Raw genomic sequence first — 144,179 nt, 5'->3', positions numbered from 1 at the left:
ATCTCACCAAGCTTAATTTTTTCTGTCTAAGGTTCCTCCCACTTACATTCCATTAGATAGATTCTCCTCATTTCAAAATATTCTCAGGCTCAATCCTATTTATGTGTTCTAATATAAGGATGTTGGATTGGTTCAGCTTCTTTTTCTTGATTAATAACTTCACATTTGTGATGAAGGAGTCAGAGTGCATAGAATTCATTGTTTTGCTTTGAAAGTTTTTTAAACAGTTTTGAAGTAGTACTTGTGGGAATAGTGATGCTATAATGTTCAGTGTGCCTTTATATAATTTATCTCTAGATGGATGAGACAGAAATTCAGAACTTTTTTGCACGATATGGCACAGTTAAAGAAGTGAAAATAATCACTGATAGAACTGGTGTATCTAAAGGGTAAGTTGATTGGTGTGGGTGGCATTGATAAAAAATAATTGTGAAGGTGTTAAGTAGCTACAGTACTTAGATCAAATACTACTAGTATTGAAGGATTAACTGGTTATGAAGGGTATTGTGGAATAGAACTAAGTTTGTAAACTGAACAGCAAGTTTCAGGTTAATAAACTTCCATTCTTCAATATTGCACTCAGTTTTAATTATCCATTCCTTTGTTGCTTTTATTTTTTATTGTGATATTGTAATCTTATCGTGCGTTATTTTAATCTTTATTGTAACTGCCTAGAGCTCTAGAATCAAAAGGTGGGATATAAATCTTTTAAATAAATAAAAATAGATAGTATCACAAGAAACAGAGCCACAGGCCAACCTAAGTTCTTGCCTTCAATCTCCTTTTTAATATTAAAAATTGCCATTGGTCTTCTAGTTTGAGAAGTGTGTAAGATCTTCCCCCAATCTTCAGGGATATAAACATTCACGTTGATTTGATCACTTTTATCTCTTATTTTTTTACTTTTCTGGATGCATCCATTTTAATGCATAGAGGTGAATTACATGGTGGGATATTAATTCAGATGTAATGTTGATCACTTTTGATTTATCTTTGTAGATATGGATTTGTATCATTTTTGGACAACGTAGATGTACAGAAAATAGTAGAAGTAAGTTGTTAATTTGGGGGCTTATGTGGTAAACCTAATTTAGAAACCTCATTGATTTCTTTTTTGGAATGGGAAGTATAAGAAAAAAACTGTTTAGATAAGGGATTTGATTAAACTGTTGGTATTTAGAATCTGTTTGCAGTTAGGAATGTAGATGGCCTTGTAGAGCTTTTACTGCCAAAAAGTGCTTAATTCTTTCATGTCTAAATAGTCATCAGATCAAATACTTATATTTTTATATTACTTGGTTTACTAAACTTATGTAGGCAAATCAGCTGCTTTAAGTTTGTCCCTTTAAAAATGACTAGATTATAAAAGAATGATAAGAGAAGCTTATTCAAACATTCAATCATTGCTTTATGCATGTTTCAACTGGTGAATGTTATTTATTACAGCCTTATGTGAATCCATCTGGTATGGTCTATATCTTAATCCAGATACATTTCTGATCAAGAGAGATGTCATCTTGTCTGAATTAAACCACAGCTTGAGTACAACCAATACAATTGCATCCAAATAAGATTTCTGTTGCCTTATTAATATGGAGGTGCAGCTGTTTGCATTTGGAGGCTGTATGGATGAGCTTGCTGTATCTGTTGGTACAATCTTAAAGAAGCCACACCTATCTTGGGAGTGAGCCCAAGAAAAGACTTCTTTAAAAAGGTGCTGACAGATGTGGGGGTGGGGGGTCTTTTTCAGTCTCTTAGTACCCTCCAGCAATCAAAATGCACCTTTTTTCTTTGGAAACGTCACAAGAAACTTCAGTTTTATTCCTAGCACTGTCCACTGATGAAGATAATATTGCAACTTGTACAATGGAGATTGTACTATTACAGCTTTGCCGAAAAATAAAATAACATTTACAAATGCAAGTTAAATTAAGAATAATAAAAATGCTATCCTCCCCCACCCACCTCCAGAGCATGACCTTCCCGTTAATAGTACTTAGGCCTAAGAAATGATTGGGCTCATTCTTTTAATCAACTTTTCAAGCTGAACAAAATGAAACAGATTCAGCAAAACTGGACAAGTGCTTTCCATACCTCTTTAGATTCTCACTTGTACAATCCAAGTTGGAAAATTTGAATTATTTTTATCCGAAAATAAGTGAAAAATTGCAAGTGAAGAGGGCATTGAAGAGGGATCTCATCGGTTACCAAATTCTTCTCTCTGTTCTATAGTTAACTCTGACATCAGTGGGATTTGCTTCTGTAGTGTCTTGAAAATTCCGCAGGGCATTTAGGATTTCATCTGAAGACTGGGCTACTTAATAGATTTTACACTTCTGCAGAAGCTGAGTTCTAGAAATTCTCATTTCTGTCCATGATGCTCTTAGCATATGTAGTATGTTCATCCAGCCTAACAACCAGATGGGCAGTGTACATTGCTGTATATAAATCACAGGTAGTCATAAAATGCAAGGTAGCTCCTAATGAGAGATTTAGAATAATTATTCAAATTCCTAAGTATAGATTGAGAAAGTTTGAGCAGAAGACAGCTGGGCAATACAATAACACTACCAGTTGATGCTTTGACTTGTCACTATCTATGCATGTAGTCAGACGTTATCTCGATACAAGAATGGAGTTGTGATAGATCACAGTGACTACATTTCCTTGCTGATAAGATATGTCTGCTGTACTAGAAAGTGGCGTGGAATTGTCACTAACTTAATTTTTTATTAGTTGTTTATCTTGGATTGCTAGCTCTTAACAGTCATTGATACATTATTAAGTAACTACTTTTTAATTAAGGGATTTCCCATATGATTATGTGCCATCAAGTCATTGTTGACTCATTTGTCAGGTGGAATAGTAAGCTAGATAGAAGACATCCAAAAGATTTCTTTCCTCTCTACACTAACTTGTTCATTCCACTGCCTTTTCTTGCCCTGCCTGTAACAGGTGCAGCACTGCAGCTCTTCTCACCTTCTCATTGAAATACCACGTAGCTCTACCTTAGCTGTCCCTGAAGACTAATAAAGCTAGCAAGATCTCATATTACTTAACCCAAAAGAGAGGAAGCTATCCCAGTAAATATGAGAACATGGGCTACTAAGCTGTCACCTAGCCTATTATTAAAAATTACATCTACAGAATGGACTGGTGTGCTGGCTGCAGAAGTAGAATAGGATGATTTCTCCTCTGACAGTCTTCACATTTGCCAGTATGGAATTCCAGTCACCTATGATGGTTACAGACTGTGACTAGGTGTATTAACTTTTGTGCAAGTTCAGAAGCAATAGGACATACTTGTATGTATGGGTGCTTTTGTTTGCAGTGTTCCATATTTGATTGAAACTATTGATAATATTTAGTCTGTTGAGAAAAGTACATGAATCAGAACCTTACAAATCACTCTTTTCTAGTCACAAGTAAATTTTCATGGGAAGAAGCTCAAATTAGGACCTGCAATAAGGAAACATCCAAACTTATGTGAGTATTAGCACATAAACACCCAAACTGACGTGAGTATTATTACATTTGACTGCTTGTATAAAGAAAAACTTTTTCATATAGCAAACAATTTTGTTTCTAGATAAATATAAGCATAGCAAAAATGCTTCCATGCACAAACACAAAACTTTGATACTTACCACTACTATTCTACCATCAGTTACCTGCTTTCTTTTGCAGGATGCATATGTGAAAACTGCTGTCATTGTGTAGTCTTGTCAGGTGCAGATTGATTACTAACTAATTTATGTGGAAGTAGGAAATATATTTGAGTATTGGGATATTTTTAAGGTAAAAGAAATTGAGGATATAACCTAATTTTTCTTATCTCGTAAGGTGCCTATCATGTGCCACCCAGGCCAATGCTTATTAATTCCCCTACACCTCAGTTCCATAGTGTTTGGAGTAACCAAGAAACATATATGCAGTCTCCAGCTGTGATGAGTCCTGTCACTCAATATGTTCAGGTAAGGATTTGTAGAATGAAATAGTAAATTGCATTTAATTGCATTTCAGAGAAAGTAAAATCACACAACTGGCTTAAGAGATTCTAGTGAATTATACTGCTAAATTGGCATTCTGATATTTCAGATGCATGGAGTACAAGCTGCCTATTAATATCTAAAAGCATTTCATAAGAACATAGTATACACTGTTCCCATTCTCTATTCCTGCTCTGGAATATTCTGGAGATGCTGTCAGAGCCCTTTCCTTGTTCCTAGAGGCTGTCAGGGTCTGGACAGGATAAATAGGTTAAAGTTCAATTTGGGCAAGATGGAGTTAATGTTTATCATGTTGCTCTGTCAGCTCCACTGTTATCTTCAGAGGGGGTGGTACTGTTTCTTCAGGAAGCATGTCTGGGATGTGGGGGTGGTGTCCTGGATTCATGGCTATTGATGGATGGGCAGATGTGTTGCAGAATGCTGGGAAAGCCTTTAGCCCAGGAGAGGTCAAAAAAGTCACACACCAAGCATTTCTATAAAAATAATTTATTTACAGAAAACAAAAACAAAAGCAAAACATTTAAAGGACCTAGCTCCCTTTTTGGAGCAAGCCTTGCTGAGCTACATTTCCAGTGAGAGAAAAAGAAGAAGTGAAGAACAAGTCCGGGCAGGTCCTCCCCCCAGGCTATTTTGCATGAAGCACGTGAGAGGAGACAATCAAATGCAACCCCTTCACCTGGCCAAATGATTAGGTATAAAAGTAGCTTAATCTGTTAGTAGGGAAACCTTAACACTCCCCTTTTTACACTACAGATTAAGATGCAAACCAATCTTCTCTGACTTTATATGTCTTTCCATTCACATTACCATTATCTCCCCTTTGGTTTAACAGAAAGTTACCATTTTTCTTCCTGTGTTTTTCCAAACCTAGGTAATTGGTCACAACTCCAAGGCTTTTTAATATGAAATGGCTTTTTATGCAGGCTTCAAAATCAAGCCTTTGTTTTTCTGTTGATGTGAATAGCAGCAAATCATCAACATAAATGCACAGATACATACAGCCTTGTTTGTCCTTCTTCATATATACACAGGGATCTGCTTTTCCTTTTTCAAAACCAAAATTCTGCAGTTTTTCATCTACTTTTTGGTTCCAGGATCTAGCAGCTTGTTTTAACCCATAGACTGACTTCTGCAGTTCACAGACTAGATTCTCCCCTTTTTCATAGCCAGGGGGTTGCTGCATGTATAATCTGTGGTCTAAATCACCATAAAGAAATGCAGTTTGAATGTCATAGTGGTTAACTGACATTCCCTTGAGTGCAGCAACTTTTAACAGTAATCTAATTGATTCACCTTTAGTAACTGGTGCAAAAGTCTTGTCAAAGTCTAAATCTTTCCTTTGAGTGAACCCTTTTGCAACCAACCTTGCTTTATATTTTTGGATTTTGCCATCAGCATCCCTTTTCAGTTTGAAAACCCACCTACAACCCAGACAGCGTTCATTGGGAGGTAGATTTGTTGCAGATGCTGGGAAAGCCTTTAGCCCAGGAGAGGTCAAAAAAAGTCACACACCAAGCATTTCTATAAAAATAATTTATTTACAGAAAACAAAAACAAAAGCAAAACATTTAAAGGACCTAGCTCCCTTTTTGGAGCAAGCCTTGCTGAGCTACATTTCCAGCAGAGAGAGAAAGAAAAAAGTGAGAAGACAAGTCCGGGCAGGTCCTCCCCCCAGGCTATTTTGCATGAAGCACGTGAGAGGAGACAATCACTTGCAACCTTTTCACCCAGCCAAATGATTAGGTTTAAAAGTAGCTTAATCTGTTAGTAGGGAAACCTTAACACTCCCCTTTTTACACTACAGATTAAGATGCAAACCAATCTTCTCTGACTTTATATGTCTTTCCATTCACATTACCATTATCTCCCCTTTGGTTTAACAGAAAGTTACCATTTTTCTTCCTGTGTTTTTCCAAACCTAGGTTATTATAATTCCAAGGCTTCTTAATGTGAAATGGCTTTTCATGCAGGCTTCAAAATCAAGCCTTTGTTTTTCTGTTGATGTGAACAGCAGCAAATCAACATAAATGCACAGATACATACAGCCTTGTTTGTCCTTCTTCATATATACACAGGGATCTGCTTTTCCTTTTTCAAAACCAAAATTCTGCAGTTTTTCATCTACTTTTTGGTTCCAGGATCTAGCAGCTTGTTTTAACCCATAGATTGACTTCTGCAGTTCACAGACTAGATTCTCCCCTTTTTCATAGCCAGGGGGTTGCTGCATGTATAATCTGTGGTCTAAATCACCATAGAGAAATGCAGTTTGAATGTCATAGTGGTTAACTGACATTCCTTTGAGTGCAGCAACTTTTAACAGTAATCTAATTGATTCACCTTTAGTAACTGGTGCAAAAGTCTTGTCAAAGTCTAAATCTTTCCTTTGAGTGAACCCTTTTGCAACCAACCTTGCTTTATATTTTTGGATTTTGCCATCAGCATCCCTTTTCAGTTTGAAAACCCACCTACAACCCAGACAGCGTTCATTGGGAGGTAGATTTACCAGTTTCCATGTTTTATTTTCTTTCAAGGATGCTAATTCCTGTTGCATGGCAGAATGCCAATTTTGTGCAATCTCAGGTGGTAAAGCATTCACTTGTTCTAAAGACTCAGGTTCTGTGAATATGTGAAAAGCCTTTACTGTTTCAGCCTGAAAACGTGATGGAGGAACGCCTTTATTACTCCTCTGAGATCTGCGAGGTAATATAGGGCTTAAATTTTGACTCCTATCACTTTCCTGAGAAGCATCTGTCTCATCAGACAGATCTTCAGTTTGCTTTTCTGGTTTAATGTCCTCATCAGGCAAAAGATCACCATCAGCAAGTCCTTGCTGTTCTCTTGTGGTGGTCAGTTCAACTGGAGAGCTAGAATTTAATCTCCCCCAGTTTTGTTCAGCAAAAGAAGCGCTTTTGCTAATTATTAATTTCTCTCCCATTATGAACCTGTAGCTCCTCTGGCTTTGTTCATAGCCAACAAAGATGGCTTTCTTTGTTGTGGGGCCTCCTTTCCTTCTCTGCTGTTTTGGAATGTGAACCCATGCAGTGCTACCAAACACTCTAAGATGGCTTACCTTTGGTTTCACACCATAAAACAAATGGAATGGAGTGTCCTGAATCATAGAGTTATACAACCTGTTCTGAACATAACAAGCAGTCGATAAAGCTTCTCCCCAGAACTTAAAACATAATTGTGAATCTTTTAACATGCATTCCATCGCATTTTGCAAGGTTCTGCCCTTTCTTTCAGCAACACCATTTTGCTGAGGGGTGTACGGGTTAGAAAGAATTTGTTCTATCCCTTTTTCCACTAGGAACCTTCTGAATTTGTGAGAAAGGTATTCTCCTCCTCTATCACATTGGAGTGCAGATACAGGCCTAGGGAATTTTCCATTTGCCCATGTCACAAAACTTTTAAATTTCTCAAATGCCTCATCTTTATGTTTTAAGATGTAGATAAATGTGTATCTTGAGAAATCATCAATGATGGTCATTGCATACCTTGCTTGTCCAAGACTTGGAGCAAAAGGACCAATAATATCAGAGTGTACAATTTCCAAAGGTCTAGTTGTAACTGTCACTGTGCTTACTCACAGGAGCTTTTAGTGTTTTGCATTCTTTGCAAACTACACAATCTATGTATTTATCACAGGGTTTTATCTTTAGGTCAGCACACAGCTGTGGCATTTGTGCTATATACTTGATATTAGCATGACCAAGTCTCCTGTGCATCAGGTGTACACATTGGTCATGATATGGAGTGTTGCCAACTGCAGCCTTGCAGCTTGGCTTCCTTGCATTTTGCACAATGTACAAGGAGTCTTTTAACATACCAGTAGCACACAATTTCCCATTTTTACGTATCTCACAACCATTTTTCTTAAATGTTATGATATACCCTGTTGCAGCCAATTGTGCCACAGATAAAAGGTTTGATTGTAAATTTGGCACATACAACACACCTTTTACAGTTTCTCCTAAGCAGGATAAATACAAGTCACCTTGTCCCATAACTTTGGTCACAGACCCATCAGCCAAAGATACACTTTGTCTTTCAGTTTTAGACAGTGACACAAAAGAGCTTTTACAATTACATAAATGACAACTGGCCCCAGAATCTAACACCCATACATCAGAATTACCCTTCTCAGCAACCTGTGCAATTTGGGTTGTCTGAAGAGCCTTCTTCTGTGTTGCCCTTGTGTTCTTCTGCTCTGTCTTTCTACTCTTGGGTCTCATGGCACAGTCTCTTTGCAAATGTCCAGCTGAACCACAAGTGAAGCATCTCTGGCTTGCTAGCGCTGTGGCCTCAGGTTCCTTTCCCTTCTTTTCCCTTATTTTCTGGTCTTGCAGCTTTCCAGAAGAGATGGGGGGGGATCTTTCCTCTCTCTTCTCCCATTCAGCGAGTAAGCGCTGTGTAACATACGATGGGGTGAGGTCTGCTTCAGGCATAGCCTCCAGGGTACAAATCAGCGTGTCCCACGTTGCATTCAGTGAGGACAGGAGGATATAGGATTTTGTGAGAGGTGTAAATTCCATTCCTCTCTCCTGCAACTCAACAAACAGCTGCTGAATATAATGCAGGTGCTCAGGAAGGCTTTCTCCTTCTGCAAGGTAGGCTCTGTACAGCTTTTTCGTCAGGGTAACTTTACTCCCTGCTGTTGCCTTTACATATAAGTCTCTCAAAGCGTCCCAAAGTTGCTTTGCAGACTGCATGCCTCGCATGTGGACTAGCTGATTGTCCTCAACTCCCAAGATAATGGTGGCTCTAGCCCGCTCATCCTTTCTCAGCCATTCAGCATTGGGATTTTGGGGGGTTTGCTCACCAATTTGCAGCCAAAGATCCTCTCTGCGAAGATACATTTCCATCTTCAGGGCCCAATTCAAATAGTTGGTCTCTGATAGGCGCTCCAGAGGCATCGCTGAGGGCTGGGAGGTAGCCATGGCTTCTTCCTTCTTTTGCAAGTCACCTCAGCTAGCTTCTAAGTCCTGCAGACCGGCAGTTGCTGGAAAATCTCCAGGTGGCTCCAAAGAAAATCTTCACAGGTCTTTGCTACCTGCCTTTAAATTGTGCACGAGGTGTGGAGCTGACCTCTCTTTTCTCTCTGGGTTTTACTGCGTTGTTTACTGGGCCCATAACCTGTTGCAGAATGCTGGGAAAGCCTTTAGCCCAGGAGAGGTCAAAAAAGTCACACACCAAGCATTTCTATAAAAATAATTTATTTACAAAAAACAAAAGCAAAACATTTAAAGGACCTAGCTCCCTTTTTGGAGCAAGCCTTGCTGAGCTACATTTCCAGTGAGAGAAAAAGAAGAAGTGAAGAACAAGTCCGGGCAGGTCCTCCCCCCAGGCTATTTTGCATGAAGCACGTGAGAGGAGACAATCAAATGCAACCCCTTCACCTGGCCAAATGATTAGGTATAAAAGTAGCTTAATCTGTTAGTAGGGAAACCTTAACAAGATGGAAGTGTGGCCAGGAGGACTTTTGCCCAGTTTTGGCTGGTGTGCCAATTGTGGCCCTTCCTGGAATGGAAGGATCTGGCTACAGTGACTCATATCTTTATCACCATGTGGGTAGACTTCTGCAATCTACTCTGCGTGGGGCTGCCTTTGAAGACCACTTGGAAACTACAGGTGGTGCAAAATGCAGTGGTCTGCTTGCTGACTGTTGCTAATTTCTTAAAATACCAAACCTATCTTGTTGACTTTGGGTTGATTAAGAATAGATTTCCAGGTACAATTCAAAATGCTAATTTTGATTTTTTGCTTTATTTTTATTACACTTTATTGTATTTTATAACAAAATTACAAAAAAATACACAAGATAAACAGTGAAATGCTAAAGATAGTTAATGGACTGAAAAAAGCTAAATAAAAAAATAAAGAACTGGAAGGAAATTTTTAAAGACCAAGCATGTAAAAATATAGAAATCACTGGTTTACAAGAACTACTTTATAATGCTGTATTATTATCAAATATTTTTGACTTAAAGAGTTGTAAATGGCTTGATATCAAAGCATCAAATGCCTACTTCAATCAGAATTGACCTGTCCAAAGAGATCCTCCCAGGAGTGGGGGACTGAGGCGAATAAGTGTTGCTTTTTTATCATGACATCTGCGCTCTGGAACAACCTCTTTCTGGAAGCTTATTGGCTTCATCAGTGAAGGCATTCTGGAAGCTAATGAAGCTGAACTCCAGGGGGTTTTTGGAATACGATTGTTCGCCATCATTGTTTCTATTTTGTATTGTACTGCTGATTTTGACTATGAGTTTTGTATTTTCAGTACTATATAAGGATTTAAGAAGTAGTCATATTAATACCAGGATTGGAAGGGGCCATAGAGATAATCTAATCACCTGTCTAGTGCAGGAATCCTCTACTGAAGAATCCCTGACAGATGACCATCTAGATTCTGTTTAGATGACCACCAGCAAGGGAGGGTTTACCACCTCTTCAGACAGTCTATTCCATTGTTTCATAAAATCTATTTGTAATTTAAGGCCACTATTTCCTGCCCTATCTTCTGAACAGTTCTGAACAATTCTGTGTATGACAATGCTTTATGAAAAAAAGCTGTCTTGTCTCCCCACTGTTGTCTTGTTTCCAAGCTAAACATATCCAGCACCTGCAACAGTTCCTCATAACTTTTTCCTTCTAGCCCCTTATCTTGGTTGTTTTCCTATGAAGCATTCCAGTTTGGCAATGTCCTTCCTGAAAGGCAATGCTCAGAACTGGATGCAGTTTTCTAGATGCAGTCTGACTAAAGCAGAACAGTTGGTTCAATGATTTCTTTTGCTCTTCCCTTAATGATTTCTGTTGATGCACTTTAGAATATTTGCTTTGGGGGGGGAGCTGCATTACACCGTTGGATTATGTTAAGCTTATAATTCACAAACACACCTTTTTTTACATATGCATATGTATACATATTTATATTTTACATATATATGATTATTCCTCACCCTCCATCCTAAACTTACTCCTTTAATTTTCCTGTAGGACTTTGCATTTTATCCTGTTGAAATACATTTTGCTGGTTTCTTCCCATTGTTCCAGTTTGTAAAGATCCATCTGAATACTGATACTGTCTTCTAAGATGTTCACTATTTTCTCTATCTTTACATTATATGAAAACTTGATACATTTTTAATCCCATATCCAAGACATTTATAAATACGTTGAACAACACAGAAGACCTGTTGTATGTCACTCAACAGTTTCTTCCAGCTTGACACAGAGTTACTCATACTTTTTGGGTATAGTTATTCAGCCAGTTCTGTATCAATCTAATGGCTGCATAGTTCAGCCTACATTTTTCCACCTTTTCTAGTAGAATCTCATGGGAGAGTTTTGAATGCTTTGCTGAAGTCAAGGTACATTATATCCCCAACATTTCCATGGTCAGCTAAACATACTCTATTAAAAGAGATCAAATTTGTTTGGCATGATTTATTCTTGATAAACCCATGCTGAGTTCTGCAAAACAATGAATTGTTTTCTAAATGATCATAAACCAACTGTATAATATCTTCCTTAGTTTTGTTTGGTATCTGAAACTGACCAATCTGTTACATGGATCTTTTTTCCCCTTTTGAAGGTTACCATTTGCTTTTCTCTAGTGTTTTTGTGCTATACCCATCCTCTATAATTTCTCTTAAGATCCTACAAAAGGGACTCCAAAATGGCATTGGCAGCTCCTTCAAGACTCTCAGACATAATTGACCCTATTCATTCATGATAGCCAGGTGCTTCCTAATCATCTATTTACTTAACTTGAGTTCAGTTCCCTCCTTTTGTCAGTAGTTCTGCTTAAGCCCAATTGAAGACGTTTCCTCTTTGGGGAGAAGGCAGAAACAAAGTAGGTGTTGCTTTCTCCCCTCTTGTCACCTGCTGCTATAAAATCATTTTCTCCTAGTAGCAGCTCTTCCCCTCCCTTTTCTTTCTTTTACTACTGATACAGCAAAAACCCTTTTTGTGTTTTTAGCTTCTCTTGCAAGTCAAAGTTCTTTTTGTGCTTTATCTTTTTGCAGATACTAGCTATTTCAGTCATGTCCCCTTTAATTCGTAGTTCAGTCAACAAACTTTAATTTAGATAAAACTTCGTCATACAGTTTTTAGACATGAGTGGAGGCTGTTTTCTGTTTTTGTGAACATGGTAAGAAAAGATAGAGAACTATTTGGTGTATTGGCTTTTTGTGATTTAAACTAATTATTAAATATGAAAATAGCAACGAACTAAGTAAATGGTAACTAAGAACAAAATGTTCACCAACACAAAAGGGAAAGGGATTCATGAAGTTAAGGCTTACACCAATTTGTTGATGCACCAAATACAGTTGGTTTGGGGTTATGAACCAGGTTCTGCAGATAGATGTTTACTAGTGGAATCTAGCTTGTCCGTGACTTGTTTCTTGTAAGTACACAAACATTTTCAAAACAGGTTTTCAGACTTGTTCAGGAAGAAAACTTTCCAAAAAGTAACTTTGTTTTTAAATTTACAGGCATACCCTTATGGTTCCCCAGCTTTATTAATTCAGCAGCAGGTTCCTGTAGGATACCAGCCAACATACAATTACCAGGTTTGTGTGAATATATTTCAGTTTTAGTATCCAAAAATGGAAGCCAAGCTTAAAGTTAAGTCATACCTAATTAAAGATGTTTTGGCTTGCAGGTCATGCTGGTTGATTGATATGTAGGTGTAGGAATAAAGAAGATGGTATTATATTTGCTGGGTGGCTGTATGTCTTGATAAATACCAATTGTGTTTACTCTCAGCTGTGAGCTGTTTTTGTTAGTAGACCATGCAGCAATCCAGATTTCAGGGAGAAAAAGTAATTAGGAGCATACAGGGGTTTGTACACTGCACCTGTCAGCAATTGTGAGGACTTTTAAAATCTAAACTACCTAAAAATACAGTACACAGTATTGAACAAAGTTATGCACAATTTAAATACATAAATGCTGGGTAACAGTAGCATATAATGTAGCTTTTAAATCTAGATTTTGTGGTTTACTTATTCTCAGCTTTTCCCACCTTATTTTAATGTATGGTTTATCACGGAGATGACTAGGGTTAGCTTTCTGGTTACCATTTCATATTTCTGGGTGCAATTCAAGCTGCTGGTTGTCACCTTTAAAGCCCTTCATGCCTCAGGACCTTTGTACTTTAGGGCCATCTACTCCTAATTGCATCTTTCTCTCTAATAAGATCAGGAGGGCTCCCTTCAGGTTCCTTCTCTCAGAGGATGCCATCAACCGAGTCCAGAAGGGCAAACCTTTCAATTGCTGCCCCCTTTCTCTGCAGCATTCTCCCTGGGATGTGAACATTCCCTCCAAAATCAGTTCAGCCCCAATGCTGCTGGGTTTTAGAAAGGCTATAAACACTTGGAGTGGTGGGAGAGTGGTTAAGGTGCTGGGCTAAAAACCTGGAGTCTGTGAGTTCGAGTCCTGCCTTAGGCGTGAAAGCCGGCTGGGTGACCTTGGGCCAGTCACTCTTTCTCAGCCCAACTCACAGAGTTGTTGTTGTGGGGAAAACAGGAGGAGGAAGGAGTATGAGGTATGTTCACTGCCTTGAGTTATTTATAAAGATAATAAAGGCGGGATAAAAATTAAATGTTATCAGGCTGTTTCTTCTTGCAGTGGAGTTGGATTTATTAAGGAATGATACTGTTCCTTATCCAGTAAATAATGGATGATTTTGTAGTTCCTTTTTTCTTACGTGTTTGACCTTATTCACAAAGAAGTATGTAAGCTGTTCCGAGTTGTTAATGTTCGGAGCAGGAAATAAGCCCAGCAAGCAAGCAAATAAATTTTACCATCCCTGTAAGAGAAAGTTGATAATCCAACTTACTGTTACGTTCATGTGTTTTGATTGTGTAAGCTTGGTTGCTTAGTTTTGGTTACCAGGTTTCTTTAAATTTGGAAGACAAACATTCGTATTTCTAAAAATTGCTATTCATAGATGCATCATTATATGCCTATTTTTTTAATAAGCAAATTAAATGCTATATTCTGATAAAACCTTCTGCATGCTGATAGTCTCTTCACTTGTTGGCTTTTTAAGGTTCCACCACAGTGGCCTCCTGGAGAACCAAGAAATTACATTGTGCCGGTAAGAAAGTCACACTCCTTGTATTTAAGTTCAATTGCTAATATTTACAATGATCAAAGGAGAACTGATTTTTGCATTGGCTCATCTGTTAGTTTTACATAAAAATAATTATTCTGACCCTTCACTAAACAGGACCTTCAAGGAGTTTTTGAAATTTAGCAGAAGGGCCTCCAAAACTTATCTAAGTATCTGGATAGGTACATGTGGGAGGAGAAGTTTCTTTAGATATTCTGGAGCAACTGGTGCTAATTTATAAGTTGCTGTTAGATATGAACTGGAGAGTCATTGTATCTACTAAAACATTAGTATACATGATTATTTTAACTAATTAGATCAGAAATGAATCAAGCCACAATTTCAAAGATGATGTCTACTGTTCAACATCACTCACCTAGATACTGTCCACTGTTGCAGTTGCTAAAATCCATTCCTGAGGGTTAGTAAAATTACTTAACATTAGTTGAAGCATTCCATTTGTAAGTATAAAAATTAATCTTGATAGTCATCTTTTGTCACCAAGTACTGTGAAAGTTGTAGGCGTTGGTCTCCTTCAGCCACTTGCATGGAAAATGTCTTTCTTGCATTTGCTTCACTTGTAGAGGTGCTGCTGACTCATGGGTGATTTTTTAGCAGTCTTAGCATGATTGCTATTTGCGTAGTTAGTCTTGATAGTTGCCTCATCCTTGCTTACTTATTCTAAGCAGCACGACAACTTAAGCTGACTGATTCTGTTATTTAGAAGATGCTTAATAAAGTGTATGGTAATTTTTCTGAGGAAGATCAAAATGCTACATGTCTGCCAAATCTAAACAATTTGTAAATAAATAGGGCAATACTGTAATTCAGCTTGATGTACTTTTCTAACTTGTAATATTGAATTTTTTTCTATTAATTTCTATTTCAGACTTCTTTGTTCAGTTCATAGAATGGACAGTATCCATTTCTATTAACTCTTTTAAACTTTACACAGGCATATACTACAGTGAATTATGGTAGTGAAATGGATGTAGGAACTGACCAAGCAGAGTGTTCTATGCCTGACACTGCACAGTCATGTGCAAACAGTCCACAAAAGGTATACATGATTTATTTTGTGATCCACCTTTACATAAAGAGTGATCAAACATTAGGTGTGCAATCAATGAAAAGCAAGAAAGAGTAGAATATGAAAACTACTGGTAGTCCTCATTCAGCAACCACAATTGGGACTGACAATTCTTTGCTAAGCAAAGTGGTTGTTAAGTAGGAAATCATGTGATTGCAACTGTGCTTTCTGGCTCAAAACAGACAAGACTAATCAGTTTCGTACCTTTGGCTTTTGTTTGCCTCCTAATCACTCCCCTGCCCTTTGGAATGCTCACCCAGTACTGGGATAATTAACAAGGGAATTAATGTCTGTATTTACATTCAGTGGAGAGGAAAGGATTGCAAGAGAGTATGCAGGCACACAATGGGGAATACACATTGAAAGCAATGTGCTGGTGCTGGCAGCTGTGACTGTGCTATGCCAACAGCCTGGTGTATTCCCCCATTGTGTGCCTGCTTACTCTCTTGTAATTCCTTCCTCTCTAGTCTCTCTGCTCTGCGAGGGGGGAGGAACAGGTCAGACACCAGAGAGATTGCCTATAGAAATTGCTTGGTTTTATACCCTCCCCCTAGAAGAGTGATAGTATACCTGCTTACTGACTATAATGGCAATCATGTGACTGAGGAACAACAGTCACTGAATGAGGCAGTCTGTAAGTGAGGACTACCTGTAGTATGTGTGTGCATTGCTTCTCAGTGTCTTGTCTATGGATATTATAAACCAATGAACTAATTTTCCAAAAAGACACTGTTACTTCTTTCAACTGCTTCTACTATGTTTGTTAAAAAGCCTACAATTGGCCAGTATGCTAATGCATGGGCTGACAATTTGGAGTCCACATATGGACCCCTGCATAGTATTCATGGCTATCTAGGACTCAAGATTGCATGCTGAAATTCAGTGGCAAGATGGCCAACTTTCTGTGGTGCAATTTTGTTTTGTTTTGCCTCTCCAAAGGGTGGAAATGGAAGCAAGATGCCACTCAGAGACAGATTTTGAAGTGTCCACCCTTAATACGCACAACATGACCTGAGATTAAGCTTCTGAAATTGGCTGTTTTGCCATCAGGTTTAGAGTCATATGTTTAGGGCTTTCAAAGGATGAAAATGGAAGCAGTTTGCATGGCATTCCTATATCCACTCTTAAATCCCTAGAAAACAAAACAAAATACACCTGTCTCCCAATAATATTAGACTGATTGGGAAAGGAAGATAATGGCCATTGACTCGCAGAAAGTTGTTTACCTGTGTCTGATGTAATGCATGGTTAGGAGATGTAATTGTGTGGCAGCAATACTAGGTTATATAATGTAATTAATATGAGATTTATATACTTGAAGGCAGAATTCGTTGCTTGTTCTTTTGAGGCAAATCTATAGGATTTCTTACAAAAGAATTTTTCTGTTTACTTCCACACTTGCAGCATACTAATTTTTAGAGTATCTGACATCTCAGATCACATTCATTGTTTTAAGTCTTGTAAAATAGTTGTTTTCATTGTATCCATAACTGGATCTTAAGCAAAGAATTTGTTGGAATTATAAGGCACCTTTTGTTCCTGTTTTATTGTTTTTACTCTTAAAACATAAAAGTGAAATACTATAACACAGCATATTTATTTTTTAGTAATATAGCCGTGGAGGCAAAGTGGCTATCATTGTAGTCATCAGTTCAGTCAATCATTAGGAAATGGATGGATGACTTTTTTATATATTCAAGAAAGAATGGGCACACCTTTTTTGATGAGATTGAGGTTATCTCTTTATGCAGCAGTACATTATATTCAGGCATTAGAAGACATATACAATATTCACAATAAATTAATAAAATTTAATTATTTTAGAAATCTGTGGATCGCAGCATACAGACAGTAGTATCATGTCTATGTAATCCAGACAACCGATTGAGGAACAATATTGTAACTCAAGAGGACTATCTTAAGGTATGAATAAAACTGCAAGCTAAGACCTCTTAAGAGTTCTGCTGTTACTAAAAACGATTAGAGAGGATCAAATTTGCAGGGATAGTATGTTTGGCATCTAAAGATGGGAAAATATTCTGACTACAGATTTGACAGAGATGGCTACAGTTAAGCACTCACCTCCTTTATAGATTTATTGTTGCTTTCTAATTTGGTATTCAAATGCTGTTTTCACTGTTTTGATGATGGATATTTGACAGCCGCTTCACACATCACAAAGAAGCTATAATAGAGAATGCATAAGTAAATTCCACATTTACTTTCTATACTGCAGAATAAATGAATAAATGATGGATGGATCATTGTAATCACCGACCAGAACACAGTTTAGTGTAATTTAATCTTAAAATATATTTTTATTTGTATTTCATTATGTTTTATGATAGTTTTGAATGTCTAATTGTAGTTACCAATCTAATAAATTATGAAAATAGCAGAAAGGTAGTCCTAAAACTGCAGCTTAACGAAGTGTGTTGAATTAATGGCAGAGATAATCTCTTTTCTAAATTTAAAAAACAGACAACAAATGGCCACCTAATAATTAACATAAGGGATCACATCTTAGAGAAAGTTTATACATCAGTAATCTGACATATTTTTCCCTTAGTGCCTTATAAAAGGAGTAATTTTTAATGTTTAATATCATTTACTTGGACCTTGACAATGTGGACAAAAATGCTGTTCCAAAGGAACTTTATAAAAACTGCTTTTACAATACTGTAAATAATGTGAACAATAAAGTAGCTTGTAATTCATTCATATTTATCTTGATAAATCACCTGAAGTATGGAAAGAAAATATACAGATAGCTTTTGCATTCACTACTTCCAGGGTTTCCTCAAATTGGTTTGTACTTCATTGAAGAGCTTTATTCTTAGAAGTAAATAATAAGAAACTTTAAAATTTGAGTCTGCTTGTGCTTTAATTTATCTTCCTTGACCTTCATTTTGTAGGAGAAGAGAGCACATCATTTTAGAAGAAGCAGAGCTGTTCTTAAAACTGTTTGACTCAACAATAGATTTAGAAAACCTGGAATATTCATGTTTGTCATTTGTAAAGATAGAAAACCTTGCAGGTTAATATTGCTGACAAAACACTTGACAATTATGTAGCCTTACTGGCAAAAGTTATTTGAAGTTGGAGTTCATTTGAAGTTTGTATGCGATATGTTTCTAGATGTTTGAATGTTTATGTTATTTATTTCTAGACATATTTACATGTTTTATCTAGTCTAGATTTTTCTGTGTTCTAACTTCTAACCAGAAAATGTCAAGTTTAACAGTTGGAGTTCTTAACCGTTCTAAACATTGGGTTGTGTTTCTAAGCTTTAAAATACGTTTTACTGCATGTTGGCACTTGTTTCTAACATTTTAACTTGCTCCCAGCTCACACTTAAAATAGGAGGATCTTTTTTTGCAAGAGGTATTTTTAAAACTGTACTTGAATCAGGTGAATAAACAGACATCCAATTGCATCTCAATTGCTGCCATAAGTACATACTCAGTACAGTATTGCCTTACATATCCAATCAGTGGGGACTTCATTCACTACCTGTGTGAGCTGCTTAGTTATCAGTTCTGAAACTGATAGAATTAAAAGTGTACTCAAGGATGTAATTAATAGTATTAACTATACTTGGTGAGTTACACTTTTTTATACTTGGCCATCCTGGCTAAAATATCTTAAAATTGTGGAAAGAATGAGTACCACGTGATCTTGTGCTTTTTAAAACTGGTCACCAGCTTTAAATCAAAGAATTTGTGAAACTGTTTAATTATGTAGACTTTAGTTTTGTATCAGTAAAATTCCACAAATAAACTCCTTTGAGCTGGATTTCTTTTGTGGCTGTGGTTCTAGAAAGCCAGGGAGAATTGCAACATGTTTTTAAAAAAGTTGACCTAAATATTGATGCTGCTTGTTTTGATCTCACATACTGTAATTAGAATGAGACTTACACATTGAGAAAGTAGTTTCTGTTACAAATGTATAACTAGCCTTAAACTGAGTTTCTATCTACAAAGAAAAGTATTACATTGCATATCTTTTATCAAATGGGGTAACTTTTGACTCAACTATCTGAGCTGAAGCATTAAAAATGAAGATAACTCTATATGAAGGGATACTATGATGAGTATTAAGGTGTATTTTAGTCTAATGGTTCTGTGAAATCTGAAATACTTTTATAAGGAACAAGCAAGGTAACACAAAAGGTGTATTTTCTGAGTTCTTCAGAACTGTTTTGTCAACTATGGTGCTGGGAAAATAGGAAGAAGGGGAAATTTGAGAAAAGGATTAGACTATGTTACCCACAGAGGCTTTAGATTAACCAGTAGGCCTGTGTGAAATGGCTTGGATTTGCCTTGGTAGAGTGCTTTGTGTGCAAAGGTGAGATACTAATTGATTTGAAGAAGTGAGTGTATTGATGGTTATATCAAAGGCTTGATCCAGCAGTTCTAACAACTGGAAGAGGCATCTGTGTGAATGCAGGTAGTCCTCAAGTTACAGATGCAATTGGGACTGGAATTGCCATCGCTAAGCGATGTGGCCGTAAACCACAATATCACATGACCACATCGCTTAGTGATGGCACATAACCCCAGATGTGTGGGTCATTAAGTAGGAAGTGGAGAGAGTCCCTGGAGGTCTCATGGGTGTGTGAAAGGCCCAGCGCAGGCTGCATACGAGTTGAGGGAGGGAGGAGCTGTGGTGCAGCATGAGCTCAGGAAGACAGGGAAAGAGGGCATAGGATCCGTTGGAGCACAGGGAGGCTGGGGGAAGGGGGTGCAGGATGCGTGCAAATGCAGGGATGCTGGAGAAGGTGTGGTGCACATGCGAGCACAGGGAGGCCAGGGAAAGAGGGTGCAGGGTGCGAGTGAAGGGAGAGGAAGTTGTGAGTGAAGAAAGGCTGGGGGTGGGGGAGACTTACTAAGGACCTTGTGACCTTCCCTGCCAGCTTCTCCATTGACTTTGCTTGCGGGAAGCTGGCAGGGAAGGTCACAAATGATACCACGTGACCATGGAATACTGCAACTGGTTGTAAATGCAAGCTGGTGGCCAAGCACTCAAATTTTGTTCACATGACTGCGGGGGTGCTGCAAGGGCTGGAACTTTGAGGACCAGTTGTAAGTCCCTTTGTTCAGCACTGAACAAATGGTCATAAGTTGAAGACTACATGTAGGGGTTTCCCAGCTATTGGAATTGCCTGAGGAGGCTTCAGAAGAGGGGAGAAAACAATGTCATTTTGCTTAAAAGTATTAAGGGAGTGCTTCACTCAAGGCTCTGTTGAAGTGAAGCATCCCTTACAAAATCTGCAAAATGATATATTAGTCAATTTGAATGTTTCCTTGTTGATTGACAGGGTGGCAACTAAGTGGAGGAAAGCATTTGCATCTGCCAAAAATTTCCATGCTTTTTATACTGTAGGGAAAAAAACCAGTTAAGTTACAATAGAGGACCTAAAGGAATGTTGACTTCATTACAATAAGGGCAACTTGCATGGCAATAGTCTAAATACCACAAAACTCTTCATGCAGCATTCCCAAGAAGAGATGTAAAAGGATCCTGATGGGTATAAACTTCCATACATAACAGGGAAACTTCCTTGCTCTAGCTAATACACATTGTGCATTACACTACATGCTGCGTTACACCCCTTTCTTCCTTTCCCTTGTTCCGATCCAGGTTTATCTGCCATGTGTTCTTTTGTGTTGTTTTTGTGTTTTCGTATTCCTTGTTTTTAAATGTTTTCACAATTTAGAGTCACTAGGAGTCAGGCAGGATGTAAATTTCAATTTTAATAATGATAATATAAATAACTTTGATTTCAGGCTTACAATAAATTGTATATGTTTCTAAGATGGTAAGGGTTAGAGATGCTTTAAAAATCAAGCAATTCATCTGAAAGATGTGCTACCAGTTTCTTTTTATATGCTTCATTTAATTCTAGAGTTTGATATGTTTCATAATTAAATGAAATATATAAAAACAAACTGGTAGCACATCTTTCATATGAATTGTTTGATTTTTAAAGCATCTCTAGCCCCTCCAACCTTCTTAGAAATGTATGTGATTTATTGTTTAAAAAAATGCAACAGCAACATTGTTAAAGATGGCTCCCGCAAACTTCAGTTACAGAAAATATCAAGAATAGGCATCTTGATAAAGCCAAAGTTCAAAATCTTAGGAACTTTTAATTAAACATTAAGTAATTGCTTAATTATTAAATCAGGCCACAATGACATGTAGATCAGACTCCTGTGCTGCACTCTGGGTACCTTTGCTGCTGCATATCATAAAATCTTCAGAGGACATTGAATGGTGGGCAGCTATGCATGACAGCAACTGTCTTTGATGTGAACCAAATTGTGGAATTTCCCTTGTGTGCACGAAGAAGACGTGAGGGCTGACATACTACTTCCATAATGCTTGTGGTCTAGGACGATTTAAAAAAATGGTTAAAATGTTAAAGCTGAGGCCCTAGTTCTGAGGTTATCCATTTGCTATACTATTTAAGTGTGTTGGTTAGAGAACAAGGCAACCATTTTAAACTAAATAATTACTAGTATTAAAGCAATCCATTTCTTGAATTCCCTGTTTTCTGAATAATACCAAAAATTGGGTTAGGCAGTTAGAAGAAAAAAAAAATTAGACTGGATGGTGAGTTTCTAATACTTTCACTGATTTGCTGACTGAGTTTTATGTGTTCCAAATAATTGCCTTTCATAATTATTGGCTGCCTTGGAGATATTGTTGCTTTAAAAACATTTTTAAATAAAATTCTTAATGGTGGTGGTGAAATAGTTTATAATCACTGAGTTGGCAGTAGTATATCTATAGATTTTGCTATATATAGTTGAACATGACTTCATAAAGTAATGAATATATATTCATAAGTATAATTTGCATTAATAGAAATGTCAAAATAGATGCCTTTTTTGCTGATGTAATCTCTCCTATCCCTATTGCAACGTAATCACTGGCCAGCAGATGGGGTGTTAGGCTAAATATTACTAAAATTTTAGAAGAGTACTTTAGCGGCAAATTAGTACAGTAATGTAGAGACCAAATGTTTTGTCTCCACATGAGCTTTATGTCTCCGCTTATCAGCTGTACAAAGATTCTGGTGATAGGTACAGTATATAACTTCCTGGGCTAAAATATGTAAGTTAATAAAAAGGAAAAAATTAAAAATCACTAGAAGGAACCAGTACAGCTTTTCTATGGAAGAAGTGTGTCCATTCTTTCCTACTACCATTAAAAAAACATACACCTCAGTATCTCACTTGACCTCTACTTGAATAAGCCGGTTTAAGGAGATGAAAAGAAGCAAGGTTATTGTCTAAAAACTTTCTTTACACCCTATGATCTAATATACTTTCTTCTCTTTCTTTCTATGAGAGATAAATATGTGCACTTGCCTTAAATTTTTCTTCTAAAACATTCAGTTGTTAAAATATTTATATACTTTATTGAATGTAGCCTTGGCTAGTATAAAGTTTAGTGGATCATTTTTTAAAATCCTGACAGATCTGTTAGTTGCAGTAGAATTATTACGCTAGGTACCTTATATTATGGACACCAGTGGGTCCACAGATACTATCCTTGCTGCCCACTGAACTCCTTGTGCCACATAGCTTTTAAGTGTTAAAAAAGGCTAGCATAACGCAAGGCAAAAGAACTAACTTTTAATAACACCCTTCAAAAAAAAATTAGGGACCCACATAGGCCTAGTAGGTTTTTTTTTTAAAGGTAAGTGGCTGCACCCCAAAGTTATGATTGGAAATTTGCTCATCTCGAAAAAGACAAAACAGGCAGAGAACATTCTGAGGGGTTTCAGCAGGTGGGAGGGTTTGTAGTAGATCAGTCCATCATGGCAGCAGTTTGAGGAGTAAGCAAACCTTTCCAATATCATCTGTTTGTGAAGAGATAAAAGGTAAAATCTTTCTAGTTAAATTAGAATTGGTAAGTGTTCCATATACTAATACTTTATATTTTAATATTCCGTTCCTCTTGGTACTTTCAATGAAATATATTTTGAGAAATGCAGAGAAATTCAAAATGATAAATATTTATCCTAACATGTGATTTGGGTATATGCCTAAATGAGATCTACATCTGCTCAGTCAACCTTAAAACTTGTATATGTTGATATTTGTACTTTGTACTAAATGCAAGATCATTGGAAATGCCTAATACTAGATCAATAGTACATTTAGTTCAGTATTGTCTACATTGGATTGTAGATTTTGCATACTAGGTATGTCGTGTTCTGTGGGTAGCAATTTTTCCATTACAAGGAAATCCTAGCAATTACTGATTCACTGTGGGTAGGATGTCAGAAGAGTTAAGGCACATTCTGTTACCTAAAAATGCCTGTTACCTAAAAAGATTGAGATCACTTTGGAGTGAAATGCTTTCCAAATATTGTTTTATGAAAAGATAAATTTTGGCTTGTTCTCTTAGCTAAATGCTTTTGTTCAATATAAATAACTGCACCCTATACTGTTGATAGTAAAGAACAATGCATATTATTGATCCCCGTCCATCCTTTTGTACTCCAGTACATTTCAGACAATGCATGGATTATAAGACATTTAACTGGTTTTGAGTACTGTGCTAGAAATATTCTTCAGGCTTTTTTAAATCCAGAGGTCTAGAAGAATGAAATAAGAGGTCTAAATCTTTACTCAGTCCTGTGTCATTAGAAACCACTAGTATACTACCCATTAGATTGGATCTGGAATTGCTCCTGACCGGAGTTCTTACAATATATCGGAAATGCTGCATTTTCACTCTTCTCCATAGGCTTTAACGCTGCTATCAAAACCTGTACAATTATATGGCCCCCCTATTGGGAGTGCATGCTGCTTTTTCACATAGAAAGCTAGACAAGTCAATGAGTAGGAAAAAAATGATGAGGTAAAAGAGGGTGAGAGAAAAATAGTGCAAATATAAAAAGGGAAAGAAGAAAGAAAAGACAAAACCCAAATCAAAAGTCAGAAAGTAAAATGATTGGAAATTTTACAGGAATGTTTTATAACTAAAGACAAGTTATAAAACCGTTTATGCTGTTCTTTAGGCAGCTCTTAATTTTTCCCTCTATTTTGTGCTAGATGGCAGCGTAATTTATATTATCAGTTATCTGCAAATGAGACTAATTATCCTCAATAAGCCCAATAAGGGAGTGCAGCAGCTTTTTCCATTGTGAGGTGACAGCAAGCAAAAACTTTAAAAGAATCTCTGACCAGTCTAGTTGATCTTTTATGGCAATGATGAAAAGGTTAGGAAGACTAATTTGACTCTAATTGTTACATGAAGTAAGGGAACAGTTCAGTCTAAGCATAGTATTATATGTATTTAGGCCCTAAGATCCTCTTAATATTGCTCTTCCTACCTATACCAGAAATGGCATTAAATAATGTGAGGTTCCTAGTTATTTTAACGGATAGATCCAGTCTGTCTACTTAGTATTCTATTATGATCTGAATATGTAACTTACTATTTTGTGGTCTCAAAGTGTAACCTTTCATTAGATGGTTATTATTTCTATTAGAAAAATAATATTAGGAATATTTAACATTGCTTGGGTACTCTTAAAAGTGTCTTTTTCCTAATCTGTTCTCTGCAAATTCCGTGAAAGCATTCAACATATATGCAGATTATATGCTGTGTGACATATTGTTGAGGTAACTGTTGTAATAATAACTGATGAGAGATTGGTTTCAATTGTGAATGAATTAATATGTGAATCTCAATCTTCCTGAATTCCACTCTGGACCAAATTTACCTTCTTATACTTGAAGGAGAAGACTAGAAGCTGTAACAAATAGGCACAAATTAAATCTTCTTTCAGGAAACTAGTAGATTAGTTTCTTAATTCCTATCTGTACTTGAATGCAGGAGGATTTATTGTTAAGCAAGACGTGCAGGATTGCACTGCATATTTACAAAGTCATAGAAATGACATTGAAATTAATCTAGAATGGCAATATTACATGTGGAAATGATCTCAGAATTGTAGCCAATCACAGACTGAATGTGAGTCAGTGGGTGCCATGCTGTTAAAAAGGTAAAATAATCATTGTAAACATTTTTTTCAAAAACATGGGCACTTTACTCTGCATTGATTAGAACCTACTTCAGGTACTTTGCCAAGATCTAAACACCACAGTTCAAGAAAGAGACTAGAAACTAAGCCTTACAAAGAAAGATTAAGGGAATTGGATATGTTTAGATTTGGGGTTGGGGGGTGGGAGAAAGGATATCTGCAGTCTTGTTATAGAGAAAATCTGTTCTCTTATAGTCTGGTGGGATACATAATAGTCTTCCTAATTACAGGAAAGCAGGCAATGTTAGGGAAACTTGTGGGCTCCCCTTTGCTTGCTGTGTTGAAGCAGTGGCTAGACTGCCATCTTTGGGGATGCTTTAATACGGATATCTGCACTGAACAGAGGCTGCACTTGATCGCTTTAATGGTCCCTTCAGTGGTGAGCCATGTTCAGTAAAAACAATTATCCTAAGCAACCAAGCTATTTAGGCTTCAACATAGCTTTTTCCTCTTCAGGCTTGTGCTTTCTAACCTTGTTTGCTCAAATTTCCCTTCCTTTTTTAGTGTGACCGTGATTGCTATTAAATCAGCCAAGTTAGCTTTAAATTTAGTATGAAATCAGATTCTGAACACAATTTCAAAGGCTAGTTAAGCCTGTCCCAACTTGATACCCTCCCCGCAAATTGGACTATGACTACCAGCAAGGATTAAAATAATTCAGGAGGACATTAACCCAAAGCAAGTCCCCATGACCTTCACAGTTGGACTGCGGAGACTCGCTCAGAGAGCAGGTCTCTATAACTCAATGGCAACTCCGAGAAATCAGCGTTTAGGGCGGGGACTTCGTCAGGCATGCCTACAGGAGCGCCCCGGCCTTTGGAAGCAGCCTTGCTCGGGGGCGAGAGGCGACGTTTCTCCCCAGCGAGCAGCCTCTCTTGGCTCCTCCCCGCCTTTAGCCCGGTGGCGAGTAGCGAGGAAGCAGCCTTTTCGGAGAGACGACGAAGCGCCGCAGTTCTCGAGCTGGTTGGGTCGATGCACCCACCGCTCTCCCTCGAGTCGAGGCGCCTCCCAGTCCCGCTAAGCGTTACCTCCTTCGGCAGCTGGAGAAGCGCCGCCAAGTCTGCCGTTCATTTCCCTGAGAGGGTGGCGAGGAGCAAACTTTCCGCGTTGGCATGAACGGCGCCGGGGGCTGCTCGGCGGAGTCGCTGTCCTGAGGAAAGCGAAGCGGGGCAGCAGCGTCGATTCAGAAAGAGGGAAGACGGGCGAACCTCAGGTGCGGAAGGACGGGGGCGGTGAGGGAGTAGAGGCAAGCGAAATAACCCGAGGTGGGGAATTGGGAGGAAGGATCCGCCAGGAGCATTTGGGAAGGGCGCTAATTCGTTTCCGAAATTTGCCTTGCCTTCCATGCTCTCGGACTTCTGGGGTTGGCGTTCAGCGCCTCGCCAAACTTTACCGTTAGGCGGGAATGGAAAATGTGCTATGCATCCACCTAAGTGTGCGTGCGTGCGGTGTTCGTGCTTTGCATCAGCTCTCTCCCCATACAGGTGTGAGAGCTCCCCCTCCCCGCGCCTTTTATTTTTTTAAAATCCGCGCAATTGGCGACCTGCCGTAGTGTTGGCTTTTGACGAAGCCGGGGATTCTGTTCCTTCCTGGTGGAATCCGAAGCAGAACCATTTGGGAGACGGAGCGGGAAACGTCCAGGAGCTCTGCTCAAGCGGGCGCCTGTTGGTTTCCTTGCGAAACCCCCTAACCGAGGGGAGGGGAAAGAGAAACGACGACAACAACCGATAACAGGCCATCGCTTTCCTGTTTTTATTAACGAATTTAAAGGATGGAAGTTGAGAATTGATGCTTGTGTTTTGCTAGTCTCTAGTATTGAATTACTCTTGAAAACATCTGAGAACAATAACATCTGAAGTTCCCTACTGTAGGAGGCAGTAAAGGAATAATGAGAAAATCAGGGATTTTTGTATCTCCAAATTGGTTGTGTCCCGTATCCCATAGTGGGTGAAAAAGTCTGTGTTGAAGAAATGGTTAGGAAAGAATGTCATTACTCACTATAGAAATGTACCTTGGCACTGCAACAAAATAGGCTTAATTCCACACACACACACACACCGCTATAGCAGCTAGTTGTCATGCTTCCTCAGTGATAGATGTCATAGCTGAAGGCCTGGCAGAAAATTGTTGAATGCTGGGTCTCATTATTATTTGGTGTCATCCCTGTAAAAGTCTCTTACAAATCTTGAGGCCAGCAAATTTTGTGTTGCTACTTGTTTGGGCCTAATGCAAAGCATACAAGATATATCAGTTGCTGGGTTGGTGACATCTCTATCTACAGTAAGGAAGAATAGATGTAAATCTTCAGGCTCAAACTGAACTTGTCGGTTTTGGCTTTTTAAAAGCTAAATGGATATCTTTCAGACTTTTCTAGAAACAGCCATTGGTTTTTGTTTCTCTCCAATCCTAGTTGAGCTTTCAAGGATGTTTTTGTTGTTGTTATCTATTAATTTTATCACTTCTTAACTGAATCTTAACATTTTTTTCAACATAAAGTAAACCATGTTACTCTTCTCTAACTTGGTATTTTTCTAAATATTGGGCTTCATTTTCTATCACCCCAGTGAGATCAGCACCAAATCTGTTGGAGCTGAGCATGCCAGGGCTTTAACGTGAGAATATATGAAAACCCTTTTATGTCGAACCCATCATCTATCTAGTCACTGGACTTTCGCAGTGCTCAAGCCAGTGTCTATAACTGGCTTTTCCGCTAAGATATTCTATACCTTTTTGAGTGACACATGGTAAGAAGACTATTAATGTGGAGACGCAAACCACATAAAACTGAAGGATGTTGTGGTTGTACCATATGAATGGCCAATTCTAGTTACAATAGAATAAGTAGGTTGAGATACAGCATGCATATGCCATTTTCAAAAAGCTAAACTGGCTTTGGGGGAGAACCTTTCAAAGGGTTTTCAGAATGCAATGCACAGTCAATGTGGGATTGTAAGGATACTGATTTTGCTTGACAGAGAAGGCTCCCATTATGAGCTATTAGCTATTGCTGTTGGAGCAAAGAGCAATTAGTTTTCTCAGGCTTGTCGTCTGAAAAGTTGGTTTAAGGCTTTGGGATTGCAGTGCCATCAGGGCTTCCTAGCTTGTTTCCCTGATCTAATCCAGCAAAAAGATAGAAATTGTAAACAGATGAATGGAGGCAATTTTAGGATAGGTGAGCAAAGAAGCCAAATCATATTCCTGAAAAAGAAGGATTTACAGTATGTGGATTTGTAAATCAGCAGAGATTTCTCGGCACAGATATTTTATTTATTTATTTATTACTCAAAGTTAGCCACCGCCCATCTCCCCCAGAAGAGGGACTCTGGGCGATATGCAACCTGCCTTAGATGAATTTGCACTGCTTTCTCCTGAAGAGGTTTGAAGATGCTCTAGAATTCCTTGCTTTCAGTTGGGGATGCTGGTAAAATATTTTAAAATATATTTTAACCAATTTTGTCTGCTCTGCTAGATATGATCCTATTTGGGAAAAAAACTTCACTGCAATGAAACATAATCTAGTTAAAATCCCTTTGGATTACCATAATGTGGTCTGTGTGGGTTCGCATTTTAAACAAGGTTGGAAACTTCAGTTTTATAGCAGAAAGAATGCTAGTATAACATAAATATTTGGGAACATGGTACATCATTTCTATTTGCTGGCTATGATTTTGCTTCCAATACCAGTTCAAAGCTGTCTAAAGCCCAAATTGTTTAGGAATTGATTATCTGGCTCCTCCTCTGTGACCATGCAAGCTTATCCAGGCCTATTTGAACTATTGATAAGAGATCTTAGATTGGTTGTTACCAGGACAAAAATATTTTCTTGGTAGTCCCACATCCAGGATGTTGCTAGGTACAAATTATGCTCATAAAACATTCATTGTTATGGCATCTATTGTTCAAATTTTATGCTGATTTTAAGAAGAAAACATTTGCTGCAAGAAGAATTATAATGTGCCAAATGGATTTGAACGAAGCTGCCACCACATACAGATTGTCCTCGGCTTATGTCCATTCAGCAACTGTTCAAAGTTACAGCGGCACTGAAAAATGGACATACAACCGATCCTCAAAGTTCTGGCTATCGCAGCACCCCTGCGGTCATGTGATTGTGATCTGGGCACTTGGGTGCTCACAATCTCACTGTTGCAGGGAGCTGTGGTCACGTGATTGTCATTTGCGTCCTTCCCTGCCAGCTTCTCATAAGCCAAGTCAATGGAGAAGCCAGCAGGGAAGGTTGCAACTTGCTCCAGTAAGTACCCCTGGCTTTCCTCTGCTTGTGCTGCGCCCTCCATTTCCATGGCCTTCCTGCACTCGTGCTGCACTGCACCCTCCACCCCATGGCCTTCTTGCGCCCTCTACCCCACAGCCTTCCTGCGCTCACTCAGTGCTGCACTCTCCACGCCATGGCCTTCCTATGCTTGCACGGCACTGCACCCTCCACCCCATGGCCTTCTTGCGCCCTCTACCCCACAGCCTTCCTGCGCTCACTCAGTGCTGCACTCTCCACGCCATGGCCTTCCTATGCTTGCACGGCACTGCACCCTCCACCCCATGGCCTTCCTGTACTCACGTGGCGCCGCAGGAGCCCCCCAGATTCCCCCAACTCACACACAGCCTGTGCCAGGCCTCCTCCACCCCCTGTGGCACCCCCATACTCCTTACCCAGGACTCCCGCCGCTTCCCGCTTAATGACCCATGCATCTTGGGGTTACGATGGCAAGTGAGACTGCTGGGATTGCCGCTAAGCAATGCAGTCACGTGATGTTGCGCTTTATGACTGCATCAATTAGTGATGGCAATCCTGGTGTCAATTACTGTTGTAACCTGAGGACTACCTGCATTGGAACAGATAACAAGAACAATAACTTACTTTGTTAGGCTCTTGTAAGAATTACAGTACTAAGAGGATATATGAAGCATTCTGAGCATTCAAAATATGCTATTTGCTAGGCATTATATGTATCAAATTATATATACTAGCTTTCCTCATTTTTGTGCCCTCCAAATGTTAAGGACTTTGGCTCCATAGCATCCATCTGCCGTGCTATTTTGGGGTTATGGGACTGGGCTCAGCATATCTGAAGAGCACTCATTGAAAAAAATTGAAATGCATCCATGCACATAACATCCAATATTTGCATAGTTCATGCAGCTCAATTAAGACTTGATATGGAAAGGTGAAAGGTGCCCTGTACAAGCACCAAGTGATGTCTGACCCTTGGGGAGATGCCACTTTCACAATGTTTTCTTGGCAGACTAAAAATCACTAGTGGAAAAATAGCCACACATAACACCCTTCTCCCCAAAATACAGTATTTTTGACTGGTGTTTCCACTTTCTGACAGGAAACAGCTTTTAAAAAAGCAGGAGATTGTGAACAGTGCCGTAAGTCATTGACCAAGTACTCTTTTTCTCCCTTCCTATATATAGCACAAATGGAATTTTTTCCTAAGTTTAATAGTCATGCAAAGCAGGATATTTGGATGTCAGTGAATATTGAATAAGGAGAGACAATCTTTTCTTCACAATTATGACTGCTCTGAAAATTCCCTGCCTATTTGGTAATTTAGAAAAAATTTCCAGTAGCATCAATTAAGTTTACGTGACTTCTAGGAAAAATATTTAGGGGTGCAGAGAGGGATAGTACTTCCTTCTGCAATGGAAATCCCCTGAAAATCCCTGCCACATGACTGTGTTAAAAAAAAAAAACCCTTAGTAGATGATCTAACTCATGATTTCCCCCGAAAATCATCCCCCTTGGTAGATAGCTGCAAAATTTAGAGGAAAACCCTCTTTTAGTGTTAATGGGCTTTCCATTTTAAATAAAATGGTCATGTGGAAGAAGAAGTTCCAGGGGAGTTATAATTGGGAGGGAATTTCTCTGACATTTGGTGTCAGGAAAATATATGCAGAGTTAAGACAGCATAGTCCCATGCCTGGCAATGTTCTTACCTTTGTGAAAATAGTAAACTTTCCCCTAAAAAATCTTAGAAACATTTAAAGAAGAAAAAAGTTTTATTTTAGTCCAGTTACTATCTTTTTGTTTAATTAATTAGTTTTCCTCTGCTTATATATTGTGACTTACACTGATGTCTATATTTTTCTCTTATTTGTGTTTTTGTGAAATTTTTATTTATTTTATGTTACAATTCATACCTTGTTGTTCTGTCCACAGTTATTCAGTTATATCCTGAAAAATTATATATAACATAATTTAACATTTGAGGAAAACTATATTAAAGCAAGAGTTAGAAAAAAGGTGCTTTTTTTTTTACAAAGTCTTTTAGATTGATATGGAGGAAGCATTTGTTTTAGAAGATACTCTTCCCACTGTCTATTTTTGTGTCAATTCCTACTGATTGAACCTAGCACTGAATTGCACAAGAGAGTTTAATCCTGTTGTGATTCTGATAACAAGGATTCTTCCTCAAGAGGAGATGGGTCCTAAATTATTTTATAAGTGACCAATCTTGCTTTCTCTGTGTGCATTGCAAACTGACTTAATCAGGATTAGGCTATTTTAGGAAGTCTGCTTCCAGTAGAACTGAAGCAGAGTGTAACATACTATAGGCTTGTATGGGCTAAACCCACTAACTGTATTACTGAGCTCAAATGGTGAATGATAGCAAAAATAGAGACAAACAAGAAACAAACAAACAAAAGTAATACTTGCTAGAACCTCATCAGATTCAGTAGTACAAAATAAAAAATACATACAAACAAATCTCCCCCCAAATAACCCAATAGGGATTGAACATATAATGTTGCTATAGTGTTGACTGAAGCTGGAACAACAAATTGAAATTAGTCCTAAGTTTTTTGAGATGAGTGTGTCTGACAATTTGAATCCCTGAATAGGAGCATTAGTGTTAGGAGGAGGGCATACCCTGCTGCATTTCGTTGGAAGTCCCACTTGTTCTTCTTAGTTTGAAGATTCCTCAGTGGTAATGTCCCATTTTCTGTGGCTTGATTTTCAGATAACTCTGAGTTGTAAGACATAATCAAGGCTACTAGATGATCGGTTATGACAAGTTCCATAGATATAATTTCAGTATAATAGGGGGTTTTTTCCTCCCTCAAATCACATTCTATCTTAAAGTGATGTCTGGATTGCATTTGCACATTTTTGTTGCTCTGTTAGGAGATCATATATCTGTGGGGCAGCAGTGATTATTTCTCTGAATGTGGAGACTGATGAAATGTGTGAAAAATAGTTATTTTGACTGCACACGAACCTGTCTGGAAAACGGGAATTGTAGTGTTTTTTCCCCCCACAACAGTGTGTTATATATCTTTCATAACCAGGAGGTTCCTGATTAGTGATGCTCTCAGCATGCTGCCAACTTCTGAAAAATGGAATCTGAATGGACTCCCCTTTGAGTTCATGTGTGATGTTGTTAGATTGGTCAGAGGGTTGCTGTTAAGCAAGATAAAACAACATTTTCATACTAGGAAACAGCCTGGTAACTGTTTAGCACTTAATCAGATTGATCTAGATATTTCTGCAAGCAATCATGCCAGCTGAGTGGACTCGGTGATTGATTTTAAAAAAACTGTCGATGAATTTGTTTCAGTTAAGATTTAATTACACTATAATTTGAAATCTTTAGTTGAAAAATGCAATGGTAACTTTATTTAATTCAAAACAAAAAGTTAATCCATTTGGCTTTAGATAGGCAGTGTTTTTGTGAGTTACATTAATGAAGGTTGTGATGTGTGTTTTAGGCTGCTTCCATTTTCTTAGAATCAGTGCAGTACACTGAACAACTGCATTGTGCACAGGAATATAGTTAAAATTAGCATATTTTCCCATTAATATTATGAATTGCTGGGTAAAGTTCTGTGTTTCTGCAAACACTAAAAAATGTTATAATTGAAGAAGTGTTAAGATTTCTACTCCTTGCAAAACGTTCAAGATCTGAAACATCCTTATAACAGTTGCCTATTACTACTCAGTGGTTTCCAATCTGTTGGCATCAGTTTTTAAAGTTGGTGTGTAAGCTGCATAATGTATTGCTACTGCACAGTCACATTGGTCACAGCTGTGAGTACATGTGCTAATATTTTCAGAAACAATGCTTGCTTCTATCACTTCAGTTGGAGACTTCTATTTTTATCTCAAACTTGAAAGTATTACAACAGGATTGATGGACTGATTGATTTTTTGTTATTTTTGCTACCTGTGTAGTCCTTATCCTCTGGCATGGAAGACAGAATCATATAATTTTGAATATACTGTGAAATTCTTAAATGTTTATTATCTCCCCTCTAGTCTATTATGTTTACACTGTGCTATCTTTTGCATGTTACTGCCAGTTCTAGTTGTGTGATCATGAGTGACCATATTGTATTAGAGTATGCAGACAGTGGAATTATAGATCTGCTTTTATGGGTAGGGGATGATAAATAATCTCATCTGTGATGGGACACGACCCTTGAGAATAGATTAGCATAAGCAGTTAACTTTATTCGAGAACTTACAGAAAGAACTGTGTAAAACTGAAATTATTAGTATAGAAAAGGAGGAAGTAACTTGAAAACATATGTACATACAGGTAGTCCTTGTTTAGTGACCACAGTTGGGACTGGCAACTCAGTTGCTAAGTGACATGATCACTAAGTGGAAAATCACGTAACTGCAACTGTGCTTATGATTTTACTTCAGCTTTGCTTTGCTTTGCAGCATCAGAAGAATATGACCCCAAACAGCTGTTTGTTGTTTATTCGTTTAGTCACTTCCGACTCTTCGTGACTTCATGGACCAGCCCATGCCAGAGCCTCCTGTCGGTCATCAACACCCCCAGCTCCCCCAGGGACGAATCCGTCACCTCTAGAATATCATCCATCCACCTTGCCCTTGGTCGGCCCCTCTTCCTTTTGCCAGTGTGATGTCTCTGCTCTTAACTATTTTATCGAGATTTGTCATTGCTCTTCTCCCAAGGATTAAGCGTCTTCTGATTTCCTGACTGCAGTCAGCATCTGCAGTAATCTCCGCACCTAGAAATACAAAGTCTTTCACTGCTTCTACATTTTCTCCCTCTATTTGCCAGTTCTCAATCAAGCTGGTTGCCATAACCTTGGCTTTTTTGAGGTTTAGCTGCAAGCCAGCTTTTGCACTTTCTTCTTTCACCTTCATCATAAGGCTGCTCAGTTCCTCTTCGCTTTCAGCCATCAAAGTGGTATCATCTGCATATCTGAGATTGTTAATGTTTCTTCCAGCGATTTTAACTCCAGCCTTGGATTCCTCAAGCCCAGCACGTCGCATGATGTGTTCTGCGTACAAGTTGAATAGGTAGGGTGAGAGTATACAGCCCTGCCGTACTCCTTTCCCAATCTTAAACCAGTCCGTTGTTCCGTGGTCTGTTCTTACTGTTGCTACTTGGTCGTTATACAGATTCTTCAGGAGGCAGACAAGATGACTTGGTATCCCCATATCGCTAAGGGCTTGCCACAATTTGTTATGGTCCACACAGTCAAAGGCTTTAGAATAGCCAATAAAACAGAAATAGATGTTTTTCTGAAACTCCCTGGCTTTTTCCATTATCCAGCGGATATTGGCAATTTGGTCCCTAGTTCCTCTGCCTTTTCTAAACCCAGCTTGTACATCTGGCAATTCTCACTCCATAAGTTGCTGAAGTCTACCTTGCAGGATCTTGAGCATTACCTTACTGGCATGTGAAATGAGTGCCACTGTTCAATAGTTTGAACATTCTTTAGTGTTTCCCCTTTTCAGTATGGGGATATAAGTTGATTTTTTCCAGTCTGATGGCCATTCTTGTGTTTTCCAAATTTGCTGGCATATAGCATGCATTACCTTGACAGCATCATCTCACAAGATTTTGAACAGTTCAGCTGGGATGCCATCGTCTCCTGCTGCCTTGTTATTAGCAATGCTTCTTAAGGCCCATTCAACCTCACTCTTCAGGATGTCTGGCTCTAGCTCACTGACCACACTGTCAAAGCTATCCCTGATATTGTTATCCTTCCTATACAGGTCTTCCGTATATTCTTGCCACCTTTTCTTTATCTCTTCTTCTTCTGTTAGGTCCTTGCCATCTTTGTTTTGGATCATACCCATTTTGGCCTGGAATTTACCTCTGATGTTTCTAATTTTCTGGAAGAGGTCTCTTGTCCTTCCGATTCTATTGTCTTCTTCCACTTCCGTGCATTGCTTGTTTAAAAATAATTCCTTATCTCTTCTGGCTAACCTCTGGAATTTTGCATTTAACTGGGCATATCTCCCCCTATCACTGTTGCCTTTTGCTTTCCTTCTTTCTTGGGCTACTTCTAGTGTCTCAGCAGACAGCCATTTTGCCTTCTTGGTTTTCTCTTTCTTTGGGATGTATTTTGTTGCCGCCTCTTGAACAATGTTGCGGACTTCTGTCCATAGTTCTTCTGGGACCCTATCTACTAAGTCCAGTCCCTTAAATCTATTCTTCACCTCCACTGCATATTCCTTAGGAATATTAGTGAGCTCATATCTAGCTGATCTGTGGGTCTTCCCTAATCTCTTTAGTCTGGTCCTAAATTGTGCAAGAAGAAGTTTGTGATCTGAACTACAGTCAGCTCCAGGTCTTGTTTTTACCAACTGTATAGATGTCCGCCACCTTTGGCTGCAAAGGATGTAGTCAATCTGGTTTCGGTGTTGTCCATCTGGGGAAGTCCATGTATAAAGCCGTTTCTTAGGTTGCTGGAAAAGAGTGTTATGCAGAGTGAGTTGTCTTGACAAAATTCTATCAGCCTATGTCCTGCTTCATTTTGTTCACCCAGGCTATGCTTACCTGTAATTCCAGGTGTCATTTGACTGCCCACCTTAGCATTCCAGTCTCCCGTGATGAAAATAACATCTCTTTTAGGCGTGTTGTCCAGTAGGTGCTGCAGATCCTCATAGAACTGCTCTACTTCAGCTTCTTCAGCATCTGTGGTTGGGGCGTATATTTGGATCGCTGTGATGTTAGATGGCTTGCCCTGAATTCGAATTGAGATCATTCTATCGTTTTTTGGATTGTATCCAAGCACTGCTTTAGCCACTTGACTATTAATTATGAAGGCTACTCCTTTTCTTCTGTGGTCCGCTTGTCCACGGTAGTAGATCTGGTGGTCATTTGATGTGAAGTGGCCCATTCCAGTCCATTTCAGTTCACTGACACCCAGAATGTCTATCTTTAATCTTGACATCTCACCAATAACCACATCCAATTTGCCCTGGCTCATAGATCTTACATTCCAGGTTCCAATGGTGTGTTGATCCTTAGAACATCAGATTCGCTATTCACCACCAGCACCGTCGGCCGCTAGCCGTCCTTTCAGCTTTGAGCTAGCTGCGTCATCAGGTCTGGGGCTAGTTGAACTCATCCTCTGTTCCTCCCCAGTAGCATTTTGACCATCTTCCGACCTGGGGGTCTCATCTTCCGATGGTATACCGACATATCTCTGGTTGTACTGATCCATTTAGTTTTCACGGCAAGAATACTGGGGTGGGTTGCCATTACCTTCCCCAGGGATCGCATTTAGTCTGACCTCTCTGTCATGACCTTCCCGTCTTGGGTGGCCCTTCACGGTTTAGCTCATGGCATCATTGAGGTGCTCAAGCTCCAGCACCACGACAAGGTAACGATCCTTTGCTGAAGCCAAACAGCTGGGTGAACCTGAACAGCAGCGAAGGTTTCTAGAACTCAGTTCATCACGAAGCCAGATAAAGGGGCAGATCTTATAGCCCTTTTTCCCCACTCTCCCACCCTTTGGAATGCTCACCCCGGTACTGGGATATAAAGCAAGAAGGGAATTAATGTTTGTATTTACATTCATTGGAGAAGAAGGGATTACAAGCGAATAAGCAGGCACGCAATAGGGAATACACATCAAAAAGAATGTTCTAGCGCTGGCTGTTTGCCTAGCATGCTCCCGGTTCTGAGGCCTCAGCCTCTTAAAAAGTCAAAGGTGTAAAACTGTAAATGTGGGCCTTGATCACAAAGTTACTTTTTCACCACTGTCGTAACTTCAAACAGTTGCTGCCAAAGGCAGTCGCTAAGCAAGGTCTGTCTGTACATACATACATATCACACTATTCCATTCTGGGGAAAGCAACATTAGGCAAAAGACAGAAAAAGAGCAGTGAATAGTAAGTAATAGAAATAAAAGGCAGGAGATACAAGATAAGAACAGTAAGTCCAGCTTAATATATCTTATCATTCATTAAATTTCTCCATACTTTTTGCTAACGATCCTTGTTTCCACCACCTCCATAAACTGATTTGTATACAATTGTCTTTTTTCCTTTAAATTTCTCACTTTTCTCTTCTTGAGTATCTCATTAACTCCATCCAACCATGACTTCCCACTTTGCTCTCAGTCTTCCACTTCCTCTCAACACCATTCACTTTTCCTTTACGTATGGAGATAACACCATTGTCAAAAATATACTTGGCTGATGTGCCATTTGTTGCTTCTGATGGAATGCGTTTGGAAACTGTAAGGAAAATCAATTTAATATGTTTATATTTTAATTGCTTATTGATCACGTAAGTATTTTCAAGTAAGCCACTTTATGTTCTAACTGCCAGGAAACACGCTGAGACAAGGAACTGGTCTCTAATGTTTTATTGCTTGTACATAACAGGAATCCTAACAAACTGAAGAAGCGTGGGAAAAACCCAGCCATATAAACCCCAAAGGTTAAAGCGATCCCGATCTGTGTCTCTTTGAATGGCTACCTAATTCCTCAGTGCTACGCATGCGCTTAACAGTCTGGATGGGAGCCCCCTGCTCGCCATCCTTACTCATGACACTTTATCTGATTTAACTATGAGCATATCCTTCCCCATCCAGTCCCTAATAGCCTCCAGACACTGGGTCATGGTTTCCATCACATTTTTCGGTGGGCCCAGAATGGAGTTGTATAACTAGGTATCATCAATCTGCTTATTGATGATACCTCACTCTGAACTGATGGATATTCTCCAGTGGTCTCCTGTAGATGTTGAATAGGATAGGGGACTGAACCCTGAGGCACTCCATACTGAAATGCCTCTGTGTCCAATCTCTTGCTCCTCACCACAACCACATCTAGACCCTGGACCCACTCAGGTGAGAGTGGAACCATTGTAACACCATGTTCCCAACTCCTAACCCTTGGTCTAGTGGAATACTATAGTCAATAGAATTGAAGGCTGCTGAGAGACCTAGGAAGACAAGGATGGTTCTACTATCTTCATCTAAGTCTTGCCATAGGTCATCTATGAGAGTGATTAGTATAGTTTCCATTCCATGCCTAGAATCGAACCCAAATAGCCAAGGATCTAGATAATCCATATTCTCCAGAGAATATGGATTCAATTTCTTTAACTCTTCAACTCCTTTAAACTTCTGCAACTTCAAGTCATCACTTTTTCCATAACTTTTCCCCAAAAGGGAAGGTTAAAGTTAGGACAATAGGTGTCTACTTTAGTTGTCCAAACCTGCTTCTAAGGAGTGGAAGAACTAGTACCTCTTTAAGGGCCTCTGGCATATATCTGTCCTGTTCAGACTAAGCACCAGATAGGTTCTCAAAGAATATTCTTTATTAAATAACTATTTACAATAATTAAGTCCTTGATATGCGAGACTTGGTTAAGCAAGCCCAACTGGGCCGACTGGATCCAACTGGAACACGAGGGCTGGAAGCAACAGTTCTCGAACTGGAACAGTACTGGAATGGCACTGGACGCTGAATCTCTGACTCACTGAACCTGGAAACAGGACTATGAACAATAGACAGGGATGAACTGAAGACTTGGATCAGTACTCGAACTCAGAGCAAGGTTAGACTCAGCTGGGGGTTCTGGACTAGGCTGGATACTCTGAACTGAAGACTTGAAGACAAGGCTTGAAACTGGAGCAAGGCTGGACTTGGCTGGAAGCCCCGGACTAGGCTGGATTCTCTGGACTGGAGACTTGGAGTAAGGCTTGGGACTTGGAACTAGGCTGGGCTCAGCTGGAAGCCCCGGACTAGGCTGGATTCTCTGGGTTGAAGGCTGGAAGCAAGGCTTTGAACTTGGAACTCAGCTGGACTTAGCTGGAAGACCCAGACTAAGCTGGCAACAAGATCCTGAACACGACAGGTGTGAAATTCCTGAACACAACGGAATATGTGAAGTGTGGATGCGCAGGACTGAAGGCAAATGGCGCTGGAACATCAAGGCTTGCCCACGCTGCTGAGGAGATCGCAGAGTTTCACGGCTGGAAGCAAGGCAAAGGCTTCTGGGCACGGCTGACACTGATTCCTGGCTGGCAGCAGATGCAGGATTCAGTTCGTCTTTGGAGTGGAGCTCAAACACTGGTTCCTCTTCAGCCACAGACTCTGACTCCAGCACTGGTAAGGACTCTTCTCCCAAAGCTGCAGGCTTAAAGGATCGGTTGTCTCCGGCAGCTCGCTCTCTGCGCAGCTGCCTTTTATCCCTATCTTTGGTGCGCTTGGAGTTTCCTGCAGCCAATTGGGCTGCCTTCTCTTTCGCACACTTTTCAGCCCGTCTCTGGCGCACGCTGATTGGCGTATTCAAATCCTCCTCCGGATCTCACCCAATCAGTATTGTGGATTCTTACCGCTCTGCTGAGTCATGCTGAAGTTTTGTTTCTCTTGATTCCAGCCTGGTAAGTTCCCAATTCCTCCTCTAACTCGGAAACAGTTTCACTTTCTGAGTCAGAGGCAAGCTTCGTTCTGACAATCTCTTTCTCTTAAAAAGGCATTGATTATGGCCTGGATCCAAAATCTAGTCCCCTTCTTGGTTGCTTTTATTAGCCAGGTAGGGTGAGGCTTCAATCCAGAAGTGGTAGAGCCAAGATAAAAGAGGACTTTGACCACTTCCTTGGGATACTGTACACAGCTTCAGACGTCTCCCAGATAATATCACAAGACATCACCTCTGTCAACACAATATAGTTTGTCTGTCCGGCTTTCAGCTCAGAGAAAATGTGAATAATTTTATTTGTGAAGTGCTCAGCCAGATAATCATGGCTTATGCTAACTGAATTTTCCAGCCCGCCATTCCCCAACAGTTCTTTCCCCAAAAGGACACTTTCAAGAGTGCAGCTGGCCAATATTCTGCAGATGCAGTAAGGGCAGAGGAGTAATTATACCTTGTCCCTTTTAATGTTCCCAGAGTAGGGTCACACGTGGGTTCTTATTTGTATCTGGTTACATTTGCTTCTTTTTTTTTCTACCAGCATCACTCTAGGCTTCATTTCCCAGAGTCCCTTAATATACCAAGGAACTACATGGAATCTGTGGGGGCAAGGGGGAGAGACCTGCATAACAAAATAAAGACTTAATTGTCTTCCAAATCCTGATGGTGGATCCATCAGATTTTCTCCATCCATGGTATCATTTATGCAATGTACATTTTAAATAAAAATTGGTAGGATGTGAAAAAGTAACTGTCATGAGTACGGATGGTGAGCAGGAGGGGTCCCTATCCAGGGGGGGAAATGCATGCGTAGTTTAGAGACTTTGAGCTGTCATTCAAAGAAACCCAGAACAGACCCGCCTTGAGTTTTGGGGTTTATCTGTCTGGGTTTTCCCACGCTTCTTCATTTGGTAGGATTTTCTGTCTACAATAGCAGTAAATAAAACACTAGAGACTTTCTCTTTGTCTCAGCATGGTCTTTGCTTAGTCAGGACAGTAACTGTTCCCTTGTTCTTTTAGTGGTGGATTTATATCCAGCTCAAGTCAGCTTACATGGGGATCTCCCTTCATTCTTATACCTACAGCACAACTATGTGCAGTAGGTTGGGCTAAGAAAGTGTTGGAGATGTTAACAAATCAGCATGCCTCATTAGCATATAGATGAGTTGATATCACGATGCAATTCTCTGTGTGTGAAGAAACTGTTTGTCGCCACTCCCACTTCCTCTCTTTCTCTTTCTCTTCCTCTTCCTCCTCCTTCCACTGACTGAGGAGGTAGCATGCATGCTGCTCTCTCCCCCTCCATTATGGCCACATGCTTGTGCCTTGAAAAAGGATTTTTCCCATTTTCTTCACGCAGCTCTTAGTAGCTTTGAGGGTTCATTAAGTTTAGGGAGCAGAAGAAACAAAGAATCTTCATTTTTCCACCAAAGATGGATGTAACTGAACCAAGAATAAAATCAGTAGACTCTACTTTTAAACCTACTTTGTCTAAGTGTGTGATTCTTTATGCTCAGGAGGGCTGAGTGTGTAAGTTCAATAACCTGTATTTCTCTAACGTGATCATCAAAGCTATTTTAGATACTTTTTTTTCTGTGCACGGCTTGTTCACTGTGTTAAGCTCTGCTCCATTCAGTGGTCCTAGCTGTCCACTAATGGCTTCAGAAAGAATCCTCCAAAACCAGTGAAGTTCCATGGCTGAGGACAGACTTGAATCTAGGTCTTCCTAGTGCTAAACCAATTATTTTAAACCACTTACACCATACTGGATCTCCTGATGTCTTTGGATAAACACACAACCTCCTAAATTATTTGAAAGGAATACAGTTTGATTAGAGGAAGAAAGTAATTCCTGGGTTAGTGATGCAGGTTAAGCAGACACACTACACGCTCTTTCCCTGCTCTTGGAAGATAGATTTCTGTCTACTTGCTCTCACATGCATTGATATTGCTGTCCTGTGCTTCTGTGCTTTTTGTTTTGTTTCATCAGTGTAATTCACATATTGGCAGTGAATTTTGCTAGTGGGCTTTATCCATTTTAATATTCACCAAGAATTGGGGGAAAATAACAAAGGGACAAATAAGTAGTAAAAAAGGTTCCTGCAGCTGACAATTTATTAGCTAAGCTACAGCTCTGTGCATAATTATGTGGGCTGATTATAGGAGCCAGAATGGTCTATAATAGTCAATCTCCTAGGAAGCTGCCTTATATTGAATCAAATTGTTGGTCCATCTAGTTCACTATTGTCTATATTTACAGCTATCAGCCATTTCTCATTGTTTTTCCATGAAAGACTGCCTGTCCAATCGCTTTGTTGCTCCTTGATAATGCTTCATGATCTAGCACATAGGCTTGGTGTTGCTATTGATTATTCTTCACCCATTCTTATTAGAGTGTTTCCTTTTATTTGCAAAACAATTCAGTGTAGTTTCTGCTGCATCTTACCAATGATCCATTGAGAGTTTCGCAGCTGGCTGATGTCTGAAATGAGTAGTCTTTTACTTAAATCTCAGAAGGGTGTACTGTATGTGATAGGGACAGTATTCTGCTCTTGATGCGACCTTTTTCGTCACTCAGGAGACATTAGAAAGAATTTAATCGCGAATCTTACATTTTCCTTCAATATTAGTGCTGTCTACACCATTATATATATTCTGTTAACAGTTATGTAGTCTGGTATAGATTTTCAGTCCAGGTTTATCCAAATGACTGAGCTTTTTAATGATTTAAGAATGTCAAGATCATTGCATTCATGGAGGGATAATTTGATAGCTTAGATAAAGAAAAAAAATGAGTTTTTCTTCTGTCCATCGTCTTCCACTATGTGGAAGATAGTATATGCAGTTTTAGAAACATTTCTTACAGAATGTGACTTATTTTATTTATTTGATTGATTGATTGATTTCTATAGCCGCCCATCTCAACAAGTGACTTCCCTGCTCTTACATGTTTCAGTCTTCATTTCATACACAGTTTGAGTCTGATTACTGGTTTAATTATCCAGAAATAGTTTAGGCTGACCTTTGAGATTTTTCTCTTTCTGTCTTTTGAAAAACAAAAACTGACTAGGACTCTTCTTTACCCTTTTAGAGCTCTTTTCAGGTGCATTGTAAGTGACTTTAGAGTGCAGGAGATTTTTTGAATATAGTCAGTTATTCTAGAAAATGCATGTTTTTTCCCCTGTATCAGCTATTTTGCTACTCTCTGCCTGTGCAAGACTTTTAAATAATTTCTATTGTAGTCAGACTTTATTCTTGGGTGGACAGCTTGGAAGGGGCAATTCTGGGAAGGGAAAAGATAACCTCCCCTCTCTAATGCGGCTATATTTCCTTTAAAAAATTGCTCCTCAGGCTGCCTGAGAAAAAATATGCCATAAGAAGAAACTATATAGTGGGTTTCCAGTGAAATCTGGGAATCATAACTGTTACAAATAACTGAAATTCAGGCTTCCCATACTATGATCATGGGAAGTCAAGTATTGCTGGCCACATCCTCTCTGTTGTATCCCTTCACTGGTTGTATTACTTGCCATATGTTGGAAAAGTGAACTTCTGTGGTGGGGAGCCTTCCTTCTTATGGAAGATTGGAGACTTCCTGCATGTCTAAAAAGCCTAGAAAACCAACGTTTTAAATTCCATGAGGAATCCCTTTGAGTAGGTAAGATACTCTACTGGAGAAGTTCAGCTTCTTAGCAAGTGGAAAACAGCAGGATGTGTACAGTAATCTGATTTTGTTCCAGTTACTGCACTCCTTCCCATTCTTCCCCTTACCACTTGAGGGACAGATTGCCTGGAGAAAGATAAATTCATAACCAACTATGTCTTTGATGTATAGGACTGTATGTAGCCTAAATGTTTAATTATGCTGCTGAAAAGTCTATGAAAAGTTTAATGATTCTTAGTAAAGCAGTAGCTCTTTCAGGTAATGAAGTTATTTAGACCAGCTCATCAGTGTTTTTCTCTTCCCTTTCTTGTCATCAGCTTTTGCAATGGGTTGCAGACTAAATAAGTTGGAAAAACCTGATGAAAAACGGCCTGGTAACATCTATTCTACTTTGAAGAGGCCCCAAGTAGAAACGAAAATTGATACTTTCTATGAATATCAGTTTCTAGAATTTACAACTTTAAGTGACGGTAAGTATTTTCTCTCTTTTCAGATCTTAAAAACATACTATGCATGTGCAAGTCAAAATGATAAGATGCTCGGTTTTAAAGGTGTCAGTTGCTATACATTGGGGACAGGCAATCTTTTTGTGGCTGGAGGCGGTGCTCTTTAATTATATTATTTTTTTGGACAGCTAAAAATTATAGTAACCAGAGCAGTGATATCATTGATGTGTGCAGGATTGGAATTGGGTTTTATGTGGTAGTTAAGATTTGGATTTTTGGATCCGTTAAGCTTTAGTAAAGGTTTATACCCTTGCTTTTATTTGCTTTTCATACAAACCCCAAAATGTGAGAAATCCTTTTTCTATTTTTTAGTGGTTGACTGAAAAATTCAGCAGTGCAAATGCTGAGGTCCCTATAGGTTACAAAAACTGACTTAGGCCATATGTGATTGCAGTGAGTTACCCACGCCTTCTTATTATACTGTCATACTTTGCCTTATGCTTTTTCTAAATCCTAATAGGGGTTTGCTACTTGCTCCACTAATGAGAATATTCACTATCCTATGTGCTCCAGGAGGTGTAGTTGAAGATCCTTGAGATAGGTTAAATGGTAATTGTAGGCTTATAGAAGCTAATTAGAATAACAATTTTATTCAGGAAATACATCAGGAGGCATCAGGTTGGAGAAGTGGGGATATATATGCTACCTAACTATAATTAAATATCTGGCTTTGCAGTGCCTGTAAGGGGGAATAATTGTTTGAACTCCACTGTCCAATATGTCTGACTCTTTAATTGCTTCTTTTCTTGTATCTCATCAGAATCTTTAGGATTAGTTTCTGGAAGTAATTTCTGACAAGTTAGATGCGTATGCATCTTTAGGAACCATGTCAGGATTATCGGGAGTTTGGTGGGAGAGGCACTTCTTTGTTGTTTGTTCTTCATAAGAGGAACATGGAGAAGGAGGAAATGCTCTCATGACCTGCAGGATATGCGTTATGTTTATTTTCCTCCCTGAAGCAACAGGACCTACAGAGGCTACAAGTGCAGGCTGATTGCCCTTCTGGAAGAGAATAATGAAGGAAATAGAGGCAAAACTCCCAGTTTATCAGAGATGGAAAACTCTTGAATCAGGCACAGGAGGCACTTGTGGAGGGATTACAGTACCAAGAAGTCTCCCAGAAGATAGAAGAAAGCCAAGCATAGGCAACAGAGGGATGGAAGAGTGTGACAGAAAGGCCCAAGACTGTTAAGAAGACTTCTTATGGTCTGGAGCTTCAGAACAGATTTCAGAATAGGCCTCACCAGATTATAAACAGCTGCCACAGGCCTCAGATACTGAGGAGTAAGACTGTACAGGCTATGCAAAGAGAAGGATTCCTGCTTCTGCCTGAAGGGGAGGAAGCAGTGGATGATGGTGAACAGAGACTCCTGTTCAGGGAGACTAGAGCAGGATTCTGTCAGCTGGAAAGCCTATGCTGTCTTCCTGGGGCATGCATTCAAAAAGTGATGAAAAGTCTCTGAAGATTTGTTAAGCCCATTGACAAATATCCTTTCCTGCTAATTCATGTGACAACAAATGGCATAGCCAGATGTAGTTAAAGATGCTGCCAGAGACTATGAAGTGCTGGCCAGGAGGAGTACAGATAGTGCTTTCTTCGTGCCTTCCAGTCAAGAACATGGCCCAGAAAAGAAAGAAGACTGTTGGAAGTGAACCACCAGCTAAGCAGATGATGAAACAGGAATGGTTTTGTTTAGATTCAAGAATTTGAGCATGAGGGTGTGATTTTCATTGGGCCCATGAGAGGGAGAAATGGATTAAAATATTAAATTTTTATTTAAAAGATGGCATGATGCATTTATTGAGTACCCTTAGATAACCTTTAGATAAGCACTTGTACAATTGTCTTAGCACTTTTCATATATACACCCAGCAGTTCTGCGATCTATTCTAAAGGAAAGAGTTATAACTCTCAGACAATACAAGGGATTGGAGGTGAAACCAGCATTTGCAGTCAAGAATTTCTGTTATGTGTACATGTATTTCTTGTACCTATAAACTGCTTTGGCTGTTTACAGGTTGTAACCCTCACATTGAACACACAGGAAAGTTTTCCATAGTTTGTACAAACTGATGTTGTGTTACATTTGTATTGAACTTGAATGACTGAAATGTGGAATTATGAAGACGTATCATATATTCATGTCCTGTTACATATAGAAATTTTGATCTTTCTGTAGAAATCATTGATAATTCTTATTTTCATTGAATATAATCATCTCTAAATTGTGTTCTTCAAATTAACATTATACTTAATTCAAATATATGATACCATTTCCTGAGTCATTCAGTATTGTTTCTTTTTAAAAACAATTGCTGTGTTAAGAATAGCTTGTATTAAATGAGATAGTCATGTAAAAATGCTCAGATTTGTGACTTAGCTGGCATTATTTTATGTGGAAAACAAATCGACATTAAACTCCTCTTTATTCAATTGTAACGTGAAAGGTTTGTTACTATTTTTACTTTGTAGGAGAAGGAAATGTTGTAGAATCTATAAAAAGAGAATCTGCTTCCTGTTTAAATTTTACAGTATGCAAAACAAGGCTAATAACTATTGTACAAAATAATGTATATTTTGTGTCACAAAGAAATTATATCATGTAGCTTGTAACAACATATATTTTTAGACATTTTAAATTTGATCCATTTCCTGCTTAAATCTTTTAAATTATTTAGATTTGCTTTGTCCTCTAATACTGGCAAACTTCAAATATTATAAGCTACACATAAAATAAAACAAATGTAAAGGAAGGTAATGTAATCCACATGCTCTAGGTCTCATGGAATACATCAAAGTGAACTGGGTTCAAGATGAGGGAAAATGTAGATTGTGTTGATGTAGTTAGTGTTTTCTTAGAGGAAAAAAAGTCAGAGCTTATATAGGAATAATCTTTTAATCTTTTAACATTCAGTTATTTTTTTCCAATCAATTCAAGTAAAATTTAACTATGTGTTTTATCTCAGCATATACATCCCCCTTTGAGTCCTTACAGCAAGAAGGAAAGGTAATCAAAATAAGTTAATCAAGTTAATATGAAGGAAATGAATCCATTATTTCCTTTAGTTTTATGTAGTCTGAGGTCCCTGGAAAAGTAACATTCAATAACCTGATTTCTTCTATTTGGATAGAACCTACTATATATAACACTAACTGTAATATATGTTTTATGACAGGCCATGAATCAGAGGCATCTGCAGGGACGCCCAAGGATGGGCAAATGATGGGCAAGAGGCATTGCCCTTTTGCAATATAAGTTCCACCCCTTTTGTACATGAATTGTGATTTTTCAGCATGTGTAAAAGGGGCAGAACTTGCATCATGATGGGATGCTGCTGTTTTTGTCATTTTCACGAAGCATCAGATCCTGCCTCCTTTGCTGGGCAGCCTTTGCTGCCAAGGGCTGCATTTCCTCAGGAGCTTGCCTGGTGGATTGAAACAAGCAGCAGTTGCATCGAGTTTCAATAAACAATGAGTCGGATTAGAGACAGAAGTGGACAGGATAGGCATAACTATTTTCCCTCTAATGTCTGTTTTTGGCATGTTTTTTCTCTGTCATGTAGCAGGAAATAGAAAATAGATAACTTTTATCAGAGATCTGAATAGATTGTTTGCATAAGGTTTGAAATTCAACCAAGGGTGACATGAGAAGAGTACATGAATTATTATCTACTAATGCAGTAGATGTTTTCCAGTGAGTGGTATGAGAATATTGATGTGGAGGAAAGGTTTATGCTAAGTCTGTTTTTGGAATAGCCAGTAAGTGAGTACATGAGTTACAACTATTAAAGCTTTTGATCTTTATTAAAGTTACATATTCGTCAAATAAGAAAACCAAGGTATATATTGCACCGATTTCCAAACCTCAGAGTTAAATAGTACTGGCTATATTTACTATGTGTTTACTGGTGGGTTAACTTTGCAAAGTATAAAGCAATTGCTTATTGAGAAATGTTGAATACAGCTTCCTATTGTTACTTGTATATTCCCACAACATCTTTACTGCATTATTGTACACATGTTTATCATATAAAGTATTTATTCAAATACCTGAAACTGTGTTCTATATCCAAGGGTTTTCATGGGTCATAAGGTGTTCTTTCCCCTAAATGAAACCTTAAGGTCCATATTCCTAGATCTTTTATAATTGCTAGAATGAGCAAAGTTGTTGTTGAATTGCAAGACTTACGCAATTTTAAAAGAGTTAAATATGGCTTTGTTAATATGCTAAGTCATATGCCTCAACGTTGATAGTTGATTGCAATTTTTCATATAAATAATTTTGACATTGACTATTTAAAAAGAAATAGTATGTAACTAAATAGACACACACATACCTATTTAGTGCAGAGTTTCTTTTTGGTTTCTAATACAAGTGAGATAACCCTAGTACAACACAATTTTTATCCATTTTCTCAAGCATTGTTCTGCCAGATTATTTTGAGTTGCTTATTTTCCAGTCTTAGGAATAACATAATTACATTACTTCAGTATAAAAGCAGAAGGAATAAGAGATAAAATAGTTATCCTAACTGTTCGTTTGTAGTACTTAGTATTCCATCTAGTCCATCTTTTTCTTTTCTTTCTATATCAAGAGGAGTACAGGGATGGAGTAATAGGCCTAACTGTGAAATAGGCCACAGCAATACTGAGTAATCAGTTTCTGGCCCTTTTGTTTTAAGTACCCAATTATTTTGAACTCGATGGGGGATAGAGTGTTCCATCTAGATAAATCCACTGGGGACAGAATCATAACCCCATATAGCACATTTCCCAGTTGCATATAAGGATGGAACAAACATGCTGCAACATCCTTTTTCTGCTATGTCACTGTGGTGTTGCCTTTATCTCCTCCCCAACCCATTAGTGAAACAAATGCACAGTAGTCTTGGATATACTTGTGATAGTCATGTTTTCCTCCTTGAGCCTACAGTATCCAGCAGCAGTTGAAGGATGTATAACATCTGGGGTACTTTTCTACCTGTTGTATCAACAGTGCAGTCAAGTGATCTGTAGAGTATGGGATCAACTAGGTGCCTGTTAGATGTTTAAGGCTGATATGTGCCTGCTTCCTCCACTCTGGTGCACAATCAGCCTCATCTGCCATGATTCTGCTGTTATCTTTCACTGCCTCCCTTGTGGCTTTGGTTGCTTCCTGCCTGCCTCACTTTTGGTGCTCTTAGTTTATCTGTCAGCGCTGCAGCTCTTGGGCCAAAAAAGTTCTCCTCAGGCTCAAGAGTAAAAGCAACTAGTGTGGCAGAGAGTTAACTAGAGAGGGAAAGCATTGGCAGGTATGGGCATCCATGTGGGGGGTTAGTTAATGCACATGGATGACTATATCATCATACAGAAGCTGTAGCATAACATACTTGTGTCTCATTTCAGGACCTGATACATAAGGGTGGCATTTGCACAATGATGTGGCTATGCATAAGTCATTAAGGTATCATCATGGTTTATTATGGATGCTGCTGTAGGCAGGCTTTGCATGTTAGTTTCATGCAGTGGCCACCAGTAGATGCAATACTGCAGGGAAAGACAAAGTGAGGAGGAGAGGAGAGAGTGGTAGAGTAGGCAGGGAGTGAGCAAGCAAGTAACTAAAGAAACAACAGATGGGGGAGAATAAGGAGAAAGGAAGGAAAGTGTGGGCAGGGAGGGGAGCAAGGGAAAAAGGCTGGCTTTGAGTTAGAAGGTTATCTCACTCTTGACTGCACTGGAGACCAGACCAGGAAAAGTTTAACCTTCCTCATCCGTCCCACCTTGAGGCCAAGTGGAAGAAGCAGTAGTTTTAGTGTAAAGCTGTACTTGTGCAAAAGTGGAATGATAGTCAAACTGGCCCCTCACCTCTTCTGAGGAGTTGACATTTTTGTGCTTTTTACATTTGTGGGACTCTGTGTGTGTATGACTCCTCTTCCTTTGTGTTCAGGGTCACTTTCCAACGCTGAGCTTCCATTTATCTGGAGAAAGGCCCATAAGCTCTAAGGTGTTAGACACTTCTCACATTGCTGTAGTAATTGGTGGATGTTTCCCTGTGATACCTAGTGACATCTAGAGGAAGGGAGGTAAAGCTGAATGGAACAATCATTCACTTTGCTTAATGCACCTTCAACTATATAATCAGGAATTTGTCAGGGCCAGAAATGATGAAATATAGGGAATGGCAAAACTGACAGCAAATTTCATGCTGGCATAATTTTGTGCCAACTCAGGGATGGGTAGATATCTCTTAATTCAGCAAGGGAGGAAAATCCAGACAAGGTCACATATACAGTTCTCTCCTGCCAACTGCTGCTGACTGAAGATATGACTGTTACCTATCCCAGTTGCAGAAGAGGTTTTGCAAGGTAGCTCCTATAGGAGTAATATTGTATGACTGAACCATCCTCTTTGGCATTCAGCCTTTCCCATCGTTGGCATTTTCCAGATGTAAGGAATCCAATTTTCAGAATTCTCTAGCATGGTGATTGCTAACAGTTCTGGGAATTGATGTGCTGTACACACATCTGTAGGACATTCAGATTGGAGAAGCTTGGCTTAAGTGATCCACTGTGAGTAGCAAATAAGAGGGAAAACCCACACAGAATTACTATGAGAAAGCAAAAAACATAGCCTCTCAAGTGATATAGTATAAATTATTTTGGAAGAGCTAACTTGGACTATAGTATGTTTTTAATAAAAATGAAGTTCATTGTGCGTAAGAGAGCATGGCTCATACTGGAGACCTTCTATGCACGCTTCATTTAGTAACTTGGGGCATGGAAGAGTGCATCTTTTTCCTATGTTCACTCTTCCCTCTAATGTAAATGTAGCAGAGATTGCTACTGCCCGTTGCTGTTGTCTGCTACAAAGCTTATGAAACTACCCCAGGCTTCCTGTTTGTGTACTGTTTTATGTCTGCAGCTAGACTAAGAAACCACTACAAAGTTTCAAGCCAACAATATTTTATTTTCAATTAAGCACAATAGTCTCCTAGGTACTTCCAAACTGCTAATCAGCAAATTGTAAAGAAAGCTTTTTCAGGCACTCTGAGTATACATAGATGAATGTAAAAGTGTAGTTATACATGGTGAGCAACTATTTTGCAAACAGAAAGATGTACAAACTCAGTGGCTTATTCAACAAACCATGGTTAGTACATGTTAACCTACTAGTGCTGGACAAAGTGGTCTTACATAGTATGAGGTGCTTCTATGTCTCTTTGTTCTTATATATTTCTCCCAAAGCTCTGGATGGCCCCACCCTGCTGATGTTTCAAAGGGCCTTGAAGACCTGGCCTTTCGCCTAGGCTTTTGGCAAGGCTAAGTGAAACCCCCCCTTTGGACTATGTGGGTTTGTTCATTTTTGTTCCTATCCTGTTTTTATCACCCTCATCATCTTCATCCTTCATTTTTGTCTATTGTATTTTTTGTTATTTTTAACATTTTTATTTGTAAAATAAATCCTTGGGAGTTGGACAGTATATAAATTTAATTAATAACAACAATAATAATACCTGGATTCAGAAAAACTGTACTTAGTTAAGCATAATGCTGCTATGGCAGATATATCATGTGAAATTTACATATAACTCAGGTGAATTACCTGAAGATTCATTTAATCTATTATTGTGATGCTGCTTGCAAAGCTTGAGGATGCAGTCCTCAATATATATACACTTCTATATTATTGGAGAAGTACAGTAATAAATAAATCAGGATTATTTTGTTTTTAATACCAAACTAGGTAAATTTGCAAATTGGGACTTATGGCCAGGGTCCAACATGTGCATTTTGATAGACCATCTTGTAATAATGAGAAATTGCTTAAACACCCACATAACTGCTGCTTGATAGACAGATGGTTAGAATCTTTTTCTCCAAGTGGTGACAGCTTCCCTACTGAGAGAAGATGGGAAATCTTGTCTTTTGACTAAGAGTTAATGTAAACCAACTGAGAGTAGAAGAATGTCCATTATTCTCATGGAAGGGAAAAATAAACTTTAGTGAATGTCACTAATGAACTTACCAAGACAAATTGTAATTGCTTTTGGCTGGCTAAGCAATACAGATTTTATTCCATAGGGTGTGGTTTCATTGATTCTTACGTTGATTTCAGGCTGAATGAATTGTACAGTGTTACTTAGAATTTGTTCTGCTTCAGCAAGTAGACTATGTCAAGCTCGTCAAGACATGGGATACATTCATGCAAGTATGCTCCTGCAAAATGAATTATCGTCCCTTTTGTTCCCTCAGTAATTTTGTGTGTACTCTGAAATATCTCCCTAAGGGGTAGGAGACTTTTAGGAAAGGTATGGAAGTAAGATGGGAAAGAGAGCTTATAGTGGATGGGGGAAAATGAGTCAAATACAGTAGAGAAAAAAAGGGATGCGGTGGCTCTGCGGGTTAAACCGCTGAGCTGCTGCGGTTCGAATCCGCGTGATGGGGTGAGCTGCCATTGCTAGTCCCAGCTCCTGCCAACCTAGCAGTTTGAAAACATGCAAATGTGAGTAGATTAATAGGTACCGCTTCGGCGGGCAGGTAACAGTGTTCCGTGTAGTCATGCCGGCCACATGACCATGGAAGGGTCTACGGACAAATGCCGGCTCTTCGGCTTTGAAACGTAGATGAGCACCGCCCCCTAGAGTCGGACACGACTGGACTTAATGTCAAGGGAAACCTTTACCTTTACCTTACAGTAGAGACTCCCAGCCTTTATAGGCAGTCCAGCAACATTCCAAGTGCTGTGTTTAAGTGTTTAAGAAGACCAGTGGGGTCCATGAAGGTTCAGATGATCATCCACCAGGACTACCAATGCTTTTTGTTAGCCTTTGCTTCTCTGGACCAGGAGGTACTGAAGACACTGTCTCGTATCTTCGTTATCTCCCAGGGTACTACAGTTCACTTTACATGTGGCTGCCCTTGAAGAGCCCTTAGAAGCTGTAGCTGGTACCGCTGAATGACATTATTTTTAACAGAATTACAACTACCTTGCAAGAACTGCATTTGTTCATTGCCAGTAGGTTTCCAGGCCCAATTCAAGGTGCTGGTGATAAAGCGCTGCATAGCTTGGGCTCCTGTTACTTCTAGGGTAATCTTCTCCATGTAGAATCTGCTCGCCCTAAATGCTTTAGCAAAGAGAAAAATACTTGCAAGTGCCCAATCCAAGGGAGATTGGAGGGTTGGGTCCTAGAGAATGATATTCTCTGTAATAGCCCCCTCACTTTAGAACAGCATTCCCCTTAAGGTTCCCAACTCTATGTCCTTTAAAAAAAATCTGGAAGATATTCAGCCAGGGCAATCATACCTAGTAGTAGCAACTCATTTTTGATGAATACTTTTTACTTATGTATTATTTTTTACCAATGCTTTTATATATAGTAAATAATGTTTATACATACTATAAACTGCATAGAGTCATATGAGTGGAAGGCACAGAGAATGTGAAAAATAAATAAATATACCCCACCTCCTTGCATTCTTTTTACTAACACAAAACATCTTTGACAGGGTGAAATAAAGATAACACAGTACTGACATGCAGCTGTAACTCACCTTTCCTTCTCAGTCAGAATGAGTTTAGAACCTGGAACTAGGTTATTACAAATATTAAGTGGTTTTAGAAATAACTTTGGGAAGTATCTGTTGGCATTTCTTTGTTTTTGCAGGGACCAAGCCACTAGGTTACCATGGTAATTGAGTACTTTCTTAAGTATCAGCAAGGTGAAGAGGTCAAACTTAATTGTCTCAGTTTGGGTGTTAAAGCTGCATTGCCTGGGGGAGGAACTTGCCTGGACTTGTTTTAGTTTCGCTTTTGTAGCTTTCCAGCCCAGTTGCAGCTCAGTCGTCTCTGAGCACGTGTGAATGCACAGCTTGTAAATATGTTTTTGTGCTTCTGTAAATAAATTTATTTTTATAGAAATGCCTGGTGTGTGATTTTTCTGATCTCTCAGGCCAAACGCTTTCTAGCACTCTGACAGTATCATGGTATTCCAATATTAAATTTAAAATTAAATGCCCCAAAATGAAATTCAAACTGTACTATAAAGATGCAATATTTTATTTTATTTTATTATTTATTGATTTATATTGATTTATATAGCCAGCCATCTTGCTCTTGCAACTCTGGGCAGTGAACATAGCATTAAAGCAGGGGTCCCCAAATTCTTCAGCTCATTGACCCCTTCATGAAGTTTCAAATTGTTCATCAACCCCCAAACATTTGTTATATGAAAATAATTTAATAAATACTACTTTAACTACTAGTACTACAAATAATAATAATAAAAATATCAATCCCTTGGATAGTCCCATCAATCCTTGGAGATCAATATTGACCACTTTGGGGAACCTTGGATTAAAGCCAACAGAGAAAACAAAAACAAAAATTATAATAACACAATAATAGCATAATGGCATCTGAGGAGAATCTAACCCAGTCCACGCAACTACAGTTATGTTAAGAAAAATCACATTGATAAGGTCACCCAAAACTCTACACCCCATGCTTAATGGAACTTCCAGTCTTCAAAGACTTAAGAAATGCCAGCAGCAGAGCCAGGGCAAACAAACAAATGGTTATTATAACACAGACAAAGAATTTTAAAAAAAACTTTTCAAATACATGTATAATTGCACTTAAATATTTATCCAAGAGGCCAGTTGGAAAAGAAGGCAGAGAATATTTTGAGGCATTTGGGGTCTGATAAAGTGATTTGTGTATAGCTGAACCTCCTGCAAAATAATTAATTCAATTACCTATTTATCTTCCTTTTCTATAGTGCTTTTTCTTGGAGCTGAAAATGTCACAGATTACCTTCTGTAGTTAATTTATTTTTAAATTATAATCTCCCCCAGTTTGCAGTTCGTCCCGTGCCTTACACAGGTCTTCATTTTTTGGTTCTTCAGTTGCAGAGCACGCTGTTTTAAACAACATCAGCTATGCAAACAAAGAACTTTAACACTGCAATGTGATTAAATAAAACAGTGTGAACTATCCGTCCTTTCCAACAGTACTTCCTAGGCTAAGTGAATACAGACACAACTAGAAATTATCATTGTGTCCTTCAGGAATAATATATTAATTTACTCACCATATTTAGATGACTGACCATCAAGATACATTCTTCAGGTAGTATATAAAAAGAAAAGGAAAAAAAGACATTTGATGTTTCTGATTTTATCAGTTTTATTTTATACTGTATGACATTCTGAAACAAGCTGCCTCTCTGATACTGTAATCTTAATAAAAATGAATAGCGAAAACATTTTTTTTATAATAGGATCCATATTTGATATTAGCAGTGTAAAGGAAATTATGTAGTATATAACAATGGTCTTATATCATCACATACATCTAGTCTTGAAGTTAATAGGGTTAATAAAGTTGAAGGGTTCTAGAAAATGATTTAAAAATTGGCAATATCAAGCTTTAGGTCACATCTTGTTTTATTAATATACACATGTACATACTCAAGCCAGAACATCTTAAGTAAACCCTTGTAATAAGGAGAAAATAAAAAATTGCAAAAGATAGGGATTTTCATATAAGCTTAAAGTAGCCCTTTATAATTTCTTCCAAATACACAACATTTTCCCTTTGTTGTTATGACTGGGTGTTCCATCTGCGTGTGCCTGAATTTTATTTGTAAAAAATTATAAAACAACAGTTGTATGTAACAGGTGGCCAACAATTTATAATTATATCTGGAATTACAATTATATAAAACATCTACAGAAAAAAAGGATTGTCATTCTCTTTATAGATAGCTTTTTAAAATCTTTATCAGGTTTACTGATCATGGTAATAAATGCCCTAGATTTTAAAGACATTGCAATTTCTCTTTTGTATTAGGATTGGTCTTACCCTACAATGCCGTTATTTCATTTTCATTGTGTGTTGTGTTTTGTAATATGACTAACAAGCCCCTGAAGTGTGATACTATAAAAATACAATTTTTTACATTACATTGCTTACAAAAATATAATTTCAAAATGATAAGCAAACATGTAAAGCGGTACATGGGTGATTGTTTCTAAAGATTGCTTGCTATCAAATGCTTACTTAACTGTCAAACCACCCATTCATTTTCTCTCTCTCAACAAATTGGCAACAGCAAAATTGACAGGAAGTGTAAAGGGTACAGCTTGATAACAAAAAGTCAGACAATAATGAAGCATTTTATTCAGTGAACATGTGGTGAAGAACAATGAAAATAATCTTGCAAATATGTTTTAATTTTAGCCATTTGATCATTTGAAAAGCTTCATCAAGGCAGTCAACCCAGCTGGTTAAAAAAGAGGCAAAGCTACAGAGAAAAGACAGATGCTGTTTCTGAGCACAGCCTTCTGAAATAAACACAATACAGTAGCAAAATAAAAATTATTCTGAAACAGTTCCAAACTTCACATAAGAGCAACTTAACAAGAGACCACTTATTGTGCCATTCTCTCCCTCTTCTTTTTTCTCTTTTCTCTTTTCTGTTTTCTTTTTTCTTTTTGAGATGCAGAGTACAAGTGGAGGTCAGTTTGTTTTGCATTTTAATAAACAGTGCAATGGGAGGTAGCAGATTAATTCATATGATTATACTCTTTGTTATTCTTATGTAAGAAAACTGTTGCAAACTTAGCTGGCAAAATGTAACAGCAGCAGACTTGATTTTTATTCCTCTTTCATTATTATCTGCATCATCCCTTAACTTCTTCAAGACTCAATCAGTTTAATTTCTAGGCTTCATAGTTTATTCATAGTTTTCTGATTAATTTATTTGGTATTTTCATTTGGAAGCATGTGACATCTCTAGGACTTCTCCATATTGGAATGTTTTAATTTTTTTAATGTGTGAAGGCTTCCTGTTATTTGAAATGAACTTTGTACAATGACTATTAAGAGAACCTGGTGGGAAGTTTGTTGCTTGGCATACCTGTCAAACTTTGGCATACAGTTCATATGAGAAGCTAATGAGAGTTTTTCACTCCCTTCTAAGATTTTTTTTTCCTCAAGGGAAAAAAAAGCTGTATCTGATCTTTGGAAATGCACAATCTCTGATTCCTTTCTAGTATTTGTACTGTTTCACGTGCATTGCTAACAAGAACTTTTCAGTTTACAGCTGTACTGAGAATTTGTATTCAGGTTTGTCCCAAAAATACAGACATGAACAAAAATGGGCATTATTCAAATAAACTTCTTGCCCATAGACAGGGAACTTGAAGTGAAATTTTAGCTTGAGCTGTTTGATGCTTAGTGCTGAACTGTTTCATAGATTATTTTGTACACAGAAATTAAGATACAGTAATGAGTTTTACTCCCCATTCTTGGATTTGATTTAAGCAAAATGGATTGGATTGAAGCACTGACTAAAGAGAATTAGGATGGAGGCACAAGTCATTTCATCATCTGAAATCTCCATTTTCTTTTGAAAGTACTTTATGCCAATTCATGGTTTGCCAATAAGACTGTGTCAGAAGGCAATGAGGGCAACAGGGGGCAATGTTAGAAGTGCCAAAAATGAGTGCAGAAAAAGCAAGGCAAGGGAGGAGCCAAGTGATACCACATACAGTTCCCAGTCAGACTAAGGAGGTGCTCAAAAAGTGGGAACAAAGAGGGATCAAGCTCTCTAAGTATTTACTAGCATGTTGAATCCAATGGGAGTTCCCCTCCAAATTTCCTCCCTTTAAATTCTGGGCTGAGACCACTTTGAATTCAGCATAGATTTGGCCAGCAAAATGTCACCTCTAATTATTTAGAATCAGGCAGTCTGTGTCTACAGAGCAGTCATGTGTGTACAGGGGTTGCTTTTTATTGGTAAACCACTTCTGTGCTGTCCCAATTTGTGGATGTGTCCGTGAAGTCACCAGGTGTTGCATTCCACTTGAAGGACTTTTAGTTTATCTTAACTTACACTCTTTTAAATCTTGTTTACTGCTAAAATTAGAGGAAAACCGTATCTCCATTTGTCCTTGGTTTGCTCTTGTATTTCAGCTGTGCAGTTTCAAAGGCCTTTGTGGACCACAAAAAAGGAGTTTGGAGGGCATGTGTTGATTATGGGCTGCTTACTCCTGATTTAAAACTTTAACTGCTTACTTTGTAATAAACAGTGGCCTTTTACTGTTCCAGAAATGGTAATACAGTAGAATACTGGCATAACATATTGGATTTGTTGAGATCAGTAAAGGTTTTAAACATGTAACTCATTACACAAGTCATCTTTGTATAGCAGAGAGCAAAGTTGTTGAACCATTTTCAGGCTTGCTTGTATACTGCATTGATTATTGTTTTTAGTCACCATGAGTGTTGAAGAAATGGAATAGGAGCAAACTGGGATTAAATGTAATATATTAAATGTGATATGTTTCAAGAAATTGCTTGCTATTTCTCTGTAATAGGGTAGGGTGGGGAGACATCCTGTAACGTCTACATGGAGATCAGCCTCCCAGTTTATTGTTCGTTTTGTGGGGGATGGGACTTGCTTTAGCTGGGTTTCTCTTTGCTATTGCTTCCATCTTCATTTCTCCATACTCCTATTAAGAATATGAAAACAAAATCCAGTACTGTATCTGGCATTTGAACGGAATCTTATTTTGATACTCTCATCAGCTACATTCTGGCACTTTCTGTTGCATTGGCTTAGATGCAATGATTTAAAGGCCAACTACAGCTCATACAGTTTGCTTTTCCTAACACTGTGATAGGGAGATATCACTGGCTTGAGGTTTTATTTCTGCTTCTCAAAATAGATTACTAACTTAATATAAATGAATAGTAGCTTTTGAAATGAGTCGATACAACCACATTTGTCCAATAACACTCAGCGGCTTGCTGTCCTTTGACCTTAGCCTTTTTCTAGTATGTCAGAAATTGCCTTTACTTTAAATTCTGTCAGTATTTACATCCCAAATTGATTTTGTTAAGTTTGCCAGTGTCTGCTGAGGGCATTGATCATATTGGCTCCATTAGCTGATTTTGTAGTATTTGCTGAAGCATATAATAAATATTTTTTAAAAGCTGTTCCATGAACTGGACACAGTGGAGCTTGGAGGCTTTATCTGATCTTTTTTTTTTACCATGAGAAAAGCCACAAGTCTTATGCATAGTGTATGTCCATATCATTTAAATATATTGTAGTGGAATTTCTTGCATCGCTGTACAATGCTTAACTAGCAAGGAACAGTGTGTTAGAAAAAAGGTAAGGAAAAAAATCTATGTATAATCCAAGTCTTACACTGTAAGATGCATATTTTGTTTAACTGCATTACTGAATTATTATGTTAGGTAATAACATTCCGGAATATTACTAATGATAAGTGTTCTAATATATTAAAAAAGGGAGTGTATTTCTGAGTGCCTATTTGTCACTGGTTGAGATGGGCGGCTATAGAAATTGAATAAATAAATAAATAAAAATTTAAAAACTCATTTTTTTTTCCTAATGCTCTTTTTATTCTATTTAAAAGCTTAGATATTATATTAAAAATAAATAGAGTTTGCCTTTGTGGAAGTTTGTCTTGCATTTTTATTACTGATTTGTTTGAGGAGAAATTTATGACACTGTTTCAAAGCAAAAAGGGAGCTGAGAGAGTGTGACTCAAATATATAAAGAAAAATATATGAAATATTTACTAATATTATCCCTCTTTCCTCACTAAATCATACTTTTAGTTAATGGCATTTTGAAGTTTGATTGCACACATTTTTTGTTCTAATTTCCTATCTCCATTTTTCAAAAAAAGATAACTGTGCAAGCTTATTTTACAATATTCATGACTTGGATATATTGCTTGATCACAGGCAATATCACAGGCATTGTTTTTGTTTTAGTAAATACAGACTCATTCATTTAGAATGTCAGTCAATTTGGTTGTACTTGTTTCAGGAATTGTTAATCGTTTTATTTTTCGGTACTCCCTGGACACAATCATTCAGAGGAAATGTATTTGTCAGTGAAATTGGGAATGGGACTGCTCCATAATTGATAAGATTAAAAGTGGGTTGTAATTTTTATTGAGCATACTAAATCATTGGAAATTGTGCTATCCTCACTTCAGTACTCCTATCTGTCTGTCTGTCTATCTCCCTCATAGTCTGATTGTCACTGATAAAGCAAATTTTGAGGCATTAATCAAATAATGTGGATCTCAGATACAGCATCCCAAATAAGATCTTGTCATTATTGGAAATAGTAGACTGCATGCAATAAGCCTCTCAAAATTTTCCACCTATTTGTAGGTAGAAAATTTAGATAGAGGTTTTTATTAGTAGCATCTCAGCTTCTTTCTCCCCCTGCCTCCCCCAAAGTACTTTGGTGCAGAAATAACAATAACAGAAGGTTCAGGAGGCTAAATCCTATGAAGAATTGCTAAAGGAGCTAGGTATGTTTAGCTTAATGAAAAGAAGATTGAGCGGAGACATGATAGCAGTCTTCCAATACTTGAAGGGCTGCCACAGGGATTAGGGCATTGAGTTATTCTCCATAGCACCTGAAGGTAGGACAAGAAGCAATGGGTGGAAGCTCGTCAGAGGGAGATCCAACCTGGAAATAAGGAGGAATTTCCTGACAATGAGAAATGTTAAGCAGTGTAACAGCCTGCCTCCCAGAGTGGTGGGTGCTCTTATTACTGAAGGTTTTCAAGAAAATATTGGACAATCATTTGTCTGAGGTGGTATGAGGATTCCTGCCTTGGGCAGGGGGTTGGACTAGAACACCTCCAAGGTCCCTTCCAATCATATGATTCTATGATTCTAAGGTTTATTAGTAGTTTAATGATCATTTTGCATATTCCACAATGACCTGAACCAAAAGAGGAAGAAGATGCTATTAGTCAAAAATTCATGTGAGAAAAAGGGAAATTGGAAGCATTGTTTTTATTATCAGTATTATTGTAATCTTTGGGGGGAAAATTCTGAGACAGTTTGGCTCAGTTTTAGAGTATGTGTCTCTCTGTGGCTCTCCACAACCTTTCATGGGGAGGGGTGAACACAGATTTTAGGAATGTATATTGAGTGTTGGAGGTCATACAGAGATTATTCTTCCCTCTCAAAGACCCTGAATTATCCAAAGCAGGGGTGTGCAATTTTTGTTCAAGACTAGGCCATGCTTGGGGTTTGACCGATGTATTGAAGATTGTTATCAAAATGTAGATTGGTCTTAGACAAAGAAGTATAGTCCAGGGCAAATACTAAATTTTATTTGACTTAATTTAATTAAAAATTCAGATTTGGTGGCCATATTTGAATAGGCTGTTTGGGCCATAATCAAGGGCTATAGGAGCTCTGTGTAGCCTGAGGGTTTTAGGTTGTAGGATCAAGGTTATAACACTAAAAAATCTTTGCAGTGCTGGACAAGTGTGTGATCCTTGCCTTTGGCACTCAACTTCTGGGTTACATTTGCACTGTTCCTTTCCCTTTTCATACAAGATTCTCTGTCAGTGACAAATACTGTGATAAGTCTAAAGCAGCCTTTCTCAACTTTTTGACCCTGGAGGAACCCTTGAAATATTTTCCAGGCCTCAGGGAACCGCTGCACATTCAGGCTCAAATATAGGCCAGAAGTTACAAAGTTATTATATTCGTTTCATGGATTGGCCTATATATATGCATTAACAATGTTCTTAAACTAAAAATATCCTAAATAAATAATATCCTAAGTGTCTCATAATGAGACTGAGCCAGCATAGGAGCCATGTTGTATCTATGTCTGAAACATTGCATAGCAGGATTTAGACATCCAGCATAGGAATTCAATTGACTTGCTGGAGACACACCATATGTAGTACAGAAGTAACTTTATGGATTAGTCAGTTGACCATATCAAGAAACAGTGGGCTCAGCTAACCTTATGTACAGTTACACATTTTTGGTAACCAGAAAAGGCATATAAGAAAAGGTTATTTACAAACTTGAGTAAGGTTATATCTGCCTACCCTAACCTGGTATCCTTTTGATGTGCTTAGCTACAGATCTTATTGCTCCCAATCTTCAGTGATGATACTTTGCAGATATTGAATAAATACATATGATATGGAGACACAAATTAAAATTTCCTGTGCTTATCTATGCAAGACGGACAGTAAATTCTGGAGTAGGTGAAGCTGGGTTGCACATACGGAGAATTGAAAAAAATAGTATAGAAACTCATGAGAAATTTGAGTTTTGAAGCTCATTTTGAAGTAATATACCTTGAATAAGTGGTTTAACCCACTTCTCCTGGGAGGGACCCAAAACCAAATGCAAATTTATTATAGTAGTTTGAATGCATCTTTATGTTTTTATATAAGATGAGCATAAAAATGTTAATTAATATGCTGGGAGATGGTTTTCTGCAGGTGTTCAGAATATTTTATTAAGTTAAGTGTAGATGTTTGGAATAAATGAAATTATAGTTGCAGCAATTACCTTTACCATAAAGATTTATCAGAAACATATGTTGCTGATGTCAACTTATATGCTGGGAAAAATAAGTTGCTTCTACTGCTCAAAGACACTATATATTTCATTCGTCTTTCATTTTTCTCTAAGTTGGATATAAGTAATTATATATCTTGATATCTTTGAAAATATGTAACAACACAATTCCACCAACCTATATTTGTGGAACAGGGAAAATAAGGCATTCTACTGAACCACGATTAAGAGGATATCCTGGACTGTATTTGACCTTCATGATGGTTGTACTGGACTATAGACCTGATATGCAAGATGGACCTGGCAGGTTTCTTGAATATTATACTAATTTACTGGAATTAATGGAAAACCTCACCAGATTATTAGATGAATATGTATCATCAGAAAAGAATGCTTTTTAAACATTCACCTAATAAGTTTGACCAAAACTGCATTTGGAATCCTTTAAAATATTTAGTGAACCAACAGATTCCCAGAGTACTGTATTGAAAGTATTTGGCTATCCTTTTTGGAATAATTTCAGTTATACCTATAAAGCTTTTTAGCACATTGGATACCTTTCTTCTTTCCTTTGTGTGCTATGAAAGCTTACCTTTCTGCTCTAACCTCCATAATGTGATGAAATTTCATCTTTAAAACATGTTTTTAAGTGTCCAGAAAGTGAGCACTCTTCGTGTATCGTATTAGCTGTCATTAGACAAATCAGCTTGGAAAAGGATAATGAAGGATAGGAGTCACAGTGTAATCTAGGGAAAATAGGAATATTTATTAAATTTAGCAATTAACGATGGCAGTTATGCTTTCTAATAGAAAATGGCACAGTGCCACACCTGTTATGACTTGAACATTCAGCATTATACTCATTTCCCTCCCTCTTTTTTCTTTGAAAATAAAAATGCTGAAATATATCAATTGTTATGTTTATGGATTCTTCTATATTGCTTAGGTAAAGGTAAAGGTTTCCCTTGACATTAAGTCCAGTCGTGTCCGACTCTAGGGGGCGGTGCTCATCTCCGTTTCAAAGCTGAAGAGCCGGCTTTTGTCCGTAGACACTTCCGTGGTCATGTGGCCAGCATGACTACACGAAACGCCGTTACCTGCCCGCCGAAGCGGTACCTATTAATCTACTCACATTTGCATGTTTTCGAACTGCTAGGTTGGCAGGAGCTGGGACTAGCAACGGGAGCTCACCCCGTCACGCGGATTTGAACCGCCGACCTTCCGATCGGCAAGCTCAGCAGCTCAGCGGTTTAACCCGCAGCGCCACCGCGTCCCTTACTTCTATATTGCTTAGTGACTAAAATTATTAGCTTGTAGAGAATATTATTACTGTAAGGTAGAAAACGAGAGTGATAGGGCTGCTTCTGTATTTGTACTTGTATGCCTTTTTTTAATAAAGTCTTTTTGGAAGGTTAGCTTTAACATATTTTTTTGCTTTATCTTCAAGATTATATTTCAGAATATTCATGGTAAAAAAGGCAGCATTCTGAAAGTGTGAGACTTTGTGGTGCTGTGGATCGCAGTTGTAACTAAATTGGTAAAACCAGATTCAAATCAGTCAATCCTCAGCTATGAATTTTCCTGAAGGGCTAAGCATGCTTAAAAAATGATTTTGAAGAAGTGCTTCAGATGATGTGTGAGCTCAACATCTCTCTGGTGTTTTTTAAAGTACCTGACTTTTTTCAGGTTTCCATGGGAGAATTGGAGAAAAGGTGTCACTGCCTTACTACTGTTTAATGAATGAATTCCTTGCTTGCATGATGTCCAAAGTCTTTTCACCTGAGCCATTTTTGAAGCCTGCACAGTCCTAGGATAATTTAAGCAAATCGTATTCTCCAACCTCACTATATAATTGTATGCTTAAAGTACTACTCCAAAAAGCCTTGGGTTAGAAGAGACAGAAAATATAAGTTGGTGCTAAAAACCTCCAATTTCTTGAAGGTTTTCTCATCCAAAAGTAGTAAAAGATTTCTTAGTTAATCCTGGCTGCTTTTCCCTTCTGTCACGATGTAAAGTATTCTGTCTCCCTTGTAAAGTATTGGGAGGTCAGGAAGGCTGCAGATGATGAGAGACAGAATCATGATAAAAGAAAATTAGCACACCTTCTTGGCCAAACAAGAAGTATAACCCTGGTAGATCATTAGATACCTTAATGACAGATTACCCAGAAGGATAATTGTATTAGTTGTTGCAGCAGAAACAACAAGGTGTCAAGTGGCAGCTTGCATATTCATAAATGTATTACTGTATGCAGTAGCTTTTGGGAACTAGTTGATAAGCACATATACAAATGGTTGCAAGAGCAAGGTGGAGTATAGAGAAGCCAGAGAGAAATTAAATGCAAAAATGAGACTGTGTCAATTTTATTTTTAAAAAAATAGGTACAGAAACCATTAACAAAGCAGAGTTAAGATAATAAGACAAACCTCCTAGTATTGTTAGCCTAATTAATACTTATAATTAGATAAAGAGTATAATCACAATTAGGCCCCAAGAGATTTCTAAATATTGCCCTTCCTGTTATCCATTATATGTCCATTTATCATTCTGCCTAAAAGAAAGACAATGCTAGCAGATGATAGACTATATCAAGAAATAACAGGTTTTATGTTATCGGATCCGCTTTATGATCTGCTAAAGCAAAACAGAAGCAAAACATACAGTATATACCAGAATTGAGCTAGCGGATGCGGAGAAGCTATTGTGTCCTGCAGTTTCACACTGGAGTGGAGAAGGTGGCCTATTTTAGGGTATGCAGCCAGAAAAGTTTCTGTCATAGACATTGGCAGCAAAGTGCATAGAGTACCAGTAACTCCATTTGGTCCTTGCATTGGGGATAGTGTTAGTAGTTGCAAGTATCAGCAATGCCCTTTTGCAGTTTATATGGGCTGCATAAATGTAGACAGCTGCTAGATGGCAGTAAAGGGGTACAGAAAACTCTTAATTCTGCTCCTGTCTAATGTTCTTAACTTTATTGCAGCTCAGATCTTGTAGCTTCATAGATGCATCTGAGAATTTCCAGCCTCTGGCTTGAGTGTGTGTGCCTTTGAGGCATAATTGACCTCTAATGCCTGCCTGGAGAAGTCCCTGCAGTTTTCTTGGCAAGGTTTTTCAAAAGTGGTTTGCCATTGCCTCCTTCCTAGGGCTGAGAGAGAGTGACTGGCCCAGGGTCACCCAGCTGGTTTTGCGCCTAAGGCAGGACTAGAACTCACGGTCTCCCAGTTTCTAACCTGATGCCTTAATCACTGTACCAAACTGGCTTTCTTATTCTTATTCAAAGGGATAGTCTTATCATGTAATCTGAATTACAGGGCTTCAGGGTATTTTAAAAAAGATAAACTGAGTATAATAATAGAAAAGGAAGGTTTTTTTAAAGGTAAAATTGTTTTGTATGATTTTAATGTGCAGGGCCAGTATAATTTGTAGTCTACTTGACAATTTGTATTTCTTTAACAAAAGGTATATTATACTTCACTGTATAATAGATTTTGTTTTAAATTTTATAATTAATTTGCATGCTATTTCATATGAGTACCGATTGATCAGTCTAGGAAAAGGGTTTTTGGGGGGATGATATGTTTGAAATGATACTGTGTGGCCTGCACTTCTCAGTAAGAAACTGCATTGCATATACCTGCAACAGCAGAGTAAGAAATTGAGTATATTTAAACCATGCTTTTTATCACTGGTTTATTACATTTATTAGTTTTGATAATAGCTGCTTTCCTTGTTTAAAAAAAGGTAATTCTTATGGGAAATACAGTAGATTATATTTTTTCAGAGTGCACAGTCTTTCATGTAGTCTGTATTCCATAGCTTTTGAGAACTTGAGCATCTTCAGTAAGCTCTTAGTCTGTGGATGGGTCCTGAGCACACTGAATCCCTCTCAAGCTTAGTATCTAAAAGAGTGTGAATTTCCCTCAGATGAGAAAGGAATTAAAGAGGCCTGTGCTGAGAAACAGAATGAATTCTCCTGAAGATAGAGCAGTGGAAAACAGCTATATGTGTATTAACACATCTTTATATATTTGATAAATTCCTTTTGATTGCAAGCTTGAGTGAGATTTTACTGTTTATATGCATATTGAATATTCTATAGATGATGCACGAATCATGGTTTGGAATGCAAGCATAGTTTGGGGCACATGGACCTTTGCAGCTGAAGCCAGTTTTCATTTTAAAAAAGCCTTTTTTTTCCATCCAATAACAGAGGTCATGAATGATGGCGTTTTTAAAGGTTAATAAAAGAACTCCAAGCAGCTAACAATAATCTTGCAAAGTAGAAGCGTGAACCAAAAAGAAACTTGCACATTAACCTTAATTATGTTCAGAAAAGAATTCAGTCGTCACACATTAGTTAGATGAAGAGAAAAAAAAAGTAGCTTACATTTATTCAGCATATCTGGATACAAGTAGCTTCATAGTAGAAAGCACTTATTCATCCCTGGTTCTTTGTAGACATTTTCTATGGAAATAGAAAAGTCTGCGTGCAAGCGAGATGAAAGAATGAGAGCTGCATTCTGCAGCACCTCCTGCTTGCAGGTGTGCCAGAAGGTAATGGAGATCGTTAATGCCCAAACCCAAGAAGAAGAAGGAAGTGGAAATCAGGTGACCCATGTGACATCCCACAAGCACAATAGAGATGCGTTTACTAGGGGAAAAAACCCTTTTATGCTCATGAGACAATGCTGAGTTGACCCCCTGAAACCTTTTTTTCCCATCCAATAACAGAGGTCATGAAGAGGATGCCTTGATATCACTGGAGGGGTAACAGCAGCAATTTTTCAAGCCTCTTGTACATTTTATGTATTTATTTATTGTATTTATACGCGCCACAATCACATGTTTCTGGGGGGATCAATTAGGATTACCTATAAGGATTAACTAATTTTTAGCGTGCAGGGTTTTTTGTATTTTTTAGTATGAAAATCAGCCATTTTTCTACCAACTTCCAGTGGTCCAATTTGAGGATCTTTTTTGTTGAGGAGAAAGCCACAAGCAGGCTGAGGGTTACCTGTCACAGTTTAGGGAAATGAGTGCCATTCTATAGTTCAATTTTTTTTATTTAAAAATATTTTAAATTTTTTGGCAACTTTTATAGAGAGTAACATGCACCCTTCAGTTCCATAGAGACCTTGGTTAAATTCCAAGAGGTAAGTTATATGTCCGTCCTTTGCAGATTGGAAGAGAGAGGACAGGGTATCAGAAAGAGGAGAAAAGGAACGTTGGAGAGAGAAACAGTGTTCTTGCCTATCTTGGACTCCGTTCCCATCCTTAAGCTGGCTTCAGCTTTGCCCATCGTATTGTCACAACAGTTGCTTTCTCCATTCATGCATACAATGACATGGCAGCGGTGTACTTTGTGATGTTTATCAATCTACTGCATTGATATCAACAGCAGATATTTTAAAGTCTCACTGAAGTGCAGGGGTTTTTTTTGTTTTTTTTCAGTTTATGGGTTTATAGATTTCGGGATGAAAAGGTAACTGAAAATGCCCCCCTTCCCATTTTTAATACCAGTTTATATCAACGGGGGCTATTTCACAATGTGACAATTTTTTGAGTTTGCTGGGCTGATTCAAATATACTTGTAGATACTTAAAATACTAATACTTGCAGAGCATAATTCAGGTCTATTGATAAATCTACCTTTTTTTTTTTAGCCGAGTTACCAGGATCAACAGTAATCAAGCTCACTTCCTTACGTGATCTTCCAGTTCAACTGCAAGAATTGTATCAGCAGGGCTTCATTTTGGCTGCTCTCCATCCCTTTGTGCAGCCAACTAATAAGAATGAGAAGACTGTTCAGGAGCAAATCTTCAGGGCTGTCCTGATCAAGAAAACAGAAAGGTAAATGTCTTTTCGGGAACTGGGAATAAAAAATGGCAATGAGATTTCCTACTGAGCTTTGACCCAGATCAGGAAATTATAGCAGTGTCATATTAATATTTACTGCACTAAGCATGAACACTTCCATAGGCTTACCATGTTTTGGATGCTTAGGAGCCATCTGTAGATTGGCAGCATTGTCTGGGGATAACAAGCTGAAATCTGTTTCATATTTGAGAAACAGTCAATCTTGGGCATAAAGTTAGGAAAAAGTTTCTTGGACATTTTTGCTTTTTTATTGTAACAATGTTATTTAGTTAAATGCAGCTTGAAAAGCATTTTGCTCTTGAATATCCTCATTGTTTTTTTACTAGTAGGCAATACTATTAAAAACAAAAATTAAAATGTGTATTCATGTTCCATGTCAATAAAATAATCTTTCAACTAAATGTTTTTCAACAATGTCTCAGTATATGTCTACTTTTTTTTTTAACAAAAAAAGGAAAATGGGTTGTCTTTGATTTCGGTATACATAATAAACGTTGATGTATTCAATGTTCAAAGGTCATGAGAATGTTTGGAAATATATACAAAAATAATTAAATTAGAGTCAGGAAAAATTCAAACTTAAGAATTTGTTAAACCACAGTTTTTATACTGATGACCTAGAAAATCTTCCTCATAAATTTGTTAGGTAAAAGCTACACATTTTGGCAATTCCAAAAATTAGTTATTAGGGAGATAAATACAATCTATATACCACCTGTCCTTGAAACAGAAGAATTATATATTTAATTACTAATTGAAGGAAAAGATGTAAATATTAAAAATAACGACATCATGTTTATGCTGGTAGCAGCAAGAGCATCTGTAGTCCAGAAATGGAAGGAGAATTGCATGCCAAATTTAGATGTCTGGTATTCCAAATGATTAGAAATAGTTTTAATGGAAAAACTGAGAAATATAGTACTCTCTGGTCGTTCCTGCATATGTGGTAAGATATGACAGGGTTGGTTCACTCCAGGTCCTTTTGGCAAAGCTGTATCATCTTTTGGGACCTTGGGCATTCTCCATGTGTGCCTGCTCTGTGAAACAGTATTTCCACTGAAGCCTCTGTGGTAGGCCTGCACAACATATGTGGCCCACCAAGCGCCTTGTGTGGCCTGCCAGCATTTTTTTTTAAGACAGTAAATTTATCACCACAAAACGTTGCCACCACCAGGAAGACCTCGAAAGACACACTGCCGAATGCCTCCAACATCTCCAGGCCTTCCAGCTCCAGCACTGCCACTGTTCTGAACCAACCAGCCAGCTGATTGGCACACCAGATATTCCTTTGCGGCCCATGATTAATGGTCCTTCACCACAGATACTTAGAGACTCACATGCATTAAGAAACATTTGTCCTCAATAACATGCATTTTGTGGGTTAAGGATGAGTAAACATCTTGACAGGATTTAGAGAGGGTGTTGTGAATCTGCCATGTCATATGGCTGATTAATCTTTTATAAAAATAATTTTAAACTATACATTTTGACTAGCTTTCACAGCCAGAAGCTATTTCTGGCTTCTCCTCCTCTGTTGTGAATGTTGTTCTTGCTTTTCCTATAGTTGTTTGTGCACCAGAGAGCCAGTTCAGTCTAATGTTTAAGATGCTGGAGTATAAGCAAGACTGACTTGAAGGCCAAACAAAAAGACCCCAGAATGCTTGATGGTTTTAGCTCAGGTGTATTGATCTGACAACATGGGTACCAAGAACACAAACATTCATATTCAGACTCTTAAATTACATAGCCTGTAACCTATATAGATTTACGTTTCTAGATGTTACATTACCAAAGTAAAAGAACTACAGAAGATAACACATGCAGTAGTAACAGAATACATAAAGGAGGCTCAGATGGAGCAGTTTTCTGTGAAAAAAACCAAGTAGCTGCAACTGCCAAATAACCTTGGTTTTCACTTGAGATGGTTTTCTGTTTTTACAAATCATGAGAACATGGGCAAAATTGTGGTTGGTAGCAGTTACATGTATGGCTATGAGTTTATCAACCATTTTTTACGGTTATCTGTTGAAGTAAAGCATTTTGCATCTGTTACCTTTAGGGCTTCATGCAAAGTGTTTTCAGTTAAATCGCTTGATTAGGAAGGATTTTTGTTAACTAAAATACATACATAGTTTGTAGCTATATTGTATACAATTTTAGACTAGTTAAAAAAGTAGATGGTAATAAAAAATGTCTAGTTCCAATATTTTGCTGAAGAGCTTATAGTTACTGAAAATTGTCATTTGATGTAACTAAAAACCAAGATTATTGGAGACTCAAGTGTAAGTGCATATTCATTAAGAAGCAATTGTATGTCCTTTAAATGTAGTTAAGATTGCCTGCTATGCTCTAAAAGGCTTTTAGCCTTTATCTGTGTGGCACAGCACAGCTTGTTTTTAAGCTACTCGGTACAGGGTGCAGTCTTCAAGAATCATTTGTTTTTAACACTGTTCCTGTGTTCCTATAGTCCTCCTTGTGTCTGAGGCTTGTTTTTCATTCATTACAATCTATAATATATCAGTTCCATATCACAGCTGGAATCATCTGATTGTGGGTTGTTGTTGTTGTTTTTTACAGAGAAATGTATTTATATATGTAATGTAATACTTGAAATAATATGTGCTGGCATTAGTATTTTAGCTTTTATTCCAATTTATTTTTAATCGGACAGATGGAGATTTAAAGCTATTATGTTTGTATCTTGGAGAAGGCTTATTGAAACTAGTAACAGTTCACTGTCATGGTACAGTCCTTTCAGGCAGTTTTATGAATTTACCATTCACACTGAGGTTGGTTATTCGATCCTGTTCACTGTGGAAGGTAACAAACACAAAAAAGAATAGAGATATATAAACAAACCATTATATGAATTCTGAAATGGCTCAGTTCAAGGAATTATATGAGGCTATTATATAGGATTCACCTAGTGCAGTGTTTTTCGAAATTGACAACTTTAAGATGCGTGGACTTAACTCCATGCTGGCTGGGAGTTGAAGTCCACACATCTTAAAGTTGCCAGGTTTGAAAATGCTGATCTAGTTACTAATCATGTACATGATCTAGAAATTAGAACACTCAGTGTTATAAAATGCAGGTGTGTAAGATCAGATAATTTTTCACTGACCGTTGGAACTATACAACTGCCACTTTTCCCCTTCTTATGGTGGTTGGATGTATCAGTTAATTTTGCCCATTTTATTTTTTGCAGCAGGTTCTCCTTTTATCACACCAAACTGAAAATATTTGCTGAAGTTTGCATTAAAATACGTGTAATTTTTATGTATTTCTCCTAATATATAACTTTTATATATACCGTATTGTCTACTAGAAGCAGTTTGGAAACAATTTGCCTTAATATAATGCATTTGATATGTTTTAATAAGCACATTTTTGTGTATCTTTTTCATTATTATATACATTTTTCTTCAAGAACCATGTCACAATATTTGGAGAAATACTGCTTTTGAAATATAAAAAATGTTATGCAAAAAAAATCAAGTCTAGGATTTTTAGCTGCCGCTAGATAGTGGTAGGTGAATTAAAAAATACAGAAGCTTTAGGAGAAATTGGATGGTGTTTGGGGTGCCAATTGAGAGACATGAGGACATCTGCAGGGGAGCAAATTATGTCATGTGAATCATGGAATCATCTTCCACATGATATGGCTTATGTACTTGCATCAGTGTCACAAGGTCATTACACAATCACATTGCACAGTTATATGATGCAAATATTGGCACTCAGGAAAGTCATTAAGCCCTGGCTGTTCCAAAAAGTCTTGGGGATTTGTTACTATAGTGGGTCTCTTCCTTTCAGTTAAGACTTGTTAAGTGGTGGATACTATTATGTTTTCCTTGTTACTTTTATTCTAGGTTTGTATAATTTGTAAGCTGCTTAGAGCCTTTTTGAAACTGAACAGCTTATAAATTGCAGTAATAAATAATAAAATAAAAAGTTTTCAGTATAATTGTGGCATTTGCAGATATTGCTAGATATCGCAAATATTTTTAATTTGGCTTTCTCCCAACCTGGAATATTCTCCAGATGTGTGTATTTCAACTACCAGAACTTTCAGTCAGCATGTCCCACAACCAGAAGATGCCCAGATCAAGGACAGCTTTTCTAGCAGATGAAGTGTTGTTGGTGCTGTTAATATTTCAATGTTAATTATGAACTCAGAAATACTCATAACAGGCAGCTTAATAAAAATTGAGCAATGCAATGAAGTTTAATCGTTCTGACTTCATACTTTAATATTATGGCCAACAACAACTTTTAAAGTCAATTATTCAAACTTTGTGATCTCTTATGTCAGGCACATGGTTTTTTTCTTTCAACTTCTGATTATCTCTTAAGCATACTTTCTGAATCATACTGTGAATTTTCTTAATTTTCTTATTGTCCTATAGTGAAAAATAATCCAAGTTAGTAATTAGTACACCGTTTACCATTTAATTCTGTATGAAACTAAAGAACAATCAAGTACAAGTTCATGAACAAAGGAGACTAAGGAAAGTTATAGACAATCCTGCTTTTACTTGGATATTCCATATACAGACTCTCTCTCACAAATATAAAATCACCAAGGTTTCTACCCAAACAATCTCATTATCACTTTGAGTTTCTAGTGCTTTCTATATAACAAGAAAGAATGCCTGATGTGCAGCCAAGGCCTTGAAATGAACTGAGGCAGCATGGAAATCCAAGAAATTTTTTAATTATGAAATAAGTACCAAAGGTTGATGAAGAAATCGCAGAATTATAAAAATAGAGTTTTGTTGGTGACAGGTATAAAGAGGTTGTGGATGTGAATTTTCATCTTGGGACTGCTTGTTCTCAGTGATTCTCACATGACAGAACTGATTCACACTGATTTACACTTTCAGGAAAGCCTTGTGCAGAAAAGGAATTGCTAGCTAGCACTAACTTATTAGAGTGCCTATCTCCTTTACAAGTTGATTCACTTCAGGCATATTGCTAGAATAAGAACATTGGGGAGAAGTATGTTATATATCACTGAGAAGAAAATAAGCATAATAAAAAGGTCATTTATAGATTCAGAAAGATATTTTGGCAACCTTTTTCTGTCATCTTGCTTTTTGATTATCAGATAATTGCTTTTGTGTATTTAACATATCTTGTTCAATTAAACATTTATGTAAGAACAATTTCTGTAAAAGCTTTAAAAGGCATAACTTTAATAGGTTTACACAGTTTTGTTTTCTTTTTATTAATCGATAGTTCTTGATTGTTCTTATTTTCTCTTAGTAAAGTCCCGTGTTATTCAGTTACCCTTAGGCTTAACTCTTCTTATAAATTAGATAGGAAGATAACATCTCATATATTGTACATTGCACTGAGATATTTTAGCAGAACAGGAATGCAAAATATTTCTGGTTTAATTTCTGACATTTCCAGTTGAAAGGACCTTTTGAAAGGACCTTTTGAAATGAAATCTCTTCATTTAGAACATTGAGACATTGGCTTAAGGATACTGTGTTATCAGATTTTAGGTAATGCATCATCAGCTGGGTAATCTTGTTACAATACTGGAAATGCAGACTTATGTATAAAATCAATTGCATTTACATAGGACATTTATTTAAAAGCAAGATTAAGAAAGAAGAATTAATATCTTTTGAGAGTAGAATAGCGGTGTTAACATATATATCTAGAGCATTCTGCTCTGACAATATTCAACCATCCAGTCCATATGCCATTTTATAAACAAGATTATTTGTACAGATTACAGAACACTAAAAGTGTGTGAGATTGAGTCTCTGGTTTGAGATCAGAACCCATGGACACATGATGGGGCTTGATTCTGCTGCAACTCTGGTGCCTTTGGAGAGTTCCATCTGATCATCAGATGGAAATCCATTTATGATATGTATGTTGTATTTATTTAGCTTCCATGCCATACAAAGATAAGCATTCTCACTTATTAAAAAACTGTGAATTGCACTTAATCTTCATCTTGCAATCTCAGTTGCTTCCGATAAAAATTCAAAACCTCACACAAAGTAATTGTAAACTATCATAATATATAATATGTTTATTATTTTGCCTCCAGGCAAAATCAGTAAATGTTTTCAAATCTTTCTGTAAAAATCCAAGAGATTTTAAGGCTAGTAATGTTAATATAACAAGGCATTTGAGTGTATGACCTAAAGAGACCAGAATCCAGAGGTAGGTGAGTGTGATATCTTGGTTTGTAACTGATGAATGTTTATTGTATCAATATTGTATATTGCACATTACATTAAATATTAATAATAAACACAAATCAGAGGTTTGCAGTAAAATTTGGGATAGGGAAAAGTCCCATTTTAAGGCACCTTTGAAGATTATTAGAGTAAGAATACAAAGTCCTGCCCCCCAGGTTATTCTGCATACTATTATCGTATGGACTGTTTTCTGTCACTCTGGAGACCAGAACCTAAACTAATTCAGATTACAAGATAATTTTTATTAATCACAAGGAAGAATATTTGACTAATTCAAGCTGTTTAACAGTAAAATAGGAAGGTCTTTGCTTTGAAAAACTAAAACTTAATTAGAAGCTGTTCATGTTCATCGCTTCCTGGAGATCAGTGTAATGCTCAGTCCTTGAAGTACTCTGAAAGTACCATTCTGAGTACCCACTTACCTCTCCCCCATTTACTGCATACGATTAGCAATTTTTTTCTACATCCTTCTTCCTTCAGAAAAACAAATCAATGATCACTGGAAAGCTACAAAAGAACCTACCTTATCCTTCAATTTCAGATTGGCTGTGTGTTGTGTTAAGAAGTTTGTAGTTCCAAAGTTTTAGTAAGAGAAAAAGGTCAAGTAGGGTAAAGTGGTCCAACAACCTAAGAGACGGCTTTATACATGGACTTCACCAGATGGACAACACCAAAATCAGATTGACTACATCCTTTGCAGCCAAAGGTTGCGCACCTCTATACAGTCAGTAAAAACAAGACCTGGAGCTGACTGTAGTTCAGATCACAAACTTCTTATTGCACAATTTAGGATCAGACTAAAAAGATTAGGGAAGACCCACAGATCAGCTAGATATGAGCTCACTAATATTCCTAAGGAATATGCAGTGGAGGTGAAGAATAGATTTAAGGGACTGGACTTAGTAGATAGGGTCCCGGAAGAACTCTGGACAGAAGTTCGCAACATTGTTCAGGAGGTGGCAACAAAGTACATCCTAAAGAAAGAGAAAACCAAGAAGGCAAAATGGCTGTCTGCTGAGACACTAGAAGTAGCCCAAGAAAGAAGGAAAGCAAAAGGCAACAGTGATAGGGGGAGATATGCCCAATTAAATGCAAAATTCCAGAGGTTAGCCAGAAGAGATAAGGAATTATTTTTAAACAAGCAATGCGTGGAAGTGGAAGAAGACAATAGAATCGGAAGGACAAGAGACCTCTTCCAGAAAATTAGAAACATTGGAGGTAAATTCCAGGCCAAAATGGGTATGATCCAAAACAAAGATGGCAAGGACCTAACAGAAGAAGAAGAGATCAAGAAAAGGTGGCAAGAATATACAGAAGACCTGTATAGGAAGGATAACAATATCGGGGATAGCTTTGACGGTGTGGTCAGTGAGCTAGAGCCACACATCCTGAAGAGTGAGGTTGAATGGGCCTTAAGAAGCACTGCTAATAACAAGGCAGCAGGAGACGACGGCATCCCAGCTGAACTGTTCAAAATCTTGCAAGATGATGCTGTCAAGGTAATGCATGCTATATGCCAGCAGATTTGGAAAACACAAGAATGGCCATCAGACTGGAAAAAATCAACTTACATCCCCATACCGAAAAAGGGAAACACTAAAGAATGTTCAAACTATCAAACAGTGGCACTCATTTCACATACCAGTAAGGTAATGCTCAAGATCCTGCAAGGTACACTTCAGCAATTCATGGAGCGAGAATTGCCAGATGTACAAGCTGGGTTTAGAAAAGGCAGAGGAACTAGGGACCAAATTGCGAATATCCGCTGGATAATGGAAAAAGCCAGGGAGTTTCAGAAAAACATCTATTTCTGTTTTATTGACTATTCTAAAGCCTTTGACTGTGTGGACCATAACAAATTGTGGCAAGCCCTTAGCGATATGGGGATACCAAGTCATCTTGTCTGCCTCCTGAAGAATCTGTATAACGACCAAGTAGCAACAGTAAGAACAGACCACGGAACAACGGACTGGTTTAAGATTGGGAAAGGAGTACGGCAGGGCTGTATACTCTCACCCTACCTATTCAACTTGTACGCAGAACACATCATGTGACATGCTGGGCTTGAGGAATCCAAGGCTGGAGTTAAAATCGCTTTAAGAAACATTAACAATCTCAGATATGCAGATGATACCACTTTGATGGCTGAAAGCGAAGAGGAACTGAGGAGCCTTATGATGAAGGTGAAAGAAGAAAGTGCAAAAGCTGGCTTGCAGCTAAACCTCAAAAAAAACAAGGTTATGGCAACCAGGTTGACTGAGAACTGGCAAATAGAGGGAGAAAATGTAGAAGCAGTGAAAGACTTTGTATTTCTAGGTGCGGAGATTACTGCAGATGCTGACTGCAGTCAGGAAATCAGAAGACGCTTAATCCTTGGGAGAAGAACAATGACAAATCTCGATAAAATAGTTAAGAGCAGAGACATCACACTGACAACAAAGGCCCGCATAGTTAAAGCAATGGTGTTCCCCATAGTAACATATGGCTGCGAGAGCTGAACCATAAGGAAGGCTGAGAGAAGGAAGATCGATGCTTTTGAACTGTGGTGTTGGAGGAAAATTCTGAGAGTGCCTTGGACTGCAAGAAGATCAAACCAGTCCATCCTCCAGGAAATAAAGCCAGACTGCTCACTTGAGGGAATGATATTAAAGGCAAAACTGAAATACTTTGGCCACATCATGAGAAGACAGGACACCCTGGAGAAGATGCTGATGCTAGGGAGAGTGGAGGGCAAAAGGAAGAGGGGGCGACCAAGGGCAAGGTGGATGGATGATATTCTAGAGGTGACGGACTCGTCCCTGGGGGAGCTGGGGGTGTTGACGACCGACAGGAAGCTCTGGCGTGGGCTGGTCCATGAAGTCACGAAGAGTCGGAAGCGACTAAACGAATAAACAACAAACAGGGTAAAGTGGTATGTTATGGCTTCCTGCCTGCCTGCCTGCCTGCCTGCCCGCCCACCTTCCCTCTTCCACAATGACCCATAGGAATACTCTAATTCTAGGCTGCTTTCACAGTCATTTTCACTCTTTAATTCCCTTGTTCCATAGTTCTGAATGTGTTAGAACTTTAGGAAATTCCTAGGGGCCATTTTCTTCTTTGGTGAGCAGGGATATATATGCCTGACAACTGGAATTGATACTGTTGGTTTGACTTACTTGGTAGATCAAGAAATGAGATACTTTAAATCAGAAATCAAAATTGCATAATTGTGAGTTTAAGGTGGTATGTACAAACAAGGCAATATTTTACTAAGAGTGGTATTTTAAAAAGTTATATGAGAGAAGAATTTAATGTGAGGTTGGAAAAGAGTTGAATTATATGTAAATTAGACATTAAATGTGTAAGCCCATATTCTGTGATATTCGGTGAAAATAAGGATGGTACGTTTCTCAGATATACCGAATTCTAGTTCAGGTCTATATTCCTTTATTTATTGTTACAGGAAATGCATAAATTTATATAATTCCCTGTTGTATAATTTGATGTCCCGTGACACCCTAGGAATTAGAATCAATCTAAGGAATATATTCCAAGCTTTGCATAATACTTCATAATTTTGGTGCTATATCATAATTGAGAGCTCTTTTCTTTTTAGATCTTTGCAAAAGGAACCTGCCACTGAAGGGAATACTTTGGAGATAGAAAGTTGCTTCTTCTCAGATCAACTTCCAGATAAATCAAAAATGCCAGACCTTATTAAGAAAGTAAGTTGATAGAAAACGTGTGCAAAATAATAAAATGTGAATGCAAAATCATGCATTAGCCATGCAATTTAAATAAATACTATAACAACAACAGAGTAACCAAATTCCAATTTTCCAAATTTATTTAAATTGTGATTTCAGGGACATGTCTATCTAACTTTCTTGGCAACAACACAGAGCCTTCTTCCGGGATGTTCTTTCAGCTTCCCAATCTGTACCCTTGGTATCCAAGTTCTAAGCAAATCCAGCCCTGCTTAACTTTTTCATAGCAGCCAAGGTCAGCTAGGTCCTCCCACCCAATTGAGCACAATAATCTGATTGCTGTGCAACAACCTTCTCCCCTGCCCATTCTTTGTATAAGAAAAGGACAGATAACTGCAGCATCTGTAGGGTGCACAGAACAGAAATAAGTTTCATAGAAGTTAATATGATGCGATTGACTCGAAATCTCTTAGATTCGATGTTCAGATTATCCTGTAAAGAAAGCAGAATCCTCATTCACAGCTGAGTTCTATAAACAACTTGCTTTTAAATTTGCAAGCTCTACAGACCTTCCTAACTTTTTGGAAGTAGGTTCTCTTTTCTTGGCCCTGCTGAACTGTTAGTATCATTTGAGAGACCTCAGCTCATCCTGAAATGCTACATATTTACTGGGTGTGCTTTGGAAAGCAAATGCACAGAAAGAGCAATTGCCACACCCTGTGCTGGTAGTTGCAGGCATTTATTTCCAAGGCTGTTAACAGTACAATCTGTTACAACAGCATGGGTTGCAGATGCATTTTAACTGAGGGAAAGAGATAATGTCTGCCTGTATATGTATATGTATATGTATATGTATATGTATATGTATATGTATATGTATATGTATATGTGTGTTTTACTGTGAATAAAGTACAAAACGGAAGTGCCTGAACTTACAAAGCAGAAGTATTTAAACTGAAGTGATCTTTCCAGTTACATTTCCTTTGGTTTTTATACTTTCAGATTTATTGGTTAAATATTTTAATTTCTTGCTTTCAACCCAACAGGCAACTAGTCTAGCATGTGTCTCAAGCAGTAATAGTACCATAAAAATGAAAATGGTTAAGAATGTACTATTACTACATTGAACATATTTTCAGTATGCTAATCATGCATTATAATGCTTTGATTTAAAAAGATCCTCATATATGTTTTATATATTTAAATTAACCTAAAGCAGATTATTTCAAATAATGAAATTTAAAGTGCTTCAGTTAAGTATAAACATCCAAAATGATCATGTTACTCTATAGCCCTGTTTATTTCTCAAAGGGTTTATTTAATGTTATGAAACTGAAGTTATTCCCATCCTTAAAAATATTCTAATACTTTACAATAAAGTCCTTTTTCAAAGTATTTAACTCAGTTCTTAGTTTCTATTTTTTTTAAATGTCCAGGAAACAATATATGTCTTGAGCTTGATACAGATATATAAAACAAAGAAAAGAATGGACAGGAATCATCCTGTAGTATATAGTAATAACATTTTGAAAGCATTTGTAAAATTGTGGAAATTTTCATTGGATACCATGGGGTGAAAACAAACAAATGCTCTTGGCTATTTTTTTGAAATATGTACAGTATGTTCATTTTTACTTCACATTTTGCATTGAGATAACAGCTTTGTGAATGTAACAAAAGTATTTCATGGGGTGCCCAGAAGACACCCCATGAAATACTTTTAGGCTCTTTTCCTGGTGACTTTTTAAAAGGTTCATCCTTCTGGTTAAACTGAAAATAGATGTGGTACACGACTACAGTGCGTGACCTCAGCATTCCAGGAATTGTCTGAAGAACAGCGATATTTGGAACTAACATTTGCTGTTTTGTATGTGCATACATGATTTGTTCAATATATTTTGCATACTTGAAAATATACTGCTTAGAAGGCAGACACAGATTTAATCTAAAAATATTGCACAGATTCAGTGCAGTATTTTTAGATTAAAAACACTGTAACAGTCAAAATCACATGCTTACCATGTTTTTTAATGTTCTGGTCTAGTAGATCCATTATATCTTTCTTGTTATGCATTATCCTGTGCAGCACTTTGGATTCGCTGACCAGAGGGTACTTCGAAGCACACAAGAGCATGAATATAGCACCCATCCGCAACATCTTTAACCCGCCATGCACTTTCCCAAAACTGTATGAATGCTCTGAAGCAGCTTTTGGAAATAGAATCCAAAGTACTACACAGTCCTAAAATAAAATTCAAATGTACAGTAATGCTTGAAGGTTATAAGGAACATGTTACACTAAGCCAGACCAATGGAAATTTTAGCTTTTCCTTCTAGTTAGTCCAACTTGCAATGAATCCAAATCCTAGCAGAGTTCCTGGCTGGCTGGTTGGTTCTTGCTTGGATGGTTGATTAGTTAGCCAGCTGGGTGACCTTGGGCAGTCACTCTCTCTCAGCCCTAGTGGCAAACCACTTCTGAAATCTTGCCAAATAAACTGCAGGGACTTGTCCAGGCAGTCGCCAGGAGTCAACACTGACTCAAAGGCAACAACAACAATACTAATTAGCATGAACAGTTGCCCTCCATTTCAACCTGCTGCCAGTCTCAATCTCAGCTCTTCCTGGGACATTTCAGTGATATCTCTGAGCCTGCCCACCTCTCTTACCTCTTGTTTTCCCCTTCTATTTTCTTCAACCTTGCCAAGCATTGTCATTTTTTTCCAATCCAGCATCCACCTCTGTTACATGCTCAGGTATGTGAGTTTCTGCTTGTGAATTTTTGCCATATACTTTCATGAATGTACATAATTTAATTTTTTAAGTTTAACTTGTATATTTGGTACTAATAATTCATGATCTGTTCTACAGTCTGCACCTGGAAGTACCCAGTTTACTAGATAATGTTCTCCTTCCCTGTTTCCTTTTATGTAGTCAATTTGATTCTAGTACTGTACTGCCGATTGGTGTAGAATCTGTGTTTGTTTATTAATTTATATCTATTTACATGTATTTATATGCTGACTACTCAATTCTACATGACTTATAATTGTAAAACAATAAAAGATGAATAAACCATTATAAATACATGCTCATCAAGCCTCACCAAAGTGTGATCTGCCTATATAGCAATCTCCTCTCTGAAAGCTCTGTGAAAAAGTGCAGTCTTAATCGTAATGATGGGAGGGTAGAGATAGGGACAGACTTTCTAGAGTGAGAGGGATGCAACTGAGGAAGTCCTGATATGGACCCCACCTGTATTTCCCAGGGCTTGGGTCCTGGAGAATTTCCCCTCATCCTGTACATATAAAAACAGGCATGTTTCACATGAAGCTGAAGATCTTGAAGGTAAAAAGGATCTGAACCATAAACAGCTTTCTAAGTGATGATCAGCACCTTGATCTGAGCCTGGAAGCAAAGCAGCAACCAGTGTAGCCTCTGTACTATAAGTGTCACTCTGCTGCACCAATTAGCCCCAATCAGATAGCCACATGCTGTGCCAGCTGTGGCTTGTGAGTTGTCTTCAAGGGGAGCCTCCTATAGAGTAGTCTAAGCAGGAAATGACAAGGGTATGAGTCACTGTAGTTTACAACTGATGAACCACTGAAGTTGGCCACAAGCCCTCCTGGCCTTGATTTATGTTGTTTAACGCAGATGTTGGCAGTGAAAACAAATTCACTTCACAAAATCCTTTTAATCTAACTTCTCTTTATTGCATTTATTCAGTACAAATCTTACTTAAATTCCAGGTTCCTCTATTTCTTCAAGTTCAGCATTTTAATACTCCATTTGTACTACTATGCCCTTACTAAGTTGCATTTATAATCTCTTGTAATTTGTCATAAAATAAGTCTTACTATTGCATCTGTAATATGGGTATAGACTGGTACAACACTGACATTCATTGGATATCCACTAATTCTAATATATATAATTATTTTCTATATCAGAATATAGCTAGGAAAATACTTAGCAAGGTCATTTTTAGTATTATTGCTGCTCTGTTCCTTCATATGTTCTTTATTACTAAAATACAATTTAGTGCACTTTATTTCTGCTTTGGCAATTTCGTATTTTCATGCTGGTTTCTCACATGCCATATTACAATTTTATATGACTGTAAAGTGAACAGAGTTAATACTTGCTCCTTAACTGCAAACTACAAGGTATTAGCAGGAGCTGAATCATAAATACACCCACTGAAGTATGATGAAGAAATGCCTGAAATTCCCACACCAGACATTTTTAAACCTTTAAATACCATGTGCACCTAAATTATAAACTAATTTGTGTCTCCCTTCCCTAAATAAAACTGATGATTTCCTTAGGCTAATATGAGGGTTAGGGCAAGGAATCTTAATAAAAGACAGGTTATTTTGGGATTTCTGGGTGAGGTTTTGTGGCAGACTAGATGCCTTCAAATTAGCAGAGATGGTGCAGTGATAGTGAATGGTGGCCAGTGGTGATTTCTGGCCGGCAAAAGTCTTTCTGGATAAAGGAGAGACCAGGAGATCACCCACCTGTGCCCTGGAGAGCTGCTCCTCATGAGGAAACTGCAGGATGGAAGTCTTGCAGTCTTCTTGTAAGTAAAGCAGCTGGGGGTCAAAGAAGAAACAGCGTGCTTGCACTCACAACGCGCAGCCTTTTAAAGGACACTAAGTTTGACCAACCCTCACTTTCTTAATGACTTCAGGATTTAATCAATATACAGTTGAAAAGAGGTCTTTGAAAACAGCAGGACAAAGAACACTTCTCGGTGAGTCAGCCTTCCCTCCAGATTACAAAAAATAAAGCAAAGAGGAAAATAATACTTTTAAAAGACTTTAAAATAACAGCAAAGAGCTTAATCAAGATTTTGACTAAGAAAGTTATAAACGGATAAAGGAGAAGGTATAAATCTGAAAGATAAATATTTTAGCAAAAGTGCTTTTGGTTTTACTTGGCATTAAATAAACAGAGTAGACTTTCCTGGGAAAGTTGATTGTTTGACAACAAATGGAAAAGATAATTGGTGGAAGTCACAAAATAAGGAGATAAGTGTAATATGAGTTGGATTGTGTCATCTAAACTACTGGAAAGATAGATTGGACTGAAGCCTTAAGAGAATAGAGAAAGTGAAAGAGAAGCCTGCTTTTTACCTTCATCTTTGTAATTGACTTACTTTTACTTTTGAGTTAAAATAATTTTGCAGCCTGCTGCTTAGCCTGGATGAAAGAGTGGGTTCTGCTGAGAAACAAGAGAACTTTAGAATTAGAAGAGCACGATCTGAGGTTCATATGGCATGGTTTTCTATGGTGTGAGAAAGATAAAATCTACTTAATGTAGATTTTAAGAATAATTATTGTATATTAGAAGTGTCATGTTGAGAATATGGAACAGATATATATCCAGACTGCCCCAAAATGCCTTTATGGGTCTCAGCACAAGAAACATTTTACAGGAAAAAAAACAGCAGATAAAGAAAAATGGTTAACTTACCAAAAGGTTTTAGAACAGGAACATGGAGAATATAAGATGATATCAAGAGAGCAGCTGACTACAAAGGGATTTAGTTTTCAATGGTTTTTGTATGCACAGTTAAGAGAAAGATTTAAGGTAGATAATAGGACATTTGGAACTGAACAGCAGAAGACAATTTGAACTTGAACTATGTACAAAAGATTAACATGTAATTGCTAAAATGTATTCATTGAAATTTAAAATGGAAGAACAAGTGAAAGACTATATAGTAGTAGTGGTTCATTTATTGATTACTCCTGTGACTTTATCAATAAAATAAAATTGAATTAAATAAAATACAATACAATACATTGTCTAATTCCAAAAAGAAAATAGATAAAAGAAAATACAGTAATATAATACATATGCGATAATACAAGGAGTCATGAAAGACTATATGATTAAATGAGCTGAGAGCTTTGGACCCAACAAAGTGATGGAACAGTGGGAAAATATGTGGTTAAAAGGATTGAAATTTATATTATGTGATAACTTAAAAGAGAATTTTTATAAAATGATGTACCATTCGTATATAACTCCATAAAAATTGTCTAGGATGTATAAAGATACTTCAAAGTTAGGTTGGAAATGTGGACAACATGAAGGGTCATTTTTATCGTGTCTGGTGGACTTGTAAAACAGCCAGAGATTTCTGGGTTCTAATACATATAAGGATACAAAGAATTTTAAAGATCAACATTCAACTGAAACCAGAATTTTTCTTAGTGGGATTAATGGACAGTCAATTAGAAAAGAGCCATGGAAGATTATTTTTAGATATGATTACTGCTGCAAGACTATTATATGTGCAAACGTGGAAAGACTCTGAAATACCCACTACAGAGGAATGGTTGGTGAATATGTCAGAACTAGCAGAGATGGAAAATTAACCTGTTTGATTAGAGAAGGATCAACAACTACATTTATCAGTGAATAGAAACCCCTTATGGATTTTTGATGAAAAAAGAGAAAAATGAACTTGTGATTTATGGATTTGAAGATTAGAAAGGGCAGCTTATGGAAAGAAGAAAATTATGTACACAGAGAGGGCAAACTAAAAATGTATCTATAACTGCTGTCAAGAAGATTGGAAGCTGCTGCTTGATAATCTTTCTTTTCTTCTCTTTTTCCTTTCCTTTTCTATTTCTTTTTGTGTTATCTTTTTTCACTATTTACTGTTCTTTATTACCTTTACTTTCTCTTACAGTTTTTACTTTGTTAATTTTTTTTTAATAAAAATGTATGTAAAAAAGATAGGTAATTTATTGTTGCTACAAGTAAATTGGTCATCTTTAGCTTTTCTGTTACTGTCAAGAAAACCTTTTCCATTTTGAAAAGATAGAATTTGGAAATAATGGCTAAAATTTTTGAACTTCACTAACAAGTACCAGTTCTACAGACACTTCAAAAATATGAATATGGTTTTACATGACATGCTGGAAGTCACCAGCTGACAGGAAATTATCCTCTAGTCAATGTGACTGTGATTAGTGGGGGATTTTAACAGGTGGCTAGAGTTCAGCCATCTCTCAAGATTAACTCTGGGCTTTGCTCACTGCAAGCTTGGGCAAGCGTGCAAGAGGGCTTACCCAGGCAAAGAAGGAGCAACTTTTGACAGCTTTGCCTACACAGCTTGAAACCTTGATCAAAATAACGACGACTAGAGAGTGTGATTCACAGTTTGAGAACTCTTGTTCTAGACAAGACAAACGAGTGAGTTAATGTTTTTGTGTAGTGCAGTTTTTGTTTCACCACATACAACTGCTAACAAATCGGGTGCTTGCTAAATTAAGGTTGAAACTATACTGTTAAACTGGTGAACCAGACATTTGATAGTTAAGATGAGGGACAAAGTAGTATTCTCTCTGCAATGGCACTGCTTGGTTCATTTTTTTCTCATATTTGTGGAGAAGAAAGATCAACTGATTATGTGCTATCTTGCTAACGTTTTAAATAGACCTTTTCCAAGATGGTCTGTCCCCAACCTGGCCCTTCAGGTCTTCCCATCACTGCTGTAATTAAATCCATCCTCTTTGTTGCTGGTCAACCACTTCTGTTTCCTTCCACCTTTCCCAGCATTATCGATATATCAAAAGAGCTAGGTCTTTGCATAAAGTGTCCAAAATATGATAATTTGAGCCTGATCATTTGTGTGAGTGTGAACTCTGGATTAATTTGTTCTGTGATCCAATTTTTTATTTTCTTGCTTACCCATTGATATTCTCAGGAGTTTTCTCCAACATCAAAGTTCAAAAACAAACAAAAAATACTTTTCTATCCTGCTTCCATACTTTTGCATTCCTAGAGCGTCACAAGGAAAGCCATTGCCAGTACAAATCTGTTTCTGCAAGTATAGACAAAATGGCATTTGAATATCTTTTCTAAGGTTTTCATTGCTATTCTATCAAGTACTAGTCTGTATTTCTTGACTGTTGGTTCCTTTACTATTGATAGTTGATCCTAAATGGCAGAAACTATGTGCCAGTTCAGTGTCTTCATTGTCAGTTCTAAGGCTGGTTGCTGCACCTGTTGTCATTGTTTTAGTCATCTTTATATTTAATTTTTGTCCCATTTTTTTCCATGTGCTTCTTGACTTTCATTACTAGAGCTTGCAGATCATTTGCAATTTCAGCTATAAGAGTAGTGTTATCAGCATAGCACAGGTTATTGATGTTTCTTGCTCTAGTTTTAAAATCATGCTTATCTTCTTCCAATCCAGCATCCCTCAATATAAATTCAGCATATAAATAAGGCAAGAGTATACAGCCTTGTCTCATTCCTTTGATGACCTAAAGCTAGTCTGTTTCACCATGTTCCATCTGGACTGTAGCTTCTTGTCCTGTGTATAGATTTCTCATGAAGTCAATGATGTTTAAAACCAAACAATAGCAAAGTAATATTAGTATTTCTCTGAAATACATTTAATGTTACATGATATATTCAGAGATCTCAGAAATTAATATGTTAGCCTTGTTTGCATATTGGCCAAAGTAGTTCCTTGTTTAATTTTGGTTTATTGAATAAACCATTTTTGGCAAATGTACACAATAGGCTAAACCATAAAGTAGCTGTGTCCATCAAATATATTAAGGTAATATAAAATCACATAATTGCTTAGCGCAATGCATGAACTTATCTGGAAATTACCTCTTGAAATGATAGACTGAACATTATTTCAGTCATTAAATTTCATTATTTGTGGAAGTGTGTAAAGACTATTAGTTACTGCCTATATATCTTAGTATGCTAAAGGCCCATCAAATATGATGGGCCAGTGAGATATGGAGACTTGGATGTCTATTCTGCATTCTCTCAACTTTCTCTGAAACTATTCTCATAGTCACACCAAAGAGTGAAGCCATGGCCTCTTTTTCTAAGCCTCCTCCTGATTCCTGTTTCATTAAATTTGATACAGCCTTCAATTGTAAAGATATATCTACTGCAGGTATTTTTCATCCTTATATCTGAAGTAATATGTTGATCCCCTATTACCATTTTAACATTCTTTTAAGGTCAGCATGACTGATATTTACTTGCTTTTTAAAAAAGAACTGAAGTCAAGCATATCCCTAATAAAAATATTGTTGCCTCACATTTTTACTGTAAACTGGGAGGCCGTTGTTATTTTTATTTTACAGATAATGGTATTAAGGTTGAAATTGTGGAGACCAGACAAACTGTTTTTCCATAAGAAGGTAATGATGTGAATCAGTACTTTATTCTTACTGTACAAATAAGGAATTCAGGCTGAAAAATATAAGACTGGCATTTTGCTGAGCTGGGAGTTTGAATCATCATGTTAGATCAAAGTACAGTGATTTTGCCCATTCTCACTTCCATACCAGGCTAAGCCTGTGGTAAGATTTTTCTAAAGAGTATTTCTGGAAAACACACTAATACTCATGCCTGTTGCTCAATACTTTCTTGGTGCTGGGATGGGTAGTTAACAAAAATATGCCACAACCTGGTTTGTATTGTATTCAAAGATGCAATCAAGTCTCTGGTTAACCATAAATAAGAAAACAAAATTGTTCAACTTCAAATGTTTTAACAGTAAGCTTTCCCAAAAAATTCTGTAAGTTACCCAATACCTAGGATTTAAGCATTTTATTTAGCATTGGGAAATCATTCCTTCATATATTGAGTTGCTTTCTGTATTCAGTGAAAACATTTGAGTTATTGTGTGCACATTATAAATATGCATAGCATCAAAAACTTATTTACAATAAATTAGAGGCAGAAGAAAGAAGAGATTTGGGAGAAGATAATAAATTTTCTCTACCTTGATTCTATATTACCAAAAAAAAAAATTACATTGCTTTTGTTAGGGATTTAGATTTTTTTTTTTATGCTGTTATATTTATCTCTTAGAAATACAAAAGAACATGGGAATATTCATTGCCATATCTGCTATGGTAACTGACACATAAAACCACACAATTTTGTATTTTTTTTTCCCCCAACCTGGAAAATATGCCAAAAGTTTATACCATTTTTCTTTAGTCCAACTTCTCATCAAATGATGGGTGGGTTTGATGATGACGATGATAATGGACGATGATGATGATGTTGATAATGGGTGATGATAATGTGAATCATAGAGATGTACAGTTTAAAATTCAGGACTTTTAAAAGAAAATAGTTTTTCACTTACAACCCTAATACCATATCTGTAAAATAAGAACTTCCCACTTTCAGCCCTAATTATCTGTAAAATAAGAATAAGAATGACCTACCAGTTTACAATAAAAATATGAGGCAACAATATTTCTATTAGGGATATGCTTGACTTCTGTTCTGTTCAAAGAACTTAAGAGCTGTTCTGGATCATGACAAAGGGCTTCAAGTCCAACATTCTTTTTCTGGAGTAACTAACGAGTTGTAAGTGGAAAGCCCAAAATCAAAAACAAGGATAATCATACCACGTTTGTGTTTTGCAGCAACTGATATTCAGAGGCATGTGATCTCAGACATTAGAAATAATACATAGTCATGGCTAGTAGCAACTGATAACTCTATCTTGCATACATCTGTCTAATTCTCAATGCCAGCCAAATTAATGCTATCACTGCATCAATTACCTGTGAAAAACTATTTTCTTTTAAAAGGCCTGAATTTCACACCATTCAGGTTCATTGGATCATCTTGGTATTACGGAGAGAAGGAGAAAAGCTTTATTCTCTACATCATGCAGAATTTTACTTCCAACATACCCTCTGAACTGGTAGGGCTGAGCCTGAGGGAAGATAAAGTTGGAGGTCTCAGTTCTCCTCTCCCGGAAGCCTTCTGGGCCTAAAAACCAAGATATGCCTCTTGCCTTAGTGACTTGGAAGTTTCTGCCACCACCTATTTTCCAGAGACGTGCCTTTAGCAGGTGTTGTGAGAGAAATGGGACTTCCACACCTTGTGTGCTTTACAAACAAAAGGGAAAATTTTAAAATAACTTCTTTATTTATTTAACAAATTAAGATGTCATACATGGGGCAACCAACATGTGGGCTGTCTGCTTTCTGGGGTTCCCCAGGCCTGATGAAAAAAACATATTTTGAAGGCTTTCTGAAAAGGCCATAAAGGTTGGGGCTAATTTTACCTCAAGGGGGTAATGTTCTAGAGGGTGGGTGCCACAGCAGAAAAGGCTCATCTCCTGGGTCCTGTCAGATGGAACACCTTAGCGGACAGGACTCACAGTATGCCTCTTCTGTTGGACCTGATGGGAAGATAGAAGTAATCAGGGAGATGACCAGGGCACGAGTAACTGAGTAAGGTCTCACGATCCAGGAATGGGTGCAACTAGCATAAAAAAAGGAAGTTGTGCAAACACCCTCCTGGCCACAACTGCCACATGCTCCTCGAGCAGGAGTCGTGAGTTGAGAAGGACCCCCAGATTGTGCACTGGGTCTGATTGGGGCAGTGCAACCCCATCCAGTACCAGAGATGGTAAAGTCCCAGAATCAGACTTTACCATCTCTGGGTTACCTTCAGCCTTGCCAGGGTTCAGTTGAAGCCTGCTGTTCCCTATCAGCCTCCAGGCACCACCACAGGATATCAACAGCAACACCAGGGGTGGAGAGGTACAATTGAGTATCATCAGCATATTGATGATACCTCCCCACATGGCGACAGGTGATCTCCCATCTTAGCCGTGATCTGGCTAAGAGCGAAATGTTAAGATGTAGTGACATGGCATTTGTCTGAAGTGCACTTTTAAGGCAACATTTGAAGAAAGATTAAATACCACCCACTATCAATGAAAACATTTATACAGAAGATGGATCACTTGACAAGATGGTGGTGAGAGCGGATAGTATTGTAACTGCGGGCTCTATCTGACTGTTTGGATGTTGTTTGGAGTTGCAAAGTTGTGAAGACATGGTGACTGGTTGGAAGTATTGGTATTGGGACTTAGCTGCCTCTCTTTTGGACTGCCTCAAAGTCGATCTGGAGCATGTGTATTGGACTTCATCTTAGGTAGCTGATACTGAAGGGATGGAGCAGCGTGTTTCCCCAGTTCCTGCAGACTTACATCTACAGTGGGAGCTTTGTGGGGGCTGCTGTGAGGAGGTTAGTCAGAGTGAGCATGCCGCCGTTCGTCCATCTAGGGGCAGCAATCCACCTGTGGGTACGGGGGTTGTTGCCATTGGAGGTTTGGGAGGCTTTGGCAGTGGCGGTGGAATCTTGTTGCCAGCCGGCCGGAGACTGAGATGGAGATGGAGACCTTATGCTGCTGGCAGAGATAGAGTTGCCCAGCTATGTTTCTGCAGCATTGGGACAACTTGACCTGTGCCAGGGGTGGATCACACGGTGCAGCGTTTGTTTTGCTCTGTGGATCACGATGCTGCCCAGGACGCTGCCTAGGACTTTGAGGACTGCCTGGTTTCCCCTTCAGGAGAAATGGAGGGGTGTGACCAGCTGAGGGCTGAAGGGGCAGTGGCAGCAGAGGTGGAAGGCTGGTGCCAGAAGGCTGGCACAGTCCCCCCACCCCACAAAGGCCATTTTTGTATTCAGCTCCAGAAGCCACATCCTGAGGGGTGTGGGGTTTCTCTTGTTACAACCAACCATCTTGCCTCAAATGAGAGTTGTGGGAGGGGGAGATTGCGTGTGTGTGTGTGTGTGTGTGTGTGGTGTATGGATTGGAGGGTGACCCTGGCCAACTGATGAGAGAAGTTAGTGGGAATGGCTGTGATTGATTGGTTAGGGAGTGGAGGGGTTTCTCTGAGTCCTTCATGGTACTGACAGCGTGAACTGAAGTGCCTGGAGGACTAAGTTTCCTCCTTTCTTTGGACAAATGAATGATCATTGGGAGGTGATGCGGGGAACCCCTGTTTTGGGAACTGGAGGGCATGGGGTGGGCAGTGTGGGGAACTCAGGGGGGTCATGATGGAATATCGTGGTTCTGATGGGTATGGGAAGGTATGGCAGGAGGCCAGGGACAGGCCACTTTTGGGGAGCAGGCACAGTGCCTTGTATCATTCTCATGTTCTGGCTCCTGGACCTCAGCCTCAGTTCCAGGTCAGCAGGCCTTCAGAGGCCCTGGCTTTTGGCTGCTGCTACTGACTGCCAGGTCAGCCTGTAATAAAGCTTCCCTCATCTGTGATTTGATCACAGATGAGAGGGCTGACCTGGCGTCTATTACCAAAACCTGGCTGGGTCCAGAGGGGGGCTGTTCCCCTCCCAAAAATGTGCCCTGCAATCAAATAAAATCAAAAGAGAATATAGCACACCCCTTTGGCTTTAAATGGTCACAAGCAGTGCCACACTGAATGGCAAATGAGATAAAATATAGAATAGTTAAATCTCAGCAACTTAAAAGGATCTCCCATAGAAAGGATCTCCCATAGAAAAACAAAGGAAAATAAAACTCTGAAAAAAAGATGATGCTGGTTTGCTGCTCTTTAGCAACTCTCATATAAACAGATTCCAAGTTACATAACAACATGAAATGACTGAGCTTGTAAAACATGAAATGACTGAGCTTGTATAAAAGCAATAACCACCAAAGACATAAATTAAATTGAAATACACATACAGAAAAAGAAATTAAACTTAGCACAGTTCTTAGCTAATCTCATCTTGTTCCTCTAGAGAATAGCCTACTCTTGGAACAGATTTTATCTCTGTGCCAATTCGTTACATACATAATATTTCCTGGAAATTCCACATAGATTGATTGATTAATCAATATGGCCACCCAAGCTGAACACTGACACTGGGTGGCTTATAATAAACCAAAACCAAACAGACGAAGTAAAAAATTCCAATTAAAACAATACACAATCTTAGGCTGTTATGTCTCCGTTCCCAGCCACTTCTGCTTCTATTTTAAAAGTACAAAAACATTTCCACTCAGGAGGGGAGGGGAGGGAGAAATCTTTTGGCCTTTATGAGCAGTTGCGTGTATCTGTCCCTTGTGAAGATGAAGATTCCATATCTGAGATGTTTGTGTGTGTACCTTTGAGTCAGTGTTGACTCCTGGAGACTGCCTGGCCTACTCCCTGCAGTCTTCTTGGCAAGATTTCGGAAGTGGTTTGCCGTTGCCTGTTTCCAAGGGCTGAGAGAGAGTGACTGGCCCAAGGTCGCCCAGTTGGCTTTGTGCCTAAAGTGGGACTAGAACTCACAGTCTCCCAGTTTCTAGCCTGGTGCCTTAATCACTACATCAAACTGACTCTCCATCTAAAAAGAGGGAATGTGGATTGAATTAGGTGTCAGTGAATGTGTAGTGGGAGCTTGTCTGTCCATCCATTACACCCTCTTTTGCACTTTAGAAAGCTGAAAAGGAAGGGAAGTCCATCTGGATATGTTACTTGCCTTATTCTCTACCTTTGCAGCTCTTGTGATAATCAGCCTCTCTCTGATCATCAGTATTCCCATTGTGGCTAAACCCACAAATTTTTATTAAGCTATTTTCAGTACCTTTTCTAATGATTTCCAGATGAAATTTGCTTTTTTCACTAAAGCTACACACTGAGTCAACATTTTTATTCAGCTGTCCACCATGCTCCAGAATCCTTTTCCGGGTGAGTCACTGGTATCAGAGATCCCAATAGTCTAGCAGTTCAAATTTTTTTGTCCCAGCGTACATCATCTTATACTTGCATATAACTGAACTGCATTTGCAATTTTAATGGCCATTTCTTTAGTTTGGAGTGTTTTTTTCTGACCTTTTCACTGTCCTTACTGTGGCTAAGAATGCTGTTTTCTGTGAATTTCTGTATCAATACAAAAGTCCCATTACAAAGATAAATTAATGCTGTTCCTGTAAAATACATTGATAATTTAGAAAACTTGGTCCTAGTCAGCAAAATTCATGTGTTTGTTTTAGTTGAAAGAAATGTAAATAAATTCAGAAGGTTCATGGTAGCTGAATTTTTTTTTTTGCTCTTTTGATGGCAATGTGTAGAGATCTTTTTGCTATTTGTTAGTAAAGTATATTTTATTACTGAATACTTCATACTGAGATCAGTGTAATATGGAATGAAGCCCCATGCACTTGAGAAATCATTTTTACTGAACTCACACATAATAGGGATAGTAAAGTTATTTGATCTCCCTGTGGCTTTACTTGCTAGTTAATTTATTTCTACAAAAATCAATCAAAAATCACATTTTGAATCACATTTAATTTGAACCATGTGTTATGAACTATTTTTCTATAATAGTAGATGCCAATCTTCTGTCCTAAATGCCGTTTTCTTTTTAATAATAAGGCTGTTACTCAATATATTGATTCAGAGTGAGAAGGATGCATCACACTTCATAGTTATGCTATTAATTTCCACAACTTATTAATATTAGCATGTTGTTGTAAGCAGGCTTGATTGTTGAATTAGGTGAATGATAAATAACAGTAAGTGAAATAAATATTACATAAATAAATGTGAATATTTCTTTCTGTTCCAAGGAAACTTTGGCAAGTTCCTTGATGAAATTTCTAATGATGGATAAATTGTCCCAAACAAGCATACTCTGCTCTTCCTTGACAATCTTATTTCTGCTAATGCTCTTACAGTTTTATGTAAAAACTTCCAAATCTTGCAAGATTTGGAGATCTCATGAATTATCAGCCATTTTTAAAAGAAAAAAAATTACTTACGTTGAGTTTTGTTGAGGCTGAGGTCTAATACTACAAGAGCTCTCACCACTTACTTTCAATTCAACAGCCGCATTTACAGGCAAATCAGAGGAACATCTATGGATCCCCAATCATCTCAAGATACATAGCAGAAGCAATTATGCAACACCTAAAAAGTATGGTTCTTCCTAAGATCAAATCCAAAATATGGATTAGATATGTTGATGACGCATGTGTGATCCTTAAGATAAACCAGATTGATAATGCCCTTCACACTCAGTAACACATACCCAGGGATCAAATTCACTATTAAAATGGAGAAAAATGACAAACTCCCATGCTTGGACATCCTCATCACCACAGTGAGTGATGGTAACTTGCAGACCCTAACCCTAACCCACCCATATTAACTAAATCCTTGACTTCCTTTGCGAACATCCCACTGCACAGAAATCATAAAAGTCATGCCCAAATAATACATACTAGTTACTGGCTCAAGCTAATTTTCAACCCAAACTGTCTGGCTTCTTTGACTTTCCAAAACAAATACCAGACTTCTTGGTGGAAATTACTTGGTGCCACCTTAAGCCATTATGGATTCTCCCCCGATGTATTGATTCCAGTGGAGTTTGATCAGGCCCCAGAGCTTCTTTCAAGCAGCGTGGCAGAGATACGGCCCTGCAAAATGATCTTAGCCAGGCTCTACCATACATTAATTCTGTGAACCCATAAAAAAATGTTGCTCCCGCACATTACTGTACAATATCGAAACACCAGAAGAGCTTTTACACTTGCCCACTGTAATGCCCTTCCCTCCACCCTTTTGGAGGGAAGGTTCTACAACATACCAAAAGAGCTGTAGCTCTGCCCTTGTGGTGAGGGGGAAATTGAAACCGTGGGTCATGGGTTGCTGCATTGCCTTTTTATAGAAACCTATGAGATATGTATATTTCCCCATTTACAATACCGGTCCTGGGCAGGTTGGAGGCTGATTACCTTAGTCTCTTACTAGCTGACCAGCAGGTGGGGATTTCAGGCAGTGTAGCCCGATTGATTACAAACAACTCCTCCAAGTGAGGTAATGCTGAGCCTTGCCTCTTCCCCATAACTCAGTATATCCTATCTTTCCCTCCTTTCCTTCTTTCCTCCCTTTTTTTTCCTTTAAATATAGACATATCATTCCATGTTTTATCTTGTAATTTCCATGTTGCAGTTGATTGGATCATAACATGTTCCATGTTGCAGTTGATTGGATCATAACATACTACTACAAATCCTACTAGGCTTCAGCAGGTATTAGGCTCAATATAAATTAGGATAGAGAGCCAGTTTGCTGTAGTGGTTAAGGCATCAAGCTAAAAACCAGGAGACCGTGAGTTCTAGTTCTAGTCCTGCCTTAGGCACAAAGCCAGCTGGGTGACCTTGGGCCAGTCACTTTGTCTCAGCCCTCGGAAAGAGGCAATAGCAAACCATTTCTGAAAAACCTTGCCAAGAAAACAGCAGGGTCTTGTCCAGGCAGTCTCTGAGAATCAGACACGATTGAACGGATTTTTTAAAAAAAGAACTTAGCATAGCTTTTCATTCTCAAAGTGTCTTATAAATCTTAGTGGTTCTTATGCAGTTATCTATAGTTATCTACCTTAATTACTGATACCATCCAGACTATCGAGTTTAATTTGATAGGCCCCTCTCCCTGATTTTAATCTTGGTATTTTGTAATTTTATGAAAATACCTGAGGAGCCTTATGACGAAGGTGAAAGAAGAAAGTGCAAAAGCTGGCTTGCAGCTAAACCTCAAAAAAACCAAGATTATGGCAACCAGCTTGATTGATAACTGGCAAATAGAGGGAGAAAACGTAGAGGCAGTGATAGACTTTATATTTCTAGGCGCAAAGATTACTGCAGATGCTGACTGCAGCCAGGAAATCAGAAGACATTTAATTCTTGGAAGGAGAGCAATGACAAATCTCGATAAAATAGTTAAGAGCAGAGACATCACACTGACAACAAAAGTCTGCATAGTTAAAGCAATGGTATTCCCCGTAGTAACATAAGGCTGCGAGAGCTGGACCATAAGGAAGGCTGATTGAAGGAAGATAGATGCTTTTGAACTGTGGTGTTGGAGGACAATTCTGAGAGTGCCTTGGACTGCAAGAAGATCCAACCAGCCCATCCTCCAGGAAATAAAGCCAGACTGCTCACTTGAGGGAATGATATTAAAGGCAAAACTGAAATACTTTGGCCACATAATGAGAAGACAGGATACCCTGGAGAAGATGTTGATGCTAGGGAAAGTGGAAGGCAAAAGGAAGAGGGGCCGACCAAGGGCAAGATGGATGGATGATATTCTAGAAGTGATGGGCTTGACCTTGGGAGAGCTGGGGGTGTTGACGACCGACAGGAAGCTCTGGCGTGGGCTGGTCCATGAAGTTACAAAGAGTCGGAAGCGACTGAATGAATAAACAAGCTTTTATTTTTACTTGCTTTATTCTATCAGGACGATATTTTATTTTTACTTCTATTAGTTAGATTGTTACATTATTAGTTTTATGCTGATCTACAACCAAAATAAACAATAAGCGAATAAATAAATCATAAAAACCCTCAACAACAAATCAACATACACTACTACTCACTGACTCTCAGAAATGCTGAACTCAAATACTTCTATAGCATATTCAACAGAAACCACTAACCCCCCAATTTCATTAAAAAAAAAATGCACCAGGAAACAAAACAAAGAACCAAAGGACAGCTCAAACAACCAACTGAAAGACAATCCAAACCAGTGTTTCTTAACCTTGGCAGCTTTAAGATATGTAGACTTCAACTCCCAGAATTCCCCAGTCAGCCATGCTGAAGTCCACATACCTGGAAGCTGAAGTCCACATATCTTAAACTTGCTAAGGTTGAGAAACATTGATCCAAACACTGCCACAATAACTCTTCCATATATAAGAAATGTATCAGAACATGCTAGCATTATTCTGACCACTAGGCACCACTAGGCATTATTCTGCCCACACACCCATAAAAACACCACAAAGAACCAAAATTTTGTGCACCCCCTCCAGAAAGAACTCGCATCCTATACCGAAACAGCTGCCCAGATCGCAACTAACTTGACACAGGGCAAAGTACTCCCCAACACGGTTGCTGGAAATTATGAGGGTTAAAATTTAACTCATCCAAAAGGTACCAGGAGGAGGAAAGATGTACTAGAGGAGGAGTAAGAAAATTTGGTAGCCTATGTATGAATTTCTGAGCCAGTAAATTTTCATGAAGCAGATTTTTTTTTACGATGTGTAAATTTTTTATATCTGATAAAATAGGTATTGTTGCTGAATGAATACTGCTGTATCTTTGTTTTCACCCAGGGGTTCATTTTTGTTTTCACCTTGCTCCCCCACTTCCTGTACATATCTTCCCTCCAAACTACTTAAGTAACCCCATACAATCACATTTGTTTCCTGACTTTATAGTTATTTTCCTCATAGCTATAGTTCGCAGTTCTGCTTTCAGTACCTTTGTAATATTCTCAGCAATGCTAACATTTTTTCTCTGTGTCTTCTGATTAAAAATTAAATAATTTATAAACAAGTTAAAAAATTGGAGCAATGCGGTCTCAGAGTTTAAGAAAAAAGTGCACTCCAATATAAGCAGACTTTCATTTACTGGGGACTCTTCATGTACATAACATATGTTGCAAATCCAGTGCCTAATGACAGCAATCAAAGTATTTAAAATCTATGGCTATTATATTCTTCTCTCTATTACCATCTGTCTTTTTACCTTTAAAAAAGAAAATGCTAATAGGCTTCCTTGGATTGCAGTATACCAATCTGATGGGACTTTTCATGCACAAGAGGAAAATCCAACCATAAAATAACTCTAGTTTTTCTGATATGTACTTCTTTGAAGCACTCATGTTCCTCAAAGATATTTTGTAAATTAAAATATTATCTATCTTGATTTTATAGATTCAAGATGCTGCAAGTCGGGGCCTGAAATTTGTTGGGATAGTACCTCAGCAGGTTTCCCAAATGAACTCCAAGAGTAGCAGTGCTGCAATATCTATCAGCAACAGCTCCAGAGAACTAAAAGGTGACAAAAATCCATTAGATATTCCTGAAGATTGTGCTTCATTAAATCTTGAAAAAGGAGATTGCACTGATGTATGCAAAGTCTCAGCAGCAGCAGCAGCAGCAGGAGGTAGTCATGAGCATGTGAACCCTAGTGAAGATCTAGGAGGTGAACGGGAGGTCACTGAGCATCTTAGCTTGAGCTCTGCTGGAGAACATGAAGAGCAGCTTCAAGGTGAGCATGCAGGTCCTTCCTTAAGGCTATTGCAAGTAGGTTGGGGCTAAGTTCTTGGCTTAAATGTAACATTTTGAAGGCATGAACAAACACATTTTGCCACTTTCTTATTGATGGTGACATTATTTGCTATATAATATGTACATATGATTACATGTACTTCAGAACAAATAGAACATAAGGGATATAGAATTACTGGGCTGTATTGCACATAAAGTTTAAAAAGCCAGTATTCATTTAGGATAGTTATGTTTTAACATTTAAATTAATATATTAGACTTCTTAACCAAGATGGATGTTTATTGATATATTGTAATATTATTGCATTTATTTCTGTCTTTTTATTTGAAAGCCCAAGGCAATATAGCAGTGTTTCTCAACCTTGGCAACCTGAAGCTGTATGGACTTCAACTCCCAGAATTCCCCAGCCAACAGTGGCTGGGGAATTCTGGGAGTTGAAGTCCACACAGCTTAAAGTTGCCAAGGTTGAGAAATACTACAATATAGTGTATATGGGAATCTCCCCTAATTTTGTTCCCACAACAATAACTCTGTGAAGAGAGTTGAGCTGAGAAAGACTGGCTGGCCCAAAGTCACGAAGTGAACTCTTTCGTCAAGTGGGGTCTCTGAGCCTAAATTCTTACTTACTACAATGGCAGGAAAACCAAATTTAAACCATAGCTTGAAAATAGTTTACAAATACTTGCTTTTTCTGTGACTGCTGTTAAGCCTTAATCTGGAATTTTGACTTGTTTCTGTGCCCTGTCCATGGTTGTTGTCAGTCCAGGAAAAAAGAAAGGACAGCTATAAAAGGAAATAACTCTTAGGTAAAACGCTCTCGTTTGCTTTTCATGGATCTTTACCTTCCTTTCTAGTGATAATCTTTCCCTTGTTGAAAAGAAATGTAGAGATGTTGGGGAAGGACTGGATGAGCTGTTAAGGGAGGAGAAACAGCAAATGAGTCCTGAGAAAGTTGAAGGCGCAAGAAAACAACTCAAAATAACCCTGTCTTGATTCTGTTTGGTGTTAAGAAGAGGCAGAGAGAAACTCTGATAGACTTTCAAGTTTCTGTTGTTATACCCTACAACAGTAAAGTAGTATCCATGGAATTGTGTGTCTGTTTCCTGACCTGGTCTACCTTGAAGGGTTGACTTCTAAACACAACTCTATTTCCTCTTCTAGAGTTCCCCCCATAGCAGAATATTATGCAGTTTGCTGCTAGTTTATAGAGGAAGGAAATTTCAAAGTATGTATGTTTACTGCATTAATCCTGACCAAAAGAAAAAAGAAAAACCCTTTAGATGTTTCAGTTATGCAGAATATCAGATCTAAAACATGGTTTTTGTTGTCTTCTCACTAACGAAGCGTCAATGTCTATTTTGATGGATAAGCTATCAGGAAACATGGGTTGTGTCAACTAGACTAGGAATCTCCAGCCCTTATGGGCCAGTGGACACATTCAGAATATTGAGAAGGTACCATGAATCGGATCATAAAATGGCTTCTGTGAAGTATATGAGACTGCTTACAAGATGTCTGCAATAGGAATGATGGCCAGTCATAAAATTTAATATGTAACAAAAAACATCTGTTCCATATAAAGGCAACTAGTTGGTGCTAAAAGGCAAGTTACTGGCTCAGGAACAAGATCTCAAGGCAGAATCTGACCTTGAAATGCCACAAACAGAGCAAAATGCTTGTTTCTTTGGGGAGGAACTGATAATGTTAGGGGGGAAGAGAAACCCTCAGGCAAACTCCTCCAACAGTCATACCACAAAACTGAGGCTGGAGAACACATTCAGGCTCTTGTTTTGTGATTCCAGGACTTCCAGGCTGTTAAAGTAGTATGCTGCCTCATTCTTCAAAATAATCAGAAAAGAAGAAAGAAAAACTGTAATCCTTAGTCACAGAAAGGTTATTTTCCCTTGTCCCAAATGCATATATACTTTGTAAAAATACAGTTACTCCAGCCAAAGCACATGTATCCAATCCCCTTCCCACAAACACATTTCACCAAAATAACAACAAGCTTAAAATATTACTCTGAGATAGAGGCAGAACAGATAGTTCTCCATAAATAGGGCTCAAGGGCCACTCTGGGTCTTAACAAGTGTTAAGGTCCATGCTCCAAAAGTAATTGGGCAAGATCCACTTTTTATTTTTTTATTTTTAATTTTATTATTGCTTGGCACTTCTGTAATAAAGCAGCTTTTAAAAATGCAGCTTTATTTTTTGTCAGTAGAGAGTGCAATGACAGTGAAATTCACTGCCATCACTCCACCTAGTGATGAAAAATGCTCACAGATCTTTGGTACAGAACATTCTGAAACAAGCTAAAATTGGCAGGGGTAGAAAATGAAGTAAAGAAAAAATAGATCAGCAAAAGAAAAAACGAGAAGTTGTACTGAGGCACATTTGGAGAAAGTAGGTGCATGGGCAGACATACCCCCTTGATTTTTGGGGATCAGCTAAGATTGGGTAGGGTCTGACACATAGCAGGATGAGAAATAATTAGCATAGACAAAAGGAAAGGCAAGTCGAAAGGGGTTAAATTTGGTACCGTTGATTTTTTTCTTGCTTCAGTTTCTTCCTTGCTAATTTCTACCAGATTCAGATTTATTTCCATTTACTTCTTGTTGACTGAAGGTGGTGCACATCTCAGAGATGTCTGTGTCTCCTAGATAAAGGAATCAAATTTTGAAACCTTTTGTGTTGTATCAACTGCAGTATAAATCAAGTCACAATGACATTAGACTAGCCCAAGTGTTGAACACTGGATAATTTGTGGATAATGTTATTTGCAGTCATGCAGATTAATAAAGTTTTACTTTTCATCCTAAGGTAAATATTTAGACTCCCTTTTTATTCAGCCTTGTTTGGCCTGATATCATAATTACTTGTAAGAAAGAACAAAATTAGTACTATTGTTGTGTCGACGTTTTAAAATAGGTTCCCTGCAATTGTCATGCTTGTGTAGGTTTTCCTTTTATATCTTTTTCCTACTCAGTATTCAGAGCTTCTAACAAAAAGATAGCGTAGGAATTTTTATTCATATTCACACATAGACACAAGACAAACATTCCAGCGCCATTAAAAACCCCCACAATAATCTGTGTATCTCTAGTTTTGAATGTGTTTATTTCTACATTATGGCTTGCAACATGCTGTTTGGTGTAATTAGTATCATAGTACTGCATAAAAACAGAAACATCCGTACATGGCGTGGAATCTGCTATTCTAGAATGCATATTCTAGAATCCCTTCTGAGGATCTGACCCTACACAAACTCTTCTTACAACCTCCTCAAATCATCCATTTAGCGTTATTTTCCCCTTCGAGGATTGTTTTGTTTTGTTTTAAAATTGCCAACATCAGGCAACACTTCTAGGTTACTTTCTGTGTCTGGAACTGCTCTTCTAAATAGTCTTGTGGGAAACTCAGAGTTCTAATTCAGTCAGAGTATTGTCATATAATACCTTTCACTGATTTTGCATTATTACCAGAACAATAGATCTACAGCTTTGCAGACTTAAATTAAGTAATTCCTTCTGAAGGTTAGTTTGTATTACTGTGTATTCACATTTTGATAGCATTTGGTGCTTTTATTTCCCATGTGCACAAGATAAACATGGCTATTTATCAAAAACTTACTGTATTAGAGCTCCACATTTCTTGAGAGAAATGGCATACATAGCAATTACACTTGGGTCAGACGTTCCAGCAGAAGAAATTACATTCAAAGAATTTATTACTCCTCAGAACAAACCAGAAATAAAATGTCCAGAATCAAGACCATTTTTGTTTATGAAGAACCATGCTTTTGCTTTTTCTTAGACTCTTTTTATCATGCATTGTTTACACTGCTTTCTTAGTTGAAATCTTTGCATGAATGCTAAGCATAGTCTGAAGTCAAAATAGAAAGCACAGCGGTAGCTGAAGCCTAGTATCAAAGCCTTAGGAAGAAAAAAATTGCCCAAGATTCATAAAGTAAATTAGCTAAAGGGTGAGAAAGTTACTAGGTTTTAACATATATTTCAGTTCTGATTAGCTACCTCTTTTGGTTTGGTTTTAGGCTGAATTTACTTTTCAAAAGGGCATTGCTTTTCTCCATTACTGTAAACTTCTCAGTAAAAGAATGTGTGTGGCTTTTGTTTTGTTTTGTTTTCTTGGTTTTGGCTTTATTTCAGCATCTAAATTGGAATTCAGTTACTTTATGTTTCGATTCCATATACCATACTATAGTTAAAATTCATAAAGTATTGGAACATAGATGAGGATACGTTTCAGACCAATTACTGTGTATTAACACAAAACAAATTGTTAAACTAGTTCTTGAAAGAAATCATATATATGGTATATTGGTATATTTTGCGTACTACTGCATTTTTTTCTGTTTTATGAATATTTCTAAAAATATACACATTTGGAAATCTGTTTTGTGATTTGTGCATGCAAGAAGTAAGGATGTCACCATGTTTTCTCAGTGTGTGTCTGGTTTGTTTATTACCCTTTGCTGATTGTAGTTGGTACTTCTTTTTTCCTGAAATGGAAAACCTCCTCCTGTTTTGGCCATGATCTTCCCATGTGAAGTAAAGAATACTACCATCATTCATATTATCTGTCTTATTTTTAAAAGACAATTCTATGCATGTTTCAGAGTTCTGATTTCTTCCAATGAGGTGTGTTTGAACTTGCTCTTCTTCTTTTGAGATAGCTTTGCTTACCTACATACTTTATTGCCCCTTAATTATAAATAGCGAAATATTTTATCTTACCCATAAGTGTATTCTTAACCTCTTAGTGATTGTATAAGAATGTATCCATTTAGTATGTATAATATAATTACAGATTTGAGAATAATGTTGGGTTCTTTTTTAATATGTATATGTTGAATAATGAAGTTCCTAGGTGGGTGAAAAAAGCTCTTCTTCCATTTTCTGTGACTGAAAACTCAATATAAAATTATTCTCTATAAAACCTAAGCTTAATATGTGGTGGGCTTTACCAAACCAACAACTTATTCATGTTTCATGTGTGTAAAACATGTTGCAATCCAGGGCTTGGATAAATTACCTATATAGCACAGTATATTCTTTGCATTCTTGCATGTTGTAGATAGGTTCTTCATACAGACAGCTTGGGATGATTCAAATTCCACAAAGGAACAGTGAATCTAGCAAAAATGCCCTTTGTGTTTGATTTTAAGGAAAATTACGCTCTTTGAATATTATGTAATCCATCATCCCCTTGTTTGGTCGTCCTTATATATGAATTCTCCAATTCTCTTCAGCTGTTTTGCCAGCAGAATAATTATTTAAATGAGGAGCATAAAATTAGTTGGAAAAACTCTCCAAAAGAAGACTGTTTGAAAAAAGAAAGGGTAGGGAGACTACAGACTGAAGTTGTTTGGACAGAATGCATTTGGAGATAAAAATTCTAATCATTATTTTTCTGTCTCAATTATTAATTTCAGTAAAATACCATGAGGCAGAGGGGTTATGACTCACTGGTGAAACACATGTTTTGAATAATAATAGTAGTAGTAGTAGTCCCTTATTCTATGTATGTTGCCTTTGCTTCACTATGTTTATACTAACATGTACTAACTTTGCCAGGGCATATTTTTGTTTTTTAATCCGTGATTCATTGTAATATCTTTACAGAAAATTTGCCAGTGGCATCTGGGATTACACTTGATTAAACCAAAAGTGCTTATTCAAAACTTTAACCTTTGCACAGCATGTCAAAGGTTATGTTCCAAACGGTGGTGCAGCTTATGATTTAATTTAAGTTAATTCTACTCTATTCTGGTCTGTCTGTCTGTCTTTCCATTTTTTTAAAAAAACCTCTTCACCTTTGTTTTGTGTTAGTAAACATTTAATAAACCTGTTGATGGCTGACAGTCATAATGACTGTATACTTCAGTACTTTGTTTGGAAGTTTGCTTGCCTGCCCAGGAATCGAAGATAACCTGTGGTAATCTAAGTGCCTTCTGGTGCTAACAAGGGCAACCTGCCTAATGTCTTCTGGCATTTCGTCCACTATGGTAGCCATTTTATGAATAGACAGGCACCTTCTTCCCATAGTAAAGTGTGAGGAGATTCAAAATAAACTGTCAAAATCTGAAAGTGCCCACCTGCCCAGAATAGTTGCCTATCCTTGTTTAAAGGAGAAGACAACTCAGGAAAATATGTAGTGACAAGTAGAATAAATAATGCCAGATTGTTCAGTAACGTCAAGTTGTATTTGAAAAGAAGTATACAAGAAAAACAAAATCTATGAAGAAGGTTGTTGTAGCTCATGCAATAGAAACATGGAGATGCAAACTAGAAAGATAGCAGCCCACTTTAAATATTCTAATGACACAAACATAACTGTAGCTGTGTAGAGAAAGAGAGGGGTATCATTCCTGCCTAACTTAGCCATGTATCAAGGAAAAGGTTAGAAGAAGGGAAAAAAAACCTGTTCTAAGTAAGCAAGGTTCCTTTGTGATTCAGAACTATATTGCATAGCAGGTAACCTTCAGAACTTTTCCCAAACATGAGGATAGTGAGGAGGCTGACAGAACAGCCTTCCTCAGTGAGATGTCTTTCACCATGGCTAGAAGTTCTGCAAAGTAAAGTCCAACTCATCTGAAGGGGCTACTTTGAAGAAAAGCTGCCACAGTGTATGACCATGTTCCCTTCCTCTGTACAATAATATTCCCAGAGAAAATAATACCTAGTGAGAACTTCTGATTTTTCTCATTCTTAAAGTGGGTCTATAGCATTGTCTATATTCTGAAATTTGAAGAGCACTCAGTGCTAAAAATGGGGCAAGGGAAAAGATAAAATTTAACTCAACTTTCTTGTGGCCATTGTCATTCTCACTAATGACAAACGGGAAAAAACATGCACGAGTTATCCCAGATGCAGAGAATGGACATTTTTCAAGGAGCCTCAAAATGTGTCACTTTTTTAATTGTTGAAAACAAAAAGCATTGTCAGTGATGTATCTGTCAGCTTAGACAGACTGAAAATAGTAAACTGTGCAGACAATATATAAAATACAAGTTTAGGGTAAAGCAATATGCTGTGGACAGCTGCATTTGGAAACAAAGATAACAAAATTAAGTTGTAGATAATACAGCATTGCAGTTCAATTACTTAGAGAAAAGTAAAGAGTTCATGGATTATGACTTTCTGTATACTAATAAAACCACCAGATCTGTCATGCATTATGGAAATGAAAGAGAAGTCAAGATCATGCCAAGAAAGGAAATGTACACTGTAGATTTCTGGAATTAAAGGAAGTAACTCTGCTTGCCTTTTCTTGATAATAATTCTGTGTAGTGCTAGGAGGTCATGAAATCAAAATAAAACAGCAACAAGAACTACTACTGTCACAGCAGAGGTGTCTTTCATTGCAAAGATCTCTGAAGGTAACCCAGAATTTATGGGAGGAATGTGCCCCCTGGAACAATTTGTTGTTCTAAAACGAGTTGCATTATGTGTGACAGGTAGTATCTAAATATCTGGTTTTATATCATGTCATTTTACCTTTGTATTAAATATTTATTATTTATGCATATTTTTGATGTAGTATACAGCGATGGCCTTTCAACCTGAATAGAAGGTTGAAAAGTAAGGTAGTTTTCTTTTTTCAGCTATAGGTGGCAAGGTTTGATTATCAGACTGTTTTAATCTATGCATATTAACTATACAAAATTAATGTGACATATTTATATTAATTACATTATGCATTTAATTCTGTATATTGATTAATTATTAACTCATTCTGTTTCTGTTAATGATCCCAAACTTTCAATTTTACATGGGAAAACTCAACCAGTTGTGCTTATTAAATATGTTACATTTATGCTGTGTTATATTCCATGTAATGTAATGCAGTTTCCCCAACTTGTAGGAATCATGCCCCCAGGACTTTAGATCCTAACACATCTGGAGGGCAGCAGCTTTGGAAAAGATAATATGCCATATTTGCTGCTCCTATAGTTGCTATTTCAACTCTTACATTTTTGTTTAGAAACTGAGATCTTCGCTGTCTTCAACAAGCCAAAGACCTTGCAGACATCCAGCCAATACTACACTGTAACTGTACCTGTCAGAATCATCAGCAGCGGAAAAAGCATTTGTACCTTAGAAGCCAATTGGCTCGAGCACATGACAGATCACTTCCGGAAAGGGAGTACATTGGTACATGCTGTCTTCAGTCCTGGAATGATAAATGGTATGAAATTATTTTTCTGTGTTATTTACCTTAAATTCCTTAAATGAGTATCAGTTCTTGTCTCTTAATTTGTACCAAGTAGTACCTGGCTTTCTTGCTTCAGTTTCAATTTCAGTCTTTTCAATAGACTGAAATTATAAAAAACTTTTTAAAAATTGTGCTAATTGCCCTTTGAAATTACATGTTATACTGAGTGTGAATTGTTTGTTGCAGTCAGGCAGGAACAGTCTTTGAAGCAGCAGCACCTTTATAAGCTGCTCATTTAAATTTCTGTAAAACCTGCTACTTCGTGGAGCAATGCTCAGATGGGAACAGATCCATTTAAAATTCAATAAAAAGCAAGCCATATAAAAGTCTCAATTAAAAGCCATGGGGTATGTCTGAGAGAAAATGGAGAGATTCAGAATCAGAAGGCACCTAAATTCACTTTAGCGGGGGCAGTTAAATGTGCCGACAGGTTATATATAAAGAACTGGACCTTCCAATATATTAATGATAAACTACTATGTGAAATAGGCAGATCGATAATAACCATAACCAGTTACAGTTGCAATGGCAGTTTATCAACCAAGTGGAATGAATATTTACAGGTCATTAGTACTTCAGGAGTTCAAGAGAGCCAGTTTGCTCTAGTGGTTAAGGCAATGGGCTAGAAACTGGGAGACTGTGAGTTCTAGTCCTGCCTTAGGCACAAAGCCAGCTGGGTGATTTTGGGCCAGTCACTTTCTCTCAGCCCTAGGAAGGAGGCAAAGGCAAACCACTTCTGAAATCTTGTCAAGAAAACTGCAGGGAGTCCAGGCAGTCACCGACGATCGGACACAATTGAACGGCAAAAAAAAAAAGTTCAAGATTATCTTTCTGTTGTCTGACCACATTCAGAATAGTGATTTTCAGCCATGTCCATCAGTGAACGTGTTTAAAACAAAACAGAAAAGGTCAACCAATGAAAGTGTGTGGGGGGAGAGGGGGTTAAAAAGCAGATGGAGTTAAAAAGAAGAGATGGCAACAACCAAAAGGGAGAGGGTGTACTGGCAGTTCCATCCAGCGACCAGCAGGAATGCAGACATTGCCTACTTCAGATTAAAGAATAGCAGAGAAACTGCATAGCCAGGCTCATGCCAGTGCAGATCAGAAAACACCACTTTGGAAGTGTTGCAGGAAAGCACACTTGCAGGCTGCCTCTTGGCCAGGATAGGGGTGTCCATTCAAGCCCTTTCCATGTGTCTGTGGAAATATTGCCTGCCTGCAATTAGCAAGTTGTGCGGAAGACCCCTTAAGTTTTGACACCAGTACTATGTTGGAGTCAAGCCTGCCTCTGACTCAGAAAGCGGAACCCCTTCTGAGTCAGAGGAGGAAATAGAAACTTAGCAGGCTGAAACCGGGAAAACGAAACTCAAAGAGGAGCCAGCAGCGCGGGAAGAGTCCAAGGCGCTGATTGGCCAGGATTCAGGGGAGGATTCGAATCCTCCAATCAGCATGCGCCAACGACAGGCAGAAAAGCACATGAAGGAGAAGGCAGCCCGATTGGCTGTAGAAGGGTCCAGGTGCACAAAGGATTGGGATAAAAGGCAGACATGCGAAGAGCGAGCTGCCAGAGACAACCTATTTTCCAAGCCTGCAGCTTCAGCAGAGGAGTCCCTACCTGCATTGGAGACAGCATCTGTTGCCAAAGAGGAACCAGCGCCTTTGCTCTGCTCCAAAGAGGACTCAAATCCTGCTTCTGCTGCCATCGAGGATCTGTATTCGCTGTGCCCAACGATCACAGCCTTGCACCCAGCCTTGGAACTCCATGGTCTTCCACACAACGTCTTTGTGCCTTTGATTCTCAGTTCCGTGGCATGCCTCCAGTGCAGCTGAACCATGCTAAGGGTGCTCAGCCTTGCTCCGGAGTTTCACACCTATCTTGTTGTGAACACTTTTTCCAGCCTAGATTCCAGTCTCCAGCTCAGAGAATCCAGCCCAGTCCAGGGCCTCCAGCCCAGTCCAGCCTTGCTCCAAGTCTTCCATCCAGAAAATCCAGTATAGTCCAGGGTATCCAGTTGAGTCTAGCCTTGCTCCGAGTTCTAATCTTGCTCCAAGTCTCCAACCTAGTCCAGAGTTCCTATTCAAGTCCAGCTTCGTTACCAGTTCATAGCCTTGCTTCGAGACTCCAGTTACCGGCTTCCAGCCTGACGTGGGTCGTCAGCCCCACCCGGCATTCCAGTGCCAGTGCAACTCCAGTACTGTTCCTCTGCCTCGTTGTGGCCCAGTTGGGCTTGTTGAACCCAGCTTTTCATACATCAAGGACTTATTTATTGTAAATAGTTATCTAATAAAGAGTATTTTGATATTACTCTGCCTGGTTGCATAGCCTGAACAGGACATACTAGTTTTTCCATTCTACATGAACTAGTAATGTATTACTATTTTTAGATTTTTATCCCAGTATTTTATTTTTATACACACACATGCGCGCACACACACAGGCATGCCTTGGAAATATTGCAGGTTCGGTTCCAGACCACCTCAATAAAGCAAATATCACAATAAAACAAGTCACACAAATATTTTGGTTTCCTGGTGCATATAAAAGTTATGTTTACACTATACTGTAGTCTATTAAGTGTGCAATAGCATTATTTATTAAAAAAATGTACATACTTTAATTAAAAATACTTTATTGCTAAAAAATGCTAATCTGTTAGAAAAATAGACGTGCTTGACTCAGGGTTGCCTCAAACTTTGATTTGTAAAAAAATGCAGTATCTGCGAAGCGCAATAAAGCAAGGTATGACTGTATATATATGTATACACACACACGTGCATGTATGTTTGTATATGTGTATATTTTGATCAATTCAAGGTGGCGAACATCCTGCCTCCTACTTTGCCCACAACAACCCTGTGAGGTGGGTTGGGCTGAGGGATAGTAACTGGCTTAGCATTCATGCCTAAGGCAGGCCTGGAACTCACAGTCTCCTGGTTTCTAGGCCAGCACCTTCACCATGACACCAAACTGGCTCTCTATGAACAATATGAGATCCTATGAGATATAAGTATCATCCAAAATTAATGGTAGCTTAGAACATCCATGTGTCTTGCAACTTGCTGCATGACAGCTCTTGGTAAGTGTTATTAAACCACTTGTTTAGTGAATACCCAAAAGCTGATACATAGCCAAGTTAGAAGTAACTTTGGGGTTTAATTTCCCATTAGCTTTGAGTTTAATTTTCTGAAAATCTACCATATTATTTTTAAGAACTATATGATGAAATCTGTAGGTACAAGTATATTACATGTAAGTAAAAGTGCATTTTCAGAAGCCTAGTTTAGAATAAACAATGTAAAAAATGCTTCCTTGTTGCAGCACAGGGCCTTTTTCGTAATCGTGTGTTGCTCTCTTTCCCCAGAATACAGCTTCTTCCTTCATAGCAGCTGTTTTTGATCCCCTGTGATGGCTGCAAACCACAAACTCTTAATTCTGCAATTGCTTATTCTCTCCACTCTTATTATGTACTCTGGTAGAGAATAACACTGCTTTTGTGTTTTCTTCATTCTGAATATCTTGGCTTATATAATATTGAGGATTGCATTTAATTAGTCTCATTGCTACTCCTTCCTACAAATTAAAATTTTGTCTGCTCTTAATTGTATGCATCTCAAGCATGCATATTATTTTTATTTTCAGAAATAATTATGCAAGTAGTTTTAGGGTACAGCTGTAGAATTGCCCAGAGCTCTTGCCAAGGGTCTGCCTTAGATGTAGTATGCTGGGTAAGAGGGAAGAAGTCATTGGTGGGATGTCAGCAGTCCATTCATAAATTCCTTAGTTGTAGATCTCCTCCCAGTAGTGGTGGGGAATGAAGTACATTCAGGATGATTGAGAAGGCACAAGACAATAACCCTTTTATTCCCACTATATATTCCCCGAAGGGACCCTAGAGCTAATGGATTGAATAAAGGTGTGTTAGCCCTACAACTTAAGTCCCTTCGTCCATTAATTGCCATAGGACAGAAGGAAGAGGGGGGGGGAAATAGAATGGGAGAAGTAATAAAAGACTAACCCCTCGATTTAGCCAACAAGACTACTGTAAGACAGTGCAGCTTAAGGAGTGAAGATAGTTTTGCCATGTAATAACCCATCATCCTGCTTTATATCATAAGACTACTTTCTTAATCTATTTCTGTTATTTTTTGTGTATGTGAAAGACTGAAGCCTGTGAATTTGTACTGAACATGATGCTTGTTAATGCTATTATGAGAAGTGAACAATTAGTTTGAGAATTTGGCTTGAGATCTAAAGATATTTAACATTATTGCTTTTCTTCCTCTTAAAAAAATAAAATTGTTTATTTAAGAATTATCTTCCTGTACTTCCCTTAGAGAGTTCAAGCCAGCGTACATGGAGATTTTAGGCAGATTCCTTTTGAATTACTGATTAAATGCAGACGTGTTTAGCTTTAGCAGGCCTCTGATTTTTTTTTTTTTTTTGCTTGCTGCTAGTCTTAATGAAGATAGGGCCAGTGTTGCCATGTTCTAATTGCAAAGGAGAGTCTGTTGCAGAAAACCACACAAAACAAATTCTCTTTTATTACCTTAAAAATAGATCTATTTTTGGCATATTCTTTCAGGGTCTGGCACTGTAGTCCCCAACGTGGCACTGGGATATGCTGGTATCCCTTGATGCCTGACAGTCTTCCTGCTCTGACTTCTAGCTTTTAAATATATTTTTTAAAAAGATATTACTAAAAACATTGGAAAGATGGCATGCTGCAAAGCTTCATGAACTTTCTTAGAAAATAACAATGCCCACTGCTTTATCTGGAAGAATGCCTGCCTGCTCAGAGAAAGAATAGAAGTAAACCAGGACATCAGCATGCTTCATGCAGAGGGGTCAGGTTGAAAGGGTTGCATTTAACATTGGGATACTTTGGTACTTTATGCCTCATGACAGCCTTTTTTTTTTTAAGTAGGCAAGCCCCTCCACATTATTTTGTGAGAATATCCACAATATGTTCTTAAGTTCCAGATGTGCTCACCAACTCAGATAGGATTGGGTATTCCTGATCTAGAGCCCACTTTATTCTGTGCATAAAGCGTTACTCTTTATGAGCATGGGTATGTACTATATATATATTCCTTACTGTCTAGGACCTATGTCACATTTAAAAGCCTATCCATGTGTATCTGAAACAATTGTGTATTCCATCCTGTTTACTCCACTAGCTCTTCCCTCCTGTTCTTGTGTTAGTTCATTTTTGTTCAGTTTTAGAATAAAAGACTGTCCTTTTATGTGTTGCTCAGCATCTCATTCATTCATTCATTCATTCTACATCCTGCCTTTCCTTCAGGAGCTCAAGGTGACATACATAACATTACCCAGCTTTGAAAGGTAGATTAGGCTGAGAGATAGTGCCTAATGCAAAGCCTACCCAGTAGGCTCCCATAACTAAGAAGGATTTGAGCCTTAATTTCCATGCTCCTAGTCCAGTGTTTTATGCTGGCTCTCAATGTGCCCTTCATTATATATAAATTATTCGTAATTTTTATTACCAGCATTATTGAAATGCTATCATTTGCATGAAAATAATGTCGCAGTATCTGTAGAAGAAAGATCATGCAAATTCAGAGATGAAGACAAATCAAAGTATACAGAGATGAACTTTTCGTTGAAGTCAATTGGTAACCGTTTGAAAATTGGTAGTTTTACTGTTTGTTGATTTACTGGATGAAATTTTGAGCTGTCATTACGGGAATCATAAATATGCGGTGGATTTAAAATTTTCAGGAGTGGAAAACATTTCCACTAGTAATGGATTAGTGTAATCAATTTCACCCCTCCCCCCCCCAAAATATCTTCAGTTACCTACATCCCATGGAAGAAGGTGCCAGGTAATTAGATAAGGCTTTAGACTGGCTTTTTGAGAACTACCAATGGTGGAATTCAATGAAACATGCTAACATGGCACAAATACAGGGATGTAGTATTATTTATAGTATTTATAGACTGTCTTGCCACTGGGAGCTCTGAGTGGCATACATGGGAGTCTCTCCTCATTTAAATCACCACAACAATAAACCTGTTGAGTCAGCTTGGCTGAAAAAAGAATAACAGGCCCAAGGATACCCAGTAAACTCCATTTTTGAGTGGGGATTGAACACATGAATCCCTGGTCTCAGCTGAACACCTTAAAAACTAACTTATTTAGCGAATCAAATGAAAACAGCTTCTAGAATGTTTCCTGTTTATATTATAGCCAGAAATGCCATCACCAATTACCCAATGAAAATCATTTATCCTTGCTGAAGTTAAATTGAGAAATAAAAGGAGAGGGTTTTTTTTTAATCCTTTAGCAAAGGCAATTTTAAAGGGCATATAACTGAATGCTTTCCCGTTTTTGGTTTGGGTTTGTTTGAGTTTTTTTGGCAAAACATGTATATTGCTAGCTAAATTGCTTGGAGACAAACAGTCATTTTATTTGTTTGTTTGTTTGTTTGTTTATGTGCATGCGCACATGTGCGCATGCACACACACACACTACATTTTCAAAAGTATGAATAATTAGGCATGATATATGCCAATTAGATTGTTTTTTAATTGGATTTCTGGACCATTATCAGTTATTGCTTAATATCTCAAATGGTGCATATGAAAAGCATTATCCTGTTGTTTAAACTTTATAGGATAGTGCATTTACAAGACTCTGGGGAGTTTTCCAAAGAACAAGACATTAACGTTCCTTCAGAAAGAGTATTGCATGTTGAGCTTACCAGTTCATTTTGTGAACAAGCAAAATAAGTTTAGACTTGTATGATACAAGTTAGAAAATGAGTAGAATTCACTGGTAGGTATAGGCTTGCTCCTAAGAAAGCTTTCTATTTGTAGTTCTATAAGCTATGATAGCTGCATCTAATACATTGCAGAGATTAGTTTAAGATTTAACACCTCCCTGAGGAAAATTAAGTTTAATTTTCAGTCCAAGTAGAATCATATTGTTATAGAATAACATGGTTGACCTTCAGAATTGCATTCAGATTGAAAAATCAGCAATAACATTGTAATAATAGCAAGATAACAGTTCCATTCTACAAGATATTTAACAAATTTGCTATTAATGTTAAGTAAAGCCATCATAAAATGAAATGATTAGTAACAAATGTACATATTGATCCCAAGTAACTCACATTTGTACTTGCTGAAATGAGATGGAAAATTTGGCTCTTTGTAAAAGTATTACACATATAGTATATAATTTCCAAATAGGACATTCTATATATTCCTCAAATGTGTACAAATACAGATACTGTCATGTGTAACAACTATTCATGTGTCCTTTTTGTTACTTATCAGGTTGGGGGGGGGAAGTCACTAAGCTATAGTACACACAAATCATAATTAATGAAAGAAACTCCCCTGATATGAAGCAGCCAAAGCAGTGTTATATATCTAAAAAAGACAGATTTGCAGGATAAATACGTATATTATATACTATGTTGCGATGAGTTTTACTTGGTAATAACAATAATGCAAAGGTTAAGCTTTGTGCGGAGGGTTTAATAGTTCAAAGGAAGCAGAGAACACAGGGAGACATTGCTTCCCACTAGTATGACTGTCGTCATAGCATAAGAATTTTTTTTCCCATAGCTGTCTTGTAAATCATGTGCAGGAACATTAAAATGACATTTTGCCCAGCAGAACAGCATCAAATATTTATATACCCAAGTGAAAATAGTCTTTTGAGCTCAGTGAGGGAACATCCTCCCTTAATAAAAAATTCAGTGATAATGGAACCTTCTCTTATGAAGGGAGGGATTAACCTTTTACATGAGCTGATTGAAGGTAAAGAAAAATAATTATTATGGCAGAGCTTCAGCAGAAGAGACTCCGTATTTCGTTTAATGGCTACGTGATCTAGTGATTAGAACAAATGGGACATCATCTGGTCATCTAGCATTATAGGATTTAACTAAGTAAACAGAATATGCTGAGGTCTACACATTTAACCACACAAAAATTTGGTAAGTAAAAACAACTACTCAGGGAGTTAGTGAAAAGAAGAAAGTTTAAACAGATGATGTTCTTAAGACATAACACCTAGATCAGAAATTCAGTCCCTGATGAACTTCATCATTGCACTGCCAAACCTTTGTGCAATTTGCCACTAAAATTTAGTGGAACTGTTTGTTTGGCAACAGAATTGCTATTATAGGACCTCTAAGTACGGGGGGCTGGGTAGTTAGTTTAATGCTGCATGAGTTGAGGCACACATTTTGTGGGTGAGTAGTTAACTTGTTTTTACTTACCACATTTTTGTGTCTTCTCGGTGGGGACTGGATCTTCTTCAGTGGTGTAAGTTGATTAGGCTGACCATATTTCCTTGAGACAAAAACAGGACATTGGGATGGCAAAATGGGACGTGGTTAAACTTAGGTAATATTCCATATTCACGAAAAAGACGATAAAAAAGGATATCAACAGTAAGCTGGGAAGGTGCAGAAGGGGGAGGTGTGGCAATGGTTGGGTCTCGAGATGCTGATGCAGGGGTGGCATTGGGCAGAGATGTTGCAGGAAGGCTGAGGGCGGCGAGCTGGGACGGGAGGACAGGAACAAGGCAGGAAGCTGGAGAAGCGGAGGGCTGAGGGTGGCCACAGGCTGAGGCGAGCTGGGACGGGAGGACAGGAATGAAGGGCAGGAGACTGGAGAAGGGGAGGGCTGAGGGCAGCAGCAACCTGGGGCAGAAGAACAGGAACGGAAGAGTCTAGTGAACAGTTGTCCCCGACAACCTGTTCCTCTCTGGCGCGCCCTATTATTTTAGTTTCTTCCCACTGTTTTGGCCTGAGAGCCAATCGGCTTCTTTTCTGCTGGGCGTGCTTTTCCGACCGTCTTCCACTGCACTGATTGGCGGCAGCGACTCTTCCTCTTGCTCACCGCCAATCAGCTGTTCCTGCGGTTCCCACTCTAGGTTTCCTGCCATATTGAGAACTACTGCCAAGTCAGCCTCCTTTTCAATTTCAATTTCAATTTTTTCCCACTTTTCCCAATAAGGGCTCCAACGTTTTTAAAAAACGGGACAAAATTGGCATTTATATTAAAATGACAGGACTGTCAGGAAATGTTAAAAAAACAGGACTGTCCCAGTCAAAATGGGACGTATGGTCAGCCTAAAGTTGATAATCACTGGGCAATCAGGATAGATAATCTGCTACCGTGTTCTCTTTCTCTGGTATATGTTCAATGGTGTACTATCAATGACCATCAAGTCAATCTTGTATTGTGTCATGTTCACCGTTCCAATGTTACTGTTACATCGTAACGTTTCGCATGTCATTTGGCTGATGCGTGTTTCGTCTGGGAGGGGAGGATGATTCCATCTCGTGGGATTGTTATATGTTAGCAGCTGGATTGGAATGTGTTTGGGTTATCTCGTGTGTTCAAGGTTCCTTTCCCAGGACATCAGCAGAAATGGTTACCAGCACCTGGGGGGGGGGTTTGCAATGGCGGGGCGAGGGGAGGGATTACATTTGAGCCGAGGGTTTTTTGTTTGTATTTGGTGCGCTTTTGCTCATTCTCAGCTTTCTCTGTATTTGCATACTATTCTTTAATAAATCAGATATCATTAAGTTCCTGCTTGTGAGTCTGAGTCTATTAGGGTAGGCAATCCTTACATATTGGTTTGGTGCATGAAGTGTAACTTCTCAAAGCCTAATGATTAGTGAAAAGTTTAAGCGGCCTCTCTATTAAATAATAATGTAAATGTACAAGGGCTTATTTGATGGCTAGACACTACCGTTCTATAGTAGGATAGCATGTTTCTCAAGGTAATAGCTTCCTACTAATGAAGGCAGTGGGCTTCCCTCTCTTAGTGGGCCTTGTTTGAGGATAGGTCTGCTACTTACTTCACAGACATCCATCTTCATTGTCAAGTCTTGTGAAAATCTGGACTCCTGAGGACGGGCTTGGCATATAGCATGCTTCAAATTCTGAAATGCCCTCTCATGCTCCTCAGCCCATGTGACTTGCATTGGTTTAGCCTTCTGAGTAAGATCAGTCAAAGGAGCAACTAAACCCAAAAAGTTAGGGATGAACCTCTAATACCGTTGTATCATTCTCAAAAACGTTTGAACTGCCTTTTGACTAGTGGTTGAGCCAGCTAGTGAATGGCTTCCACTTGAGGTCCCCATGGCCCACTATGCAGCCTAAATATTTGACATCCAACTGGGCCCAGGTACATTTTGACAATTCAACAATCCTGCCTTTAGTAAGTGCTTAAATACCTGATGAAGATGTGCCAAGTGATCTTGCCAGAAGTCCCTAAAGATGTCTGTATCATCTAAGTATACAGCTGTAAAGGCCTTACACCACCTTAGCACTAGATCCATAAGCCTCTGAAAAGTTGTTGGAGCTTTACAGAGTCAGAACAACATCACAATAAAGACAGTAGAATGGAAGCTGTGCCTTATGCTTTATGCACCAGTAAGTTTGGGCATGTGCATGCTTCCCATATGTGGGCATTACCAGTACAAGTTAAATGCAGCATTCATAAAGGTTACCAGCAATGCATTGCAGAATTCAAATGGAAACTTAGCAGCCCTATTACTATTATTTATGTTAATGAACATTAGCCTTGCAGAGGTCTATCCCACTTCGTATTATTCTGTAAACATGGTGAGAAGAATCTTGGATTGTGATAAATAATGCACAGACTGTTGTTAACACATAATAGCTAACTATGCAGTTTATAGAACTTGTTTGTTTGTGCACAGATTCCTTCCAGGGCATGACAGATGGAATGTTCATCTTTGAAGATCTTTCTGTGGATGATAGCAAAAGTATACAAGGCTATGATGCTATTGTTGTAGAGCAATGGACAGTCTTGGATGTAAGTATATCATTTTACCTTTTGGCTCATTTCTAATATCTTGAATCACAACCCAATGAGAAATTAGACATTTTAAAGTAATGTCTGCATTTGTTAGCAAATTAATTATGTTTTATCTTGCTTGCTTCATTTTCCACCCAATTAATTTCACGCTGCATTAATGCCCTAACTAATGTTGTGATTGTTGATCAGCTTCAGCGTTTACATTTTTTATATGTGTATTGTGCATTCATCATAACTTCTACTGTAACCTTCTAAAAACAATTGCGAAGAAAGTTCTCAGAAATAGTGTTTTTTTTTCCTTACAGTAAATCCATGCAGAAGAAAATTATTAATGCCATCCTGCATAGTTTACCTGAGACTTCTTGCATTATTATCTCTTTGTATGGAATATATATTTCATAAAGCAGACTTTTAAAAAAATGGGGAATCTTTATTATGGTAATCAAGTCTCCTTAAAAGATCTACTTATCCCTGCTTAGTTCCAAAATTGTTATGCAACTCTTGGACAGAACTAAGCCATTTATTTAAATGGGCTTTCAAAAAGAAAAATTATATAAAAACATTTATATCCTATAATTAATCATCAAGCAAGGACATAAAAATAAGATTTAAGAATATTGATGCATATTACAGCCAAAGCCTTATAGGGACCTGATTAATTTATTATTAGTAATATATTATTATTATTATTATTATTATTATTATTATTATTATTATTAATAGAAAAAGCAAATTCAGCTGCTAATCAAAAGGCAAGGAGCAAGTAGATATGTGAGGCAATCTACAACTTATCTCCTCACCTGCGATATTTCAGACAGATACAGTCTTTAGGGCATCATTTGTTTAAAGAAGCACCTTAGCAAACTTAGCTGGAAAAAGTTCCTAAAGTCATGGGTTCTGAAGGGCCTTAAAGAGGAGTATTTGGCTTGAGCAACTGAGAAAGGCCTGGATTATATGACCCAAATCCCTTTTGCCAGGTAATAGCTTGCTGCTGCATTCTGAACAAGTTAAATATATGATGATTTTTCTTCCCAAAAACAGTCTCTCATGGAGCAAGTGATGGTAATCTAGTCAGAATTTAACTTGATCATGATGATTGTAAACATAATAATAATATAAGAAGTCATCACTTGCAAAGACTCCACTATCCAAATAAGATCAAACCGTAATACTGTAGGTTCTTTAGGGCTTGGGTCAATCTTACTAGATTGCATTTATGGCTGTTTTGTTGGTGGTAAGATAGCATCTGCAGGCTGCTCTGTTACAGAGCAGGCCAAATTCTAATCCCTGTCCATTTGGATTTATTGCAAAATTTTTGTTTTTGTAATGTTCAGCCTTTGGCCTAATTCCTGGATAGAGTTGAATATCAGAATAGTGGGGAGTGTTGTTTAATGTTGTTCTGTCAACCACTCTGGTTACTTACTGGTTCTAGGCCAGTGCCTTGCCCTAAACTCCAGTCCAATTAACAAGAAAATCCTCAGGAATCAAAAAATCAGAGTCAGTTGTTCTCTTGCTAACAATATGGAAGTTGTTTGCCACTGACTTCCCTGCAATTTTTTAAAAATGTCCCAGTCTAATTTACAGCCCTGGAATTTCCTGTTAGCTTCCTATCCAGTCAGGTCCATCATTCAGACAGGGCCAGCTTAGGTTTTGCAGGCATTAATAACTATTTGCAAGCTTAAGAGATAGGGAGGGAGAGTCCAAAATGAAAATGAAGTCAGTTGCCAGGAAGACTATAAGTCAAATAATCTTATTCAGGATATAGGTCCAGCAGTTTGAGGGACAAAAACTAAGTCATAGAAGCAGATAAAAAGCACAAGAGGCTACTGCAAGGATTGTCACAAGCAGCTGAGTGTTGCCGGTAACACTGAAAAGCTGCCAGGTGTAGGCTTCAATGCTGCAGCAGGGCCTTCTCCTCTGAGCACAGGTACCTCTGATAGTTTAAAGCATTATAGAGACTTACTTCTGCAAGTTTCCTTTGCCTAGTTTTCTAGGATCTAGGGCAATATTTCTCAACCTTGGCAACTCTAAGATGTGTGGACTTCAACTTCCAGAATTCCCCAGCCAGCCATGCTGGCTGGGGAATTCTGAGAGTTGAAGTTCACACACCTTAAAGTTGCTAAGGTTGAGAAACACTGATCTAGGGGAAGGTCCTAGGATCTAAGGGAGGATGGTAGACAGAGTCCAGCATTTTTCTCAATAACTCCCTTGCCTCCAGAATTGCTGCTTGGCTTAGTCTCACCTTGGTCCAGGAGCTGTGGCTCTACTGGTTCCTTTTGATCCTGCTTTAGCAGTTCTTCCTTCTCTTCCTCCTCTGAGGCTTTGTCAGAAAGAAGCATAGCACAGGTCAGTTATCTCATACTTCTGTAGAGCTGTTTTCTTAATATGCCACTTTTCTTCCATGATGGAATTTAGAGTGGTAGATATACTGTTAGTCTCCCATCCAGATATTGGCTAGATGTGGATGAATTGTACCTTCAGACCACTCCTAACTCAACATTAGCAGCATACTGAAGGCTTGAATAAGTGTTAGTTTCTCTTAGGCTTTTCTCCTTATTTTTGTGTGTTGATATGGGTATGAAACTCACAGCACATCTTAGAATTCTTCTTATCATATGAGTTATGCAGCTCTTAAAATGTTTTTCCTGGGTGTTCTGAGAAATGTATTAATTTAACAGCATGAGAGGACCTTCCTTTGAGTTTGAATGGGAATTGGCACTGTCATTTTAACAAAAACTTTGGCATGCTTAATTTCTAAGAATAGAGCAGCTTCTCAAATGTAAGCAAGGGGAATATGTTCATCACAGTACTCTGTATGTGTGTAAAATGTCAGTAGGCAAAAAATGTAAACCTTCCAGCTGCCACAGTATGTGGTTCTTGCCAAGCAGTTGACAAGATGTAAGACAGCTGAGTTATTTAACCAAATGTAGAAGAAACTATGATATATGGCTTTCAGTGGCCACATGTGTCCTACTTCCTTATTACTCCAATCCTATAGATGTCAGGATCTATTAATTCCAATAGACTTTGTGTGATCTAGCGTTGAATCTTTTTTCCTTGTTTCAGTTTTGCTTGCACAGGCAGGTCCCTGTCATAACTTCATGTCCTTTTGTTCCCCAAACCTCATCTGTTTCACTGTTCTAAAGTGAGAAAGATAATGCTTTTCCAAGGTGATTGATGGTCTGTAAGGCCAAGTGTTGGTTAGTTGGTTGCTGCTTAAATCTTGATAGTAATTATGGTTGTTCTCTTTAGCTCCTGCTAACCCTTGGAATGCCTTGTTGCTGCTGCTGCTGCAGCTGAACATTATCAGCATTCCAACCAACTGGGGGCAGGATGAACTGCATGAAGGTGATGAAGTGCCTCTGAACAGCTAACTTAAATTTGTCCTTGTGTTTCCCCACATCAGGAAACAGAGACCACATGAACTACTGGAACTCTGTTGTCAAAGGGTATAACAACAAGATCTTGAAAGCATGACAGAGGTTCCCTCTCTCCCCCCTCTTATATTGAATAGAAATGGAGTGGGCCAATCTTGAGTTTTTCCTTACCCTTTCTGGGTTAAGCTGATGTTACCTAATGGGTTGAGAATTCCTTCTTCAAGGCCATCTCCTCTACACCCAGACAGCCAATGCTACATGCTGTCCTCTATGAGGCAGCACAAAATATGCCAACATAAATTTGCTCTACCCATGTAGCCATTCTCTGCTTTTCCTTGTTGTGAAGCAAATGAACATAAGCAAATGATTGATGCTATCCTAACAGTTAATTGCAGGGCAAGTTAAGGTACAGCAGTTGGTGGATTTCCCTGCAGTTGAAAAAGATCCAGTAGTCTCTTCCAAAGGCGAGCTGGGGCTAAGGCAGGAGAGAGGTCAGGTTTTGACAGATGGCTAGAACCATGGGTTTATCCATCTGTAGGAACCTATCTGCAAGAAGGATGGGGGGTTTTCACTCCTGCTTTACCACCTGCAACATCTGATATATTGGTATGGGGTGATGGAGGCCTCAGACCCCAGCACTCTGGCCCTGTGGATCAGGTGAGGAGGGTTTTCAGTAAAGTAGAAGAGGCTCTCCCCATCTACTTTTCTGGGAATTTTATGTCCCACATGGCCTGCTGACACACACAGAGCACAGGGGATCTGAGAAGAGAAACTATGACTCTCCTCTGAGATCCCCTGCACAACCAGCCCATATACTACATGGCAGGGGGCAGGGTGATGTTCTCTTAAGCAGGAGGTCTCTTTTATTTCAGCCAACACAAGTGCCCCTCTGTGTCCTGACGTAGTGCTTGGGGATGTAGGAGGAGAGAGATTTCAAAGAGTCATGGTCTTCCCTCCAAGATCCTCCCTGTGTCCTGCTGGCATGCTGGCACTGCCCCTGCAATCTCTAGGTGACCTGGAGGATCCAGAAGATAGTGTATTTCCAGCTATGCCTTTGTGGAAAACAGCCTTATAGACTGCAGGTCTTTTGAATGAGGAACACACAGCTCAAGCTGGAAGGGGGTACATCTCTCATGGAACCAGAACAGTGATAGGGATATGATATCTGATGTACCTGCTTGACAACAAGCTGCTGTACTTTGAAGAAATGAAGGTTGGACACACCCACAATTTTGCCATCCATAGACAGTTATAACTATTACCATTACTTTTCTCCACCACTACCAAAAAATGAGAGAAATAGGAGAGTCCACGTTCAATGCTTGACTATTCAACACAGGATTGGAAGGACTGTGGATAGCCATTGCCAGCTGGAATACAGCGTACTGGACCAGATGGGCCACAGGTCTAGGTCAGAATAAAATGCTTATGTTCTTCTTTAAATCAGATCTGTGTTCAAAACCACAAGGACTAGAGCCTTAGTTTTATATTACCTTAATTGATGGAGTATAAATTTTCCAGTTAAAATCTCTGTGAAAAAGCTTCCATGTTCTGCCATCTGGCATTGTGTCAGGAGAGATGGAAAATATCCCATCCACATCAGTTCATTTACTGGCCACGGCTGTGGGTTGGGGATGAGAGAAAGGCTGCACGTGTCATATACACAGTTAGCAAAGCAGCCTCAGTTCAGTGTTAGATGTGTAAATGTATCTGTTAAGTGCACAGGGATTGTGGGCTTGATAAACACAGCTTGATATCTGGAGTCAGACAGATGAAGCTCTGAGCAGCAAGAGGGCCAATGGTGATGAGTGTGAAATTCAGTCCACTGAAAGGTCCTATTTGCTATTTTCCAGAGTGACCTAGAAAGAAGAAAAAGATGAAGAATTTGGGCCTTTGGGGGCTCCTCTTTCAATATAGATTAAAAAAAGTTGAACCTATTAAGCTGTATACCTGTGTGGTTTCTTTGTGTGTGCATGCGCACATGTGTCTTCCTACCTTGAAAAATCTTCAAAATGCCAGATGTCAAGTTTTGCAGAGATCGTTGGTAGATATAACAATGTGGTTTGGCAGCGGTTTCTGTCTGTCACTGGAAGTGCTGCAGTTTGAACATAAGGAGCATTTCTTACACCTTTTTTTGTATGATATTTGGACTAAATAGGTGGTATGAAAGTAAACAACAGTCTGGATAAAAATAACTTTCCGTTGCAGTTTTGCATATAATTTTGGTGCATACATTTTAAAGACTTTTTTTTTAAAAATAGAGCCTTATAGGAAATCCTGTTAATTAAACTTTGCCAAAATAAATATGAGATAATATAGTAAATATTGGATCAATTTAACATATCACAATACAATGTATTGTCCCAATATATAAAAATGCTTACAATCATTTTTATACAAACCCAGATTAATTCAGGGATACACTTACTCAACATTTTTTGCATCATCTTAACGAGAAGCTATTAAAATATGTATCAATCTTCATGCAAGTAGAAGAAAAATGATACTATATATACTTTGAACAATCTGTGTATTGTGAGAGTATGTGCAGCTATGGGCTGTCTATCACATGAGTTTGCAGACACACTGTTTTTTAGCTGGTAACATGAGCTGGGAGAAGAAGAGGTAACACACCTTTTCAGACAGAAACTTTCTTATAGGAAAGGATTGCTGATGTCATGGCAAGGGGGAGCAAAGAGCTGGTATAGTGGTGTCCACAGGAGCCAGTCAAAATAGACAAGACAGTAGTCACAGTGCCATTTCTGTGTACATGAATACACATACTAAAGGGGAGGGACTTTGACTGCATGGTCATGACTGTCATATTGCCTCTTGTTAAACCACCACCACCACCACACTACTGACTAGTAGACTTGAAGAGAGAGGTTGAAGGAAGGAAGGAGGAGGAAGAGGAGGAGGATGGTTGGTGACCCAAAATACATTCTAGGCATTTGGTGTTGGCTGCTGAAGATTTGTTGGTTCAGGAGGAGCTGGAGCAAGACTCCTGAAATGGACCTGGATGGGGTCCAAAAACCATAAAAGAAGGAAGATGAGTGATGAGAGACATGTCTTCCTGATGCAGAAGGCCTCCAGGGAAGGTTGACAGAAAACATGTCCTGCCATCTTGAGAGAGATTAGCAAGTTAGTGCACTAAAGCCCTTACTTAAAGCCCTACAACTCTGTTGTAGAAATAGCTAACGCATAATGGAATAGACTTTATTAGAAGCAGGGAGCTTTACTTTGCTAGTAGAGAATAGTTAACCTAGTAATGCTTGGCCAGGCGTACATAAATCAGGTCTTCCCTTTACTGTTTTACTCTGATTATCAGAAGGGATACATGAGGGTAAAAGAATGGGGGAGAGTGCAACAGAGACAAATATAAATGGGTTAAGTAAATGCAGTTTAAATTAAAAGAATCTGCTTTGCTGAAAGAAATGCTTATCTTTCTGCTCAAATAAAATGAAAAATCTATAAGGATTTTTAATGTTCTCTGTGTTGGATCAAATAAAATAAAATCTGTATTGCGGTCACTGACCAGCATACTGTGTTGATTCATTTTCTGTGAATCCACAAAGCCCTCAAGACTTGGATGAAACTGCAGATTTGGAATTCAGGATTTGTCCCATATTTATTTAGATAATACTTCATTGATTTTGCCCTTTCTGTATTTCAGGAGAATTTGGGCTCTCTTGAAAAAATATAATTGCACCCTTCTATTTGTCTCTCTTAGTAATTAGAAGAATAGGAAGATATCCTTCCATTTATCTTTAGCTGGTGCAGCTAAGTCAGTGAATGAAAAAAATACCTGTCCTTCTGTTCTTGATCTTGACACGTTTGTCAATCTGATGCTTTGGGCAGAGCTAGTTAGGAGAAGCTCCGTTTACCCATTTGTGAGGGAACAAGGTCTCAGTAGCTTACTGTGAATCCAGTCACTTTTCCAGGTTTCCTTTCTGGCCTTCTCAGTTCCCAAAGAATTTCAGTCAGTGTGGTAATCTTGTGGTACACCAGCATTCAGATTTTCTTGCCTAGTATGATTGAGGACTGGGCTGTCTCCATGATAACCATGGACTTGTTTCAGTTGTTACCAAGGCCCACTGATGTAATGGATCGTTCCCTCACTGTGGTGCTTTTATGTTAGGCAGGATGAGAACATTCTCATGAGGGATGAGAACTATCTGGTTAAGTTACATCAAAAGTATGGGTGACTTGCTACATCCTGAACTCCCATAACCTAGTAAGTGAAGTTCAGTTGGTATCATGTTAAATACATTCCCATTTTTAACACTGTTTATGTATCAGTTTCTCAGCAGAGGAAAGGTCACAGTCTGGGGTCTACCCCAGGTAACTGCTGGATCCGGGTAACTGCTGAGCAGCATCTCTAGCAATGGGAGTTTTTTATGACCTTTGACTAATAAACCAGTTGTGCTCATATCTGAAGGAAAGAGACTGATGTTGATAATACATGGACAGATAGCGTCAAGGCTGGGTTATTGCAAGCACTTTTCATGGCATGGCTCTCGAAATATTACTGGAAACTGCAGCTAGTCATGAATGCAGAATGGATCTTGGATACTTGGAAGACTGTTTCTCAACATTGCTTCCACTTAATAAGGTCCTGTAGTTTATTACAGGGCTGGAAGCAATAAAATATGTAAGACAATGCAGCTATGTTTTCTAGTTAGAGTGGATCAAGTGGGTTTTTGTCTCATGCAATTAGCACCCTTGACATTAGAGATGGTCCAGTGTTATGGGAAATATTTATGTTGTTATTTTAGTCATATAATACACCTACAGCGTGGGATTGTGCTACAGTGGAATCTGTTTGCACTAGAGAATGGGGGCCTGAAGGAATACTTTTAAAGTTTAACATTTGCTCCTTGTAGCCTTATGTAGCATATCATCAATTATTTGTGTAAAACATGATCTATGCCTTAAATAAAGGGACGCAATGGCGCTGTGGGTTAAACCGCTGAGCTGAGCTTGCCAATCGGAAGGTCGGTGGTTCGAATCCGCGTGACGGGGTGAGCTCCCATTGCTAGTCCCAGCTCCTGCCAACCTAGCAGTTTGAAAGCATACAAATGTGAATAGATTAATAGGTACCACTTCGGCAGGCAGGTAATGGCGTTCCGTTTAGTCATGCCAGCCACATGACCACGGAAGTGTCTATGGACAAACGCCGGCTCTTCGGCTTTGAAACGGAGATGAGCACTGCCCCCTAGAGTTGGACATGACTGGACTTAATGTCAAGGGAAACCTTTACTTTTACCTATGTCTTAAATAGAGCCTAATGTAACCCCACCCCTTTTTTTTTTTTGCCTAACACTGCCCCAAATTAGAGTAGCACCACTAATAATGAGTAATGTTTGTATGGCATTATGCAGTTTAATATTACACAAGATAGGAAAATCTGTGCAGTCTTTGACAAGCTGGCATAACTCTGCTATTGACGACAGGGTGCTGGAAGAGATCTCAAAAGCTTCCCCAAAATGTTGTGCATATTTGGTCCTAATTCGGTATGATGGTGGGTTTTTGGAATGCTACTTTGGGGGTGATACATTCAGCAAAGTCCACCGTTCCAGCTGCCTGTGTATTGTGGCTTTGCTTCTTTGGTCGTTTCCAAGAAGTGGTTTGACAGGCAGCAATCAAGACTGCTTATTCATACATCCTTCAGCATATAAAAAGTTGGGCTAGATTGATGACCATGTACGTCATCTCAGATTCTAAAGTTGTATCAATTCTAGTTTGCCAGGGAATTTTGATCCAGAGATTGGAAAAAATAAATTGCTTCAGATGAGCTTTCTCTAGTCTTATACAACTGTGGATCTTATTATTTTGTTTGTTGCTGGCTTTATTTTAAAGTCCGTATCATTGAAGGAAAAAAAAGGGGAAATTGCTAATACAGTACATGTTGCTTCTCTTTATACTGACTTGGCCTAGATATTTCCCCCTCCCTATATCTCAAATTACAGAGCTTTCTAGTTTTTCCTAATGAGCCTGACTATTGCTGAGAGTAGGGGAAAAATTAATAAACACCAGAATCATAAGTAAAACTGAATTCTTTTTATCTGCAGCAAGAGAAGAAAACAGCCAGCTCAACATTCTCTAGTTTTTGACACTCAAGGTGTGATCAGAGATTACTTATCAACTGCAGGAGGATGGGGAATGAGTTCATTAAAATTGTGCTCCCTTTCACACATTAAAGAAAATGTCTTTCAGTCTGACTTGTAGATCAGCTTACATTCTTTTCCCCTTTGTACTATGCTTTCTTTTCTTTAAAAAAATACTGAGATGTTAACTGTTTTGGGGGGGTTTAAAAATGGCTATTATTATATATCTCCTTATATATGGTGTTAGAAACATTAAAGTTTTCATTATTTCTAATGTTATGTATGGAATTACATGTATGCACTTTGGTTTTGATGCCCTTTAATTAGTACCTTTAAGAAAGAATTAGTTGGCCTTAAGTGTAAGAGAAATAGAACCAAAATGGGACCACTGAAAAACAAATGATATATATTAGAGCGTCAGAATACTTTTTGCGGTTTTAATAACAACAAAATAACCGCAGGACAATGAAAACTGAGGCTATGGCCAGATCATCTTTCCATGGGTAATTTCAGCAATCGTTACAGCAGTTTGACAGAACCTCCAGCTAAGGATGGCATTCTATAGCAACTGCTCCATATTTTAGTCTCCTATCCCTTTCTGATACCTCATTTAAAGTTAGACAAAAAAAAATACGATCTAATACCTAGTTGTCAGTGCTGTATAGTGGTTAACTCCTTAAGGTTTGTTGGGGATGGCTCCCAAATTAGAAATGACAGTAAACTTTCACCCTGCCCACACTTACCCTAAGAGGTGGTTGTGTGCCCAGGTAACTCATACACACTATCCTTAGTTTGAAGGGCATTTTTATCTCATTCCAAAATGCCAAATCATTGGCTGCCATTTTCCACAATCTTCTATGAATTGCTGTTACTGATCCTTACTGTTTGTTGAGGGTGAATGTGAAGAACTGCTATTATTTATCCTTTTTTATATGAAAGAGTGTTTTTGTTTAAGCATTTCTTGAGGGTAGAAAGGTTTGTTCCATCTATGTCCACTTGTTGTTGGAAGTTTATATCAGTGTTTTTCCAACTTGGCAACTTTAAGATGGGTGGACTTCAACTCCCAGATTCAATGAAGTTCCAGGTTGGAAAAACACTGGTCTGTATCAACTTGCTCATTCATGTTCGAGACACAGTGTATGTAATGTAATGTCTATGTATTGATCAGGTGAATGTGAACCAAGCATTACAGGAAAAAAATGGTTCATGTGCATTTTCAAATTCTGTACTTTTAGAATATAGGTACCAAAAGGTGGGGGGGAGAGGGGAATCAAGGGTGACTCTTGCCGTGTGTTTTGTATATTCCAGATTTTGGAAGACACCAGTAGCAGTGTATAGCCACTATGCCAGTAGCCATTTCCTCTTAAACCAGGTTGTCAGGGGCCCCTTGATTCCTTTGGAACTTGCCACTGTTCCTAAAAAGAGGGACAAAAGACAAAGGAGTTGTGTTCAGTGTAGGATGAAAACATGTAAATATAGGGCGGGCCAGCTAACTTGGCAACCTTGATGACAATACTTGGGAGGTAAAGTGTAGAGACATTTTTATTCCAGCTGATCTGTTATGGCTTGATCAAGTCAATAACTGTTTTTCAGAGATTTGAAGCCTTGAATAGATGAGGTATAAAATAACACTCACAGATCAGGGGGCCCTTTGTGGCCTTCCTCACTGGGTGCTTCTTTCCATCTTGGTTTAATTCACTATGCAAACATAATGATAACATTGAGGGAAATTATATAATTTTAATGCCTGATCCTTTTTTTTTAAATGTTGTTTTCCTTGTTTTATTTTTTTAACATGTTTTTCCTGTTTTTTTGTTTTTTTGTTTTTTTTTAGAATTAGATATAATTTAGATGGAAGGGGAAGTTAAAGATTTTAATTTTTCTCCTTTTTCTTTTTTGTAATCCAGGATGTGTGTGTGTGTATTAATATTGGACTTTTTATTTCTCTCATCATATAGTGTTTTATAAAATAGGTTACTGTTTTTTTTAAGTACATAGTTTTTATACAATAGTAATATATGTGTGTCATTGTATAGTTATTTAGTTGGTATATTATCACTGCTAAAGCCCTATGTGGCATGGGTCCAGGTTACCTGAGGGACCGTCTCACCCCCACTGCATCGACCTGTCCCACCCGGTCAGGCACTGAGACATGTTACGGACCCCTGTGTCCATGAGAGACTGTCAATTGGCAGGGCCCAGGAAGAGAGCCTTCCCTGCCGTGGCCCCCACCCTATGGAACACTCTTCCCCCAGAGGTGAGGCAAGCCCCCACTCTCCTGGCCTTCTGGTAAAGACCTGGCTCTGACATCTCACTTGGAGCAGGGGAGGGGGTGTAATCAACCCTGGGTGGGGGTGGTTAGTGGCTTAAAGAGGCCCCTATGTATTCATGTATTTAAGAACTTTTAAAACCGCCATCTTGGATTTTATATTTTATATTTATATTTTTATTTAAGAGTTACTGTTTTTATTGTATTTTAATCTGTATTTATTTTTAGTTTTATTGTAAACCTCCCAGAGTTCCTCTTTGAGGAAGATGGGTGGTGCCAAAATTTGAATGAATAAATAAATAAATATTTGTGATAGATATTCATAATGAATGATTTTAAAGAAATGTTGATTGTGATGTTTTTAAAGCTTAATAAAATATATGTAAAAACTCCAGTGGATGCTTTCTTAAAAGACTTTGATTATGCCCTCAACCCCTTTAGCCATGGAGTTTTATAAAAAGTCCAAACACTATGTCTTCCATTGTAACCCTCCTGTATTTTCCCGCCATGTCTGTCTTTTTTCCTTACTAGAAAAAAAAAAATCTGATGGAAACACGAAATGGCACATGAGGTCTAACACTTGGTCCCATCAGTGATAGCTACACAATGACTGGATAGGAACCACCAGGAGCAAAAAGGAGCATTAAATCTAAATAATCCTAATCATAATAAGTAGTAGTAGCAGTACAGTAATAATAATAATCTGTGAGCATGCTGTGCATGCCTATAGAGAAAACCATCAGTGGTAGCTAAGAGCAAAATGGTACAGCTTATGCAAAAACCAAGCATAGATAGTTGTATTACACCAAGCTTGAGTGCCCAGTTGCCATCATTGCTTAATCCTGCTCTGGGCCACAAGGGAAGGGGGTGACACCCCCCAGAAATGACTCCCCTCCCCAAAGGCTTTTGGCCATTTGAAAAATGGCAAGACAACAGAGGCTTGTTTGGCAGCTGGACACTGCAGAGCCATGATGGGCGAGGCAGTGAATTTCTGCTCTGACTGTATTAACTGTCAAAAGCATCCATGGTACTTTAGAGCAGAGAGGGGGACTCCATGGGCTTTAAGCCTGCTGACTGGTTTTCTAAGGATTGAAGTCCAACCCATCCAGAGGGCTGTTCCATGAAGGAAATGGGTCATTATTACATTGAGATGGACCAATTCTCACCAATTCTTATTCTTCATCGACCTGTCTATAAATTGTGGTTCTGCCCATTCCTTTCCTATTCCAGACAGGGGCTTATATCTTGTGTTACATTGCCTTTTGAAACAATCCTTTAACTATTGTGTGTGTGCAGACTAATTCTGTCTTTGAGTCAGACCCCAATGTGTAAAGCATCACTTTGTGCTTGCTCGCATATTTGCTAGTGAAAAATAACAAATTGGTGGTGCTCGTGTGCCTGTAGGTAATGCAAAGAACAAAGAGGATTGCATTCATTTTGTTTGTTTGCTGTTGCTGCTGGGATGTAAATGACCTGGACTCATTATTGCCCTAATGTTGTTTAACACACCATGAAATGCTCTGGAAATCAGAGAAGCAGGATTCCCCTCCCCTGTGTCTCCTTGGCCCATCTGGTGTAAATGAAGAGCTTCTTGATGTATTTTAGCTGCCACCGTGCTGCATTTGTACAGTTCTAAGCAGGATTGGCCTGTGCTAACAGAGCTGAGATTTTTGTATTGCTTGAATACTCTTTTGTCTGGAAGGAGGTAATTGTTCTCTTTCAGCTAATATTGCAGGAGGCCATTCATCCAGGAAATCTCCAACAAAACAAAATGAATTATTCCTGTTGATCTGATTCATCAGCTGCCACATGGAAGGTTTTGGAGCATGGAAAGAAATGTGTTTCTCCTGTTTAAACAAAATTATTTATCCCTTCAGCAAGAACTGAAAAATGACCCCTTCATTCCTTTTGTTTTGTGATATTAATTTCTTTTCTGGTTTTGCTGAATTTGCGAAAACAATCTAACCCATTAATAAACAATCTTTATAAAATAGGCTCACTTTTCACATTTAATTATTTTATTTCTCTTTCCTAGGGGGTCCAAGTACAGGCAGATTATATCCCCTTGTTGAACTCGCTTGCCGTATATGGATGGCAGCTGACCTGTGTACTTCCCACTCCAATTGTAAAGACAAACAGGTACAGTCAAGAGGTGGCCTTTTCCTTAAATCCAGGAGTCAGTCATAAAAACTGATCTTACAATAGGGATCTTTTCTGTGAGCCTTTAAACAGCCTGTACAGCGGCTGCCAGCATAACAATAGAGCATAAAGTATTTCAGCCCTTCCTCTTTCTGTGTGTTAATCTTGCAGCGCAAATAGAAAGCAGTCTTTGGCAAGCACAGGGTAGACAATGCAAGCTGCAGATACAAGTCCTATCAATTATCTGAGACATTATCAATTGTTTGATTTTCTTTTCCTGATGAAAGAGTGGGTGAGGGCATTCCTCCTTGCTGGCTCATACCCTAGACTGCTCTTTCATGTAGGAGTGATATTCACCTGCACTACATCTCAAACATTCTCAAAGGGTCTTTAATCCCCAGACACAGGAGTTCTTTTTGGAGGGGGCTGTGGAAAGCTACAGGGGAAAGCAGGAAAATTCCATCCCAGGAATATGAATTATTGTCATAGAATTCAAAGATACAAAAGCCATGTGGCTTCCATATCTACCTAGACTGCCATTTGCTGCTACCATCTCTTGTATGTCTGCCATTTATCTTTGCTCCCTTGCAGAAGCCTTCATCTTTAAATGCCATTAGCATTGGATTCAGTGTACCAAGATATGAAACCAGCATCTTGAGGCCAAAAATAAATTAAAACAAAATCCCCAGCACCCTAAAAAGCACCGAGCTTTTATTTTTGTCCTTAAAATGGTAGCCAAGATCTAATGTAGAATTAGTGAGGCTCTAGATTAACCCTCCTTAGTGTGGTGCACTAGCCTTGAATTGCTATCCCCACCACTTTACCCCAGCTGTGTTGACTGTGGATGGTGGATCTTGCAATCTAAGGTATCCGGAGGGTAGCAAAGCTGGGACTACTTTAGATTGCACCTGTCCATAGCAGAGGGGAAATGCAAAGGTTTAATTCCCACTCTCACCCCCTCAAAGACAGTGCTAGAGCATCACATGTAGGCCTGTCCTGTTTTTCATAGAGGATGGCTAGGAAGAGGTAGCCTGGCTTATCAACTTGAATTAGTTTATCAACATGGATTATTGCTGATTCCATTCATTTTTTTTAAACTCTGTTTTCTGTTCAAGTACACCTGTAGTAGTTTTGTTATTATTAAGCAGCCTGGGGGAGGGGAGCAAATTACATTAGGATTGAAGCATCCACAGAAGTATTTATATTAGGATTGCAGCATTCATGAAGGAGAGGTTCCCACTGCCAGGGAAACATGCTTCTGGATGCTCAAATTAAGGCAATAAAAGATGGACTTTCCTCTGTCCATTGTCCTCCAGCAGCAGCAAAGCTATTTCCTATGGATGTAACCATTCAGCTGCCAAAGTTCTATTCAGATTCCATTCCACTATCAGTTGGGGAGGTTCCATTCAGCTGTTAATGGACTTTTCCACTATGAACCTGTTTAATCAGATGTTTAAATCTCAGTAATTGTCACGTATTATGTTTATGATTTCCATAAACTTATTATCTTGCCGTGAAAACTAAATGGATCAGTACAACCAGAGATATGTTGGTATACCATCGGAAGATGAGACCCCCAGGTCGGAAGATGGTCAAAATGCTACTGGGGAGGAACAGAGGATGAGCTCAACTAGCCCCAGACATGATGACGCAGCTAGCTCAAAGCCGAAAGGACGGCTAGCGGCTGACGGTGCTGGTGGTGAATAGCGAATCTGATGTTCTAAGGATCAACACACCATTGGAACCTGGAATGTAAGATCTATGAGCCAGGGCAAATTGGATGTGGTTATTGGTGAGATGTCAAGATTAAAGATAGACATTTTGGGCGTCAGCGAACTGAAATGGACTGGAATGGGCCACTTCACATCAAATGACCACCAGATCTACTACTGTGGACAAGAGGACCACAGAAGAAATGGAGTAGCCTTCATAATTAATAGTCAAGTGGCTAAAGCAGTGCTTGGATACAATCCAAAAAATGATAGAATGATCTCAATTCGAATTCAGGGCAAGCCATCTAACATCACAGTGATCCAAATATACGCCCCAACCACAAATGCTGAAGAAGCTGAAGTAGAGCAGTTCTATGAGGATCTGCAGCACCTACTGGACAACACGCCTAAAAGAGATGTTATTTTCATCACAGGAGACTGGAATGCTAAGGTGGGCAGTCAAATGACACCTCGAATTACAGGTAAGTATGGCCTGGGAGAACAAAATGAAGCAGGACATAGGCTGATAGAATTTTGCCAAGACAATTCACTCTGCATAACAAACACTCTCTTCCAACAACCTAAGAGATGGCTTTATACATGGACTTCACCAGATGGACAACACCGAAATCAGGTTGATTACATCCTTTGCAGCCAAAGGTGGCGGACATCTGTACAGTCGGTAAAAACAAGGCCTGGAGCTGACTGTAGTTCCGATCAGGAACTTCTTATTGCACAATTTAGGATCAGACTAAAGAGATTAGGGAAGACCCACAGATCAGCTAGATATGAGCTCACTAATATTCCTAAGGAATATGCAGTGGAGGTGAAGAACAGATTTAAGGGACTGGACTTAGTAGATAGGGTCCCAGAAGAACTATGGACAGAAGTCCGCAACATTGTTCAAGAGGCGGCAACAAAATACATCCCAAAGAAAGAGAAAACCAAGAAGGCAAAATGGCTGTCTGCTGAGACACTAGAAGTAGCCCAAGAAAGAAGGAAAGCAAAAGGCAACAGTGATAGGGGGAGATATGCCCAATTAAATGCAAAATTCCAGAGGTTAGCCAGAAGAGATAAGGAATTATTTTTAAACAAGCAATGCGTGGAAGTGGAAGAAGACAATAGAATAGGAAGGACAAGAGACCTCTTCCAGAAAATTAGAAACATTGGAGGTAAATTCCAGGCAAAAATGGGTATGATCCAAAACAAAGATGGCAAGGACCTAACAGAAGAAGAAGAGATCAAGAAAAGGTGGCAAGAATATACAGAAGACCTGTATAGGAAGGATAACAATATTGGGGATAGCTTTGACGGTGTGGTCAGTGAGCTAGAGCCAGACATCCTGAAGAGTGAGGTTGAGTGGGCCTTAAGAAGCATTGCTAATAACAAGGCAGCAGGAGATGACGGCATCCCAGCTGAACTGTTCAAAATCTTGCAAGATGATGCTGTCAAGGTAATGCATGCTATATGCCAGCAAATTTGGAAAACACAAGAATGGCCATCAGATTGGAAAAAATCAACTTATATCCCCATACCAAAAAAGGGAAACACTAAAGAATGTTCAAACTATCGAACAGTGGCACTCATTTCACATGCCAGTAAGGTAATGCTCAAGATCCTGCAAGGTAGACTTCAGCAGTTCATGGAGCGAGAATTGCCAGATGTACAAGCTGGGTTTAGAAAAGGCAGAGGAACTAGGGACCAAATTGCCAATATCCGCTGGATAATGGAAAAAGCCAGGGAGTTTCAGAAAACCATCTATTTCTGTTTTATTGACTATTCTAAAGCCTTTGACTGTGTGGACCATAACAAATTGTGGCAATTTCTTAGTGGTATGGGGATACCATGTCATCTTGTATGCCTCCTGAAGAATCTGTATAACGGCCAAGTAGCAACAGTAAGAACAGACCACGGAACAACGGACTGGTTTAAGATTGGGAAAGGAGTACGGCAGGGCTGTATACTCTCACCCTACCTATTCAACTTGTATGCAGAACACATCATGCGACAAGCTGGGCTTGAGGAATCCAAGGCTGGAGTTAAAATCGCTGGAAGAAACATTAACAATCTCAGATATGCAGATGATACCACTTTGATGGCTGAAAGTGAAGAGGAACTGAGGAGCCTTATGATGAAGGTGAAAGAAGAAAGTGCAAAAGCTGGTTTGCAGCTAAACCTCAAAAAAACCAAGATTATGGCAACCAGCTTGATTGAGAACTGGCAAATAGAGGGAGAAAATGTAGAAGCAGTGAAAGACTTTGTATTCCTAGGTGCAAAGATTACTGCAGATGCTGACTGCAGTCAGGAAATCAGAAGACGCTTAATCCTTGGGAGAAGAGCAATGACAAATCTCGATAAAATAGTTAAGAGCAGAGACATCACACTGACAACAAAGGCCCGCATAGTTAAAGCTATGGTGTTCCCTGTAGTAACATATGGCTGTGAGAGCTGGACCATAAGGAAGGCTGAGCGAAGGAAGATCGATGCTTTTGAACTGTGGTGTTGGAGGAAAATTCTGAGAGTGCCTTGGACTGCAAGAAGATCCAACCAGTCCATCCTCCAGGAAATAAAGCCAGACTGCTCACTTGAGGGAATGATATTAAAGGCAAAACTGAAATACTTTGGCCACATAATGAGAAGACAGGACACCCTGGAGAAGATGCTGATGCTAGGGAGAGTGGAAGGCAAAAGGAAGAGGGGCCGACCAAGGGCAAGGTGGATGGATGATATTCTAGAGGTGACGGACTCGTCCCTGGGGGAGCTGGGGGTGTTGACGACCGACAGGAAGCTCTGGCGTGAGCTGGTCCATGAAGTCACGAAGAGTCGGAAGCGACTAAACGAATAAACAACAACAATTATCCACTGAATGGCTGTAGATGATTGGCTCAGCTAATATTTGCATTTATCTTTGCAACTATGGAATAAGCCATTCAGATAAATTGTAATCCTGAATGGTTGGTTAGAAAGACCAGCAAATTTAAATAAAGAATTAACACACATGTCTTAGGACGTGGTAGCTCTTGTCCAATATTGTATGGGCTCATAAACTAAGCAAGATCAGGCCTGGTTAATACTTGAATAGAAGGCCTCCATTGAATATCTGGGCTGTAGTCTAGACTGAGAAATTGAACAGATGTTCTGGAAGAAGGCACTGGTAAAACACTTCTCTAACACAGCCAAAAAGCTATATATACATGTCCACTGAGTCATCAGAAGTTGAGCTTGACTTGAAGGAGACTTTATTTTTAATAGGTACATGTAATATAATGAAAAAAGAAGTTGGCAGTTGGAGGTTCACTAATTTTGACCCAATTTAGTGTTGACTTGTATGCCTCTTCCAGGTTAGGGTTGTAGTTAGTGTTGTAGAGCCATTGTGATGGAGTGGTTACAGTGCTGGAGTGGCACTGGGGAGACCAGTTTCAAATCTGTATCAACCATGGAAGCTTACTGGATGACTTTGGGGTAGAGGCATTCTCAGCTCTACCTATCTCATAAGGGTATTTTCAGGGAAAACTGGAAGCATTTGTACTCTGCCTTGAGCTTCTGAAACAAAGGGAGGTACAAATCTGACAAAATATATTCCAGACAATTGCACAAGTATTCTAAGTGTATACCGGTCCATTGCCCATACCTCTTAATTGGCGGGATATGGGCAACAGTATGCTGGATTGCAAAGGAGTCTCTACTTAGAAAATCTGTCATTAAAAAAAAATGAAAAATACTATTAGATTCAAACATGTTTTTCTTTTCTTCTTTAGGCAAAAACAACAAAATCCTATGAGGCCTTAAACAGAAACTAATTCATTGTGATGCATATGTTTTGGTCTTTAAAGTGTTATAAGTTTATCTTGCATTTGATACAGTCTTCTAGAAGTCATTTAAGCTGTTCTCTAGTCTAGGAAGATCCTAGTTTTGTTAATATTTTCCACTTGTGAACCAAGGAATGTTTGGGGAAATCTCTAAAACCAGGTCTGTAGAATTTGGGCTGATTGCAGTCAAAATACGTAAGACCATTTTTAAAGTTGGGACTGGCATAGCTCTCCAATGTGCAGCAAACTATTCATATATTCTTCTTTAACCAAATATTCTGTTGGAATCAAGCTGACATAGTATATGTGGCCATCTTTAGGGGTGGGTTGGACTGTGCTACTTCAGAGCTACAACCACACCTTACTATTGAGACTTCAGTTAAAGAAACAGTGAATTAAGATATAGTCTGTACAGTCTGGTTTAGGGACGCGGTGGCGCTGCGGGTTAAACTGCTGAGCTGTCGATCGGAAGGTCGGCGGTTCGAAACCGCGCGGCGGGGTGAGCTCCCGTTGTTAATCCCAGCTCCTGCACACCAAGCAGTTCGAAAACATGCAAGTGTGAGTAGATTAATTGGTACCGCTTCGGCGGGAAGGTAACAGCGTTCCGTGAGTCATGCTGGCCACATGACCCGGAAGTGTCCTATGGACAACGCCGGCTCCAAGGCTTAGAAACGGAGATGAGCACCGCCCCCTAGAGTCGGACTCGACTGGACTTTACGTCAAGGGAAACCTTTACCTTTACCTGTACAGTCTGAGTTTTGTCAGACTGTGGATATAACAGGTGTTTTCTTTTCTAACATCCACTACAGCGTGACGACACCTACCAGTTGGTCTAAATGTTTTAAGAAAGGTTTGTTGATTAAGAGTTTATTTTCCAGCTCCAAAACATTTTAATAGATAAGCAGTTTTGTGTGGTGACCCCTTAAGGTCCCCTCATACCTTGGATGGGCCTTCCAAAGGCTGCTGCTGAATGAACCCCTTGAAAAATGACAGGAGGAGATTGTTATTAAATACATGAGTAATCATATTACATTCAAGTCATATTAAATTTAAATCAATTTTAGTTTTTGTATGGCACCACTCAAAGGCCAAGTGTTGTTTTCTGCCCAAAGATAGCATACTTTAAATCGTATCACAATGGAAGAGAGTCCAGAAGAAGCTTACAGACAGCTGATAGATGTAAGTATTAATCCCACTGGCTCAGTCTGGTGAAGGACCTTGTGTGTACCACATGTTTTAAAGCTAATTTAAGTGGATGGTCATCAGTTTTAAAATGCAGTGTGGAGGTATGGAAAACATTTTCAGGATAGTGTTTTTATTTTTATTTTGCAGAGATGGGAATTTAGCCACAAAGCAGATCGTCTTTCTTCAGAGACCCTTCCTGCCCCAGAAAACTAAGAGGAAACAACCTAAGGTATATGGCCTTCCACTGTTTGGTGTGTTTATCTTGGCAAAGCTTTCATATTTTAATTGATTTCCGTATCAGTTGCTTGTTTAACTTTTCTGTAGTTTAAAACATTTACTGAACCGTTTTTCAATTATGGCTGAGCTATTAAAGCTAACAAACAGCAATAACGTATATAGAAGATAAAAGAAGGGGAGCAAGGACAAGAAACCTGTGGCTCAGCAACTTTCAGATGGAGTGGCACACAACTCCTAGCAATCCCAGGCAGTTCAGTCAATCTTGAGGAATGCTAGAAACTGTAGCTCAACAGTATTTGGAGCATTGCTTGCTTCCCCCTCCTCTCCTCCAATGAGATACAGGCAGACCTCGACTTATGACCATTTGTTTAGCAACCATTCAAAGTTACGATGGCACTGAAAAAAAGTGACTTGTGACTGGTTCTTGCACTTACGACCATTGCAGCATCCCCACAGTCATGTGATCAAAATTCTGGTGCTTGGCAACTGGCATGTGTTTACAACTGTTGCAGCATCCCAGGGTCATGTGATCACCATTTGCGACCTTCCCAGCTGGCTTCTGACAAGCAAAATCAGTGGGGAACTGCATGATTCATTTAATAATCATGTGATTCTCTTAACAACCATGTGATTCACTTAATGACAACAGTGATTTGCTTAATGACCACTGCAAAAAATGTCATAAAGTAGCGTGCCTCACTTAACGACCACACTGCTTAATGATGAATTTTCCAGTCCCTATTGTAGTTGTGAGTCAAGGACTACCTGCCTTTACATATTTAAAGCCTACCCCTACTTTGGCTAATTAAAAGTAAAGACATGTCAGAAGTAATGTCATGAAGTAAGACATTTCACTGTGTGACATTTACTACCCAGGAGAAGAAAACGAACCAAAATACCCAAGAGTTACTTGGTAGAGGTATACTCAGATCACAGGGTATAGTCTGGGGCTCCACTCTGAGGCTTCAGAATGGCCCATTTAACTGCAAACTGAAGCACACGTTGTCTAATCTGGTCTGGAGTGAGCTTAGTTAAAATGGAGACTTGTTTGTCCTCTGTGTCTACCCTAAGAGAAATAAAAAAGGCTGTGGTGTTTTCAATTTATGTCAGAATGGTACAGAATTTGCAGATCAGTTTATAACAGGAATAAGTCTGCCAAATATAATCAAAATCAGTGTCTGAGTTTTGAAACTGTGCTTCTTCAATAACTATTTTTTGAAATTAATTTGACAGAATTAATGCACCAATAGTAGCCCCTTCAATGCGGAAGAACTGTTCCAAATTTTAGTTAGGTTGAGGAGTGGTTGTGCAAAGGGAAAGAACGATGGTGTTCCTTCCTGAATGCAGTGAAGCTGACCTGAACGCAGACACATAAGCACACAAAAATCAGCATGTTCAAATTATTTCTTTGGTGCATTTCACAAAGAAATTATATTATGATTGCAATAGGAGGCAAAGGGAATAGCAGAAGAAGACAGCATACATCGTATCCCCTAGTAGACAGGCTCCAACCATATTGTGACACAAAGAGAAAGAAAGAAATGTTTTGCATAGCAAGCCATGGGGAGCACTTAAAGGGGTTGCATTCTATCCTTACAGCACTGGAATTGGATTGGTCTAGTTCTCCAGATCACTAGGCGCACTCTGAACTAAGGGGGAAGAATCAGTTCCTGAAATCTAGTATTTTATCCACTGCTCCCCTCCTTTCCCATCAGCTGTTGCAATCAGCTTTTCTACAGATGTTGCTGTGGCACTCATTCCATTGCTGGATACCTAGATGTAGAACTACCAGGTTCCTGTATCTCTTTGCTGCCATTTAGTGGCTGTGTGGATTTTTGCATCCCAGATCTGGTAGTGCTGCTAAGTTTACTACCCTCAGATTGCTGTGGCTCTGCTTTTACTCTGAGCTGTTGAACCACTGGTATTTTCTGGCCTCAGTAGAATTAGTTTTTTCATAATTAAATGTGAATGCTGTATTTAAAGAGGGAAAGATAGAGACAGATGGTCTATATGTTCCTTTTGAATGGGCAGAAATTTGAAGGCACAGTCTTGATAAAATTGTGATGCTGCAATATGATCCCTGAACACATTATCAGCATTTCTGTCAGAAAAAAATGAAAGACGATGTGAAAGGGAACAAACTGAACAAGTTATCTGAATGAATTAGGAGAGTCTTCAGATGGCATTATGTTGTCCCAACTTCGTTAATCTAATACAGTAGTGAGAGGTGCTTTAGAAATTCAGACTACTACCCCAACTGTTTTAGAAAGTAAGAGTATTTTGGGGGAACTTAACTAGCCAGAATTCCTCAGATAAGGAATTGTTGGAGAACAATTCTGTTAACTTGGTTGTGTATGCTTGCCAATAACAACAGAACTGCCTTTTTTTTCCTACTTTGCACTTGCCAGTGTGTAATATTTTTCAAGAAATTGGATGTTACCTTATTGTTGAAACTGAACCACTTAGGAAGATAAGATACACAAGCATTCATCAAATGGGTGGATGCAACATGAAATACATTTTGGTTTTACTAGGATCCCTACCAGTTAAGGCTTTGCAAGGCTTCAGATTCAATCCTGAAATAGTACTTCAGAGCACAGAATCCTGGAAACAGATGCAACTGTCGTGATAAGTTGCCAACTGGCACCATGTTTCTGCTTTTGCATATTCCGGAGGACCTTGTCAGAATCAAATCTGAAGCACTGTAAAGCCATCCTTTTACATAAGGCTTCCTGTTTTCATCTATGAAGAAAACCTTCTAACTACAGTGAAATGTTTCAGTTTGTGAACTAAACTGATTCCCTTAAAGAAAAAACAAATCTGCTGCAGCCACTTGATCATGATTAACACATTTTAAAAATTCAGCTGATTAAAGCAGTTACAGCAGTTGACATTGGGAATTTACAGGGTTTTTTTTAAAGAAGCTTAAAGATATATCTACAGCAAAGGTAACACTCAGGTTAATGTCTTTTTTCCCCCCAAAATCACTTCTATTTAAAAAGCAAGAACCAAAAGGCTGTCTTGTCTCAGCATAGCCTTTTAAAATTAAATTACTGTTAAGCTGCAGTTCAAGTAGATCTCTCCAGGTGCTTCATCTTCTTTTTCAAACCTAACCTTTACCACTGAATCTGTTTTCAGTTTCATTGGAGGTTCTCCAAGCATGACCGGCACCCGAAGCAAGGCAAGAAACCTCTGAAGGCAAAACTGAGGGCCAGAGCACAGCAGCAGCAGACGGAAGAAACGCAGGAGTCAGAAGCCGCTGCAAATATAAGGAATTCGGAAGCCCCATTCTCCACAATTGAAAGTGGTTTGCAGTTCCCAGTAATTTCAGATCAACAGCTGGCTGGTGTTGAAGACGAAAGAACTCTTGAGCACAGAGACGTGCCTATCTATGACAATGAGGTGTCGGCAGAAAAATGGAACACAAGTCACAGTGGTGATCAAGACCTAGTGGGCTTCTGTTTGAGTCAGAAAGGCACAGACGAAAACAGTGAAAGCCAGATGTTTCAAGAGCAGTGCACTGAAGCAGACAATGATGGAAAGTGTGAGGCAGAAGCAACAGAAACTGGCTGGACTCATGAGTAGATCGGTTGGTTGAGAAGGGCAAATATTTGCCAAAGTAAAGGACTGATTTTGATTATCACAGTTGAATGTAACTATGTGATAGACTTGGTTTGACAATGTTGAGTTTTTATAGGTACATAGTAGAAATGTAAGCAGTACTGCGTTTTCACCTTGGCAGTAGATACGAACTTATTCAGGCTTTTTTGCTATCCAAGGAAATCCATGGATGAATTGCTTTTAAACAAAACAAGAACATTTTATGCTTAATATCATATTTTTAAAGAAACTGTTATTGTGGTGCACCATATTTTTATTCAGTTTTGCAGAATGGAATTTAGGATATTAGTAGCTTTAAAGAACTGGTGATAATTAGATTTTGTGCATCCATTTGTATTGTCTTTGGACTAAATAATCTGTTTCAGAAATTTAAAGCAATAATGAGGACTCATGTTTTATCTGAGGAGCCACTAGCGATGGAGAGAGAGAGCGCGCACAGTGATTTTCTCTATGCTTAAGAAACTAATTCATACCCAGTGTATCTGATTGCTATTTAATCAAATAGTAATCCAGACTATAAAACAAAATGTTTGGTTTGTTTTTTTTAAAGCACCATATTAACTTGTATTATTTCATAAAAGATTGGGGTCCTCTCATCTTACTGTGTTGTGAACAGAAGTCTTTCTCAGAATAAATGGTACCAGAGCGAAAGCTCCTATAGTCATAAACTATACAAGTTGATGAGAAAAATCATTTTCTTACATAATGATTCCACGCAATGATTTTCTCACATTTTGCAAACATACTGGTCTTTACAATAAAACCTGTGTAATTTGAATTTGTAAAGCTCCTAACTATACTTGAATCTCACTGTACATATTTGTAGTTGCTTCTCTTATTACTGGGCAGATCCATTATTTAGCCAATGTTTAGATTTTGTAAAAGTGTTTTGAAAATGCTGTCCTTATACAAATTGAAACTTGGAGACTATAAAAAATACTGTTCCTTTTCCCAACTGGCTGATTTATGTTTGATAGTTCCCATTAGCTTTTCTGTAAAGTATTTTGATTCAATAAAACATGGTCTCTAGGTACACATCATGCATACTTAACCTATTTTTTTTAACTGTTGGCTTTATGTACAAGAAACGGCAGTTTGCAGAACATTTTATAGCAAATGTGGACTACTTCAAATGGACACATAAAAGATAATGGAAGAATAGCTTAAATCATTTGTTCAATGCACATGCCAAGGCACTTCTATCAGTTTAGTCCCCTCCTCCATCCCCCAACAACTGAAGAATGCTTATTCTGGCTGCAGCTGTTTAGCTGACTATTAAGAAATAAGTTCATTTACTTTTAGCATTCAACAAGCAAGAATTCCTGTCACCCCAAAGCAAGCCATGCCTTAAGCTTTTACTTAATTGTTACTACACTGCATGCACAATTATTAGGCAAGTTGTATTTTTGAGGATGAATTTCATTATTGAACAACTACAGTGCTCTCGGTCAATCCAAAATGTTAATAAACCTCAAACCTGAATATTTAAGGGAGTAAAAGTGAGGTTTTGGCTTTCTTAGGAGCATATCTATGTGTGCACAATTATTGGGCAACTATTAGTGTGCAAAATTATTATGCAACTAAATGAAAAACAAAAACTCCTATCTCGTTTATTTTCATCTGTTAAAGTGAGAATAATAACTCAAAATTTACAAATAAACATTTCTGACATTTCAAACAAAAAATCAGTGACCAATATAGCCACCCTTCTTTGCAATAACAGTCATAAGCCTTCCATTCATGGACTCTGTCAGTTTCCTGATCTGTTGACGATCAACTTTTTGTGCAGCAGCAACCACAGCCTCCCAGACACTGTTCAGAGAGGTGTACTGTTTTCCTTCACCGTAAATCTCCCATTTGAGAAGGGCCCACAAGTTCTCAATAGGGATTAGGTCAGGTGAGGAAGGGGGCCGTGTCATCATTCTTTCATCTTGTGAGGCCCTTACTGGAGTACATTGATGCATGTGATGGAGCATTGTCCTGCAGAAACGTCATGGTCTTCTTGAAAGATGCAGACCTTTTCCTGTACCACTGCTTGAAGAAAGTATCTTCTAAAAACTGGCAGTAGGTTTGGGAGTTGATTTTGAGTCCATCTTCAAGCTGAAAAGGTCCAACTAGCTCATATTTAATAATATCAGCCCATACCAGTACCCGACCTCCACCTTGTTGGCGTCTGAGTCGAAGTGCAGCACTGTGCCCATTACTGATCCAGCCGCAGGCCCATCCATCTGGTCTGTCAAGAGTCACTCTCATCTCATCAGTCCATGAAAAATCTTGTCTTCAGATATTTCTTGGCCCAGTCTTGCTGTTTCAACTTACGTGTCTTGTTCAGTGGTGGAGTTTCAGCCTTCCTTACCTTGGCCATGTCTCTGAGCACTGAACACCTTGTACTTCTGGGCACTCCAAGTAGGTTGCAGTTCTGGAATATGACAGCACTGGAGGATAATGGGTTCCTG

General features: G+C 38.4%; 2 protein-coding genes across 7 annotated transcripts in view; both read left to right on the top strand.

Moving 5' to 3' along the window:
* DAZL (deleted in azoospermia like) overlaps positions 1 to 19,021 on the top strand; it is a 22,015-nt gene extending 2,994 nt beyond the window's left edge. For all 6 annotated transcript variants that reach the window (XM_063303865.1, XM_063303866.1, XM_063303863.1 and 3 more), the window contains 9 exons: positions 298 to 389; positions 1,000 to 1,051; positions 3,420 to 3,486; positions 3,844 to 3,974; positions 12,512 to 12,589; positions 14,074 to 14,121; positions 15,092 to 15,196; positions 17,051 to 17,149; positions 18,142 to 19,021. In XM_063303865.1, coding sequence (XP_063159935.1) covers positions 298 to 389; positions 1,000 to 1,051; positions 3,420 to 3,486; positions 3,844 to 3,974; positions 12,512 to 12,589; positions 14,074 to 14,121; positions 15,092 to 15,196; positions 17,051 to 17,149; positions 18,142 to 18,195 — 726 coding nt within the window. In that variant the 3' untranslated portion in view covers positions 18,196 to 19,021. The remainder of the gene's footprint in view (positions 1 to 297; positions 390 to 999; positions 1,052 to 3,419; positions 3,487 to 3,843; positions 3,975 to 12,511; positions 12,590 to 14,073; positions 14,122 to 15,091; positions 15,197 to 17,050; positions 17,150 to 18,141) is intronic.
* A 7,128-nt stretch (positions 19,022 to 26,149) lies between these two features.
* Positions 26,150 to 142,269, top strand: RFTN1 (raftlin, lipid raft linker 1). Its single transcript, XM_063303862.1, has 10 exons — positions 26,150 to 26,508; positions 43,940 to 44,092; positions 68,168 to 68,354; positions 78,204 to 78,312; positions 97,840 to 98,176; positions 106,202 to 106,405; positions 117,149 to 117,264; positions 131,056 to 131,159; positions 138,013 to 138,094; positions 141,241 to 142,269. The coding sequence occupies exons 2-10, from the start codon at positions 43,948 to 43,950 to the stop codon at positions 141,685 to 141,687; spliced, it is 1,731 nt and encodes a 576-aa protein (XP_063159932.1). The 5' UTR covers positions 26,150 to 26,508; positions 43,940 to 43,947; the 3' UTR covers positions 141,688 to 142,269.
* Positions 142,270 to 144,179: the final 1,910 nt, after the last annotated feature.

Source organism: Candoia aspera, chromosome 4 (genome assembly GCF_035149785.1).
Source record: "Candoia aspera isolate rCanAsp1 chromosome 4, rCanAsp1.hap2, whole genome shotgun sequence".
Lineage (NCBI taxonomy): Eukaryota > Metazoa > Chordata > Lepidosauria > Squamata > Boidae > Candoia > Candoia aspera.
The sequence above is the reverse complement of the archived record's forward strand: the minus strand, read 5'-3'. Positions and strand labels throughout refer to the sequence as shown.

Bases quoted from the DNA above. Each gene is read 5' to 3' on its own strand.
- RFTN1 (XM_063303862.1), top strand. From the start codon at position 43,948: ATGGGTTGCAGACTAAATAAGTTGGAAAAACCTGATGAAAAACGGCCT. The intron at 68,355-78,203 runs GTAAATGTCTTT...TTTTCTTTTTAG, and splicing joins CTGATCAAGAAAACAGAAAG to ATCTTTGCAAAAGGAACCTG. The intron at 117,265-131,055 runs GTAAGTATATCA...TCTCTTTCCTAG, and splicing joins AGCAATGGACAGTCTTGGAT to GGGGTCCAAGTACAGGCAGA.